Genomic DNA, 139,672 nt, shown 5'->3' with positions numbered 1-139,672 from the left:
AAAGTATCTAAAAGTGCTGGCTTTTCTATACTTGTTTCCTGAAGAATTAAACAGACTTGCTCATGTGCCTATGCCTCATGTATAGTAACAGTTGCATGACAGCTACATGACATATAATCAAGAAGACTGTTGCATGGTTTATGTCAGGCTGCATACAGTATTTATGAAATACAATTTTGTTTTCAAAAAGCAGCAGCTTCAATTTATAAAGTAAATATTACTGAGCCAAGTGAAGTGGAACCATGTTAGAATTGTTTTTCTGCTTGTATTTGCATGTGTTGAGAAAAAAAGATGCAGTTGATGATGAGGCATACTGACCATCCTCACAAAAAAGCACACATGAACACATGTACACACATATACATACAGAAGGTCCAATATGAGAGGGAAAAGTTGATGTTGATAACTTGCATAATGAGTACTTCAATATCAAAAGGTTAATGCCATATTCCTATGTGACATTTTGCTTGCTAAATATTCACCATCCTGGATTTGGAGAGCTTAACCTTCCATATGAGTACGAGGTTATTGAAAAATACATCCCAGCTCCCAGTCATGACTGATATCACAGAGAATACAGATATTAGCTAATAAAAAATAAAACTCAAAACAGAAACTTTGGTCTTAATCAAAAAATCCTTCGTTACTTATTCTGCTCCACGGCTGATAGTGACGTTTCCCTGAATGTAATTAAGCTTGAGCCTGTAAGGATAAAAAGTAAGCTTGTTAATACGTTCTGGGAGTAATGAAAAAAATAAAGACAGAGAATAAAATACACACAAGTATTGTCTCCCATTTATTGCTTCGGAAATGATATTGGATCTAATAACCCAGAGCTGTGAGACCACATAGCAGGCTATCATTACGACAGAAAACACCTGGCACCTGAAGGATAGAGGAAGAGAGGAGATAGAGGTGGTAGGAGGAATAGAAAAGGATTAAGAGGTGGAGGGGAAGGAGGTTAGCAGGTGTAGGGTGGAGAAGAGTCTGTACATGAAGGGGAGGCAAAAATGCAAGATCAGTAGAGACAAGAGGAAGAACAGATGAGAAAATGGAATCAATAATCCACAAGAAAATATCTGTCTTCTTTTCAACTGAGAAGACTCAATCAAACCAACATGAGAAAACTGCACCAAACAAAGACTGAGAATGATTAATGAGCTTTAACAAACCACCATGTGTTTATTAACCTGGAATCAATTGTTTATTTCAAATGTATTGTCTTTTGAAAGTTAAGTAGTGTTTGAGAGACGTAGAAGCTCAGTAGCATTACTGTACTGTACACACAGGGTTGTGGGGATGTGTTAATGTCAGTGACTGTATGCACAGAATGCATTGGGAGAAGCAACGAGTGATTCAGTTATAACATTTACACTGCACTTTGTCAAATTGATAGTAATAATAGCAATGCTCAGTAATGTACTCCATGGTGATATGACCTGTTTCCCATTAAAGTATTTGCTTTCCCCTACTTGTTGGAATAACCTTTTTTCCTCAGCATTATAACATTTCATTACAACTAATTTCACAGCAATATGTTAATGGGAAAATCATAGGCTTCTTTATGGATATTTCATCTCCATTTGTATGGATTTAGACCACCCACTTGATGTTTTATTTAGCATGGAGCACAGAAAAACCAATACAGTTATTCAATCCCATAGTTCATGACCTCTGTTTCTACAACTGCCTCGCTTTAACTCAGGGTTCATGCAGTTCATTCAAATGATAATCCTCACTTCAAACAAACATGCTATGGCTTCCTGTAGACAGCACTTGAAAACATTCTGTCACCTCCACTCTCATAACTATAGTGTAGATATTGCATGCGTTCAGACATGCACACACACAATATCCCTGCCGCATGGACACGTAAATTAATACACACAGATGCAAATGCAAAGCTCCACATGAGTACTGCACAATAGCAGATCTCAGCATGCATGCAGACACACACACACATTTGGGCATTTTAATATAAACAGCCACTGTGGCAAATGAGCACACACTCTGACACATATGCACAGACGCTGGCGCTCCTCTTTTGGAACTACATACATTTCTTTGGAACAAGAAAAGGGAAAAGGCAAAAGGGGGTAGGGGGGTGGGGAGGCTGGGGTGCAATCTCTTCAGCAGCCCAGAGTCTTTACAGTGAGTCACGGTGAAGTCGGCTGGAGGGAGATGGAATATCCTACTGAGCATGGATCGTGGTAATTGCCTCTGTGTCTGTGTATGGGATAGAAAGAGGGAAAAAAGAAAAATTATGTGTGTGTGTGTGTGTGTGTTTACCAGGTATTCCTCATGTTGTGGGGACGTAAATCTGTTTACACAGTCATGTTGTGGGGATTCGCCTCCCTTAAGGGGACAAAAAGCAAGTTCCTTTAACATAAATCATTCATTTTAGGGCGAAAACTTGGTTTAAAGTTGAGTGAGGTAAGTTTAGGTTTATGTTAAGGGTTAGGTTTAGGCAAGTAGAGATTGTGGTTGAGGTTAGGATAAGTCTCCAGGAAATGAATGTAAGTCAATGTATGTCCTCTGAAGTGATGGAAACATGACTGTGTGTGTGTGTGTGTGTGTGTGTGTGTGTGTGTGTGTGTGTGTGTGTGTGTGTGTGTGTTCCCAACACCACCTCCAGGCTGAACTGATGAGCTCATTATTTTTGCTCCCAGAACCCCCTCCAGTCTCTGGAAACAGCAGCACACAGTGGAGCTCCCCATGTCTGTGTGTGTGTGTGTGTGTGTGTGTGTGTGTGTGTGTGTGTGTGTGTGTGTGTGTGTGTGTGCGGGCACAGGACTCTGGTCTTTCCCTCGGAGTTCTGCCTCTGAACTATTTATTGTAAAAGCGATAGAGATAAAGAGAGGTGGGAGATGCGAGAGAAAGGAGATAGAGAGAGAGAGAGTGAGTGAGAGCTTCGATCGAGGCATCACATCAAAGAAAAAAAAAATCTTCCAGCTAAGGATTATAATTTCTGTTCAATTAATATGATCTGTTTTGTGTTGTTATTGCAAATATGTTTGGTCTCGGTCAACACATCACATTGTAAGACACCAGTGCACTGAACTTGCATCTACAGTAGGGAAAATGCAACTTATCAGTGGAAACAGAAAAAGGGAACAATGCTTTTTCACTATTTTTCACCTTTTTTATGTACCATTTCCATGATTATAGGAGATCACAATAGTCCCTCATTGCTGTGGAAACCCAAAACCTAGACAAGTATGTGAGAAATGCAAAACAACAATATACAAAATGTAGCAATTAGGTAAAATTCAGTGGTTGGTTAATGTGGAGATCCTCAAGTTCTGACAGCTAGAAGAGCCCTCTCACGCAATAAACAGCCTGATATATGAAGTTAATCCCCAAATGACTACACAGTCACTTTATAATTAGCATTTCAACCTTCTTACTAAGCAAGATTAGGGAGGTGCACACACACACGCACACACCCACACACATACACACACACACACACACACTTATACGTCCGCATTCACACACAAACAAACACAAGGGATCAGATCCCTATCATTTTGATAATTAATGCCAATATAATAAAAGGCAGGACATCTAAATTTAAGACTTGGGGCAAGACAGACATCATATGGCAAAATTAAACTGCATGATACAAAACAGACACACACACATCCAGCTGTGCTTTCATGTGGCTAGAGTTTGGAAAGGCAATGTGTGTGTGTTTGTATGTGTGTGTGTGTGTGTGTGTGTGTGTGTGTGTGTGTGTGTGTGTGTGTGTATGTGTGTGTGTGTGTATGTGTGTCTATGTTCAGTTACTTCAGTCTAGCAGAAGTGAAGTGTACAATTTTTGACTTCTGATTCCATCTCTACTTGTGCATGGTGGTTTCTTTACCCTAACAAGCTCAGGTCAGCTGAGTCGTTTTTTACATCATCTTTTTCAGTTGTCATTGTGTTCTAAAGTACCCAAGACAGCATCTATATGATTAATAGCATGATAAACCCCACTGTGTTAAAATGCAATTAACACCACCAGTCATCTCTCGTATCAGAAAATCACACAGAGGCGTGAGCAAGGTGGACATGTGCTTCATCATATAAACTGAATATTCTCTGTAATCATATTTGGGCAGAACCTATTGCATCTGAGCATCTGTCTCACATTCAGAACACTATCTATCAATCTCCATTACTCTGTTTTTGTTTATTCCCTCTTCTTTGCCATCCTCTGCATCTCTCTTTCTTTGTCTTAATGTAAAAAATAAGTCTGTTCCTTAGCCACCATCCACAGAGGTGGAGGTCAGAAAGGTAGAGGTAGAGGTCAGAAATCAACTAGAGAACAGAGCCTCTGGTGCTTGCAATCTCCCAAATCAGTATGATGTATGCATAAACATAAATATACAATGTATACATATATGTTAACAATAGCTATCTAATTCTTGGAAATAATCATCAAATCATCTTGTCAGGCAATTACTTGTAGTCAGTGATGTTGCCCATCTTTTGTGTTGCAGTCTACACTAGGTATAGCACAAACATTTCACCACCTGTTTCAAACAACTTATATCAGTGAAATCAAGATACTGCATGACTAAACATTTCTGATCCATGCCCTGCTTTCAGGTACATTTTTAGTATGTTGAGGTGTTCTATTACAGAGCTTGTTTATTATAGAGGGGAAAGTGCTAACGTCAGATGTTCAGTTTATGAATGTTATCATTCATCGTCTAGAGTCTAGTTCTCATAGTCCTTCTGTGGGCCTCGTGATTACATCAAACTAAAGAAGCAGGGTGGGAGGAGACAGTGGTTGTAGAGGGCATACATGATTAGAATGGATAGAGATTCCTGTTGAAATACGTGAACATTCATTTGGCTGTTGTGCTCATGACATCTAAGAGTTTGATAATGTTGTCAGAGATCTGAGTTGTGTAATAAATGACAGTTTGATATTCCATCATTAAACATATGCAACAGAGTTTATGTCCAAGTAAAGGAAATCAACATTGCACAGTAGCTGCAAGAGATTACCATGGAACATTAGGAAAACCTTATCTCCCCATATAATTCTTTTGTCTTGTGCAAGCAACAAGGAAAAAGTAGTAACCCTGACACAGTGCACATTCACTTTATGTTTTTCCACGGCTTTACCTGCTAAACCTTTTCTAGTGGAAAAACTAAGTGCGTACAGCATCACAAATAGCCAGCCCTGTGTACTATATAATGTACAGCAATCTGGTGTAATAATATTATTTCAGTTTGGGTAAGGCATGTCACAGTGAGACTGTCCTCCCAAGGAAAACAACAAAATCAGATAACGACATATGTTTACGTTCATGTGACAAAGCCCTCTAGCCGCCATAGTAATTAAAACATCAGACTTTTACACGGGTGATTTCTGTTAGTTTCCCGTTTCCAACCATGAGTCAACTGTTTTAGGCGGATCATGATCATCCCCTAACTTTAAACACATGTTTGTTATTGTAATCATGAGACCGAAGGCAGTGCTGTATCCAGGACATTTTGACTGGAGTGGCCAAGATGGGACACAGAGCTAGTGTGGGGTGGCCGCAGCATAGCGAACCTTAATGAATGCCAGGTGATCAAAATGTGTAAATACGGATGTTCAATGCATCACATCCCTTCAGCCTATGCACAGATAAACTTGTGTTATCATCCATTTTAATGTTTGCACTCAAGGTCAGGTTGTTGTTTTTACATTTTATAATACAGTGTTAAACTAAAGGTGCCATGCTGACCACCCACAACAAATACATTTAATATTACAACCTAGAGCAGCACTAACATGAAGTTACCATTCTATTCAGTTTTCTATTCTATGTACATTACATTTTCCATTTCCACCTATCACAGTCTCTAAGCAGTGGTAATTTAAACATGTCTATTTTCAATCAGTAATTCTGTTCAGCACAGGCTACACATTTTCTAAGAGCCATTTTCCTGTAGTGGAGTAAATATGTTATTTTCCTGTAGTGGAGTAAATATGTTATTTTCCTGTAGTGGAGTAAATATCTTATATGTTACAGGTTCAGAATGAAGCTCTGGTCCAAACTGGCGCAACACATTTATACACAGGGGTTGCCGGTGCAAAACACATTTAAAACATTTGTTAGCAATGTTATTCATGTCATTGTGGTGTTAACTCAGCTTGCATCAGCTCTACTATCTCTGAACTGTGAACCTCAGCTTACATCCTGCTTTAAAGTCCTCAATGGATTTCACTTACTTTAAACATCCTGTACACAATGCTACAAATACCTACATGTGTAAACTGCACATTTTCTACACATTACAGAAACAACATGGAGCATACACAATCATAAACATATTTTCTCATCTGCATGGGTTAAACTCTCTTATGTTCCATAGATGTCTCTTATTCAGTTTAACTGATTGAAAGCGTCACATTACACCTTGAACTGTGTTTACTGAATGACCATGACAGTCTAACAATGGCTGGGAAATACAATAGGCTACACCTCACTTTCCAATCTACATCTCTACAGGCCCATCGGTTTAATTTGGCTGGTTAACTGCCTGTATTCTAACAATATCCTTGCTCTTACACACCCTGAGTACAAATAACATTATCTACGTGACATAGTAAAATGTTATTAAACAAAACTGAGCAAACTACTGTGGTGAGTGTGAACAAACTAAACATTTTGCGGGCTTTCTTGTATCAAAATTGCCATTAATGCTATCTATTAACACACGTTAGACTATGCTAATCGCTAATGCTAATTGCTAGTGCGAAACACTAATGCCTTTTGCACATATACACATCCCAGCCCCGCTTGTATATTCAAATTCAGATTGTATATGACCCCAAACCAATGTCCACAACAGTCACAGGAGTTTACTATATTTTGTCACCTTAATAGCCCCATTTTAATCTTCTTACCTGATGTCCAGCACATACTTTCAATTTCGAAACCTGCTTTTTTCTGACTCAAAAGTACACTGACTAGACATCAGCTCTCACAGCCTCAGTCATACCATTACTGTAGTAGAAGGAAATGGCAAACTGGCCCTATGTCGGCTGATCAGGTGTCATCATTGATTGACCAGTGTTTGTCCTGCCTTATTGTGTAAATAAACTTGGCCAACAACCTATCACATCTAGGGTGGACACAGGGGCGGCCAGTGAGATTTAAGGGGTGGCTATGGTCACCCCAGGACACCCCCTAAAATCACCATTGAACAAAGGTCCCTTTACTTGCAGGAAGTAATAATTTCAACCCAAACTACAATGTTTCCCTAACCTTATAGTTACTACAAGGAACTTTCATTGTATGTTGATTTTGGTGGCCCCTGTGGACAAAACTGGTAGTGTTTCCCGGAATAAAGCATTTCCCATGAGCACCACTGCCTTGTGTCATAAAGATCTGGCTAGCATGTGCATTTGTTTACGTACCTATTTGTGGCTATGTAAGATTAATAACTGTAATATGACAATGGTGAGGCAAAGTAATTTTTGTTTTAGTACCGTTCATAAACCTAGGTTACATGTAAGGCTGCATTCACACCATATCCGGCAATGGAGCACCTTCCCACAGGGTTTTGTTTAGGTTTGGGGGTGTTTATTTGTGCTTTAGAACGTAACTGCTGTGCAACAATCAGAAAATAATGGTTTATTTCTCAGATTTACTCCTTTGTTCTTGTTACACTGCCCCCTCCTCTCTTCATTCACTCTCTAACTTGCTCAACCACCACTGCTCTCTCTCTCATGCTCTCAGCTCACTCACGTTCTCTCTCTCTTTTTCTCTCTTCTTTTTTAAAATGAGTTAGGAGGCCAGCAACAAGTCTAACTTTACTTTTAACAATATCAAACACAGAGAAATGTCTTCTCCTTATCCCAGTAATGTCTTTGTACGCTCTCATGCTACAATACTACATGTAATGTAAACATAGGCTCTTCTGGTCTGCGTGCCATAAATCATTTCATCTGATTTCGTGGGGAATTCAACCCGGTGGCAGGCATTTAGAATAACTGTGACTGATGGTCTTGTTTGCTTATGTAGGTCATATGGAGGCATCAGTATTAAATTGGGACTGTTTCATAACCAGTTAACAGTTCCATTTAGTAACCTTAACAAAGTACTTGTTTTAAGCCAAACAATGATCTTTCCCTCAACAAATTGTTTTTGTGCCTAAATCTAAACCTTAACCATATCATTGTCACATCAGAAGGCAAAGTCGTCCTGCCAATAACTGCCGATAGGGGCGCCAGATCAGAAAACCAGCGACATATTTTGTTGTTTAATTTGGAGGACTTGCTGGCCACAGTGCATGTATCATAGTCCTAGATCAGCACTTTAATGATGATGGCGACAATGTCCAGTCCTTGATTTCCTGGGGCTCCAACACCAGACCTCTCTGTGCGTGTCTGGCCTCGTCAGCAGCTGGAGCTGCAAGCCTCATTTACCAGATTCAGATCAGTTATGTTGTGCCACAGTTTAACTGCTGAAAAGTACAGGAAAATAAAGAAAGATAGCATCTGAACTTAAAACAAACCCATAGAAATGTCCCCTAGTCATGGCTATTACTGTGTTGTATAAGGATTTGAAACAAAGCCAACAGTATTAAGAATTAAGTATTATTGCTGGGTCAAAAGTTGCTTGCAAAGCAGTTTTTGCTGGGATAAGAGCTACCTTCTCATTTAGGCTTTCTGTAAAGAATAGATAACAAGAAGGTGATGTACAGTATGTACAGAGAGAGGAGAGGCTGCCACATGAGCAACATTTGCAGAGATCCAGATGGATGATATTATCTTTACCTGGAATGGATAAGTGGAAACTGGACAAAAATAAAAAAGGATTAAACAAATCATTATGAATGGGAATTGGTTGCATGTACTATAGTCACATATGTATTACAGTACAGCGTTACCATATTACAGAACAGAAATTCAACCAATGCCCTCCCACTGCAGGCCAGGGCAGAGAGAGGACAGGAGAGAGGATTGCTATGGTCTGCTGCAGCTGTGGACATGACAACATGGGAAAACAGTAGGAGGATGAGATGGAGGAGGAGAGAGTAAAGTGATGCAGGATTAATGCAAGAAAGAAAGAAAAATGTATATGAAGAGGGAGATGTAGAGACAGAAATCAACTGCATTGTGGGAAAATGGAGTTGAGCTGGTTGTGTGTTCAGCCGTTACTAAACTGACATGCACACAGAATGCTGATTTCGTGGTATATCATTTACATAAAATATTCTTCATAGTTTTTATATAACCACTTCCACAAGAAACAAGTGAATATATGAATGAATAAATTATATATAGTACAGAAAAACCTAAAAACAAAATACAAGCATTTAAACATTCTTCCAATTGATTTATTCTTTATTCTTGAGTTCTTTAACAAAAAGCTAATTGCGTTCGATGGCAGATTGAAAGGGATGTAAAGGGAACAAAAGGAGTTTCACTCTCCAATAGCTCAGTTCTTTTTGATTAAGTCTTAAATTGGTACAATATCAGACCTATATAGTAATATGTATATATAGATATTTAAACATCTATCTCATTTTGTAGCACAGAATTATGACATAAAATATTATAACATAGAAGCTCATCAACTTGAGCTAGTTTATAAGTGATTAAAATCCTTTCCTTGATGTATTCTTTTCAGAGTTAGTTCAGCTTTTTTTGTGAACACTTGATCATACTGAACTGAAAAAGGGTGAAAAAAAGAGAGAGTGTGAGAGGAGGCAAAAGAGGGAGACAGTGAGCCAGCTTCAACCAGTGGCTGCACCAGTCACATTTTTATTTGTTAATAACTGAACCTGAGCCTCTTTCCTTAAGTGTCATACTCCTGTTTTCATATTCCAGCACATCATTTAGTGGTTTGAATTATGATATCCCCCTTCACACCTCATCAGTGGGTTGACCAGCTAAGAAATAGTGAGGCAGATTTTTTTGGGTAAGGAGGGAGTATACTGAGAGAGGAGGATCACAGGACACGAGGGAAAGGCACAGCGCTCACATCATGGAGAGCAAAATCCCTGCAAATTTTCACAGAAAACTGCATCTTCAGCTTAAAAGGCGGGGCTGCAAGAGAGGGGGTGTGTGTGGTCACATGACTGACTGGCACATGGGCAGCAAATCAGAAACAGTGATTTAGGTTCACTGGTGAGTTTACTGGGTCAAAACAGATGTGAGAAGGAGGGAGCACATTAGATAGAGGAAGGCAGGAAAAAAGGGAGTATACATCGGGTTCAGTTAGGAGTATCTGCAAGTATCAGTCACAAATTCTCACCCTCCTCTGCTTTGTTGCAAGCATATTGCTCTTTTTACTTGATGTTTCTGTCGATCTCAGTCGGTTTTCTCTCTCTCTCTCTCTTCGTCGTTACTTTTCGTTGTAGCTCTATGTTTTTACATTTTGTCCTTTTTTTACAACAGATCTTTTATTGAATTGCAATGTATTTCCTCTTACTAAATCCTGTAAATATATTTGCTTTCCCTCAGGTTCTTTTGAGTAGTTAGTTCCTAAAAAAGGTAAAAAAAAAAAAAACAAAAAAAAAAAAACAAAAGAACACATAATATTTGTGAGAATAATTATCCCAGCTCAAAAACAGTTTCTATTGTGTGTAAGTTTACATTACAAATATAGAAATAAAACACCTGGAATATCTGGCAGTATGACAGTGTGGATTTGGACTTTCTTAAAAACCTAAATACAGTATTTATTGACAGGGTTTTATGATACCCGGGTAGTGATCATTTTTCCACCAATTTACCTATTTCCTTCAGTTTTTTATTTATTTTTCCTTGAGTTATTTTCTTTATTCTGTTGCCTCATTCTAATTCAGTCAATTTCTCTTTCCTCTCAATTTGCCTCTTTAAATTCATTCCTGTCATCTCTGTTTTCTTCCAACTCTCCCTCTTCTTGCTTCCACTGTTCTATGTTTGCTGTTATTTTAGCCGGCCAGCATATACACCTGTCATCCGACTGTCTGGATTGGAGATGTCAGGGAGGAGCAAAGAAAGTTCCCAGGTACAGGTGGCGGGCAAGTAATTTTGTTGCATTTGGAAAAATAAATGTGGGGAGGAGTAATTTGAGTTCATATTATGTGTCAATTAAGGTGCATTAGCTGAGATCCTGATATTTCTAACATGCCTTGTGCAAAATGGAATCAAAATATACCATATAGGGAGAAAAAAAAATGCAAGAGGAGAAGGGAGAACAACACTAGATGAAACAGAAAGATGCTGTGAAGAAAATAAATCAGAGAGAGAGAGAGATCAAGAGTAAAATATAAAGGGAGTAGGAGACACTGAGAAACACAAACAGGGGAAATAATGATAGGCTGAGGCAGCGGAGAGATAAGAATGAAATGTGAAATGGAGGCTTGATTGGGATGAAAATGAAATGACACAAATGAGACAGAGAGGAAGAGAATTGATATGCTGTTCACTGACAATTCAAAGGATGCCACACGCATTCCTTCATAAACAATTTAACCATATTTCATATATAACACACTCTTAACTTATTCCACATCATATGCTTGTCCCATTTACTTATGATTTCACATGCAAGCAGTGTTGTGGCTATAATTCAGGGATAATTTGTTCCTGCTGTTTCATATGCCTGTATCTTATTGCTACCCATATGGCCAAGCAGCATGGCATTCAGTTTACATACAGTATGCCTTTATTTCCAACATCTCCATCAGATAACATTCAGCACAATCACACTGGATATTGGACTGGCTATTCTTTCCCTCATAGCACAATGTTTTTCTGATTGCCATCAGAGGCAATATGGGGCACCGCAATTCACTTGCAAATGCTGCATGTATAAGACTGCATTATGCTTTTATTGGCAACTGAAAACATTTCTAATATAAGGACAGACACAGGGGGAGGAATAAGAAGGCACTGTGGTGGGTGCAGCCTTCAATAATACAATTTTGTGTTCAGCAGCAACTGAAGACTCCCCCCTGTGCCACACATATACTGCACTGGCCTGTCAAACAGGCTTTTATTGTAAGAGACAGAGAGGGAGAGAGCATCTGAGAAACCAGGAACAATTACAGTATTATTTGGGGTTTGGTTATTTCCTGGCACCCTGTGTGTGTTTATGAGGACATGCAAGCAAGTGTGTTTGGTGGAGTTGGTGGATAGTTAGTCGATAACAAACAGGAGACGTGTGTTTCCTAAGGCCATGATACACAGGCGACATCTGGAATATTAGATGGATAACAGTGTTAGTATTTTTCCATAATGTTTTGTTTTTTTTCTCCATTGGACATTTGCATTTTACCTAATGGTATCCACACTCACTCTGGTTCTATTTATACCATCTACTCTCTCTTGAAGTCAATACATAATACATCAGACACTCCTTTGCTAAATGTGTTGCCTTTATCATAACAATGTAGGTCTTGGTTTTAAAATGAGTCACAGGTTTACTTCTACTTATTCTACCACAAAACCAAAAAAAAAAATCTATTTTAGAATCTAATATAGTATAATTTCTAGATTATAATCTGATACTGCAGGTGATAATGTGACATGAACATGGCACATTTCAGTGAACACAGTTCATTAGGTTTGTTTGTTTTTTGGTAAACCAAAACTATTTGTGTGAAATCACCTATTGTTTGGCAGACCTGCCATACCTGGTAAGATAATGTTATTCTGTGAATAGAAAAAATGCCTCAAGACTAAACATTATGCTGCAAATCTTCTTTTTTTGTGCTTGATTTCAGCTAATGGAATATAATGATTCAACACTGACCTGGGGCTCAGAAATTTTATAACAACAGCAGCTGTAGTCAAGTGTATTTTGAACTCCAAATTGGCCCTTAACCTAAATTAAGTAGGACATTCCAGAGTCCCTGTTGGCTATGAATCAACCACGTCCTGTCACGTCAGGCTAGTCTGGTCAGTGGATAATTTTTATTGGCTGGCATCAGGGACCTGTTCCAAGAAGCAGGTTTTTATGAGTTGTTCTTTGTTGAGTAAATTCAGGAAGAGGGTTTACATTTGTTAATGTTCCAGAGTCCCTGGTTTTACTCATAAAAAGGTATCCAGATACTTCAGTAAATCTGTTTCTTGGAACTGGTCATGAATGTTAGAACAAATGTCACATCCAGTGTCTGGTGCTGGCATCAACACCTCTTTGTTTAGGCAGGAGAGTCCACCACTTGCAAAATGAAGGTAGACATCTATGATGAGATATTATTAATAACGACTACAATGGCCTCAACATAGAGGTCATAGTGTTGGAAGAATTTAGTATGTGACCAAACCATAAAACCACCAAAATTCCACTGTGCTCTGCAACCGTAAAAAAGATGTGTTTATAGCTACAAATGCCATGCAGTTGCAAACAAAATTAGCTTCCCTAATTTGGAAACTCTTTCAATATATCACTATGTTGACACTGTATTAACAGGATAGCCTCTGCTTTGACAGTAGTGGTGTTAAATGTTATCGGCAGTACAGCTGTTGACACAGAGCAGTGATATTGGCAAAAACCATGAGCAAGTGACTGAAAAGGTTGAGCTAATAAAAATAATGGACTGTCTGAGTTCCTTGCTTACCAGCCACAAGCTACTGGTACAATACTTTTTTTTCCAGAGCTTAACATGATAGTTCTTCAGATCAGTGAAGTTAAGTGAAATAAGCCTCTAAACAAAACAAATCACATTTACTTTACCTTATAGCTGCTGGACAATAATACGCCAGACACAAATAACACTTGTGAAATTATGCTTTGAATACAGTATCCATTTTTTGAAACTGTATCTCAGAATTTTATTGGTATGTGTAGGTTAAATTCCAGTGGCATACTGTACTTGGCAAAAGTGCCAAGTTATACACTCTAGGATGTACCATAATCAGTGGGATACAAAATTTTAACAAAGTTTTAATATTATAGATTTTGTTTGCTTTACTACAAATAGTGGACAATTATTTATGTGGGAGAAGGTGACAAGAGAGCATTCATGGTCTTACTTCTGGTTCATCGTTCTCAGCTAGATGCCATATTCTGCAAATGCCTCTTTTTAATTATGTATAAATGCTTCCTTATATACACTGAAGTAAAAGATGTAGAAAAATGACATGGATCTCTTCTTCTAATTTCCTAAAAACCCGAGCTCTCTAACATCTCTTAAAACTATCCAATGATCATCCAGGGTGAAATCACTGTCAAGCACATTAATGACACCAAAGAGTTCATTGCTACAGATGTAAGTCGATGGAGAGTAATTTGCTGAGCTCCATACGGATTTAGGCTGTGACACATTGTTTGATGTTTTGGCTCCCTGCTGTTATTACTTTACTGAATATGAAATGACATAGTAATTATGAGGTAAAAGACTGGCAGCTTTAATTAAAGGTTATATTCAGCCATATGGAGTGAACAATTAAATAACTACTGTCATTTCACATCCAAAGTTATTAAAACATCAAACAATGTGTCACTGTCTAAATACTTAGAGACTCACAGAGAATACACCAAAGAATGAGCTCTAACACCAAATGACTATTTCCCCTGTGAAATTCAGACTGCCATTGATAGTCTGAGCATCAGTGCTTGCTGAATGTTGACTATTGCTGTGATGCATCATGGCACAAAGTGTATACCTATACTTCATTATTACCCCAGTTCAACACACTTCAAGAAAAGACACCTGACTCACAACGCCATACATTACAAGTCCCATCACATCAAATCTAATGTGTGATGTGGAGAAAGCGGATAGTGGGGCCACTTATCTTGACAAGAGTTAGATAAAGTTTGATAAAGTTAATGGTATATTAATGAATATTGATTAAATGCAATATATATGAATTAAATACTTTAATGAAAAAGCATAGAGACAGAAGATAAAACATCAATTTTATCACTTATCATCAATCATTAAAAGATAAAAAGAGCCTAAATGAACATCGTCTCACCTCTTGCATTTGCAAAACTATACATCAAAGAGGACATATCATGCTTTATGTGATTTTCTGTTATTTTTATACTGTTACGATGTTGAATGTCTATGTTAAACATGATCAAACTTTCAAAACTTGAGGTGAAGATATGTAAAAATTCTGTCCTGCAAGTCAAAGCCAGGGCTTCAGCCTGCTCTGGATGCTTCATTTGCAAAGGGTAAATGCTAGGTTTGATCAGCTGGAGGGACAAACTCTTGCAAGGTTAGGGTTAATATTAGGGCTGGGTTAGGTTAAGGTTAAGGTTAGGGTTAAAATCTTGTAAGAGTTTCACAAATTGTCCTTCCGGCTGCACCAATCTAGCACCAACCTTTGCAAAGTTACCTCCTCCTCATGATGACATCAGATTGTTTGTGCATGCCCACAAATGATCAACCATTTCACAGCCTTTGTTGCTAAAGCTATTCCATGGGATGATCTCAATGTCCAGTCGCATAATCCGGATCAGATTCAGCCTTGAACATGTAAGGATGTATTTGAGAAGTTTCCATTTCAAGTAAAGGACAAAAAGTAGTCAAATCCTACTAGTACCTTTGTTAGACCAAGGCTGAACTGAGGGGCTGCATAAAGGACCAGTATAAGATAAATAAGGAGTTTTTTTAAATGTAAATAATGCAAGGATAGTCCATTAGGGCACCAGAATATACATACAGACTTGAAAATACATAATGCATATAAAAACTTTTGAAGATTTGAACATGATACAATATCTTTGATGAAAGGTAACAGAAATATTATTAGCAATCTAAATTACAATCTATAGATACCTTATTTAATACCAAATGGTGGATGGTTGCTCAGTAGGCAAATACTTACACTGTACTTACAGTATTGCGGGCTCCAGTCTAGGCTTCCAACTCCGTCCCCTTTCTTTCCAAGAGCTTTCCTGTCATTACTCACTTTTCTCTGATATATTTATAACATTACATTCTAGCAGATTGGAAACACACGTATGACAAGGGCCAAGCAGAGCTGGAGGCAGCCCAGAAGGAGGCCAGATCTGTGAGTACTGTGCTCTGTAAAATGAAGAACTCCTATTAGGAGGCTGTAGGTCAATTAGAGACCTTGAGAAGGGAGAACAAGAACCTACAGCATCAAGCATGTGGTTGGCACATAACTGTCTGTTCAAGTTCAACACAGGAATCTAGTGGTTGAGCAAATACAACACAATTGTATTTAATTTGTGACCTCCTAAGTTAACTAATTCAAGAATCACATTTTCACACTGGTTTGTATATTAAGTATACCCCTACAAGCTTTACTTTAAAGTGCAATGCCACCAATGTCCACTAGATACTGGCTCAAAAAAATCCCTGGCTCCAGTAGCCAGTTGACTCCCATTCAATGCATCAAGAAGTCAGTAATTTTTTTTTTCAACGATTCATTATGGTCTCAACTGCTAAATTTGGGCCCTCTAGTATGTATGCTGGTTTTCATTTTGGAAATTCTTGCTTTGTTAGTAAGATTTGAAGTATAGTAGTCATTGATGTCTGCCATGTGGGCATTGATTAACAGCTGTGATTGACAGTCCGCCTGCTGCTATCCCCACTTCCGGGCCTCGCAGTGAGTCGCAATTTAGCTAAACTAGTTAACATTATTCCAAGTGTGCAATAGTCATGTTTCCAGCAAGCTAGAGTTCACTTTGGTCCAAGGTAGCAGGGCATGTTTCCAAAGCATGAAAGGCAACACTGTACTCCTTATGTGGAAGGTCTTGGCTCCAAACGGAAAACCTCAACTTCAGACCAGCTCCAATGCAAATCAGTTACACCTTTATATTTCCATTTTTATATACATTTTTATATGTATATTTATAATTATTTGAGCATTCAGCTCGTAAACAGTGAATCCAGAGGGAGTCCACTCATTATATTATATTGTCCCAAACTATAGGTTATGTTCTTTGTGTTTTCTTCTGAAGAGAAAATCTCTGAATTGATAAAACAGATGGTGAAAATGGAATGACCATCAATGAGCTCAAGTGGGCTAAAAATGCTTTAGACTGAGATCCAGGAGGACAAATATGACACCTTGGAAGTTGCACTACAAACCAATCTGAAAATAACATTCAAGAATTATCTTTATTGAGAAAATGTAATAAAATGCTGTAAATCATAACAATTGGACCCTGTGTATGGTATTGTCCCCCTAATGCATCAGATTGAATTATTGAATCAGTCCACAATATTTAAAGTTTCTTGATAGGATACCCGCGAGCATGAGGAGTCCAAGATTCTAGATGTTTCTGCTTTAGCTGACCATGAAGGTCAGGAGTAAGGCTGACAGAAAGTTGGCAGAGCAGGATAAGGAGATGGAACAAATCAAGAGGAATAGCTAAAGGGTGATCGACTTCATGCAGAGCACCCTGAACTCTGCAGTGAGGAGCAGCAATGAGATGCTGTAAGGATCAAGAAGATGAGAGAAAGAGACATGAATGAGATGAACATTCCATTGAGCCAAGCCAATCGCCAGGCTGTTGAGGCCCAGAAACAGCTCAGGAACAACTCAAAGTAAGTTACAGACCATTGATTTAGTCCATCTTTAGCCAAAAGGCTGCAACCAAGACTCAAGTTATAATGCATATTAATGACCCATCCACTGCAGATAAAAAAAAACTGTGTTGATTTTATTCTTTTTTTTAATTAATTTCTGGGATTTTGAAGAATTGCTGCATTTCTAGACAAACTACTACATGTAAGTGAACAATTATGTGTCATGAGCAAAATGAATGCAATGAAGCATATGTCAGCTAAGGCAATTTGACTTGTTATGATCAGGTGCCAAATAATATTAAGTTACACTACAAGGGATTGTGATAACTTTCAGTACTCAAACAGTGACCTTTTATTCTTACAGGAGGAGTGTCAGGCAAACACCTATGTGTGCTGGCTCAGGAAAGTACATCCTAAACTCTGCAGACAGCAGACATCACAGAGGACCTGTTTGCTAGACAATCATACCTTTCACATGTGTTTTTATAATTATATTTATAATATATTTTGTCTAATTTTCCAAGTGATTTCAGACTATACCAGACTCTATGTCATTATTGGTGTCATAATAAAATTTACATTGTATTACATTCATTTGGTAGATGCTTTTGTCCAAAGCAACATACACTAAGTGCATTCAAAGACATGATTCCAAAATAATATTAAACATAAGATGTTTCTGCAGTATTGATTAGGTGTAAATAATATTTAACCTTTTGCCTGCCACCATCAGATTCTTATTTTTACAATACTGAGGAAACACACAGATGGGGCATTTCAACAGTGCTGATAAAATTGCCATTTTATTCACTATTCTGGTTAGTGTGCACAATGGACAAAGCAATCCCCTGAAAACAGAGAGGTGATTTTGGTGCCAGTCTTCTTGTCACACACTGGGTGACCGATGGGCCAAAATACCCAAAAAGCAGTGCAATCATCTAATAGCAATGGAGTTTTTCACTTAGAAATAGTAAAAACTGAGCAACAGCAGTTGTGCTAAACTGCACAGGCTGATTATGGGCTTCACTTTGAATTACATGATTTCAGTTAAGTGGAGTGATTTACAGGATTTTAACTCACAGAACCAAAATTTCAGCATCATGGCAGGAATGGGCCACAATAGATACCTGCAACAACACAGAGGTAGTGATGAAAATTGCCTTCAGGCTGCGCTGTAGGAGTGAACAACAGAGGAAGCTTCTATTTCTTATGTATCAGTAGCAGGTACACACACAGACACCCACAAGTGTACAGTACACAAAAATACTGACATTGATTTGTACACATGCGCACACACTCAGGCACATACACACAGCTCCATAGGTGGTCTGACAGAAGTGGTTTATTGTGCATGAATGCTCCTCAAATTTCACTGTGTTGCATCAGCCAGCCAACTGTGTTTTTGCTAAATTAGTTTGCCCTTGTTTCCTAGAACAAATGAAACGGCAGAGTATGCAGCGTAAGTGACACTTGGACCTTGCATTTAAAGTGAAAAATAGGCATGCAAATTGTATGTATATTGTATATGTGTTTTAGATCATTCTCATGATTTCCCACTCACTGTTTTCTGTCTTGATAATTCCTAAATAACATCAAAGCATAAGATATTTATATATAAACAAACATGGACTAAATTGATGAACATTTGAACATGGGTTGCTCATGTAAAATAATGCCCTTTAGCCATTTAAGACTTTACTGGATAAGCTGTTTACCAAATGCTGTCAGTTTACTGCAATTAAATCAAACTGCTGGTTTGAAACCAAGGGTCACGTTTTGCATTGATCATTTTGTGCAACTGAGATGAAATGAATGAAATTTATATGAATGTGTATCCATTCATTTTATGGTTCTTTTTTTTTAAATTTATGTAAGTTCTTTTGGTTTACAGTAGCTCTGTTGACTTTTTTGATGCAATATTAACCAAAATGTTAAAAATATTAAATATTCTAATTCAGTCAGTATTGTTCAGTAAGTTTTTTTAAATCTGCAGGTTCACAAAGTATACAAAATGTAATTTAGATGTGCACAATAAATGTGCATAGCTATGTATAAAACATGGTTACATTTGTCAGAAAACACTTTCTGCACAAGTCTGATTATGCAAATCTGGCGATGAGGCTTTCGAACATTCAGTCTCTGACACTGGCTTGGTTTGTTTTAACTAATTAAATGATTAATCAATTCATTACTTATTCATCTATTTGTTCATATATTTACCCATTTCATCAGTCATTCATTGATTCACATAATATGAGACAAGGAAATTAACACCATCATACATAAATTATATTTTTGGGGCATGATAAGTCAACAGTCACAGTCATTTTTTTTATCCTTCATATTTTGCCATTTGTCAGTTTTTTGCCCGTTATTCAGGCAATATTGTCCATCTCCCCTTTTTCTGTTGACAAATGGTCAGATCTGCAGACAGAGAAACATTTATACATCTCATTCAGTGTTTTAATGCTGCTGAAGCATTAAAAGCCTAAGTGACTGCACACCTGCCACCACAGATCTACTATTCGGATGAGTAGAAGTCAGCTTCCAGGAAAACATCCAATGGTAAAAGAAATAAATATTGTGGCAAATGTATGTTCTTGTGCCACTAACATGTCAAGATCATGAGTGAGCAGTTCAAGGCACCAAACATCAGAGCCAGGACAGAAGAATAAATGAAAATGTGATTGACACCTGGAATATTCATGATATATTTACTTTGTGGAGCAGTGTCAGTGTGTTCATCAAGCTCATCTATATTCTGTTCTGAGGTCTTAAAAAAATCAACCAAAATTTTATACCAGGGTTTAACAATGTAGTCACATCAAATACAACATAAACCCAATGTAGCAAGCACGTATTTGGCCTACTCGTGTATTGTGCCTAAAAAACAAGTGTTGTGTTTGTATTATATCAAAAAGTTCTTGTTCTTGGGTGTAGGTGATAGCTGGCACTGTAAATGTTTCATCATTCTTCCTGTGTGCTGTCCTAAAATATAAAAAAATAAAAAAAACACTTTTTTTCAATCTTACAGAAGGCGAAAATTCAGCTGCTTGTGCACACACTGAGATACATGTATACATGCACGACAGATGTACACACACACACACACACACACACACACACACACACACACGTGCACACACTGCTGTCAGGCCTGGTTTCTTCAGTGAAGTTACCGACTGCGTCTTTCATCATGGTAAAGAGAATGTGTTCAGGGCATGGTGACAGTTTCACATACACAGCCACTGAATTGGGCTCAACCCTTCTGGTATTTTTAGCTATTGAACAATCTTTTTCAAACAGAATTTGTCTGATATTTAGTTTGGGTGGTGCTTTTCTTATATTGTCTTTAATCTCTTGTATGCTGTACTGAACACACTTTCTTCTGCACAGTGCTGGGCTGTTTTGTTCTAGTCTGGTCTTGTCTGCAATGCTTGGTCTAGATTGTTTGTTTCTATTCTATTCTATTCTATTCTTGTGTACTGTAGCAGCACAAAGAAACGTGGGTACCTCATACTGTTACAGTTACACATACAGTGCAAGAATTCAACCTCCACCCTTCAAAGATATTTTTAACTCTTTGACAGTTTTTCGAACAGAAACTGTCTTTCCGACAGAGTGATCATAAGAGCTGTGCTTTTTTTGCCACCATTACTCGCACTATTGTACTTGGTTATTTCTGCATTGTCTGTTCTGTTTTCTGTTGTTTCACTCTTATTCCATATTCATTATTATTCTAGTATCCCATCCTGCTTTTACAATTACATGCTCTTCTCTTTTGTGCTCCCGCTGTACCATATTTGTCTATTCTATTCTAGTCTATTCTATTCAATTCTATTCTATTCTATACTATTCTACTCTGACCTTCCTGTTATTTGCTGCATTTTTAGTATCTCAGTATCAGGTGCAGTGAGTGACAGTTATTGGTCTGGTGTCAGTGGCTCAGGCGCAGGCGTTACCTCTCTTTAAGGCTGATCTCATTTCCTGCACACTTCCTCTGTGGGGTTAACGGCTGGCAGGCTCATACACATCCTGGCTGAGGTACATAGGAGGGAAAACACAATAGGAGCTGCTGTTGCTGCTGTCATAGCAGTTAAAAAGTGGAGGATAACACATGTATGGTGGCATTTTACAGCGTAATTGTTTCAAAAGTCCTATTAATTAATGAGGTGTCAAACTGTACACCATTAACGTGTAGCCATGAAAATAATAATTCTTCTTTAACGTCCCTTAAACTCTGCTCATCCTTGCATCCTCCTCTTTCTCCCTGGTTAAAGGTGCAATATACGACATTCACCAGCACCAGCATCTCAGACCAAAACTCGATAAAGTTAGTCAAAAAAGTGGCCCCTGAACCAACAGCTTACGAAACTCAGATCAAACTGTCAAACTAGGCAGTGCTGATCGAATATGGATCAAGACTCTGTTATTGCATTGCCTATTTCTCATCTTAATCGAGCGTACTGTTTAGCTGTAATATGAGAAACTTTGTGACACAGCTGCCATGTTGAAAATGGACGCAAGAGAACACATAGCGACTCACAGGCACTAACATGCATGGGCGGCCAGACTGGCTAGAACAGAGAGGCTCAGATTACAACACACACAGAGGGAGTGTGACTTCATCTTCTGCCCAGGATGCCATTATTTCACTATATCTTTACATAGCAAATTGTTGTTTGCTGATATCTAGTGGGGCTGAATATTGCACCTTTAAGCTGTACGGATAACATCATTTTTGCCTGTCCAGATGTGAGATTTTCTCCTGGCAAACAAGCATTTGCACATCTCATGAGGAGAACCTGTGGTGCAGACCCTTTGAAAAAAAGTGTATTTTGAGGTAAGTTATTTGTAGAGTGCTAAAATTGATGTAATTAATCAAATTACTTCCTCCAGAAAGTTGGAAAAATAGGAACCAGAAAGTCTTATTTTTCTTGTGCTGTGTAATGGCTTGAGAGGCCCTTTTCTAACTTTTCAGCCTGTGTCAAATAAGTCTTTTGTTGTATGTTGTCTTGCACAGCATAGAGCCTGCAGCTAAAGTGAATAAGCAGGGGGGGAAATGGACGCTGAAGAGCAGAAGGATGATGTAAAATGGAAGTTACACAGTGGTAGACGTGATGTTTTTTATAACCAATTTTGAAAAATAATATTCACTTTTAAAAAAGTAGAATAGGGTTTTAAAGGAAAACTTCAGTATTTTTCAACCTGGATCCTATTTTCCCATCTTTTTGTGTCTAAGTGACTATTGGGGACAACAATTTTTGAAATTGGTCCAGTACTGAATGAGAGCACTGCAGCCGCCAGCCGTGAAACAGACTGCAATATAATCCTTTGGGGCAATAGCACCCCATCAATGTACATCCACTAAAAGTACTTGTTTTTGCCACTGACAGGCTGAGATTGTTATTATAAGTGTCTGAAAAAGACCACCAAGAGAAATAAAATGTTTTTGGGGGGTTTTTTTTACCTTTCGCTTGATCCGGTCTGTTTGTTGTCGTGTCTCACCAAGTCTCACTCAAGGAGAAGTCTTGTTTTGAAATCTGGCGAGAGGTGAGTTGTTGTCGAAATCAGCTGAATATTCATCCATGACAGAGTTGGAGAGAGGAGTACCAGGAGGAGTTTGTTGTGTTGGAGTACAGAATTTTTGGCTGATTTCAACAACAACTCACCTCTCGCCAGATTTCAAAACGAGACTTCTCCTTTAGCGAGACTTGGTGAGACACGATAACAAACAGACCACATGCTGTTTTATGCTTTGCTCTCACTTAGTAAACCTGTTTCTCAATGTCAGACAGAACAGCTCCAAAGCCAGTCCAGACTGACAGAAGGTATGACAAACTGCCCAAGGAAATAATGAAATCACTTTACCTGACATTTAGATCCATGCAATGCCAGTGTAATCTACTGAATCACAAATGATTTATTAAATACTTTATTTTTATATAAAATTCAATTCCATTCAGTTCCAACAAAATAGCATTCACAGACATCAAATTGCCAATCAATTCCATACCATTCAATATGTATAGCATCATTTTGACTAACCCTCAGTCAATGCAATGAGTAATTCAAACAGTCTATGTCCACTTGTGAAGGCTGTTAAAGAAAACCGGCTCAGATCCACTTCCTGTTTTTTATTTACTTGTGAGACTTTTAGGTTATTTATCATCAGCATGTGCTGTACAGTGCAATATACCATTTGCACTGTAATGGTATGTCCCAAAGTCTTTGATTTTCCTGTCTGACAGACTGACTGGGGGCCCAGGGCAGAGGGAAAGGAAGTGTGATAAACTGTTCATGTAAGACATAGGGAGGCCCTGTCTAACCACTGTAACTGGGGTTAGTAACCACAGACAAAGATGGAAGCAGGCAGATAGGGGGGCCTAAAAACTGATCCCTGCAGGAGTTTTTTAGGGCTATCCCGGCTCTAATATTTGGTACTTCGCACTGGTATTTTGTTGAAAAACCATTTTCTTACTGTATATGACAAATATCATATGGCTGGTTTGAAAGTTTAAAGGTCTGAAGGTTCAATTATGTCAGGTCATCTCACATTATCTGGGCTATTCCAATATATTCAAAAGAGGTAACCAAATACAGTAACCAAATACAGTATGTAAATCTGCCAACAGTATTTTCAGACAAGGATGTCAAAATTGGACAATTCTGAAAAACCCTGGGTTACCTTCAATGCCAACATAATTTTATATTCAGTACCAAGGTTTTAAAAATCCTCGTTTTCTATAATATCTGCAAATGGCATCCACAATATGCTTAAAGTGAGGGAAATACTGTGGCTATGGCAATTGTATTTTGGTATAGTTAACATTAGATAACTTAATGTTTGGTTAAGATCAGGGAAAGGTCATGAACAAATGTACAGAAAAAAAATCTTTAAAAATAGAACCTCCCCCAGGTGTGTTTTGGCCAACCTAATCACTCTCCAATCACAATGCTTTCTGTATGTGTTTTAACCTGATAGATTATCCAGATAGAGGTGGGACAAAGTCGTTGTTTTGCCAGTCACAAGTAAGTCTCAAATCTTAGCTAAGAAGTTCCTAATCAAATGTTTCCAACAAGTGTCAAGTCATGTTCAAGTCCTAGAACTTGTAGTTTGAGTCCTAAACAATTATTTCATTATGCGACCATCATCAAATTGAATGCCATTTAGAATTTTTAACTTAACAGTTACAGGTTTATAGTAAATTTACTGAAATAATAAATGCTTTTCGAAAGTGTATTTATAACTTTAAAGACATTTTAAAACATTTAAAAGCAACATTTTCTGGTGTGCCTTGATATCACTCCAGAGACTAGGGTTTGATATTGTTTAATCATCTAGTTTTTAATCTCTTATTGAATCTATTTGTCTTCATATTTGAACATTTTTAACAAAAGTTAAAAATAACTCAAATAACTGAGATCTTGGCAGAGAGTGTAGAAGCACTTCATTTTTGAGTGGCAGCGTACTTAATGATCAAAACTCATATAAAACCTGATGAAGAGATGAGTAACAGATGAAATGATGATGGGCAACGATGGCTTGCTCTAAATACTGGAGGCTCTGATTCAAAATTATTCAGCTGTTCAATAAATGAAGTTTTAACTGAGAGATTCAACAAGTGAAATTGATGTGAAGCAACTAGAACTTTTTTCAATAGAGTTAGTCTATGCTCTCTTGGTCTTATTAAACTACAAAAACATACCATAAAAAGCTAATGTCCAAGTCAAGAGTCACTGGTTTTTAAATCAAAGTCTAGTTGCAGTCTTCTGATTCTGTCAAGTCAAGTCTGAAGTCACCAGATTCATGACTCGAGTCCACACACATCTGCCAAATACAGATACTTTAATGCCAGGTGTAAATTGGGTCATTAAACCACCATTCTATCGATAATACGGTGCTTTTTCAAGAGCCAAAGTCAGACTGTCTGGGTAGAAGAAAGACAGTATACATCTGCAGCCATCATTACTCCAGCACCATGCAGCCAGCCACTCATCTCTAAGCTACTTAGAAGGCTTTAAAGCACACATGTGGAAGAGAAAGACATTTTCTTCTTCTCTTGATGTTGAAGAGAAAGAGATACTCTGTACACTGCACCTTTCCTACACTGCTGGTAGATTCTCATATGACAAGTGTAATCCCACATTTCCATGAGTCTGTTGAGTAACCATTAAATTTTTTTATACAAGATTATATTACCTAGATTTTTCACAGAACAATACAATATTCATTAATAATCTATGCTGCGATGATAAAAATGAATCGTTGTACATATATTGTCACATGAGAGCCCTACAGTCTGGACATATTTCTCCACAGAGCTTTACATATTGTATGAGTACATGTCCTTTATGCTGTCTTTCTTCCCCTGCGACCAAATTGTGATCGTTACTTCTTAACAGATACCGTGCACATACAGTACAGTACATGAATATGTTATTGTACCAGACACTAGGGTTATCAAAGCTGTGTCACAATGTGAATCCTTAGATGTGAAACATTGTTCTGACCGCATTTTTCAAATCTACATACATGAAAAGCATTAGCAAAAATCAAGATCCCTTGAAGAAAAGCATGTACAGCAGTCTGGAACAAAATGTAGACTGCAAAGAGCAACATCTTCTCATGTAACAGTGAACATGAACAAAAAAGGCTTTTTTCTACCATACAGACACATAGTAAAACACATGGTGGTGTTCTTGTATCATGCAAATACCATTGCCATTATAGAGCTATACATACAAACTCATATTTTTGATAATATATTTACAAAATTTCCAACAAGAGTTATCATGATTTGCACACACAAAGCAGCATTTTCAAACTTCTTCACAGTCCGTATTTTTGCACTTCAAGTCTGTTCTCTTCCATTTTACACAAGTAACTACTGTATAGTGGTTGTGTGTTGGGGTCTGATTGCTACCAAAACGTGGGTGATGTGGGAGCTGCAGCTGCTGCTCCGCTATCGTGCTGCTTTCACTACACAGCCTGTGTAGACACTGTGTTGGGCTCCAGATCCACCAGATGTTGTTAATATATTGAAAGTTAAATATTTCAGTTTCAACTGAGGAAGTTATATGACAATGGAGATGACAAACAATAAGATGTTACCTTACATGTCACAAATATACATGCATCAAGCATGTTCTTCTCTTCATCTTGATCTTTCTACTCCATCCTCCGCATGTTTGATCTGCATTATACACACACAGAGAGAAAAATATATCTTTGAATGCAAGTAAATATAAACACAATCAACAAATCAGAAAAAAAGGTCATTATAGACAGAAAAGGGATTGCTAAAATGGTTGTGAATTCTAATAAGAACTATTGTTCATCAAAGCTTTATTTATTATTCTTCCATATGTTTTTCAATTGCGAACCACTTTCAGCTACAGAAACCATTCAAATATTAAATTTTCAGTTCTTTAAGGACATTTCTGCTATGACTTTTCTCCTTCCTAGCGTATTCCAGTGATTTTATATAATTTTTAAAATATTAAAACAGTGCCACCACATTGTCAGTTATTACATGTATTACTTTTTGGCTAATAACTCATGAACTGTGAGATGTATCGAAACAATATTTGCACAGTGTTGTCCTTAGATTATGCTGATTCAATTGATATAGGCCACACCCATTTGCACCTGGAAAAATTTTCCGCCTTTTTGGATTTCTTGCTAAATGCATTATTTTGGTTCTGTTGGCACATAATTCATCTAATCTTCATCAGACTTTGTACATACCATATTTAGATGACCCAAAATGAAACATATGAGTTTGTCTTTGGGTATCACTTATCATTTGTCTGTAATTGGTTACCAAAATTTTGAAGGCGTGGCCTGATACACTTAATGGGATATAACTCTTCACTGCTAAGTTGGATTGCAACCAAATTTGGAAATGTTGAACATACATCCACACTGTACAAGGGTGTAACATTTGATGCAATTATACCCACAGGGGGCGCTACTGTAAAATTACAACATGATATTTCTACACTGGTACACAAATTATCCATGAGAATGTGCCTGACATATTGAAGAATGACACCAATAGTCCCACCTTGTGGCCATTAGTTGAACACCACCATATTACCTATTAACTGCCGCATTTCTTAATATTCATGGTAACCAAATTCAGCAAAGTTGTACAGATGGGGATGTTCAACTAGTCTGTAGCATTTGATACAAATTCACCTGTAGGTGGCGCTACAAGATTTTAGAAAATTGCTGCAGATTTCTGTATTTTCAGCAATGTTTTGCGTTTTATCTCAGCTATCATCATTCACATGCATTTTCCACAGGAAATGCATTTTCTTGTTGAAATATTGTTAAAATTACCACAAATGTATTTATATATTCACTGTATATTTGCTCTTGCTCATCAAGCACCCAGCTGAGTCAAACAGATTTCAGTGTGTCGGCACACTCAGATGTGTTCTGGTAACAGAAGGAACAAATATAAGCCACCTATGGCTCATGATGCCCTTATATGGCCGCAATATTTGTCTAGGTTTTGGGAGTACAGACTTGGGCCAATTAGAGCTGAGGATCATCTTGAGTTAACCAGACTGGGGCTACCTTTGGGCCAGTGTTCAGGATGAGTCTGACATAAGTCTGGTCACCAGGTGTACCAGATTTAGACTGCTTTTGGGCAAAACCATATGTGGCTAACTGAGCCTGTGCCACTGAAGTGGCATTTAACCGATAATCATTTAAAATCTCTTGCACACTTATCAGACTATAGGCAGAGGGGATGTACACAGTGGTTGACACAGGAAGGGGTACTTGCACAAGAAAAGTTTATTGCTGAATTTTATTGCAAAATGACTCACTGACATGCACTTATCTTTAACTTGCAGCCAGCATGAAAATGTGTTGAAACGACTAATCATTTACGGTAACTTTTGCTCCAAGCGCTAATATAATGTAACTCAAGACTCTGCACGCCTCTAGAGGTTTTGCTGCACTTTTCACCCTACGTGACCTAAGTGGTGTGAACTGACCAAACAATCAAACCTTAACTGTCAAACTGCCACCCATAGCCCCCTGCACTGCTGCTAGTGGGACTGAAAGCCTTGAAATTTACCTTATGTTGCCTTCACTATACAAATAAAGATTGCTGCAACTTTACTTGTGCCACTTTGCATTACACTGAAACTCAACATGGGATCTTTACTCAGGGTGTTGGAGAGTGTAGCTGTATCCTGAAACAAGTCTGAGTGTCTATGTGAAATGAAAAAGCCTTCATAAATCACTACTCTTTAATACTATATCATTAAACAGAAACTGACATGTAAATCACTAGTAGTCTATATTATCCCCAGCGGGTATATGTGTCTTGCCCTGTCAGGCTGTCTGTCTCCCAACATGTCAGACTTCACATCTGGATCACTGTTATTATGACAATCATAACATTTAACAAGACATGGTATTTTAGGCACTAATATGCAATATCCGAAATGGAAAGTCAGTGTCTTGTCAGAGAAGCTTACTGTCTAGATGCGCAATATGCCTTTAGATGTGAAAATATACTGTATAAGTAACATTTGACAACAGTGGGTTACACATTTGTGTCCCAATTACAAATTCCAAGTTGCATCTTTAACACATCTATTTCTTAATGTCAGTGTAAGCAAAGTGGTTCTATATCAAGAATTTAATTTATAATGATCTGCAAACTCTATTAAGTGTGTTGAGGAAAATAAAGCTACAATATATAACAACTATACATCTGCAGCCTCATATGAATAGGACCCATGCTGGGCTTGTAAAACAGGATATAAAGTAGAAGTCACCAAACTTAAATAGAGACAGATATTATGGATTATGCTTAGAACAGCAATTAGACAAAATTACCCACCAGACTGTTTCTCTCATATGTCAGACAGTCAGACAGGCCAACTATATCAGCGTGTGTCATCTAACAGTGAACATTCCAGTCGTGACTCACCATGACAAATCTGAACACACACACACACACACACACACACACACACACACACACACACACAGAAAGAACAATTGCCTAATGTGCTAAAATGTATAATAGTTCATTGTTCACAGTTAATTATAATAGCCCTATCTAATCAAATCATCTTAAACATACAATCTGAGACTTGAGAAATTATAATGTGACACAACAATACAGTGGAGGAAACTTTATTGTCCACTATATGCGTGCATGGTCATCTTACAACAGTCCTTGTCATCATTTCTACGGTCACGCAAGACCAGTAATAGCGTTTGGTTTATATTAAAAACACATTGAACACATGATTTCCCACTCAGGAGACTAAAGAAACAAAAATAAAGGCAGTCACCCAATAAGCTCATATAATGATGATATTGAAGGAGGAGAGGAGAGGAGGGGAGAGGAGAGGAGAGGAGAGGAGAGGAGAGGAGAGGAGAGGAGAGGAGAGGAGAGGAGAGGAGAGGAAAGGAGAGGAAAGGAGAGGATAGGAGAGGAGAGGAGAGGAGGTGGGAAGACAAAGAGCAAGCCATTGTGACAGGAGAGATTAGAGAAAACCCTAAAGACTTGAATTACATCCCCATCCTGCCTCTTTCCCTGCACTGTCTTCCTATACCTTCTGCTCTTTCTTTTTTAACTTATTTTGTTGCCTCTCTCTCTCTCTCTCTCTCTCTCTCTCTCTCTCTCTCTCTCTCTCTCTCTCTCTCTCTCTCTATACCCCCTCCCACCCTTTCCATTCTTTCTGTCAGTCTCTGTCTCTCTCTCTATGAGCAGACAGGCACAGACAGGGAGACTGTTGTTGTGCTTGCAGTCTGACACTATCAGCTCATAAATCCCTGTCAACAGCTTGTATGTCTCCTCTCCTTTCCTCCCTCTCTCCCTCCCTCCCTCCACTGGTGAAGGAGTGGAGGAACCCAATGACCTGCCAGTGAGGGTTTGACTGGCACAACCACATTGACACACATACACACACATGCACTGTACATGCACTGTACATAGACACAGATAGTAGATAGATAGATAGATAGATAGATAGATAGATAGATAGATAGATAGATAGATAGATAGATAGATAGATAGATAAGCTGTGTCTCTATGACTCCCCCTCCCTCTGTCTCCCTTCCTCTCTCCCTCTCACTTTTCCTCCCTCCCTGTCTTTCTTTCCCTCAGGCAATGTTTGCCAGCAGACAGTCGTCACTGACAAGCGCTTCCTGTGGTTGGGGGTAAACACCTGGGTAATGAGGCCACACTACACAACAACCAAAAAAACACCCCAGCAAGGTTCACAGCCCTCACTCACTACTCACTATGTGCCAGGATATATACTGTAGACACACAATCAGGTCATGCAGGCATATAGGGGCACACACACAGTCATGCACTGACACACATGCACACAAATCCTGCAGAAACACAAGCACAGACACGTATGCACATAAACACACACAGCCGTACGTGCATATGCTTGGCTCAGACTGCTAAACAAGCAGTGAGCCAGCCCAGCCATGTCAGCCAAAACTCAATATCCAGACTGACTGCAGTGTTAAAGGCACGCTGTAGTGAGTTGAGGTGAGGGGGAACGAACCGAAGTCAAGCTTCTTCTGTTCCCTCACCGTCACTAATAGTTCATCCTCCAAACTTAGAAACAAATCCCACTCCAAGTGTTGTCAGTGAGAAACTCAGTTTGAACAATTTTGCTGACTGACTGCAGTGCAAAGTTGTGCTGTGGTGAAGTGTGAGAGCTACTGCAACTGAAGCCTAGAGCTGTCAGTCTGACTGCAGTGTTACTAACACTGTTTGTCACCAGAGGAGTTTTCTTCTGTTGAATTGAGGGGCCATCCAATGACCAACCTCTTAGCCTTGAGCACATGTCTGCTATGACATGATAATTAATGTATGGGTGGCAACAAACTGTAAGAGACCTAATCTTAGGTAAAACTGTGGTTTTAATCGCCTTGTCAAACATGGCTTTCATATCATAACTGACTGTGGTAAGAAGATAAGTTGATAAGAGAAGTTGCACTATATGCACATAGGTAATTGCTCAGAGCTGCTTGCTTCTGTTTGCATTGCCAGTGTCAGTTAATTCTTCAGACTTAGGTTTTAACTCTAAACTCAGTGTCACCTGAATTTTGTAATGTGATGGAAGAGATATGCTTCTATTTTAATCAATACAGCTGTCTAACACAGGCAAGTTCATTTTCTTCCGTTTTAGGCACGTAACAACAGTGATTGCATGTTGGGCTCCGAGCACTGCCAATACGCACGTGACCTACACAGTAGTACTGTAACTGAATGCATCATATGAATGAAGCTGCTGCTGCTGCTCTGCTAACATGCTGCTTTCGCTACGAATCCTATGGTGACATTGTGTTAGTCTAGGCCTTTGACAACTTAAGAGAATTATTTCTCAGCAAAAAAGATGGGCAATTTACCCAACAACTGCAACAAACAATACATTTTCATGCCACTCTTATTCTTTGAAATTTACTGTTATCTAAATAAATTTTGTCACAACAGTATTACATCTTTCTGCTTCACTGCTTCAACACATTGAGTACATATCAAAGCCTCAAGAGTGTTTCATGTCAAAAGCACTAGGGTGCCAGTGATTCACTCAAGAATCATCTTATTGTGTTATCTCTGGACAATACAAGCCTCCATCTCATGTGTCATAGGAACAACAGGGAAGCCTGTGGTGAATCATCAGCCCTATCAGACTAGCAAAGCCTTTTAGTTTTGCAGAGGTTTAAATGTCCAAAGGACATCATGCAAAGGCTGTTGTGTTAACTGTTATTAACTTTGGCATATATTCTTGGTATACTGTAGGTGCTTCTGCATACACACATATGGTAGTGTGTGCATGGAGTGTGGTCCTGTGTGTGTCTGCATGTGTGTATGTCTGCGTGTGTGTGGCCCACACATGTCTTTGTGTGCAAAGGAAATGGCTGACAGTGAAAAATGTGACCAATTCTAATTTTAATTGCCAATGAAAAAAAGGCCTCAATATTTATGGGTTCTGTCCAGACGAACAGGGGGAGAAGGGTTTAAGCATGAAAGCATATTCCTTATCACAATTAAAAAGTGCTTTAACATGACTGCAACCCTTTGAAGTTAGATTAGCAATAATATTGGAGAGATTGGCCCTGACTTCGAACAATTGAAACTGAATGGAGAAAAAGAAATTATTTAACAGAGCCAAAGGTAATGCTTCCCTTTCGTTGTCTCTCTTTTTTTTTCCTTGAATAAGCCTCATGTTATTTTTTGATAGATTTCCTTGTGTGGAACCACTAATTTTTTTCTTTCTTTTCAACACGAAATTACTTTTACGTGACCATGAAAAAATATGCTTAGAGTCCAACCTAGGGACTTGATTGAAAGGACCAAAAAAGAAAGGAAAAAAACTAATTTGACAGCACAGTCTGAGATCCACTCCAGCATTTGAGAGCTGGAGTGACAGAGAGAAAATCTTCCCAGTTGTGCATAAGGCACAGCTGTTGAAGAACTGTAATCACAATGTGCTTTGAGTCAACATAAGTATCTTGATAGTGAGGATCTGGAGCCATATAGGATCTGTGTGTACCAGTGATCTAACAACAAATAACTGTGGACTTAAAATACCTATGATTATAAGAAAAAAAATGCCATTCAGCCAGTCCTTACATAAGGATATACAAACCCATGGGAAGACTCACGGCTAGAACTAAGAGCTGTGTAATTAGAGAGAAAGAGAGGAGACAGAGAGAGAGAGAGAGCTTAACCCCGGGCACAGAAACAAGAAGACAGAGAGGGAGGGAGAGGTGACAAGGTTAAGAAAAATCCTCCCATGTTAACCTGAAAGAGAAGAGAGAGACGAACGAAGGAGGGCAAAACAGCAAACTCTGAGCAGCTGCTGAGGATTTACATGCTGTAAATTATTCATGTAATCAGCTGTAAGCGCACAGAGACAGAGAGAGATGGAGACACAGACAATAAGAGGAAAAAAAAAATCGGAGTTGCAGAAAGAAAGAATGATAGGTGGAAACTGGGAGAAGACAGACAGGTATTGTATACACTAATAGACAACAAAGAGAGAATGTAACACTTACCCTGGCGGTCCTGTCTAGACTGTCTGTCTAGGTGATCTTTCTGACTCTCACTTTGCCACACCTGAAAGAAACAGTGACTGTGTTTACATGCGTGTGTTAGTCTCTGGTTACATGAAGAGCTTCTGATTTCTGCTTCCAAGTTATGATTGATGACTAAACATGAAACACAGGGTGATGAGTAGATTGATTTTTTTTTTATCTTCTCTGAACTGTTTGTCTGGTATAGCTTAAGACATGATGCCAAGGTTGTGTTTGTCTTATTAAGGGTTTGTCTACATGTCTACTTGAAAAGCCCACCACTATAATCTAAGTGTACTTAGCCTCTTTAAAGTCTACGATAAAAATAAAGGTCACTGTGCATTTACAACATTTTATATCTTTATTTACTTATTTAATATCCCAGGCACCAATAATGTTCCATTTCAGGTCACATATTGCATGTGTTTCCTACTGTAGGTGCTTATGCACATGTGTATGAGCAGAGAGAGTGAAACAACATTGACCTTAAAAACTGAACTCCACCTGTTCTCGCTTAAATGCTGTGGTGTCACAATGTTGCTAAATTCTGACCGAAATGTTCCACACGTTGACCACGCCACGGTAAGAATATGAGAGAGCTACTTCCTGGTATGTGGGTAACCAGGCAGCAGCTTCCAGTTTTGACTTCTACCATATTGCATAGGACATTGCTCATTGCAAAAACTAAAAAAAAACGTGAGAGCAATGGAATGCAGTGTTTGACTGCTCTAATTATGTATATACTGTAGCTTTATTTGCTGGTTGCAAATATCCCTGCAGGCAATATTCAAAATATTATCATGGGAGCTGAACTGATGCAGACTGCAAAACTTACATACAGTATTTAACAGCAATTACATTTAACTACAGCTCACCCCGTGAGTTTTTTTTTTTTTTTTTTAGTATTAAGGTTGATAAAATACATAGCAAGAAAATGCAAAGCCTTAATTACATTATTCTATAAAACTGTCTGCAGCATTAATCTTACTGTACTTTTATGATTGACTTGATATTGGAAAAAATTAAAGCAAACATCAAATATGCATGAATCTATAATCAGAAAAAGATTTAAAAAATGCCATTCCACAGAGCAAATCATAACACATCCAGAAATGCATTAATTTCCATTATGATCTGGTTATTTAGTGTCAGACTGTCTCTTAAATTATGTCACCACGTCTTGTCTTGCTCTCATTTTTTCATCCACTATAAACTATGGTATACAGAATTCATCAGAAATACCACATAAAAACAACAAACTCATTGCACTCTTTCTGAGCTCAGTTATACACTTTGACGCCCAGGAGCTTTTTGAGAAGATGCTGATCCACAAATTCCCATGGGTTTGGTGGAGTGGACTGGAGCCAGTGGAAATTGCAAACAAACACTGGAGCTGCTGTGTCTGAGGCGGGCCCAAACAACCTCAAAGCCCTCATTCTCACACATCACATCTGTGTGTGCGATTGTGCGTGTGTTTCGGTATACGTGAAGGAAAGTGGGAGAAAGTGAGACAGAGAGTGTGTGTGTGTGTGTGAGTGTGTCTTTATGTGCGTGTCTTTGTGTTTGATTGCAAGGCCTAGAAGGCATTTCAAAGGCATTACAGCATTAGATTTATGAGGGCATTCACAGTAACATTGGCAATAAAACAAAGATCGCAGCTCCTGTCAAAAGTTCATATTAGGTCTGTTGTGGCCAGAGAGTGAGGGAGAGAGTGAGAGAGGATGGAGGGTAAAGAAGAAGGTGAAACTGGGATAGACAAGGGGGGTGAGAGAAAAACTGAGAGACACTGAGAAAAAGAGCTGGAGAGCAGAAGAAACAAACAGAAAACAATTTCAAGATGGGGAGAAAAAGACCTCTCATGACAGGCCAAAGGCGAGAAAGGGCACAGCCAACAATTCAAAGAGCAACTGAGAGAAACAGTCTCCAATTCTCCCCTCCCCTCCCATCTCTCCACCCCATGGTTGTAGTGGCCAAGCCCATACCACATTATGGGTCCCTGGGTTTTTGTAATGGCTGGGTGTGTTCTGATCCCGCACTAAAGTCATTGGCAAGTTAAATCCCATTCATAATTAGTGGTGGGAACCAGAATGAGAAAAGAGAACAAGCAGATCAGTTGAGGAACAATTAAGCATCACTGAAGGAAAACAATATTTTCAAACAATATTTCACATCATGGGTTGGGATGGTGCCACAGAGGGCACTTGTACTCTTGACGTTGTGGATTTCAAATAATGACTGAGAATATGTGTTATACTGCATAACTTGCAACACTCTCCTCTTCTTCTCATCTTGTCACATCATTTATTTCTTGCTAAAACGTTATATCTATCGCAGTAAATGCTATTATCAAACTAAAATTAATAAAGGTCTTTCATTGTTGACATCTTGAATTAACTGTTAGGGTTAGTAATGCAAGACACCAGTTGAATCTTAGCTTTGAATCTGCGATCAAATGTGTCTGAGAAAAAAGTCAAAGTTTGTTAACTGTAAAGTGTGTACAGAAATTTCTGAATTCTATTTCATTGCCTTCTCACAGAACAAAAAGATGCTGCGGTGTGTGTTAGACCACTTCAAACAGACTGTCCCATTCAAAACACATTGTTTAATGACTAAAAGATCTTCATCTGAATTACTGTAACAAAGGGAGATTGAGAGTCTTCAGCTAACAGATGTATGTGGTGAGCAATTCTTTGAAGGCATCAGTCTTGAAATAAAATGTGTTGGAAACATGATATATCATAGAATAATTATACGGTAGGATATGGTGCATGATGTCAAATGGCATTCCTGTTCCTAAAGTAAATCACGTGTTCTTACAGTCATAACACGCAGAGTCAGAACCATTTATAAATTCAACTGTACAAGTGGCTGATGTTAAGAATCTAATGTAAAGGTGTCAGTGTTAATATATACATAATTTTCAGTTGTATGGATACAATCTGGCATGTCTATGACCGAGACAATGCTTGTCAGTGTCAATGCCTGAATTTGACAGAAAATAACTCAGGAGGATTAAATGTGAAGCTTCATTATTCTTCATATGTGATCTATAATGGTATTGCCAAAGAAGTTATTTTTGTCATTAAATACACTGGTATGAATAAGATAAAAACAGGAACACATTCACACACAGGTATTGTTTTAAATGTCTTCCATGAAAAGTCAGATGAGATAGATAATATAGATTTTACAATATCTTTACAATTTGGCCTCCTAGACCTCGTAGCAGGTGACTTTTTGTTGACTAAACTTTAGTTGCAGGGAAAAATGTTTCATCCCTGTATCAGTGTTGTATCTGTAGTTTTTCACTTTCTCTGAGTGCTGAGAAACTTTTCATACTTCAAGAAACAAACCAGACTCACATACCTATTTGCCAATTAGTTGTTCCTGAGGCCTTTAGCAGCCACTCACTGAAAATCCTCTTCATAACTTGGATTTTTAAACATTGTGGACAACATGAACTATAACAAAAGAAGTTTCAAAGCTTCTTCACGCACACTCTGCTGCATACAATATGTAATCTATGGAAAATATTGGATTTTAAAGTAATGAAAATGAATCACAGATCTCATGACTTCTTCTGCAAATGTAATGTTTTTGTTAAATAGCACTGGATGGATTTTTTGTAACAAAATGCTAAAATACTGTCAGACTATACAGCTCTGCTTTACACACTCTATAGCATGTGTTTCTCAGAACACATGTCTAAGGGTTAGTTGTTAAGAACAGGAAGGGCATACTGTAAATCTCACATGACATACATAATAACAGTTGAGTATGTGGAACTATTAGTTCAAAGACAGGCTCTAAGATGTGCTGATCCAGCAATCTATCAACAGTCTCCAGTATACAAACTGTAACAGTGATCTTTTTTGTGTTAATTGACATAAGCTGCAAGCATGCACTTAGGTTTTAAATAAATCAGTTTTTGATTATGGTTTGCTGTTGTTCTTAAAGTGAGATTCTTGAAAGATTTCGGTAGAGCTCATGTTCTGTTCTCAGTCTAATCCTTTCTTCTCCAATAGTGATTTTTTTTTAGTCAACAACAAAGTTCTTCTCAGTGGTATGTTAGAAGTCAAATGTGCTGACTCGCAGCATGGCCATGATGTCAACATACTGGAATGCACCTCTGTCTCTGGAGGGGTGGAAAGGCGAGTTTATATTTGACTGACAGGTGGTGAGTCAAGCCACTGAGTGTGGAATGTGTGCTGAAAGCAAGAAAGAAAGCAGAGGGAGAGAGGGACGTTATAACTGATTGACTGTACCTACTGAGCAATTAGAGTGAATTAATTGGGTGGTTGTCACTTCATTGGACTGTTATTACTCAGGAAAGCATTTAAATGTGAGCTAATTGACGTAATTGTTCTGAAGATGACAGAACTCCTGTGGTATTACAGAACACACTGCGCTTTTCCTCTGTGGGTTAACAATGAACTAAATAGTAATTGACAAAATGCTGCAATTCAGAGAGGGGAGGCAGCAGCGTGAGAAAGAGAAGAAAGACAGCAGGAAGGGGAAAAGGCAGAAAGAAGAGAGAATTAAAGAAAGAAAATGAAACAATATTGTGTGTGTGTGTTGGTGTGTGCGTGTTTGTGTGTGTGTATGGTCCAGGTATTCCTCATGTTGTGGGGAATGTTAGGGTGAAGACTTGGTTTAAAGTTATGGAAAGTTTAGGGTTATGTTAAGCTTAAGGTTAAGGTTAAGGTTAAGGATAGGGTTAAGGTTAGGGTTAGGGTTAGAGTTAGGGTTAGGGTTAGGGGTTAGGGGTTAGGGGTTAGAGTTAGGGTTAAGGTTAAGGCTAGAGTTAAGGTTAAGGCTAGAGTTAAGGTTAAGGTTAAGGATAGGGTTAAGGTTAGGGTAAGGTTAGGGTTAGGGTTAGGGTTAGGGTTAGAGTTAAGGTTAAGGTTAAGGTTAAGGTTAAAGTTAAGGTTAGGGTTAGGTATGCTGTGGTTATGGTTAAGGTCAGGATAAGTCTCCAGAAAATGAATGTAAGTCAATGTAATGTCCTCTGAAGTGACGGAAACACAAGTAGAGGAAGACAGTGAGTAAGGGAAAGAGGCAAGATGGTTATGTAATTTAAATCTTTAGGGTCTTCTCTAATTTCTCCTGCCACAATGATTTATTTTTTGTCTTCCCACCTCCTCTCCTCCCCTACTCCAACATCATTATTGTATGAGCTGATGCTTTTTGTTCGGTGACTGCCTTGATTTTTGTTTGTTTAGACTCATGAGTGAGAAACCATGTGTTCAATGTGTTTTCAATATAAACCCAAGGGTATTATTGGTCTTGCGTGACTGTAGCAATGGTGACAAGAACTGTAGTGAGATGACCATGCACGCATATAGTGGACAATAAAAATTTCCGCCATTTTATTGTTTGGTCACATTATAATTTCTCAAGTCTTAGATTGTATGTTTAAGATGATTTAATCAGATAGGACTATTACCATTAACATTTTAGCATCCCATATGAGGACAAAAAGCAAGTCCCCTTGATGTAAATCATTAATTTTAGGGTGAAGACTTGGTTTAAAGTTAAAGTAAGTTTAACCCTAAACTTACATTAAGGTTAAGGTAAGTCTCCAGAAAATGAATGTAAGTCAATGTAACGTCCCCCGAAGTGATGGAAATATGATGTGTGTGTGTATGTATGTCTGTGTGTGTGCGCGCGTGTCTCTGTGTGTGTGTGTGTGCGTGTCTGTGTGTGTGTGTGTGTGTGTGTGTGTGCATGTTTAAACAGCATGGAGTTGAGGTCATGGAAACTTAACAGCCTGTGTGTTTTGGCCTGTGGATTAGCCAGGACATGCCTCCACTCTGGCTGGAATGCTTCTTTATCTCACACCACACACACACACACACACACATGCACAAGGTCAAGCTTAGAAATTAGAGCAATGTTTGAGATGACCTTGTCAGGCTACTTCTATAAACCAGTTAAAAACTTCATAGGATTTATAAATGACCCATCCAAAGCACTAACACATATCGCATCATATATTCTTGTAGCTCAAGCTCATTGTGTATTTATGATCTTACTAACTCATACACTTTAAATGTTGATACTGCTTTTAATATTTAAATGTGTGGTGAATATTTGATTATTTGTGTATAATTAATGCAACACTTACTGCGTTATTCTTAGAAAAAAAAAAAAACTTGAGCATATATTTTTAAACCTCCCTATCTGTATATTTTTTACTTGCCTGATAGAACATTAACGCTGTGCAACATGCATATCACGTTAGGATATCAGGAGGAGTCAGCCTCCAAAATAAGCTGTCAAAGAGTCTAGATGCCATCAGCAACATTCAAGATTTAGCCTGACTTTGCAATACTATTCATTAAAAAGACATCAAATTATGTGATAAAAGTGATAGCAAACTATTTGTTTTCCAGAGATATGATGTAAACCAATTAAGGATACTGTCTTTTCTCACAAACTCTCAAAGATGATCAGTCTGATAAACAAGCAGAAGAGCAACAGAGCAACATCCACTGCTGAAATAAAATCTATAGAAACTTCAAGTGAAGTGTCTTCTGTACTGTGTTTACAACCAAAATCAGACTGAAATGTTTCCTCCCTTCCAAATCCTGATGGTTGAAGAAGAAGTTATTTTTAAATATCTTATCTGAAATATGCAACAAATATGCTCAAATCAATATGTGCAGAGGTTTTTTTTCAGTCTTCAACAATTCTGAATTCTACCAAAAGATCCCCTTTATATACAGTATATAATACTTGAAGATTAGCACTCTTTTGTTTCTGTATTTGTCTTTGTGTCTGTCTTTGTATTCATGGTATCCTTTAGCTGTAGGTATGCACATTCAGTAATAGGGAACTTGCATATTTGCAAGACATGGAGTTGAGAATAGGTATATGCACAAAGGAAATAAAAATTCTTGAGCCAAGATGAAAATGACTTTAAAATGAGTGTGACGTGTCTATAATTACAATATTTTAAAGGTCTCATGTTAATACAGGATTACCAAATTAAATTACGTGCATAAATGTCCCTATATCATGTTTTATCTTCCCCATCTGAAAGTAATTGGTATTAATGTAGGTAGTAGAAGTAGCATAATTACTTGTTTTGATATGTTTCTTTTATGAAAAACTATACAGCTTGCATGTTTTAAAGGTATTGAAACAGTGAAAAGGTGTTCAAGGGACCGTAAATTACTGAACATGTCCCCTGTTGAGTACTGTAAATTCTCCCAAAAGATAAAATCCATCCACCACCTGGAAAGTATTAAACTATCTTACAGTTGGGTATATCGTTCCCTCGGTGTACAGGAAATGCCTTATTTCTCCTGAGCGGAGCCTGCCTTGACCAAGGAAGTGGCTAACCACATGAAGCTAGTGTGATCCAGTCTGTTTACACACAGTAATTTGCACAGGTGAGAGAGGATGGGCTGCTGGGATGAATACAGCACAGCCTTGTTTAGTCCCCACCACTAGGGAGAGGAAGTCGTTTGGAAAAGTTGTGAATTGATTTCATTCATGAATTCCAGACTAAGATTTGTTCAGGTTTTAAGTTCTCTCAAGATGGGAGCATTACTGTATAACATCAGCAAAAGAGTGAAGTATGCATTCAATTTAATCTAACTGATCTTGAGCTATTCATTATAACCACATGATAGTACGCACACACAGCATATAACATGCTCTTGGAACCTAAGTAGCTAAAAGTAACTATTTAATAACAAAATTGCCTCATGCAAGAATTATGAATAACAGGTAAATGCCATCACTGCATTTTTTTTCAGTGAGTGAAATGCTAGAGGTTAGGGTGGCTCAGTGGAAACCACTGTCCCTTCAAAGAAACACGTTGTGGCTTTGATCCTGACCAGGGCTGACATGCAGCTTTTTTGTGGACTTTGCATTTACCATATGTTTGTGTAGCTTTTAACCAGGTGTTCCCAGGTTCCTCCAGTTCAAAGACATATCAGGTGAATTGGACTGGAAATAAACATTCCCATAACATGCAATAGTCATATTTTAGTGGAAATCTGTCCTTGAAAAGATTATTTTTCTGTTGGGTAATGGTTCTAAATTAAGCTATTTTAATCTTACATTTGCTGTGGTCTGGCATGTTTTTTTCTTTTCTTTTCTCTCTTTTTTAAAAGTTTCGGTCTGACCCCGTCACATGGGCCTTGCAGCGGCACAAAAAGACAGGCAGACAAATACAAGCACACACAGACACAAACACACATGCCTGTAAACACTGACATCCCTCCTGCTGCTCCAAATCACTCCCACATTTATTTAAAAGGAGCAAGACTTGACAAAAAGTTTACAAAGAACTCCGTAGTGAAGCTGGTTTATATACATTAATCTAACCAGAAAGATCGTATCACATGTATCACTGCATCTCAAAGGAGACTTTTTCAGGTATTGAGACAAATGATGTTCATACTGAGGGTTTAAAATTGTTGGTGAAGGGGTTTCGAATTTAGATTCAAAGGTGTTTGTAAGCTTCCTGCAAAATTTTCCACTCATTATAGCTCAGTTGATTGGTGAAAATGTACCTTTAATGTTTGTGCATCAGTTTGGCATACCTATTTGGCAAAGTGACTGATTGTGCTAAAGTATCGAGTAACATGTACCAATCCCAGATGAATCTGCAGCCCTGTATTAGCCACTATATGTGCAAAATGTGTTGGTGTGAAGATCAGCAAAAGTTAAGGATTGACCTTGAGTCTTTGTTTTCACAATCTTTATTCCTCTGTTTGCATTTTTGAAAAACTTGAAGGTCTTTTTCCTTGTATCTTTTTGGTTTACTGCCCTTATAATTTATTGCATGTCCTTTCCATTGCTTCATTATGTGTTCTTTATCCTGCCTCTGTGGCCTCCATCCTTTCATTCACTCTCTTGAACTCCTCTACCACAGTTTGCTGAGGATGTTACTTTTTTCTCTTTTTCTCCACCTTTCTATCCTTCTTCAAGGTTACTGAAGAAGGTTACTTACTCTGACTTTCTTTCATCTTTTGCATAACTACTTACCATCCATCCTTCCTCTTGTGGTTTTGCCTCTCTTATGAGGTTATTCAGACTTGTTTACAACCTCTCCCTCCCTCTCTTCTCCTCCAATCATTCATTCATCTGTCATCGCCGCTGATCATCCATCACTGATGCAGCTATTTCTCCATCTTTATCATTCATCTTTAGTAAAGGTCATTTATGTCTGCTTGATTCTCTGCCATGCTGTTTACTGACCGTCCTTGTGTTTTTGGACCACTCTCCTTCAACTCTTTAGCCCGTTGTATTTATTATAACTTCTTCCATCCTTTTCCATCCATACATCTTTCACTTCAGAGCAGGGTTTTTGAAGTTTTGCTATCTACAAAAATCATCACTTTCTCCTTCTTTCCATCCCTCCATCAAGCTCCCCACCTTTGCTGAAAGTTAGGTCCTATTTGCTGTTCCCTCATTCATCATCCCTTTCTTCCTCTCCATCTCTCTAACTCTCTCTCTGTCTCTCTCTCTCTCTCTCACTGGCGAAGTTATTTGAAGTTATTTGGGTTTGTTTATCATATTTTTCTTATCCTCCCTCATTCCCTGCCAGTCCACTTCTCTGTCTATTCCCTCCCTCTCTACCCATATCTCTACCCTATGGTACAAAAGTTGCTTTATTTACAGAGCATATGCAGCTCCCTCTTTCTCAGATCACATACGGACAAATGCTTATTTCTCTTCTCAGATGAAAGGCAGCACAGATATCACAAATATCTGACCACAACAAACCAGGCCAGAAAGGCAACACCAACCAACATGATAGGACCGTTAGTGTGTACGTGTGTGTGTGTGTGTGTGTGTGTGTGTGTGTGTGTGTGTGTGTGCAAGTTTGAAGGGAGACTGAGAGTCAAGTATATGCACAGAAAACACACACACACACATTCACCTGTCAGACATCCATCTCACACTTTTATTTATTTTTCCTGCTTTATTTATGCAATCCCCTTTCAAATCCAACTCACACCCATTCTCCTAACTGACCGGCTGCCCTCTGTTTCTTTTCAAAGTGTATAATTTCATAGACCTTGAGCAAAAATGGAAGAATGGGCAATAGAGAGAGAAAAAAAACACAGCTAAGGTAATAACCTGATTTTGCCTCAGTTGGTTTTGATTTAAGAAAGGAAGAGTGTGTCAGAAAAGCAGCAGGCTCTCTCCTGTCTCGATTCCATGCCAGATTTTTGAAGAGAGAGGCGAGAGAGAGAGATGGAGCCACAGAATGAAAGCAGAGGAAAACCGAACACAGACAGATTGAGACAGTGAATCATACCCCATGCCAATAAAATGAAGTGATATGACAAAGGTTATTACAGTTAACTAAAACTAAACTAAAAACTAAAACTAGGTGTGAAAAAACATTTTTCTTTACTGAAATAAAATTAAAAACTAGCAAAAAAAATGAAAACTAACTGAAATGATATTGTGTACTTACAAAAGTAACTAAAATAAAATGAAAATATAAAGAAAGGTATTGATGCATATGTTTATTGAGACTGGGATGTTTACATGACTGTGAGTCAATTGCCTTTACAGTGTTGTGTTTGTATTGTAATACCTATTCTGAACTTTTTAAATCTTGCCCCTGACAAATACCCCCATATTATAGTAAAAAGAAAAAGAAAAAGAAAAACTAAAACTAATACTGACAAAAACTAAACATTTTTTAAACAATAAAAACTGAATTGAAATGAGCAAACCCACTCTGGTAACTAAATGAAACTAAACTGAAATGAAAACAAAAATTAAAAATGAAATAAAAATAAAAACTAATGAAAAAATACAAAACTATAATTAAAGCTGCAAGCAGCGTTGAACAGGCCTTCGCGCCTCTGCGCACGTCGGACCACGGTGCAGTCGAAGGGCTTCTGTCACGGGCATGTAGATGTCTTCAGACCCAGGCTGTTTTCAGACAGTGCAAGAAGTAGATAAACATCACTTCCTTTGTCCACTATTTTGTCCGCTGTTGGGGCTGCTTTGCTGCAATTTCGTGGGGGGCGCAGACCTAAATCAGCCAGTTTGCATCACTCATGGAATATTGTCATGTGGACGTGTTCAGGCCGGGACTCTTATCAAACATGCAAAGTTTGGAGCAGACTGGAGCATTTGCACTAAAGTTATAGCAATTTCCTCTGTCATGGTGAAACATCAAAACTCAACGCCACGCCATGGCCACACGCTTCAACGATAGCTAAATTAAAGCATATTAGGCACATTACCGCCACCCTCCGCTCCGGACCCAAATAACTGCTACTCCACCCACTTGGCAGGTTCATTAAAGTTTTAACGCTGAGCTCCGGAACTCTAGTCTTCCTGAGTTCTTCCATCATATATTGTCTTTTTTTATCATACTTAGTACAATCTATGCTTGCATGTGTAATAGTTTCCTCAGCCAAGTGGGAAAAAATATGTGCATATATCGGCAATCGCCAAAAATGATAGTCAAAAAGTAATCATGTTAAATAACTGTGATGTTAATATTGAGCAAAAATAATTGTGATTATTGTGTCTTTAATAAACAGTTACTTGAACATTTTCAGTGTGCTCCTAAATTTCTATGTGTGCTCCTAATTTTTTACATTTAGGAACACATGTACTCCTCGACAAAAAAGTAAGCATTGAACACTGCTGTCAGATGTGTAGAGACAATAAGTAACTGCAGCTGGACACAGAAAAATACTCATATATTTGAATGGAGAGTGTGAGCGAACTGCAAGGTGCTTGGGCCCTAATAAAGGAAAAAATGCAGTACAGAGCTACAATTTTTAGTTTCAATTTTATTTTTCTGCAGCACTTTATCACTAAACTGTCACTCTCACTCCATTTTTTCCCTTCCCCTCATAGGTCATCCCCACTACTGAAATATACATATAAGACTCATAATTATTGTAAAATAAATGATAATAACACCAAACTTCATACAAAGTTTGTATATAATGTACTGTATGTATATAGACCTTTCTGCTGTACCCCTCAAAAATGAGCTCCATTTAACCGTGACACCCATCCCTCCACTTTCTTCCTTCCTTCTCCCTCTCAGCTGGAGAGCAGGATTTCATAGCAGTCTTCTAGTGGAAATATCTTCATAAATCCCATGGCTATGGCCAAATCTTACATTAAAAATCATATTTTAGTAAGAATTTTCATTGCGAATCCATTAATACAGGTTTGAAAGTGGTCAGACTTATAGTTTAGACGTCAGACGCCCCAGTTTGGCACAAAGTCCATGCCCAGAGATTGCCTCCCCATTGGTTTACATTGTAAGGTGCGATGTGGTACTCCACATTGTGGGGCTTACAAAATCTAAACCGTTCAAGTTATTACAAAGTTTTTAATAACTTTTGTTCAGCACAGTGTGATAAGTCGTGTATTAAAGTTTGAAGCCAATACCATTAACGCCCTAGGAGGAGATAGCGTTTATTCAAGGTCCAAAATTGGCACAAAGTCATACTTTCATGGGTGAATTGTGGACTTCCTGTTGGATTTAGTTCAGGGGTGTCAGTGTATGATTTGTAGGTCTTGATGAGACGAATAATTGAGTTTTGGTTCGATCTCTCTACGACATTCCTACGGGCCGTGGCGGCCATTTTAGTGACATAGGTGGCGCTATAGAGCACATTTTGGCACTTTGGGGATAATTTTTACATTTTATCAAATTTTTCACCAGACCTGATGTGCTTGCCAAATTTGGTGAGTTTTTAAAGCATGTTTAGGGGGTCAAATTTAGGGTTGCAGTGGCGGATTAATAAAGAAAGAAAAAAGAAAGAAAGAAAGAAACAGAACAGATACAAGAGGGTCTTCGCCCCTTTGGGGCTCAGGCCCTAATAACTCTGGAACTGACACAAAGAGACAGATATACCACTGAGTAAATGGGGCCGCTACAGAGGCAGGAAGGGAGAGATGGAGAAGGACGAGTGGGAGGGTATTACCAATGAATGAATTTTTAATAGCATTGAGATCAGCCGTACCAGGAGCTCAAACAGAAATAAATTGCCTCCATAATTTAAACCTCTCTTTTTATAAAAATGTAGCAACAGTACTTTAGTTTTTTTCTCTACCAAGCTGATTCTTAATCAGTCAGCAAACATGACATTTCTGACACCAGAAAGCAAGGGAGAGACCCTGACAACAAGACAGACAGGGACAGAGAGGCTTATGGGTAAATACAGCACTGCACGCCACTCACACCACATACACACAGCCAGTTGATTACCCCAGGTGTCTGTATTCACACATGAGGAGTGTTTGAATTTTAAACTCCCCCCCCAAAACATGTGTCAGCCCTAGCCCATCTGTCTGTCACCCTGCTACGCCCTGACAATACCACGAGCACAATTAATGTAAAGCTGTGAGGATGTGCCAATTTACCCCCAATTTCCTGCTTACAACATCAGACTTTCCTTTCAAATGTGTATTTTTTTAGCATAATATATGAGGCGTGCCATTTTCTTTGCCAAAAGCATCTCCATATCAACAAGGATGTCCCAATTTGCCGATTTTGAAGCACGTCCCAATTTGGTGCTTAAAACATTACAATTTTAGCAGCAATATTCAAATGCACATGGGCTATTTGAGTCCAAAAGGATGTTCCATTATGCTGCTCACATTAGATTTTCTTGCAAATTCTGTTTTGCTTAAACATGTAGATTTAGAAAAAAAATCTAGAGAAAAAGACTGATTTAATAATTTTAGACAGTTTTAGATAGATAAACTTTGATTTTGATGTATTACAATACCCAACCTCATCCCTCTCATTCCAGGGCTTCTGATACCGATGCACAAGGCACCCTTTGGCGTCTGTCTGAGACACACCGGACTTTCAATTAAATCCAATGTAGACCCATCCTTGTCATTATTAGATGCTCAGAGCAGCTAGGCACAAAACACTTGGTTAGGTTTAGGGAAAGATCATGGTGTGGGTTAAAATGATTACTTGAAACGTCATCATGGCAACAGTAAACATCATGACAAAACACTGTACAGAGTCACGGTTGGGAAAATGAAACTCGCAGTCTGTAGCAGGAGGAGAACAGTGGTCTCCTGCAGCAAAGTCCATTTTTTGCCACCTAACTATCTAGCCATTAACTCAACCCACCTACTCCAAACAAGGAAATGTTACTTTATATAGATGTCATCAGTCTAATGGCGTCTAATAATGACACAGATGGGTTTACATTGGAGTTAGTTGAAAGCATTAGTTGAAAGTATTATTCACAAGTGTACCTTAGGAAGTGGTAACTCAGCATTTTCCTTGTTTCCAATCAAACTCCCCTGGAAAGTAAATTCTCATGGAGGTGAAGCACATTTGTATGAAAAATGTGATACAAATGAACAGTTATTTTCTATGCAAACTTACAACTAAAGCAAATAAACAAGCCCAAACAACAGTCCCAAAGCATGCCTGTGCAAGTTTTTCTTAGAATCCAGCAAATTGATGTAAGCATGCATGTTGAATTCAGCAGTGAGCCTCCATTTAAACCAAATGAGGTTGGAACAGAGCCAAAAGCAGAATGATACAGGTGTTGTCATTGATGTCAGTGATGGAATTCAAATCATTCCCCAACCTTTGCATAAGATACAGATGAGTAAAGTGATCAATAGTTAGATTATTTCTTGTTGTTTGAAACATCTGTTGAGGTTTTTTTCCTTTTTTTTTCTTTTTTTTTTTTTTGAATTCAAGGTAAGGGATTCATTAAAATTCCAGCCAGCAGTCCCAAAAAGTTATTCCAGTTTTGAAGGGAGAGTTGACCAGTATGGTTTTAATAACTACAATGGCTCAACAATTACCAAGATGTTCGAGTTTGATGGCTGTATCCTCTTTCCCAGGGAGAGGAAATCATACTGCACCACTCTGACCTTGTGCAAAGTTATTGCAAGTTATTCCAACTTGATGTAATTCATGTACAATTTGTTTTTTTCTAAACTCTGTCTTTATACAGCTACACCTACACTTTCTTACATATAGAAGCAGATAGCAGCTTTTAAGTGGGATGGAGAAAGAAAACAAAGGGAAAACATAAAGAGAACAACTGAAAGAAAAATATGATGTTATTTGTGAGCCTTCCTTTCTGTATCCCTGTTTATGCTTAAATCCATCGTTTTACTGTCACCTTTATGAATGGGCTTCTTCTGCTTGACCTCTACTCTTTCTTTCTCTCTTACTCTGTCTATCCTGGCCAGGTTTAGGTAGCAGACATCAAACTATGTAGGAATTATGTCACTTTGTGTGTCTATGTATACATGTAGTGTATGCGTTTAGATTTTAGTCTTCATTTGATGATTTTTTTTATTTGCTAGGCAAATAAAAACATGATTATTCATGTAGGAGGTGTTATTGTCTAAAATAGTAAAGTAACAAAGCATAGCAGTAGTGGTAGTAACAACCTGTAGTAGTAATAGTATTGGGTCCTGGGAATCAACATGCCATGTAGAATACTGGGTATTTGAGGGGCTGGTTTGCCATACTTGTTTGCTGCTGCTGACTGTTTACATAATGCAGAGGATAGAGGCACTATTTATACTTTTGGGTACACTAGACTACAGATTTTTGACTCATAATATACAGAGAATGATCAAAAGAGCAGGTAATATGATGCAACAAACTGGTGACACTGAAGAAGAGCAATGTTTACGTGAATTAGGAATTTTCATTAGTTGTAATGTCTATAACATTTTCTAGCTGATGCCCTTTGCCTTCTTTCATCAATTTAGTTTACATCAATCAGTTAAAGCTAATAACAGTGACCACAGGCACGGTCTAGTACAATTATCTAGCTGCCAACAAGTATCACTGTGATGTTACTTTATATGACAACACTTTCTCAAGCCCATTATGGTAGCAATTGTAATAAAAGTAATAACTGTAGTGGTAGAGGATAATTTCACAGTTTTACAAGGCTTCCATACTGTTCTGTTCAACTTCATTCAGACAAATCCAGGACTGACTCACAGTGTGAGTGTGCAATTACAGTAAATACAGTGGATAAAATGTACAGTTGTAACACATTTAACACTATCGTATAGAGGCAGCGGTATTCCTTCCTGCACCTATTCTTATTAACAAGGGCACTTACAATGACTCAAATTAAAACTCCCATTAATCCGTCAGTGTAATCCTTCCATTGCATGGAGCGGTCTATTCAGCCTGAGTGTGGATTAGAGAACACTGAGACCCTGTGTTGGTGGTCACTGGTGTATAACACCTCATAAAGATAATATGCTATGTGTGTGTGTGAGCGTGTGTGTTTCCTGCTGTGCTGGTGGTCAGCATTGTATAGCACAGAAAGCATGTGTGTGTGTTGGGGGGTATGTTGTACATGTGGATAATGTGCTTCTTTTCTCCCTTTGTGGTTACCTGGTGAAGGGGAAAATCCCTGTGAGGTGGTCTTCTTGCAATGTGGACTACAGAGAAGGGGGCCTGTAACAGAGGAAACAGTGAATTAATAAAATAAGCCCCCAGAGTCGAACACTATTTCTAGTCAGAGGGCTCATAAATGGATGGAGGGGAGAGTCTGGCTGCATAAAGCCAAAGTGGGGGCCACAGATAAAATGTCACCATTTTCAGGTGGCTGTCCAGAGGTTTAAACTGGCGCTCTTCATTTAGTAAAACTGATGCATGCTGACAATACTTCATGTTATCCCTCAGTGAATCGGGTGGTCTCATTGAGATCTGGATCTCATTTTCAAAAAATAAAACAACATTGAAATATACATTCAACAACACACTTAAGCCATTAGTAATCAAAGTCTAAGACTGTAAAAAGGAATTACAAATGTTGAATATGAGATTTCAACACGTTATTGAGAAGGAGAAGTGAAAATAGATAGCCTATTTCGACAGGCAAAAATGTGACAGGAGAGCTTCAGCAGGAGGATAGCAGCGGTTTCTTTACATGTGGCAGCAGGATTAGATGAGTGACCATTATACCCCCTTTTCCGCCAAATTTATTCTCTTGGTGTTCCCTGAAGTGACTGGCACATTGTCAACGTTCACTCCGAGTGCTTATTTTGAGTCCCAAATACCCCAAATGAGCTGCCTCTTTGTGTCTGCATTCTCGCAACTCTGACTCCAAGTCAGCCTTTTTTCTGTCAAAGGAATTTAGTTTACAGGATACCTTTTGTCAATCACCCTCTCCCCAACTACTCATCACGTTGCTCACGTTGCGTCCTTTATTTGTATGTACAGTCTCTCTAAGTATCTATAAAATCCTAATTTCCAACCCCCACAGTGAAAGAGAGAATAAGTGCACCTCTTGACCCCACCGCATCTCATTCCCTGAGATCATTTGTTAAACGCAAATTGGAATTGGTGGGCAAAAACGCTGATGGCGAATGGGAAACTGAAACAGTAATAATAATAAACATTTATATCCCTCTGCTGCAGTATGAGAAAATCTATACTGTACAGCCTTCATACAATCATGAAAAGATATCGGTCAGAGATGCACGGCTGCACAGCTCTCACTGGAGCCTGGAATGAATGTATTCATCATGCACTGTTGTTGCATCCCAAATGGCGACAATCTTAAAAGGTGGTCCTAAACATAAAAACAGTTTATATTCATTTGAAGCGATGATGCATAGTGGTTTGTAGGTGTGCATCTACAAAGAGATGTACAGCATGTATATATTCATGGTTGACTTTTATAGCCATGAGAACGAGGCCCACTAGTCCACAGCAGCAAACAAGCAGATATAATTCTGTTTCAGCACCACCATGGGCTTATAGAACAGGAAAGCTGGAAGTTGATTGTTCACTCTAAACCATCCATCAAGTCAAGTATGCTCAGAACTTAACACTATGTATACTCATGATTTAGTCTGTAGTGGTCTAGTGATGAAATGCTCTTAGTCAGCAGATAATAACAAGGACAAAAATCTTGTTATTCAACCCTGTTTAAAAAAAAGTGAATTCTCACAAGTACACTTTCTTCTTCATGCTGTTTTCAAGCACATTTTATTGGACTATCATCATTTTATTAGACTAACATCTGTTTCCAACCTGACTTTTATGTCAGTATTACTAACCTCTTTATGATTAGGAAACGCAACGTTTTGCTGTTACTAAACTCCCACTTGCTTCCTAAACTGTTGTTGCATTCCTGAGATGTATTGCTTGTGGAGTGGGACCAACATCTTCCGATTAGATCAGCACTACTTGTGAGTCTTGTGTCATTTTCTCTGCTGCAGCCATTTATCCATTTTTGCAAGCCTACTGGAATGTTTTCCCAGCACACCAAACCAAATCATTTCCAGCAAATCTTGCTGTATTAATGCAGGATAGATGTACCATGGTCATGCTGTAAAAAACATGGGTGGCACGCACAAAGTGTCAGGTACAGTGCAGAACAAAAATCTCCTAATCCCCTAACTCTTTGCTATTCATTATTATTGGGCAGCCGTCCCAAATACATAAGGCCCCTACCCTGCTCAACCCAGTCTGCCAAGCTCCAACTCTGGGTTTGATGTTCCTCCAACATCCAACAGGCTATGATTATTTCATTCCTTTTTTAACATAACACATAAATTATTCAACCTTTGCTAGACCAGATTTGATTTTTTTGATTTAACAAAAATGACTGTGTGTGTGTATGCGTATGCGTCCACGCATCTAAGGGGAGACTGAATATAAAATCATCTGCAAAGATAATACCTCATGCCTTAGATGACTGATGGATGGTGAAGGGGTGGAGTAGAAGAAGAGAAAAAAATGCAAGTACTCTGGAATAAATGATGACTGCATTAGCATAGGATGGCAAATGCTCCTTTCACTCTGCAATAAATTGCCTCCCATCCTCAAGACAAACTGTCCACACAACAAGTGTACAACTGTGACAGTGGATAGTGTGTATATGTGTGTCTGTATGTGTGCTTGTGACTTTTCTTGCACAAATTCTGCTGGATTTCTAGCCAATTACACTTTAGAGTGCAGCAATGCAGTAGCAGCACTGCAAAAAGCATTTAAAAAAGATTATTATACATTGACATAAATCCATTACCTCCAGGTTTTGCAACACAGCTAAGTGTTTTCAAATACCCATTGGGTAGCAATACTAAACTTTTACTGTATCAATGTGATGAAGTCCTAAAAGTTATAACTTAGTCCCTAAAGCATTTAATTGTTACATTAATTAGCTTGCGATGCACAAGCCTCTCATTAATTCATACCTTTACAAAAATGATTCCTTTATCCTTTGGCCTCATTTTCTCTCTCGTTACCCCTTTCTTTCTCTATGTCTCTCTCTCTCTCTCTCCCCTGCCATTTCTCTCCTCTCCTTACATCCTCATCTCTGCTAATGAGCCCACTTAAATCTATGCCAAAACACAAACAGCAAGAGGAGAAGAAATAGGTACAGTGCTTACTGGAAGCCCTGTTTGTTAAAGGATTCATCATGTGAGCTGTTTTCAATAAATAATAAATGCAAACGCTGACTTTTGTCTGCAGACGAGACTTCGGGACATGAATTATGTATTATTATTCCTGGATAGGGCAATACAGGGACAGCGTGGTAGTGTGTGTTGTGTGTTTGTGTGTATGTGTTGTAGATCCCTGGTACACACTGTGACTGCAGTTTCTGAGGCTTACAATCAAGGCACTTATGTGGACTCAACTCACTGTGATTACAAGTCTTAAGACATTGTTTTGTGTGCAAATACAACCAACGGTCCAAACTTTAAGCTCCTGGAAGCTCATTTTGACTCTGTATTCAAACTTAACTCAAAATGATGACAAGCTGCACTGTTAAAGTAATATTATCAGTTTATCTTATTCTAATCGAATCTCCATGATTGGTTGGATGATGGAGAGCAGGATATCCGTGTGTGTTTTCATGTACACTCACTTGTCCTGTGTGTGTGGGAGGTGTGTGAGGTGGCTCCACCAGCACATTTGTGTTTACAGTATTTTTCCATTTGATCTCTACTCTCTCCCTTCTCTCCTCTTTTCCCCTGCTTTTTCCTACTCTGCAATCATGACAACAACAAAGAAAGCTGCGTTCCCACTAACAGTGAAAAGGTTCCACTTGCAATGCTAAAATGTACGTGTTTTGTTTTTTTTTTCTCTCTGCTTCTTGTCTGTTGTCACCAGGGAACATGAGTGAAAAACTTGATTGAAAATCAGGAAAAAAGGGAATAATTACAAAGAGGAGAAAAGGCACCCATCCACCCGCGACAGCAATCATCAGTGATCTCTGCTGTCATTTCACTCCACACTAAATAATTCATCAAAAGAAACAAAGGGGAAACAAATATGCAAATAAACCCCGAAAAGGCCAGTAACATCGGCCTACCGCCACATGGGAAGAATAGTAGTGGATTATTATCATGGCAGGTTATGACTGTGATGAATCTGAATTCCTCTTGTTTCATCTACCTTGACAGTACTGAAGTCACACATACACGCTGAAAAAAAAAATCTGGAGGGATTTGAGGGTTTGATTGAGGAGGAAAGGGAGGGTGGGAGGGATGGTGGGATTAAGGACAAGCGAATGGAAGGATTGAGGGAGGGGGAAGGAGAGGCAGGGAAGAGGGGTAGTCGACATTGGAGGGAAGAAGAAAGAGATTTGGTTGGGGAAGGGAGGAAAGGAGGGAGGGAAGCTTTTGAGGGTGTATTCGACAGTACTGTGAAAGGTAGCCATCAAGGGCTTTGATGAAAAGTGCAGGCCTTCTAAAGCTTAGGAGTGACAGCATATGATTTGGTCAAAGCATGACGCTTTTCAAAGGTAGACATTCTCACTCCCATTCATCTCTCTCGGGTTGAATATAACTTTTGGGCTGAGCTCTGGCAAAATTCCGAATTGGTTTGACAGATTGACTGCATGTGGTATTGTCCCTGTGACTTACAGACAGTAGGCTGACTGGAAATATAGACATCCTGAAATGAAGGGGATTACATGTAATGTTTCAACAAACTGCCCTAGATCAGCAGCTATGCAGAAAGACATATTTTTATTAAGAAAATGACATAAGATGTATAATTCTGTATGCCTAAAAGAAACCTCATTATATTTGCCCTTGATTCCTTTATTCATACAAAAATGCTTAATAAAAGTATAACAGCTATGCATGGAATAATTTTTGAAGAAGCCCAAAAACCTATATGTTAAAACATGCAGTGACTATGACTTCTTCCAAAACCCATCTTAATTACATTTGTAGCAAGGAAAACACTGGTGTTTTAAACATTTTACACACTGTGGGAGTCAGCTTTTTCATCCTTCATTATACACATAATTTATAGATGAAATATGTGTTTTTCTTTCATTAGGCAATACCTTAACATATGACCACTGCTGAGCCAATGGCCACATAGTCTTCTTGGAGTGATGCTTGAGGCTTATTAACAGTTTGGCTTGGTAACAGAAATATGGACAGGCTCTCTGAGCCAACAGTCGTTAAAATTAAGGGGTTTACAGTCCCAAGTCAGTGGTAACAGGTAACTGGCCTGTCAGATGATACTGGTGTGTCATTTACACACACACACACACACACACACACACACACACACACACACACAAATACATTATGTTGGAAATAGCGTGCAATTTAACACCTACGCAAACAGGCTCATGATACTGCTCTTTACATGTAAAAGCATGCATGCGCACAAAATTGAACATGCATGCCTCTGAGGCTCTTGTCTGATAATGGTGTCTAGTTTTATCTCTCACATAGTTACACACACACGCGCACACACACACACACACACACACACACACACACACACACACACACACACACAGATAATAGTGTCTAATTTAGGTCCTCATATCTGCAGAGTTCTCCAGAGGACTAGACCTCATCAGGAATATATTGGTGACCTACATACTAGGAACACACAGACAGAGACACACACCAGTATAACTGCACATGCTTCTACACTGCAAGGCATCTGCAGTACATGTCTGCATGCAGACACAGGCACAGAAACATGCATGTACACCCTGAGTATAACTATGCAACTACACAATCAGATAGACATAGAAACACAGACATGTGGGAGTGTAAACATGTCTATATGCTGTATATATGTCTGTGTCCACCTACTCAAAAACAAACAAACAAAAAAAAACATATGCAGATATGCAGAAACAGATGCACTCCCACATCTACTTTGATTCTGAAAAACGAACTGAAAGGAAAAACATATTCATAATTCATATTGAAAGTCATGAAATGACTGACAGAAACGTTGTAGATCTAATATTCAGCTGGTGAAATAGAGGTCAGAAGCATATTAAAGCTTGGTGCTTTATTTATAGTACTGGTTTGGAAGGTTAAGTGCATAATTTATCATTGAAAGTTGAACCACTCTTTAACAACATGATGCTTTTGAAATGCTATATGAACAGACGCAGTGGCAGCCAAACAACAGCATTACTTTCAGGTAAGTGGTGTGGCAGCAGAGACTCATTTTGGCTGCTTGAACTGGCTCACAGACTTCACTTCATTTCTTTGATGGCCAGCATCAGTACATGATTATACTTACATTATCCAGAGTTCATCTGCCTTTATTTTACAGTGTGTTGCAAGACTTACTCCTTTTAAAGCTTCACTGAAGGTAAGTAAAGACTGACTTGATACATGCTGCGATACCTAGAGTCACATGTTTTAGGATTCCCCAAGGAGCACCTTACCTGAATACTGTTTTGGGGTGGATTTCCACTTTAAGTGGTTGTGCTTTTCTGTGGAGAGTAGATCTGCCAATGATATGATACAGTAACTGCACCATGTTTCTGGTGGGGAGGACTGGAATCACTGTATCTATGCTGTATTATGCATTCTGTTGGCACTAGACAGACCTCCAGTCATCATTCATCATTCATGGGCATCGTCTGTCAGCTTTACAGTCTGCTAAATGGCTGGATGGACCTGACAGAGAGTGAGAGAGAGAAACAGAGAAAAACTAAACTAAACATATCAGACAGCCTGACTCATAGAGTTATCACCATTGCAAACACCTAGTCAGAGACACTGACCCAAGTGAAAGATAAAGACAGTGAGACAGAGAGAGTGAGGTGTGAGATGACATTAAAATGAGAGGACATAAAGGAAATTATTTTTTCTATATGGGTACTACTATTTTTTAATGACCCTGTGATATGAAGACTCAAACCATATTCAGTCTCAGGTTAAAGACAGGTTTAGAGTGCCTGCTGTAAGATATCTGCCAACGGATGGAGACATACTCAGACATTTATGGGTGAATGTCTGCTCAGCACCATGGTTATAAATGGCTAAAATAACCTGACTCATACACAGTAGTGGTGGCTACATTTGAAGGAGAAGGAATTGAGGTTGGACCACAACTGATGCAGAAATAGGCATTTGAACCAGCATGGAAACACATTAACTATTTTCACATTTATGGGTGGTGAGAGGGACTCAGCTCAATGCCAAAGAGGACCTGACTCATGCATAGTAGTGTCTTTACTTAGCACCGCAGCTAAAATGTAATGGCGGCTCTTGGAGCTGGTGTTGGACCACAACTGATGGAGTACATCTATAGTGTCTTAACAATAAGTGACAGTAGATTGTGTTTTGATTTATATCTGCCAATAAAGACCAGCTAAGTGTAAATTGGGTATTGCATGACTAAGACAACGAAATATGATGGTTATGGAAAGATAATAATTCCTTTATCTGATGTTAGACCATATCGCACACGCAGCCTCCTCCGGAAAATTTTCACAAAACTAGTCTTTCATCTATGTCAACTGGTGCTGGGCCCATCTTATCTGGGGCCCACTTTGGCCAACTAAGTAGGTCCCATTTGGGTGAACCCAGGCTCTCTATGTGGGTCCTAGTTGGGTCACTAATGGGAAATCAGTGCATGGGCTCAGAATGGACAACACAAACAGGATCCATTTGGGTTTAACAAATGGGTTAGACATATGCAAATACAATCAATCCCACACAGGCTAATTACATGAGTCTGAGGTAGTACACAAATAGGTAATTTGTATATGGATTCAGAATGGGGAAATACATATGGGGCCAAACAATATGGGTAAGGCATGGGCAAACACAGGCCGAACATAGGTGTCTGTCTGTATGGGTCCAAGGCTGGTCAGTAATGGGTAAGAGGATAAGAGGGATCAGGATGGGCAGTGGGTTGGGACCCCTATGGGCCAACTGTATTGGTGACATATGGGCAAACACAGGTCGAACCCGGCTATAGCTTTTGTGTGGATCCGGGCAGGCGGTTTCAGAATGGTAAAAGCATATGGGGCCTATCATGGCAAACCATGTGGGTAAGACATGGGCAAACACATACAAAACATAGGTGGTCTCCTATATATGGGGGCAGGTGGGCTGTCTATATGGGTCCAAGATTGGTCACTAATGGGTAAGAGGATTATGGGGGCTCAGAGTGGGCAGTGGGTCTGGGATGCATGTAGGTCAACTGTATGGGTTACACTATAAGCAAACACAGGTCAAACAGAGGTGTAGTCGGCAAATGACCTGCATAGCACAGATGTCTTTTGGAGTCTGAAATTGGGCAAGAGACTGTTGCACAGTCATTGCTTAAATATCCCAAATGAGTTATGGTATTACCTTCATCATGTTCCTGCTCAATATTAATATGGTCAACAACAGATTATGGTATACAGTGGAACTTGCAAAACAACATTAGAGAAAATAAACAGAATTCAATATAGAACAATTACATTAACTACAGGAGCTATGAAGACCCACATGTGCATCACTAATGGAAATAGAGGAAGTCCTGCTCAGTTTAAGGTATATCAAGTTGTCAGCTCATTAGGTCAGACTACAAGGGAGTGTGGATAGCCATCTAACAAAATCAGTTACATAAGTGTTGGGACTACTCCATGAATTCAAAAGAGTGTGGGTGGAACATGGACAGATCAGCAGATCAGTTCAGACTTAAAGAGTTGGAGTATAGTCCTGTAATAGCTACGAGCAATATCCTCCCCTGGATACTTCCAGTCCCCAAGTAAACATAGTGATACTGGAGAAAAAGAAAGAGTTCAATGATCAATAAAGTTTTGTGTGTTACAGCAAAATGTTTATCAGCTCCATATAGTTATATCAAAATGTATACAAATGGTTAAAAATATCCAGAAAATGGTCACTGTGGAACAGGAAGAACGGGCTAACTATCTATCAAGTAGAGATGACTGAGATTGTAAAGGCTTTAAGATGGGTGGAAGAAATCAGACCCAAATAGCAACAGTCATATGCACCGATTCCATGGCAGAACTCCAGAGTTTTATATATGGTCAGTCAGTTAGGGAGGTTAGGCATTTCATTTCGGATGATGAAATAGCCAAAGTGTCGATGAAGAAAGGAATGTAAATTAGTATTTCTGTCGGGAAAATCCAAAATAAAGTCAGAACAGTTGAACAGGTGTCAAAAATGGGAGACAGAAGGGAAAGCAAAACACTATCATGGGATACAGAAAAGGATATCAAATCATTGCTTTATTATCAAGCCCTTGACAAGACTCCCTACCACTGTGTTAGGTTATTGCAGGCTATGGATACTGTGCAACATATTTTTATATTAATAATAAAAAACAGGAAGACAGAATAATAAAGTGCAACTTCATTCATTTAGCGTATTGTGTTTTATGTTCGGTTTTATTTTTACAGTAGACTTTTCTTTTCAGTGGCATATTGGACAGGGATGGAGTGCAGCCTACTGAAATTCCACCCAGTGGCCACTTTATTAGGAACAGTTGTGCATCTGAACACTAATGCAAATGTCTCATCAATCATGTGGCAGCAAGTCAATATGCAGGCACCGGTCTAGAGCCTCAGTTAATGTTCAGATCAAACATCAGAATTGGGAAGAAATATGATCTACTGTGGACTGGGTGCTGGTGTCAGAGGGGATGGTTTGAGTATTTTGGAAATGGTTGCTCTCGTGGCATTTTCACACTTAACAGCTTTTAGAGTACACAGAGAATATTGCAAAAAACATAAACAAACAAAAAAAAAAGTAAGCAGCAATTCAGTGAGGCAGAAGCACAAGCGATAAGAGCAGATCGGCCAGGCTGGTTCAAGCTGACAGGAAGGTGACAGCAACTAAAATAGCCATACAGTGGTGTGCACAAAAGCATCTCAGAACACAAAATGCATCAAATGGTGAGGATGATCGACTGCAACAACAGAATGTCTTTATACCACTGGAATAATTATAGACTTTTTAAATTATAGACTTTTACAGTTATAACTGTATTTCCTTACTCCTTAAAAGATTTAACATAGATGAATTAATATAAATTAATTAATATAATAAAAATGTTAATATTTTTCAAGACATAAAATGGAAACAGATTTTTACTTTAAATTTAATGATCTTTTTTTAAAACATACTTTGAGAGGATTGAATTTTAAAACTTTTTCCCTGTCAATTTTCTGTTCATCATTATTATTATTATTGTTATTATTATTTTTTATTTATTTTAGTTAGGATTTCCCCCCTCACCTATAACTGAGTGATTTCATAATGTCTGTATTTATCTGTAGAGACTCTGCCCTCTGCCTGTATTTTTATTTTGCTGTGTTTGGGATGCTTCTGGGTGTCAACCTTTGGGCAGTGGATGTGGAGCCCCCAGCCAATAGCAGTGCACAGGGTGTGAGTTCAAGACTTTTAGCATAGTGACCAGGTTAAACCACTGTCTCCCTCTCTCTCCTCTGCTCCACTCTGCTCTCTGTCTCTGTGTCATGAATGTATAAAGAGCTGCAGGTCTGTGTACCTGTTTGACCAAAGGCAGGGCTGAGATACACACACAGAGCAGACAGGCTACAGTGGTCAGGATGAAGTTCTGCATTCACACACAATCTAGCAATGCGGCACCTTCTTGCAGGGTTGTGCTGAGGTGTGGGCATGTTTATTTGTGCTTAAGAACGTAACTGCTGTGAAACAATCTGAAAATAACATTTTATTTCTCTGATTCACGGCTTTGTTCTCACCAGCACCCCACACTCTCTTCATTCACTCTCTAGCTCACTCGACCACAACTGCTCTCTCTCTCTCATAGGGTGACCAGATGAGAATGGATGAAATTCGGGACAGGGGAGTTGGGGGTGGGTGTAGTCATGTAGCCACAGTGGGCATGGCCTCCAGTACATAACATTAAGGGGCGACACTTCAATTCATGAAATACCCACAAAGGGTGAATGCACCCCAAACTGTGCTACCAAGCAAATAGTATCTCAGCACTCCTTCACTATTTACACGTATGTAAACTACATAATATCCATACATTTGGTGCAAACTTGGCTCCTTCCTATGCAAATGAGCCTCATTGCAAAAACAGCGAATTTTATTAATGCAATGCGACATTAACACACACACACACACACACACACATACACACACACACACACACACACACACACACACACACACACACACACACACACACACATATTTCTATGTAAGCAGACAGCTACTTCTCAGTAGATCAGAAGAAGCTGTCAGCTGTTGACTTGCAGCTATCATCCTAGTCTATCTTGAGAAGTTTCTCATCAGTGTGTTTAATGTTAAATGTGTAAAAAAGTGTTTTAAGTCATTTTTGTGACTTCTCCAATGATCTCAAATGCTAATACTTGTATGGGTGTTGAAACTTGTTCAGATTAATTTTGATCACCCTTATCCCATTTATAGACTTTATTTTATCATTAAAATATAACAATAACAATTAATATAATGAATGGTCACATTAAAAAAAAAAAAAAAATCAGACAGCATTTTGTGGAAGAGTCAAACGTTCAGTGTACAGTTTTAATAAACTCGGTACTGTTTTTCAATACACTCACTCTTAATTGTTGATTGTATACTGTTTTGTCTTCATAAAATGTAATTATCACTTATCTTTATTGCACCATTGGTTTTGGCCTTGGTGCCCTACATTTTGGCTGTGATGCCCCATTGAATTTGTATTTATCAAAGTCCAAAGTGGCCTTACCCTAAAAATGACTTAATTCCAGGCCTGTGATATGTCATATTTCTTAAAGAGAGTTTGCCATAATATTTTCCCCAGAGGGCGCAGGACGTTTCAGTTTAATTCAAACTGCTAATATGTATATTTGTTAACGTTTTGTCACCATTACAGAAACACTAGGTAAGTGAAGTACGATAAGCTTTTCTGACACTGACTGCTGTTAGTTATTGGTTTGATTAATGGTTTACAGTCTAATAATGTGTGTTTGTATTGATTACTGATGGTGCCTGATCAGGCAAATTATCTGCTAATTGTACTCAGTTTCTAACAGCAGTATGGAGTAAATGGTTGCCCTTTGTTTTTAAACTACTTTCCTAATTAAACATGATGTTCTTGATGGTGTTATTAATGACTCCTGATGAAACTTGAAAGCTCAGCATTCTTGTTGTTATTTAGCTTCCCTTTTTATAAGTCACATTAACATTTATTCACCCAGAAACATCTAATATTTTTCTGTATAATATGACCCTCTCTTTCTGTCACCTGTATCTGCAGTGTATTTACTGGTTTTTCACACATGATTTCAGGCCAATTGGAGGAGTTAAACCTGTGACTTTCTGCCTTTGTATAATTATCCAGGCTGCTGCTGTTTCTACTGTATTTCATGCAGCTTGCAGGGTTTTCAAACAGAAATACTCCAACATCCAGCAGCTGAAAGTGATGTGACTCGACAGTGGTTGAAGGTGGTTTCTGTGGGCAGCTGTATAAACTGTGTAGCTGTTTTAAAGTTTTAAAGTTGTAAAAATACCTTGTTTTCCCACGCATTCATCCTGGAAAACTTGGAAATTTAAGGCTGTTTTCAAGTACAGGATGATCAAAAACATCAAAAAAAGAATATCCCTTATGGACAGTTTCAAAGAGTCAGGTGGATTTGTGACTCTGACTCTGACTTTGAGAAGCAGGCAAAAAGCCTATCAAAGCGACTCAAGGAAAAGTCTTACAAGCCACATATTATATCCACTGCTTTAGAAAAAGTCCAACATGTAAACCACAGCAATCTATTGCGCAAGTCCTACAAACAAGAGGGGAACTCCTCCAACTCATGTTTTGCCACTTGTTATAGCACTAAATCTCAGAAAATCGCACATATCATTCATTCCAATTGGGCTATCTTAAAAAGTGACCCTAATTTGAGATCAATTTTCCCTTAACCACCAGTTATAACCTACAAACGAGCTCCTAATATAAAAGAAAAAAAGAGTACGTAAAGAGGACATGTGGCTAAAGAAACCCTCGGGTACTTTCAAAAGTTTTATTAAAACATGCAAGCACTGTTCAAATGTGATTCAAACAAAGACATTTACTGATTTGAAAACAGGAAGAAAGTACAATCAGAGAGACTTTGTTAACTGTAACACTACTTTTGTTGTATATCTTCTCACTTGCCCATGTAACTGTTTTTTATGGCACACACCAAAAGACACCTTAAGGACAGACTCTCAGAACACAAACACGCAATCAGAACGCAGAATGTGGACTACCCCATGGCCAAACACTTCAAAGAGGTACATAATAGTAATCATTCCTTGTTGAAGATAAGAGGGTTTAGAATTAGTTAAGTCGTCCATCAGAGGTGGCGATCATTTACGTAGACTTCTCCAAAGGGAAAGTTTTTGGATTTTTAAACTTGATGCAATGGTATATCCTGGTTTAAATGAGGAGATTGATTACACACCTTTTCTATAAATGTAGAAGATTATTACAGCCAAAGACGACTGATCTTTCATTTCTTAGGCATTAAAATCTCTAGATCTTAAAAACATTAGTAATTCCCAAATATTACAAGATAGAGAAGGTCAAACTACAGGCCTTATTTTCATACAGATGCATTTGAATTCATGTCTATGGTCAAATAATTTAAGTAATTGATTATTTTTGGAAACGGATTGATTTGATTTATGTAATCTTAATGTTGGTTTGGTCATTTATTACTCATTTTTGTGCAGGATGCTTTTTGAGTACTTGAAGAGGCGTGCCATCTTATGGCTTCTCATTGTGATCCAATTGCTGTCGCCCACCTGCATTCACTCATTAATCAGGATTGGGTGACTCCCCCTGTCAAGTTTATAAAATGTCTGATTGTTGTTTGTTCACCTTTGTCCCCTGACGAAGACTTTTATGGTCAAAACTGGTCAGTTTTTATTGTAAGTAGCCATGTTGAATAAAGGCTTTTTAACTTAATTCTAGAGTTTATTATTCCTGCTCCACGCATGAATGCCTGAAGTTTGTTGAACCTTGAAGTTTGTTTTTCCTTCTACAGGATGATACCTTTTGGAATGTGATTGTCTTCACCGATATAATCTAAGAAACCTTAACCCAAAATATTTTCTATTTGTAAAAAAAGAAAAAAGAAAAAAAAGTTGTTAAATGAAAATTTGTTAATAACAGGAACAGTCAGTGTGTAGTGTCTGTTCTTTCACTTCACTGCTACATTGTTCAACAGTTTTTCTTGTAGATTTTCACCAGGAGCAGGATGGGAAATAATCTCAAAAGGAATCTAGTTGTAGTCTTACAAATAGTGACCCTGCAAGATCCCCGGTCTTTGCAAAATTTTATAGTCTGTGACTAAAATCTCAGTGACTTATGACACATTGTCTTTAGATGTTCGAGGGTGCAGGGGAGGAGCAGTGATTTTAAAAGTGTGGGGGTTTTAGGGGTGGGACATGTGTACTGCAACCCCCCACTTTCAGCCCCCATTCCATTCTCCACGACATGCCAAATCAAAATTAATGCCATGCATTTCTACATTCATACAATTTTTTCTACTACTATAGTTGTAACCATTGCTTCAGCTTACTATAAAATAATTACTGAGACTATATAACTGTGACAACTCAGACAAATTTATTTAGGGTTTAGTTTACTACCTATATTCAATTATTTGTATGAATTGCTGTACTGGAGCAAAGCTATCCATATCAAACTTCAGATAATCACAGATTATCCTTATCCTACTTCCTTACATACCTTATAGACAAACGTACACTTCCATTAAGATGAAATGGATAGGCATAGAAAACAAATTAAACCCTGGTTTGGCATCTTCAAATAATTGATTTAATAACATTAATAATTACAGGTTCAAACTGGAAATGTATTAGCACAGCCGCCTGTGTGTCATGTTAACATAGTGGTATGTCTGAGAGTGACAGAAGCATTTATCATCTTATTTGAAAATTGTTCAGATCCTTTTATTCTGGTCAATGGGGTGTGTAGCATAGACCAGGGGTGCGTAATATGGCCCACAAAGGGCCAGTGTGTATAATAAATTCACAAGAAAAAAATTTTGTCTGTCCCGGGGGGTAGACACAAACATTCTTTTCCTGTGAATTTATTTTTGACCTATTGTGCCATAGTGGCATTAGTATTTACAATACTAGATGTAGCAGAAGGGTTTTAATTATACCCATCACTGTGAATATGTACATCTAGGTCCAGTGTAAAACCCATGTGTGTGCAATCTGCATGGGGCAAACATGGAACCAATGGGGCTCAGACAGGTCTTATGCATATTGCCTTGCCCTAACATCCAATGTAATTCTGCTTGAAATCCATGTGGGTAATTGACATGGCCCCATTATGGAACCCGTGGACAAACCCACTTGCAACCCAGATTTCAGCCCATGTAGTTCCCATTCAGCATCCACATAAAGTTTGAAGTTGGGACCCTGATAGGTCTTGCATATGTTGTCTAATTGGGCCCCACCTTGCACTCAGTGCAATCCTGCATGAAACCCATGTGGGCAATTGGCATGGGGCTGACATGGAACCCTTGGATAAACCCACCTACAACCCATATTCTAGCCCATGTAGTCCCAATGTAGTACTCACACAGAGCTTAAGTCTTGCGTATGTTGCCCAGTTGGGCCCCACTTAATACCCAGTATAATCCTGCATGAAACCCACATGAGCAATTGGCATGGGGCCAACATGGAACCTGTGGACAAACCCACTTGCAACTCATATTTCAGCCCATGTAGTCCCCATGTAGTATCCACACAGAACTTAAATCTGGGACCGAGATGAGTTTTGCATATGTTGTCCTGTTGGGGCCCACCTAACACCGAATGTAATCCTGCATGAAATCCATGTGGGAAATTAACACGGGACCGTTATGGAACCTGTGGACAAGCCCATATAAGGCCCATTTTTCGGCCCATATATTACCCACATGGCCCCACATACAAATGTTGGCTTACTATGATCACAAAGTTTTGAAAAGTTACTCCAGGCTTCACCACCTTGCCAGAAAATGACAAGCTTCCTTTCTTGTTGGGGTAACAAAGAAGTATTACAGGGCAGAGACTCATATACCCCTTCAGGGTGAATTGTAATAACTTTGGTAATCCCCTAATTTTTCATGTAGCCACATTACCAGGCAAAATTTTAATTTGTCCTATAGTTATAACCAAATACTTGAAAAATGAATGATTTTCCATAACAACCCGCTTTGCTTTGTGTTTATTTACCAGTTAGGAAGTTTTAGCATGCTAACAACCTAAATTAAGATGGTAAACACAGTAAACATTATATCTGCTAAATACTAGCATGATAGCGTTGTTATTGCATGCATATCAGGCATATTAGGTGGTGCTTTGAGCTAAATAGCATAGCTTTAACTGAGCACCTTGCAGAGCAGCTAATGTAGCTATAGACTCTTAATGTTGTTTCCATTTCCATGTCTATTTCAAGGCAATCAATTTCTAACAGTTTGAAATTTGGCTGTTAACTGTCAGATCAAAATTTCATCCAGTTTTTAACCAATTAGGTCCACGTGTAAACTTATCTGGATACACTCGAATAAACATTCATTTATTTTTTGAGGATTCAGGTATTCTTCAAAAATCATGGCTACTAAAAGCCAGTCAACATGAGTATATCACTGTTTAATTTGATACAGATTCATAACTCTTAAAAAAATAAATTAAAAAAATGTGCAGCCTTGACAGAGCTATGCATTCTGGTTTCTTTCTAGTTACTGTATGTTTTGTTTTACTGTATGTATCCAGTTAATTAATATCTTACATTATCATATCATGTTACAACTGATGTCTTTCTTTCCCTTTATCTTTTATTTCCTTCTCTGAATGCTTTGGCAACACAAATGTAACATGTCATGCCAATACAAGTTGAAACTGAAAAAAAATGAGAGTGGGGGTTGTAGTGTGATGGCGATGTCTCAATTGCATGATGTTATTTTCATGAAATGAGACAGAAAGTAAAGGAGAGGAAATTTAAAGGGACAAACGGTGTAAGAAAGACTGACAGACAAACATAAAATAAGAAGAGGGTGAGCATAACTGACAGCGTTTTGTAATCATACATTCAATGTGTGCTACCAAAGAGCTGAGCCACTCTTATGTAAACCAGAATGAAACATTCATGAGCGAACCATCGTCTCACATTGATTGGGATAGTGCATGAATGACACATATGGCAGGTTGGCTATCTGAAACTCATCTATAGCAAATGGGAACACTTTGAAAGGTGCAATGCTCTAGTCAGATATAAAACCCTGAGAGACAGACAGAGGCAGGAAAAGGGACAACCTTTATTGGCATGAATAGAAAGGACCTCATATTGCCAGAGCAACTGAGGTTATATTCAAACCTTAAGGAGAAAGATAAAGTGTATGCCAAGGGAGAAGATGAAGAACAGAAAGAGGGGGTACATAAGTAGGAAGGGAGGGATGAGAAGAGAGACAAGGATTAGGCAATAAAAAGACAGATGAGATCAAGAGACAGCTCTGACACGCTCAGGCAGCACATGCTTTTTGTGAGCCTGGGAGCAGCTGAGCTAACCACACACATACACATACACACACATATGCACAAAGACTCTGATGTGGTTATCTGTGACTTTGTCTCTGACTGGGTGTATATATGAGATGTTTGGAAAGGGGCTGTACTGTAGGAAGTTGTGCCAGATCCCCAACACCACACCCCACCATCATAAGGAGAAGGAGACTTAGTGGGCTTTGGGCTTCTGTTGTGGTTTCTTTAATTCTCTCCATCTCTTTTTTCTCTCTGGCTCTCACTCTATCTCTGTCCTCCCTCTCCGTCTTGTTTCTCGGTCCAACGCACTGTTTCCCTTCGGCTGTTTCTCTGCATTTTCTTCACTCTATATCCATCAATCTTTCGCTCATCCTTAACCCATCCATCTCTCACTTTCTCAGAGGCAATACATACCAATGAATAACATTTGTGGGGATCTAATGGCATGATATCTACATGTAACAATTCAAATAGGCTCTGCAAATGTCTGCAGCTCAACTATCTAAACTCAGACAGAATATGCCAGGAGCTTTGAAAGTCTTGTTGTGTCTACACACATGTTTTAAAAGCATTTGTTATAGCACATCTGCATGACAACTAAGAACTGACAGGGAAGTTGAGGTATGGAAGGCAGAAAAGCGGATAGAAAAGTTTATTTAATTTGGGTGACAGCATTTAGACTGAGCATCTCAGACACTAAAGGAAGCACAAGTTTTAGGACAAAGTCAGATCTGTGCCACAAATGGTTAAAATACTTGATCTTTTTGGCATGTGTAGGTCTAAGTGCTGCAACATGAACACAGGAGGAGTTTAGATTATGACTGTAATAAGTATAGGAGCCTCCTGCCAGATAAACCGCACCGCTCTGTGATCATAAGGTGGTGGGCTCCGTTGAGGTTTAGGGCTTCTGTTGTGGTTGCTTTGTAGTTCGGAGCAATTCTTTTTTTTTTTTTCCAGGACTATCAGGACATTCACTCAGCATTTCTCCGTCACTCAACTTATGTCTCTCTCTCCCTCCAATCCTTTTTTCCCCCTGTTCTGCTACAGTATGTTTCCTTTAATGGCTTGAATGATATAAAGAATAACCAGCACTACATTTTATCCTTTGATTTTCTCTGACTTATAACTGCTCTTACAGTTTCTTTCCTCCTCCCTCCTCTTTCTCTTTATTCTTATATAAACCTTACCTTGTCTGTGAGGGAGAAAAAAGATTATGCCTCATTCTAACTTAAAAGAAGTTTTAACCTGCCTTCTGTGCCACATGTCATGCAAGCTGGATCAAGACTCTTGAGGTTTGAGTAATCCCCTACTCACGTATATACTCATGTATATACACCCACACATTCTACACAGACACTGACGTGCACCCCAGCACACACACAAATACAGACAGAGATCTGGGTGCACTTATACACACTTAGAACCTGACAATCAGATTTTCTGTCTTTATGAACACTTTTCTACAATCCACCCCCACACCTCCTCTTCCCCTTTTTACAAAACCTCAAACGCCCACACACTGCCTCTTGATTCAATTAAACCACAGTCAAGTCAGGACTGTGACATATACCCCCATTGAGGGAAGTGGGAGATGTGTGTGTGTGTCTGTTTTCTGTGTGAATCAGAAAACTTCAAGACCTCCCTTGCCATGGCCCTTCCTGCTCATTGTGGTAATGGATGAGTGACCTTTGACCCCCTAACACATTCTATGCCTGCCTTCCTCTGGGCTCTCTGTCTTTCTTTTTCCCCCACCTTATTTTTTTTTGTTTTGTTTTTGCTCTTTCTGTCCCTTCCTGTCTGTCTGTCTCTGTCTCACTCTCAATATCTCTTCCCTAATGAGACAGGGACTGTCCTCCCTGTGGGGAAAGAGGTCAGTGCCCCTGACACAGACGCACACACACACGCACAGATAAACATACAGGCATAGACTGCACACATGCATACACACGCAGATAGCACACATGCAGACATGCACACATCCATGCAGATAAAAGGACAAACCCCCACCGCCCACAACCACTGCCACATACACATTCACAGTCACACAGAAGCACACACACACTGACCCAGAAATCCCATCTCTGTTATGCAGAACATCAGTTAGCTGATGGTGGAGCTGATTATGCAGCTACCCTCCGCTAGCCCACAACTCCCTGGTGGATATCTGCCTTTAAAACCCCAATCCCAAATGTCTTTTTAGCATATCAATAGAGAATTATATATTCCTAAACAGTAGGTCTTGCATACATACAGCTTTTCACAGCTATCTCATCTCATCATGTCACAATATGAGCCTGTTTCAAAAAAGACAAATTTAGGCAAATATTTCACACAGAAAACTTCCAAAAGTAACATTTAGCTGTCACACTGATGTAAAGATTACAGATGTTCTCCGTCATGATTTGTTTCTCTATCTATCAGCATATATTCTATGCATATTGTATATTGTATAAGCAAGTGCAGATATGTTATTTTCAAAATGATAATGAGTAAGAAAAATGGAGGGTGTTGTCATAAGTTTGGCAAAGTCTTGAGTATAAAACTTTTACTTCCCTAGGCTGTGTAACTTTTTGTTTGTGTTTTACTACATTCTGGGGCATTTGGCTGTTGATCAGCTCAACCAATAAACTGAGGAAACAGAGGCACTTTAATCAGTAGTATCATGTATTATGTTCCTTATTAGAGTTACATAGCATCAGATTGCAGTCTGATTTTGTGCCTCTGACTGGCATCTTCACCATAGCCAAAGAGGCTCATGTGTAATGTAATATGTAGTGTCACTAAACATACAAAACTTAATGTAAAACATTTATGCTCAATAATTAAAACACACCCCTATAGAATTATTTTCAGAAGACTCCTGTGTGTGTGTTTCAGTAATATAGTTACCAAGTTAATTTTCAAAAGTGAATTTATAGTAACAAAAGAATGTTTCTAGTCCTTCACCTACTCTCACTCTCCACTGGCAAACAAAAAGGTCAGTTTTAGTTTGGATATTGCCAGTGGCCTTCCATTACTTAACATTGTACTTGCAGGAGAGTCATCCCAGCAGATTCCTGGGTTGATAGCTCCAGCATGAAAAGCTGACAGTCAGTCTTCTTTGGCTGCATTTTGCATTTATCTTACAGTGAGTGTGAAACCTCCTGCACAATGTGAACGAGTCAGCAGCAGCCCAGACACTAACTTCTGATCACTCTACAAATACCTTGGCTTCACTTGGGCCCAGGGGGCTGGCTTTATAGATTGGTGCAGTGCAGGGGTGAGGACTGGTGACCCCAACAAAGATTGCTTGCTAAGCAAATAAGCAAAGTAATCTGGTTGTGTGTGTGTGCATGTGTGTCCAGACATACATGCAAGTGTGTGTATATACGCCATATGTTTGTGTATTTGTCTGCAAATGTGCCTGAGCATGTCTGCAAATATGTGCATGTGTGTGTGTGTGTCTGTATGTGTCTATGTGTGTGTGTGCTTGTCTGCCTGCTCATGAGGAGCTGAGAATGCTCTTGCATGTTCATTGATAATGTCATGCATTGCCATTCTGCATGTTTTAGCTTGGTAATTGAAAGGCCATCTGTGATCTACTGGGGAGGTTTAGTAAAGGGTAAACTACAAGGCTCATTATTTTAGGCGTGGGAAGCCCTTGGAGGCCAAAACAAATTAGTTTGTGTCCACTTTAACCTTCTGAAAACTCAATTACTGTAGGTAAGGTGTGTACGTGTGCAGTATCCATGCATGTTCTTTAGGAGTTGGTGCAAACTTACATACATGTTCTCAAACAGCAGTAATAAAACAAAGTCAAGTTGACCTGTAGTTCTGTGTAGACAAAACCAGCTACTACTTTGTCAAACAGACAATGCTGCCTTGGCCAAAACTTTGTCGAACAGCACATGAAACAAATGAAATTGATTACACATAGTAGGTATGTGTGTGTGTGTGCCTGCCTTTGTATGTCTGCTGGGTCCATAAACATGGAAACAGACATGACCTGCATGTCTCAGCAGTTTCCTGTGTAAGCTGAGCTCTGCACATGTGTGTGTGTGTATGTCCCCATGGTTCTCGCATCACTCCTCAGGCCTGCAGAGCAACACTTTCCACTCTATTAGTGTGTCTCAGTGTCTGTGCACCAGCACATGTGTGTCTGCCTTTACATGTATGTGTGTTTCCATCTGTCTCCTGTCACCAGCAGTCCTCTCTGCACCATTAGGACCTGTTAAGATCAAGGGTCATTTCTCTAAAGGTCAAAGTTCATCCATCTAAAGGTGAAAAGTCACTAGGGTTAGGTCTGCTGTAAGGTGACATTGGACAATCACACAGCTGCAGCCTTGACAACTAACACCTTTGGGAATTTGCAGAACATCCCATGTGGGCAGCATACAGTATATTCAATATAAAGACATTTCACAGTTCTTTTATAAGTGAAGTGACATGGGAGCCTGTCCTGAAGGAAAAGTGGTTACTTTAGTATTCTAAAAGTAATGAATGAATTACTTGCTAAAATGAGATTAAAGCCCTATAGGATGTGAACACTTCTGACTTTGATAACTTCTATTGGTAGCATCAAAAAAGCTATTGGGAGACAGCAGTACATGCTGCAACCCCCTCTGGCCAAAAATCAAACCCGGGGATGTTGAGATGAAAGGGTTGAAACAAACACATAGACAACACCAATTTTACAAACCAATATGCCATAATCATTTTTAGATGTTATCACATAATAATTCACATAGGGGCTTTAATTATTTGCCAAATAATATTTAAGATATATTATGCTGTGGTTGTATTCAGTAGAGAAGTGTAAGTACAATAAACATCTAAGTAAGAAAGAATGAGATCTGCCTGAGAGATGACTCATTTGAAAATATCTTGTGTCAGTCTGTGTTGAAAAGAAGACTTGAAAGGGGAGGAAGTCCAAGTTCACCCTTGAATTAAGCATAGGGGCTGTTTGGCTTACACACACAGACATCCGTTAACATCCACACACAAACACACCCTTACTCTCACACTAACACACAAAAACTAACGCACACAATGCCCAAACAAATATCTCACCAAGGCACAGAGTCAACCCATTCACCCAGCCCCAGCAGTTAAAAACAAAGTTTCCCCCTCCAGCTAAACTCAGGCCTGACCATAATTAAGTCTGCTCTTTCAAGTGATTTTATTGAATTCCACTTCACTGCTGTATTTTTTTATTGTTTTTATTTCGTTTTTTTTTGTTTTGTTTTGTTTTTTTTGATACTGCTGTATTCTGTTTCATTGTGTGTCTTTTAATGCTAGATAACTTGAGACTGGTGAAATCAATGCCATTATGCGCCGGTATATTTCTTTTTTTTTGTTTTATTTTGAAGCATCTCATGATTGTATTTACAGACATCATTGCTGGGATATTTTCAATTATACAATATGGTTATAGAAACGCAATCACAAGGTTTTGAAGTAGTGGAATTATTACATTCAAATCCAATCCAGGCAAAAACATAATGTTAACCAGGTTAACCATTTTTAACTATCCATCCATAACCATAAAGATGCAAAGGCACCACATGGTCTGTACCGCAGTTAAATTTCTGGCAACATTGTTGCTTCATCTGCATCAGCTAAAGCTGCATAGCCAGAGGTCATGAGGTTTGTCATTACAGTGGAAAGAATGTAATTAAAAGATGAGATAAGAGGTGATTGACAGTCATTAATGTGCTATATAAAAGATACTGACAAGTCTCCTTCTCTTACACATAAACATATTGCATACCACTAATGGACACACACTATATGGACATTCAACATGAGAAATTGTACATATGCACCATATATGAACACTACTGCCCAATACATATAAACATACACACAAATACACAAAGCCTAGACAGGTATAATGAGGGCTAATATGAGTCTCTGAGTAGATGTTATCAGAAGAGAACAAATGTTATCCTGCAGGGAAAGAGCCTATACTCATGCTGCTTTTCTTCTCCATTATTGTATTGGCAGGAAAGGAACCTTGGTTGCCAAGGTGATACTTTATATCATTTGGGGTCCTTTTATCGAATGAACAAAAGCCTGGTGCATGCAGTAATCAATAAATAGTAATGTTATTGGCAGTAATAGTCAAAAACCTTTCAATAACAGTTTGGTTTCCCACATTGTCAGGGGCTTATCTCCTACCTTCTGTCTGTCTCACTCCTTGGACTAAATCTTCTAATGTAAAATAGACACAGTCAGGTATACAGGGGATAACTTGAGAAATATGGGCCATAATAAAGTAGAATATCAGCCATATCTAAAAACAGTATCTCTGAGGCATGTTTGATCAATTTCACCCACATTCCTTGAAACTCTAGCCATTTTTTTCTACCTTGAACTACTCACGTTAGCAAAAAATTGCTAAACCTCTGAATTCACTCCCAGCCCACACAAACACTAATCCCCTAAACCCCAGAGTGTGTGTGTGTGTGTGTGTGTGTGTGTGTGTGTGTGTATGTAGGTGTGCATATGTATGAATGTGTCCATCTTCTCCCCAGTTGAACAGGATGTTGGAGGTCAAAGAACGGGGTCAAAGGTCAAAGCCTGACTAAATAATTACCAGATACTCTTTCCAACGACACAAACACAAAGCTCTGCGACTATATGGGTTGTTATTTTTGAGATGTCTGGACAGCGTCTTCCTCTGTGACCCCCTTAGCTTGTGCACACACCTTCACCTATACACAAACACACTTGAACATGCTCTCTTTCCATTGCTGCCTTAGTGGCACTCACACACCTGCCCAACCCCCACACACACAAAGTGTCCAGCTTGAGAACTTGTCCCACTGACAGGCTATCAGTCAGGAAACAGGGGGGAGAAAAGGAGACCAAGAAAGAGAGGCAGGGTGGCTAGATTTAGCCTGTCAGTCACAAAAGGTCAAGGGTCACCCTGAAAGCCTACTGACATGTATGCACACACACACGCATGTGTGCACTGGCACACACATACAATGGTGTTCATCAAAACAAGGTCAAAAGTGGAGGGCAGACAGCTGGTTGGGTTTACACACAGAAAGAGAGAGAAGACAGCTGGGTAGTTTTACTAGCGTCTGCCCTTTAAATTGAGACTGGAAGAAAGTTTAAAGAGGGCACAAGTGAATGTTTACAGCAGGGCAAAGAGGTGCAAACACTTATTTCAATTGTTCTGAATGAATTTAATATCAGTAACATGCCTTCAAGAATTTGTTGTGGACTATAAGGGAATTATTTGATTAGGAAACAAAACCCTGTTAATTATGTAAATGGTTCACATTAAATAATAACTTTTTCTCTTTAATTTTTGCTACAGGCTTTGCATACCATAGCTCTCTTTTTCTGGCATCCTTTGTAAACTGATAAAACAGAAGAAGAAAGATTCAAGAACTTTACTGTCATTATGCAAAGACAATAAAATTGCAATCACATCGACCTCACATGCTGTATTTGTATTTAAGACTTCACACATATTTACAAAAAATAAATAAGACAGGAATGAGATAAGAAATATAAAATATCAGTGATAAAAAGTACAAAATCTATGCAATACAATTACAAAATATAAGCAATATTAAGTATAAACACAATTAATAATAAAATACAACAAGATACAACTAATAAGGGTGCAAAAGCATCAGCAGCAAAAGTACAGTAAAGGTGTGGCAGACAGATGTGGAGTGATGGTGTATTGGGGTGCTGAATGACATTTGTGGTTGGTGTAGAAATACTGCACATAATTAGTGGCTTGAAGTGGCATTTAAGTAAATATTGCATGTGCTCTAATGATGGCAGCATATCAGTCTTGTCAGACTGAGGAGATGTCTGAATTCAATAGCACCACAGCTTTTGGGAAGAAGCTGTTTTTCAGTCTATTAGTGCACGTGTGGACTGATCTGTAGCGCCTGCCTGATGGGAGGAGCTTAAACAGATGGTGCCCAGGGTGTGTAATGTCTTTTATGATGTTCATAGCCCCCCTCACACAGCAAGTGCTGTGAAGATGTTCTAGTGATGGCAGCTCAATGCCAACAATGTCCTGTGCTGTTTTCACAACACGCTGGAGGGCTTTTATGTCAGCTTTGGTGCAGCTGCTGTACCAGGCTGTCATGCAGTTTGTTGGGATGCTCTCTGAGGTGCATCTATAAAAGTTGACAAGCAGCTTTTGGGGGAGGTTGGCTCTCCTTAGCCTCCTCAGAAAATAAAGGCGTTGTTGTGCCTTACCCACCACTGCTGAGGTGTTATCAGCCCAGGAGAGGTCCTCTGTGATGGTGATTCCTACGAACCTGAAGCTGGGGTCTCTCTCCACAGCCTCCGGAAGGAAGCAGGAAGCAGGTAAAACAAAAACAATCCCTGTGCCAATTCTTCTGTTTTTCATTCTATGTCACTGCTACACACCTTCTAATCATCCAGATAAGTCTAGACCGGGACACACCAATTCACCTCCTGTCTCTGGACTAAAAAGCTCCTTTCCTTTTAAGTCCACACCCAGGTAAATAGTGCTATAATAAGAAGACATGGGAAGGCATACACACAAAGTCTAATGGGTACATCTTTACATGTTCACAAACACAAACAATGTCATGCACCCGGACAGGTAAGGTGATACACACAGACTCTCACTGACCATATAGCCTACTGGTCAGGTGTATGCACTCACAAGCTCTGGCAAAGACAGATTACACCTTTATTGTCTCTGACCACTGAAGATTGTATGATGGGAGATGAGATCAGGTGGAGAGAGAAGAGGAACTATTTTGTTGTAGTTTCTGATGTATGAAAAGCTTCTGATATTATCATCATCAAAATATCACATCCCTTTAGATTCCCCAACAATCCATTTAAGGATATTAGTTTGAGGTTTCTTCGAGCTGGTTTTGAACTGCTCTTTGTCAGTGGCTGTGGAGCACAATTAGATTGTTTCCTTTGATATTCTGTTAGTATCATTTCAGTTTCTGTCACTGCATTATCTGTTCAATGAGGGCACCGAGATCTTTATCTGCTGACAGAAATGCAACAAAACACCTACCTTACAATTGTTTACAAAGTGAGTACTGGTTGAATCACTGCTACTGGTTGAATCACTGCTACTGCTTTCCACTAGAGAGTTGCGAAATGTATTAGTATAAAAATGTCCTGTAAGCCTTTTTGCATTTGTTTTGTTGTCCCAGTAGGATTTCATTTCATGGAGTACCACTTTCAACTGCAGGGACCCCACATGGGGCCCCATGCCCCAAGGATGGAAAAGCCCGAATAATGTGACCATTCAGTGCAAAACAAGGAGCCAGGCCAGACAGAACAACATGGGTGGTCAAGGTAGAGCAGTCAGGTGGGGTAAAAAGGAGGACTGGAGGAAAGGAGAATGGAGTGGAGCATGTGGTCAACACAGCAGGAAACCCAGTGGTCATTTCACCCATGGACACACACATACACACACCAATTGATAGACTTACTGATAAAATGAAAGCTGCATGGTTAGTCATACATGGAGACAAACAGTGAGACAGGCCAGAAGCCGGATGAACAAATAGGGATGCATGCAAGGCTACATTCACACACATACAAGCAGATACACACACCACACACACAGACAAACAGGTCAACCTGGCCAGACAGGCTGAGTTTGCTTTGCTTATACCTGCAGGGATGATCAAGGATACACAGTGATTTGTCTCATTAATGTTGTGCTGTACGGGTCATAAAATCTACCCTCTTTTTTCTTCTCACAACTCAAGTAAGAGTAATGCTTTCCTTGTGATTTTTATTATCATCCCCCAACCCACAATTGATCATTTGTGTGTCCAGCAAAGGTGAATAATAAGTGAAGGTTTGTATGTTTAAAAATTCAACAAAACATATGTTGTATAAGGGTTCACATCTTGTATGAAGTGGATGTGGATACAACACTGGGTTAATATTTCATTTGCAAGATCATTTGTATTTTTTATAAGGCTGTGTCAGGTACACTACAAAAACCATCCATCTTAACAAGTAATTTCATCTCACATTCGGCCTTCAAGTCTGTGTGGGATTGTTTTCAATGCCGCACCTGCCCTCGACACAGTTTCTAATAAAACTCGGCCCCAACCCACAGGACAAATAAGGACCTTATGGATGTTTTTAATCTAAAGAAATGTAAATACAATTACTCAGCTGCTTACTAAACCACCTTTAGAGGACTTATTAAAAATAAAAAAATAAAAAAAAATACCTTGCACCAGCTTGAGGCATTTGGAGCTAAAAGTTGATAAAATCACTGTTAAGTCCCTGTTTCTCTGATAGTTCATGTTGTTTGCAACAGACAGAGACACAAAGCAGGTTTTAGAATATCAGATTTCAGGGCAGTTCCAGGAACTTTAATTGATATGTGAATAAAAAGTAAAAAGAAATGTATCTTAAAAATTCTTGAGACAAGCTGTGTTATATTGGAAACAGGTGAAATAATCAAATCCTTGTTTGCTGTTACAAGCTAAAAAATAAGTCTTAGAATCCTTTAACTCAATTATCCTACGCTAATATTTAATCTGTATTTACTGTATGTGCATTTTGTAAAGTGAATTAGTCGTGACTGTGTGTTTGAGTGTATTCATCCACTGTGGCTCCATGGCTCCATGTCCAAGTCTTTCTTATGCAGCATGTGTGCTTCATTGTAATTCCACCCACATTCCAGTTAGGAGATATTTCCCACATTTTACATGCTGTACTAGATGCACAGCTGCTTCACCACAAAAGAAATTATTTTAAAAGAAACTACAGTACCAGTAAAAGATAGACCCCAGGAATGGAGATCTCTGCAGTAGCTACTAGAGCACTGTTATCTGAGTATTCATGTTCATCTGAGCCAGACTATAATAGTGCATTATTACGATGTGGTGTGACAATCCAATCTGATGGCAAGTAAAAACTCCACCCAACCACACTGGGAGTGGAAAGATTGCATGCAAACGCCTTCTCTCTTGCTAAATCGGGCGAAGGGAAACAACGCATTGCACAATGGCTCTGTTGTATTATTAGCCCCCTCAGAGGAAGCTACAATTGTCGGATCAGACTCCAAAAAAAAAAAAAGAGTAAGTCAAGTAAGTCTGGGAAAATATCAGCTTCCTGTCCATGGCTTCGGGGTCTAGCCTGACTAAGTGTTTGCCTCTGCCTTTCTTACTGCTGCACTCACTTTCTGACCCTGTTTCTCTCTCTCTCTCTCTCTCTCTGTCTCTCTCTCTCTCTCTCTCTCTCTCTGTCTCTCTGTCTCTCTCTCTCTCTCTCTCTCTCTCTCTCTCTCTCTCTCTCTCTCTCTCTCTCTCTCTCTTCTCTCTCTCTCCAGTTATTTGGCTGCCTCCTTGTTTACTCAGATCAAACTTGTCAGGGAAAGCCAAGTGGGTTTAAACAAACACATGCGCACACACACACATACACACACCCTGATCAAACTTAGCCGGCATCGAGGCACCACTAAACATCACTGCTAAAATATCAACTGCACCAGTATCTGATTCTCATACAGTACACTAGAGATCAGTGTAATTTATGCTGACATAAATAAATCATTCAAATCTGTGTGTGTGTGTTCACAGGAGATGAGGAAGGGAGGAAGAAGGAATGGTCGTGATTCGAGAGGCAGACAGTATTTCATTTACTATTATAATTATTATTATAATTATAATAATAATAATCATTATTATTTGTTGCAATGGTTAGGTTTGGCTTCCCAAGAGCTTTGTTCGACCTCTAATGCTCAACAGCAGCAATCAAGCTCTCAGAAATGAGAGAGAGAGAGCACCAGGACATCTCTTTCTAACTTCTCTGGTTGGTAGCCAGTTTGTATCTCCCCAAGGCAGCACACACTGTCTGTCTGACCTCAACTGAACTCAACTCAACTGCTTACCATCAGCAGGGGTGCCTTAACATTACTTTAAGCCCTGGGGCTACGGATGTTTTGGAGACACCCCACCCAACCCGGGTCATAAAAATAAAAAATACAGACTTGGACTGGATAATTAACAAGATGCATGACAGATCAGATTAAAAAACCTCAAATCAAATCACTCTATATAACCGCAAAAGAATGTCATTCCACTTTCACATTTGACCCAGGTCATTACTGTAGGGGTCTGACATGTCTTCTAACAGCTCTTCTCCTCTGGCTGTAAGCACTCCTCCTTCTCTTCCCTCTACCTCAGAACACAATATTCCATCCTCCACAGCAGCAGACGTAGTAGCCCTATTTTCATCACTAGACGACACAGAGACTTGGTTGTCTGCTTGCAGCTGCTGATGAACACTGCTGCTTGTAGGCTTACTGGTAAAAAAAAAAAAGTCAGTGACCTTCGGCAAAGTTTCACTATACACTTTATTCTGTTTTTTGTTTTTTTTTCTGAGCACTGCTGAGATATGAGAACTTCATCTTTTGCACTGAAAACTCAGCTACAGCTAAACTGAAAGTAGACGAGCCAACATTCATGAAAGCTGGTTCACAGTGCTACGGCTACCCGATTGGTGATTTGATGAATTACAAAATGCAGATATATTTGTTCTACACAACAGTGCACTGATCATATCTATGCACAGGAAACCTCTGTGACTTCCATGGCCCAATATTGTTCATGGCAGTGGTGCAAATATATAATATTATAATTTATAATATATACTCTATATTTAAACTTTTTTGTAAACCTATGTCTTGTGAGGCCCCTAGTCCTCAGTAAGAGGCCCGGGTTTAAGCCCCGGTAAGCCTGTGCATTAAGGCGCAATTGGCCATCTCTAATCTCGCTGTTGATGATGTGGAGCTGAAAGAGATGAGAGTATGAAGCTAAAACTAAAAAGAGTTACTAAAAAGAGAGAGAGAGATAAACTCCCTTTACATATCCAGACTAAGAGGCAAAAACCAAAGTCATCTCCTCCATTTAAATTGCTGTAAAGAAATGTAGTAAAAATTGATATAACTCAAAGGGATAAATTGAGTCAGTATTCCAAAATCAATAAAACAAGACATAATTCATTTGCTGGAATGCTGCAATTACTCACCACATAAAAGAATATTCAGTGAAATCCTTGACTGAGAATACATTTAGGCAGAATGTGTCATTAAAACTATGGGTGAAACTGAGTCCATAGTCAGTGATAACCTACTTATTGAAACATGATGACATGAGAAACTGAACAGAATTCAAATCCCTTTTTGTATATTTATGATTTCCTATGCTATATTATAATGGATGGTGTTCCATTATTTCCTCATTTCTTAGGAAAATAACATTTAATTTCTTTAAGTCACTGTTTTGTTCTCACTACGCTCGACCACCGCAGTCTCTTTTTCTCTAGTCTTTTTTAAAACGAGTCAGGAAGCCGACAGCAAAACCTAACTATTCTTTACTACGTTATCAAACAAAGAGAAATGTCCTCCGCTCGTTCTAGTAACATCTCTGTACTCCCTCATGGCAGGGTTGTACAGCTCTGCTATACGGTAAACAAGGTTCTTCTTCCAGTGGGCATCTTTGGTCTGATAGCCAGCTTACGTGATCAGCTGCCACAGCATTACGCCGGGTTGCGTTTCAGCAAAAGTTCAGGTTCAACTTCTTCCCACACGGCCGCTGTGGGGTTTTTTTTGCTGCACCCCATGTGTTCCCCACTCCCACAGCCTAAACGTACTACCCCCATTCAAATGAATGGGAGGACTGGAATTTTTCCCGCATTGCCGGATATGGTGTGAATGCAGCCTTACTGTAATTTTATCATATTTTCATAAGTGATAATTACAAGACACAGACTGATTAATTTAATGATTTACTTCCAATGAAAGTCTTCTTTTTGTTCCCTTATTTAACTTATCTGTGAATAAGCATCTTCCAACCACAACAACTTGTCAACACAGATTTTTCCTTGCATGCCAATAAGGCATATTTACAGTTTAAACAGCATGAATTTGAAACTGAATTGAGACTAAAAGAATGAGGGGGTGGAAAAGCAATGAGTGACAAATGCATGCTAGAAACAAAAATATGGAGGGGAGCAGAAAGAGTTGAGATTCTCAACTACTGATAGAGGTTGGGAGTAAGGAATGAAAAAGGAGGACAGAGTGATAGAAGGGCAAGGAGAAAGGAAGGAGACATGAAAGGGAGAGAGAAAGATAGGGAAGGAAAAGGAGAGTGGGTGTTTATAAGCCAAAGACATAGTGAGGGAAATGATGGAGTTGGCACCAGGGAGCAAAGGTAGAGAAGGGGAGTGATGAGTTTGGAGGAAGAGTTCAGCGAAGGCCTTGGATCCAATCAAAAGACTGTTTTTGATTCTGTTTTTCATTTCACCTAAAATAATGTTTCAATAGTCACTTGCTCATAGCTAAGCACCAACCTTGGTCTTTGAATGGGTACTCGTTTTGAGCAAAACACTTCTCTGTGGCCCCAGATGAACTGCAGCTGTAGCTTGGGGAACCAAGCATTGTGGGATTAGCTAACCTTGTTTCACTCTAGGAACCTGTGAAGAATTATTCAGACTCTTTGTAGATGCGGTTTAGAACTAGGCACCTGATTGTTTAAAATTGCTTGAGATATTTGATCCCAAAGGTGACTGTAGCAGAAGCAGTTTTGGGTGCATGAATGGGATCATTTATTAAGGGAACCCTGCAGCAGTGAGTCACAGAATTCATTAATTGAGTGATACATTGGGAGTTTAATGATGAATATTTGTTGTTAGAATGAAGTTGGAAAAGATTTACAGATGCCATGACAAAGAGTAATTTATTTAAGTACAGTATGTTGTTTTGTTTGCCCCACTTAAAAAATAAAAAAATCAGTATGACTTTGACAGGCAGCACATTGCTGATTTGGGGGTAGACTTCTCCTTCACAGTGTTAAAATAATGCTGTGGGGCACTGATGGAAAAGTATTGGCGGTAATCATAAATATATGATACATCACTACTGCAGATTACGACTGAAATTTCTGCTCAGTACCCACTAATTCTCATAAGACATAAAATATTGATTAGGATCAATATACAGAGTTTGAGTAGTAAAAAAGAAAGAGAAACTGTGAGTTTCACAAACTGTGTGAGGTCTCAGTGCAGCGGTAGACGTGTTTACAAGAACTAAGCAAGAAGCACATACAAAAACAATCTCACTTCACGCACATACATACTATATGGTCATGCTTTATAGCAAGCACATACTGAAGTGTTTCGCAAGCACACACGGTCACATCAAATGCACACAGAGAAACAAGTACATGTGTAAAATTCCTCAGAGATAAACTTATTTTTCATACATTTTTCAATTCTCAACAGTAGCTAGATGTGCACACTTCCTGTGAACACATAAATATACGCATAACTTTCTGTCACCGAAACAAACAAATGCACGTGAAGTTTCTCAAAAACGCAAACTTGTAAATACACATAGTCTCTAACAAATGCATAAGAAAATGTGTGTGTCAAGCTCTTCACAAACTCATGCATATATGCATAAAGGTTCTCACATGAACACACGTGCAGTGCGGCTGTCTGCCTCCCACATGCAGTGTTTGTGACGCATAGGAAAAGTCATTAGACCCGCACTTCCTCTTCGAACAGAAGAGAAAGAAGAAAAGACTGTCTTGCATGAAACACACAGGAAATGTGTGGGTGACTGCTTGTACGTGTATCTCAGTTTGTGTATTTGTAAGTGCACATGCACGCGCATGTTTCCCAGTCTGAAGTTCTGTCCCTATGGCTGGTGACCAATGTCTTGTAATTGCTTGCCTTTGATTGCTTTCATTGAGTAGAGTACAGCTACAATTACAGTCAATTAAAAACACACAGCTAAGGGTTGGCTTGCTCAGCAGACAAAGTTGCACACTATGATCTTGTGGATTCAGCATTTGTCCAAAGCAATTCTTCAGATTTATACTTGACTGAATTATATTAAACTGGAAAGTTCCCACTATAATTATATATAATGACACATCACATAAAATGTGCAGCAAAGGTGAACAGACATTGTAACATTATTTCAGCATCTTACAAAACTGGCTGAACAGGTACAACCTTAAATAACAGCAGATTGCAGCTATGTACAAACACAAAACACAGTATGGTAGGTAGCTCTGATCATGTGCTTGTCAAACGGGGCAACAAAATGCAAAACATCTTCACTCATACATGGCTTCAACTGTAGATTTTTGAGTTTCACAAGTTTCATTTCTCTTTACACAAAAGTACAAACAGTTTGAACTTCTGCTTTTTAATGGACAATGCCCCTAATTGTGTAACTAATCACTTGACATATTAGTGTGTGTGTGTGTGTGTGTGTGTGTGTGTGTGTGTGTGTGTGTGTGTGTGTGTGTGTGTGTGTGTGTGTGTGTGTGTGTGTGCTTCTCATGTGTCTGCCAATACAGACTAATTTCACATAATTTTTCACATAATTTCCAAAGCAGTGTTGTGTTTCTTACTGTGCGTGGGTGCGGGTTTATCTGCATCCTGAGTCAACATCAACAGTCTGTGGTGTGTGTGTGTGTGTGTGTTTATGCGCCTGCGTGTGTGTATGTTGTCTGTGTGACTGTGTGTAGGTGTCCTTATATACGTGTGTGTGCTCGTCTCTAATTTGGCCCAAAGTCAACTGAGGGAAATGATTGACTGCGGCAATCTGTGAGAAAATGAGTGAGACAAGGAGGACAGAAAGAATAAAACAGGGAAGTAGGGCCTCGTAGAAATCCAAAACAACAAAGTCAGGAAGAGAGCCAAAAATAGAAAGAGGCAGAGGGTGAATCCTGGGGTTTGGACATCTGCTGAAGCTTCAGGAAACTCAATCACTTCATGCCTGAAGGTGGAAGTCTTACCTGTCTGCACTAAATCATGTCAACACACACACACATACGCAAACACACTCACAATGCCATGAAGACAGGTGAAGGACAGCTTTTCTCTCTTTCAGGGGTAAGTGTATCCCCCCCCCACACACACACACACATGTGCGCACACACACCACAACACACACCAGTGGATTAATTTGGACACTGCATCTCATCTCTGCCTTCTTCTGTCATGAACATCTGTCACCTCAGCAGGAGCCAAACTGCTAATAAACATGCAAACGCATGCTCATGTGCATAAACACACTCATTATCTCTATTTCTTTCTTGTTCTCTTACAAAAACACACACATACACACAACTCCTTCAGTCAAAATAGATGACTAAATTTGGCCCCGTCTCCATGTGTTACTGGTTCACAGTATTTCATCACTGTCTGTCTCCATATACACCTGCACCCACAGCCACCCAGCATAGCTCAGACATTTTTATCTCTGGTTTGTTTATTTACTTGTTGCTGTTTTTTCACCACCTTCAGGACACAAAACTATCAATGTTCATACAGTAATTTTTTATTCATACTGATCCTTATGCAATAATAAACTGCATTATGTTGTAAGAACTAAGACACCTGTTTCCTCTCAGATTCCTTGGGATATCACTTTCTTCACTGCTAACGGCAAACACTCTCTCAGGTGCTGTTTATTGGCACGTGAAAGGGGAGCACAGTCTATGCATGCAAGGTTCATCTCTGAATATTCCACACAGAAGTGGAAATCCCCTTATGCAACAGGCACAACATGCAGGTGTTACTAACTGTAATCTTTAGCTTCTTTGCTTTAGGGAGTACTTTTGATATTGCATTGTTCAAAGGGAAGGTTCTTGTGTTTCTAAATTATAATTTTTGAGATTGGTTTGAAAAAAAAATACATCTCTTTTGCAATGTGTGCATATCTCTTTAATTCTTGTTTCTCTCTACTGGCCTCTGTTGTTCTTTTTATTCACCTACAATGAATCCAATATACAGGGAGAATTTGTTGAAATATTCATGACAACAATGTGTTCCCATGAAATGCTGTTTTAAACCATGTTACATGCTGAAACTTATGTGATTTCACTGTCTGACCAAGGTCAGGTGTAAAACAGTATCAAACTTAAATCTTTGAAATGTCTTTTTAACACTGACTTAACTTTGTATGTGAAAACAAAAAAATCAATAAGGCTGTGGAGGATTATTTGTTGAACTTTTAGGAAGTTTAGAAGGGTTCCTCTCAAACTGCAGTAAATGTTCCATCCTCTGCACTTTCACAGTTTGTGGGTTTCTGAAATTAATTCTATACATCAACATTTCCTGTTTCTAACTGTAAACAACCTGCATTGAAGCGATTTGCTGGTAACCTTTTGAACTTTTTTGAACTGTTGCAGCTGAAATGTCAGCATTGACTATGTAATTTTTGTAGTGTGATGTAGTCAGTCACTGTGGATAGCTCTGTCTCTTTCAGACCAGTACCAGTAAATAGCTCTCCACCTTGCAATGTAAATATACATTTACTTTACTCCTTATTCCTTATGTTCGGGTCTGGTGAAAAAAAAGAAAAATATGTCCTCACATTTTATTTAACAGTGTTGATCATTAGCAGGCACTTATCTAAAACACTGCACAATTACGTGTATCCATAATTTCTGTATGTTTTTTCTGTATTTCATATTACTATCTAATTACATCATAAATACAGGAAACGCAGTAGCTGTAATTTTAAAGGTTATTAGTGTATATTGCCAGTAAAAAACACATTAGCTTAGTACCTTACCTTAGCTATCCAATTCCCCTGCACATTCCCATTGTGGAGTCAGTGAGGATTCCTCCAGTGTTAATTAAACCATCTGTCTTGGAGAGAATTAAGGTCGTGATCTCCCAGACCTCTCCACTCACGCACTCCCTGAGAAGAAAAGAGAGAAGAAAAGAGACTTAATGAAGGAATAAAAGGATGAAATGACTTAATGAACCGCCTAACGAGGCCTGCGGCCATTTAATAAGGGCTTATTAAAGCTTAATTAGAGCAATAATCCAGCTTGTTTGGAGTCATTCAGTGTTGACTTGTGGCTGATTGTGTTTTTATGGCAACTGGATAAACAAGGAAGCATTGTCATTTCGCAGGAAGGAAGATAATTTGGACTGTGCGTGTGTGTGCGTGCGTGTGTTTGTGTGTGTGTGCATGTGGTGCAACAAACAGGGATACCCAAAATGATTAGGTGATCCTCCAATCACATTGAGGCCCTGCAGTCTTCATCTGGTCACATGTTCAAGTTTGATTTACACTCTCACACCTCCACCTGAAATCAAAACAGCTAAACCCAAGTAGACCTCAAACAAAATATATGACCAATATTTTGGTCATATATCATGTTACTCTAAGGATATCAAGGTCGTCCCTTTTGTCAACACTTGATGGTCAAATGTTCAGTTGCTCAAAAGTATTCAGCAGAAGTCTTGTCATATATTGTATGATACCTTCTGAAGGCACCCAACATGCTACTTATAGAAACATATGCTGCCTACTTATTATACTGGGACTCAACTTGCTGACTAATTAAATAACTGTATGACTATAAGTCCTGACTGTGAGAATTTCATACAGAGGTTGTTTTATTTGGATCTTGGTTAATGAGTCATGTGGTTTGTATCACTAATGATTCAGCTGGCCGACTCCTTTCCTCATTGATTCAAACACAGTACACAATGTTTCTGCTATACACAACAGCATGACTCATGTGAGTCAGATACCAAGCTGCATTGTGCCTAAGGACACATCTAAAGAGAGTGTAAGGTATACAGGACACTTGAGGATTCTAACTTTTATTATTCAGCCATTACCGCTTAGAGGACTGAGTCAAGCTCACAGCATGTAGTATTCCACTGGTACGTGGATTCCCTTCATTACTATGGCTCTCTGCCCTGTCTCTGAATGATTCATTTTATATCAGTGATTCAGATTGTTAATACCCACAGGCCCTTATATGGGGTTAGTAATATCCAGTGGTTGCAACAATAAAATGAGTTACTCTTCCTGATCACATGAGAACCCCAAATGACCCAGACAAACAACACTGCTTCCTGAGCCATAGAGTTTGTTTAAGAAATGTTGATTTCAAGGCACTGAAATGAAATTCTTCATCAGACAGAGAGGCAGTACATATACTGCTTGAGGATCTATGCAGAATATTGTCTTGATTTGTCTGTTCACAACGGTCTTAATTTTAATAACACTGATGGTATGCTGCAGGATGGTGAACGGTCTTGGTGTATCACCAAGACAAGTGTTAAAAGAGGTCAAATTGTGAGGTCAAATGTGTAAAAACTTGACTTGAGTTTTGTAGTTTAAAGGTAGAGTCAGTCATTCTGGAGAAAGATTGTTGATATTTGAACAAAACACCCAAACAAATACACCTCTCCCTTCGTGCTCCTTCAGGAGCTCCCCCCCCCCAAACGTGCATTGCCATGGCAACAACCAAAAGAGATATATGGCAGAATCCAGAGCAGTGTGTCTGCTTCTGTTCCTCTCACACTTTATCATGAGCGGAAAAAAAAAATCGTCTCATGTGAGCACAACAGTCCATCCACACCCTCCGCCACTCTGCGGCCTCCGCATTTCTCACTCGACCTGTGTTCAGTTTCTCTTTCCACAGAAGCAGCCGTCTGTTAGCTGCAGCTCCTAGAGAGCTGAGAGGACAGCAGCCAGACAAACTGCTTTCACCAGGCTGACTGACAGCAGGAATTTACTGAACCAAAATAGTTTGCATGTCGACTCCACAGGAAGAAATCAACAGTGTTTGTATTTATCGATTCATTGATACAGATAATACGTTCAAAACATATATACAATGGGATATTTGTGTGATTTAAACAGCTGCTTGATCAGATTACATTTCACTAAACATGATAGAAACAGACTCGGAGCGTAAAAAAACATGAGACTGTCTCGGATTCAGTGTGGATTGATACATTTAATAAAATGAAAGCATATCTGTTCCATGAGAAAACACTTTCTATGTGAATTGGCTACAGCCTCTCTCTCCCACCATTCAGCGGGTGCTAGAGATGGGAGACTGTCATGTCCTCACACAGACAGCTGCTCTGATGACTTCCCCCCTGTCTTGTGCATGAGTACGAACGCCCCTTATTGCTGACTGGCTGGTATAGTGTTGTGTGGCTCGCTTGGAGCCAGTGTCAGTGCTGTGTATGGACAGTGGATTTTTTTTCAGTGCACACACAGAGGAGACAGCTAGCGGACCGTGAGGACATATTCACTAAATTTGGCTAAAAATGTATTGGATTAGAAATCGCTGACTCTACCTTTAAGACAGAAGTGGATCTGCCTTCTTAGCCACTTCAATACAGTAAACACTCAGTGGCCATTAAAGGAACAGTATTTAGGGAAAGAGCAAAAAATGCTTGCAAATGTGAAATTAGAGTGATACTGTGTGGGTTTGTGGGTAGGTAAAAATAACTCAAATACCTAAACATGTGCACACAAATTCATACACTAATATGGACATGAACAATATTCTGATTGCTTTATTTATGGCGCAGGTGGCAGGCACATTGTCACTGTGATAGCAATATATATACATACTCCTCACACACCCCACATAGACGTATTAACCAATGCTAGAGCTAGATTTTAACAAGATGACATCACCCAACTGTCAGCTCTCCGTGAAAACACACCACTCTGTTATGGCTGTGTATGCATGTGCACGCATGAGTGTGTCTCTAGCATTTTGGGCATTTGGCATTTTTTCAGTGGCACATCATCTACCATGAATAAACACATGCACGCACACACACAAGCTCTCTCCTCTCTCTCCTTAGGAAACTGCTGACAGCTAACAAACACATACCTTTCTAGCACCATGGTCATCATTTCCCACCATGCTGTCACTTTTAGGGCCCTAATCCACCCGTGGATTTTGACACACAACTATGTAAGTCAGTTAGCAATCACCCAAGCCAGAAGGATTTAATTCATTTTGCCTGTAGCTCTTTTGGTTTTAGTTCAACACAGTTAAGTGATTCCCTCGAGTATGCACGGTAGATGAACCCCTGCTCCCAAGTTTCACTAATTTACTTCCTTTAATTAAAACCATTTGCAGGGTGGATGAGGCTTAGTACTCTGTGTTTAAATCAAAACATGATGGGATTTAGGTTTTTAATCTTGAGTGCTCCAATGTGGTTATGATTTTTTCAAATGCTTTCGATCAGTTTCAACTTTTACACCGCTTTCAACGTCTGGGAATTATGTCAGTTACCCTGAGGGCAGTCTGAAGTCACACACCAGAGGGTCATTAACTGACTTTAGACATTACAGTGTAGATTCACATGGAACATTGCATAGAAATGTGTGACAGCATTTCATGAGGAAGGATTGAACCCTTACAGTCACAGTTCATGGACCGTGTCTCTGGCAAGTCTGCTGCTCTGCTAAAACACTTCAATCCCCTCCATTTATTTCTAGAACGCCAAACAGCTGACTATTCCTGCAGAAGGGCCAACGATTTCCATTGTTGTCATATATTTCTCCTCTTCCAGACATATGTCAATTTTATGTCAAAGGATTAGGGATGCCAGTTATTGTTCTACAGCATGAGAATGATGTCAGCTTTCCTACAGGACCTTCTCTGTGAGATGTAGACAGCAAAGCAGCTGACAATCCCTGCAAAGATGCCAACACATCACATCATTTACAAAAGTATGTCCTTGCTCTTCAGATCTGTCAGCTGTACACTAGAGAGTTATAAGGGAGGAAAATGAATGATGTCATCTTTCCAACAGGGCTTTAAATCTCACTGTTATTATGCTAAAGCACTGAGCTCTGGGAGGTGATGATGATGATGGTGGCGGTGGTGAGAGTGGTGGTGATGATGAAGATGATGGCTGGTGCAGTGGTCATGGTGGTGATGACAATGATGATGTAATCATCCCTCAAGCATTTTCCCTTTTAGTTTTACATCATGAGCTACTTCTCTTTTGGTAATGCTATAGAGGAAGAACTAGTTCTCTTGCAAGCTCAGCTGATCTTCCAAACAAAATCACTTGACGAGCATAGGCAGCAGACTACACTTATGTCCACATCAGTGCATTATTAGTATCATTCATGTAACATACTGTAAATTGGAGTTTACTTTGAATTGAAACGTGATGTCTTACAATGTTTATTATTGTCATCTGAATGGGTAAAAAATGTATTATGTTTATCGTGTACTTGGGTCCCACATGATCTACTTACATATTATTATGATAACAAGATTTTTTTTTCATATTTTCAGGTTTCATGTTCCTTCTAAAATCTGAGCAAGGACATACAGTACCAGCTCCCCCACTCTCGACTGAAAGTTGATTGGGAAATCATTAGCCTGATCTAGGGGCATTGCTGGTGTTTTGTTAAATAAAGCCCACATGTCCTGGACAAGTCTAAACATAGGCTCCAGTACTAAAGAGGCAGTCCATCCTCTATTGCCGTACTCAGCACTGATGAGACACTAAGCTTAGTGTTTGTACCTTGATAAAAAACAATTACTTAAACATGCTCAAGTTTCTAATGTGAGTGAATGAGCCCCTCCTGTAGCCATCATTGTTTCCATTGTTTTCAATTTTTTTTAACTCTAAAGATTCCCTGCTATTATCCAGTTAAACCCCTGTGTCTTAGCTCCTAAACTATAAACTATGTCACTCTGCCACTGGGCTTCTTGCTCATTATGGTTAAACCAATAATACATGCAGAGGAACTTTAACTGTTAAAACGTTTCAACACTAAACAGCTGACTATGCCAGAGCTCTTAAAAGGGTAGCATACACAAAAATCAATTTGACGCTTGAAATCAATATCTTTAGCCACATCATAGTGAAACACATCAATACCAGCCAGAGTGTCAACATTACTGTGATACTGTAAAGGATGCATCTGTTGCAACACTGAGAGATTAAAACCTTGATATTTAATACAGAGTCTGATACAGAAATTGGAGATGTCATCCCTGCTTTGGTCCCTCCTAACATATCTCACACCATCTTTTGTTATGCATGAACTGTCGAAACTAGTGCACTTTTGCATCTTTACAAATGGTGCATAGAAAAAATAAAACTGAGACTCACGCTTTAATAGTTAATGGGCATCTTTATTTTTGTTTGTTTCCATTGGTTTCTGTTGTTTTCAACAATTTCTCATTTCCTACATTTTCCCAGCTACACCCTTGTGTGTTAAACTATATCTAGTTTTACACAGGGCATGATGTCATTCTGCCTGCGGGGCTTTCCCACATTCATGGCTCAGCTGATAACACATGTGGTGGAGAACTGTGAAAACACATGGGTGTGTAGCAGTTTTAAACTCCTAACCCATATCAACCTACCCCGAGAACCAGAGAGGGAAGGGGATTTGGCAGGAAAAACAGGGACCTTTTTTCCCCCAACAGCAACCAGCAGCTTTAAAGCTCATCTAAATTGTGATTACCTTGGCTGAATACAACAACCCAGCCCATGTTGATGCAGGCAGGCTACAGCTGTGTCTCACTCCATAAAAAAACTCCAAAACGTATTTCATAGTCATTCCCTTCACTTTGCTGACTTAAAGAACTACAAGCTCCTTTTGAATAAATCCACAGGACAGGGTGCAGGGCGTTTTAAATGGTCAAACACAGTGAAGCTGTTGAATTCGACATACTGCATTGCCTGAGACTTGTTTGACATCAGTGTAGGTTGTGGTTAAACACTTGATCCACACTGCTACACAAACCAAACACTACTCCACCAACAAGCCAGTGAAATGTCAGCTGTTTTCACTCAGTTTAACTGTGTAGGGAGTCAGGGTAAGTAAAGTAGCGTCTGCTTATATACAGGGATGGTTTTAGGATAACATCAGTCTGGTCTTTTGTGGGTCTGCAGTATACCAGCAGCCTATTCTTTGTCAAACCCTGTAGAACTGAATGAAATGTCTGGTGCTGAAATATAACAGTTTCATGCATGCAGCTGTGCAAAATGAGTAAAAAGTAATACTGAGTTTAGCTGTACCCTCCCCCATGTACAGCGTTCATTTCAGTTTCCTGGGGAGGACACTGAAATGAACTCAACTCCCACTGGGGCACTCACAGGATAAGCTCAGCTGATATGGACCATCGAGAGGAAGCCGGACTTGTTTATGAAGGAAATGACATCATTAGGCTTCAATCTGTCAATGGCCTCATGCTGACAAGATAATGATGTTTGAGAGAGAGAGAGAGAGAGAGAGAGAGAGAGAGAGAGAGAGAGAGAGACAGAGAGAGAGAGAAAGAGAGAGAGAGAAAGAGAGAGAGAGAGTGAGAGACAGAGAGAGAGAGAAAGAGAGAGAGAGAGAGAGAGAGAGAGAGTGAGTAGGCGGGCAGTGTTTAGTTTGGTTGTATGAGTCACATGAAAGGTGAACGGGTGCACCATGGTTATTTTAAACCTCATAGTCGAGTGCTTAATAGATCCGGTAATTGGCTGCTAAGCAACATTTTAATTTTATAATGTTAGATTAATGGTCTGTTTCTTCATTTTCTGGTCTTAAACAAATATTCAGTATTGAAATGTGGGTCAGATTTTCTCACACGGGAAGAATGTGAGGAATTTGCTGTACAAGTTGCCTGTTGCAATATCTTCAGTGCAGTACATACTGTGTTGTTCTATATCTACATAGTGTTGGAAGATGGATTATGACACAAGGACAGAAAATGAACTGTTTTCTCAACAAACATACCATATTGAAAGCATAAAAGCAACAGGTGGTAAAGATTTACTAACACTTTTGGATATTGTACAATCTGCATATATCAAAGCCTCAGAGGTCTGATGTCACTTGTGGACTGGATGGAGATGAGCACAAGCAATAGGAAGATTAAAATAAATTCTATTCATATTTCAGAATTTGATAGGATCCAGTGAGGAATTTCAATGAATGTCTATGCAGAACATTTAATTTTCTTGGACAACCTCGACTCCTGAGGGATTTGGATAAACAAGATTTTCCGGTAAGTAAAAATTATTAAAAGATAAGCAACCTATTTCTGTTTCTGTATTGTAAAAGTCCTTTTTTTCTTTCAATGTTGCTGTTCCAAGTCTATTCACTCACACAAGGGACCATTACAACTTTCCAAAACAACATTCTGTTGCTCTGCACTTTCTATAAACTGCTCTGTGATGACCTCTAATTGTCCTGGGGATTGGGACAGCGTGATTGAAAATAAAAATCCTTCACGCCAAAAAAATGACTGGAGGGGGTTTGGAGGAGCTGTTGGACCTCCCAAGAGCAGAGCTGGACTAAAGCCCAAAAACAAAGCTTGCTGCTGGGTTAAGGATCTTAGAATATGCCCTGGATTATGGAGCCAGAGAGCCAGAACATGCCCGGGGACAGTGGTGGAAAACTAATACTGATTTTGGCTAAGGAGGGATACTGAGTTGTGTGAGAGACAGTTTGTTCAGTGTTGTTAGGATAATGACAGTATTCAGGGGATAAAAATAATGGATTTTAGCGGGGGGGGGGGGGGGGGGGGCGGAGTTTGCTGTTAGCCAACAGTTAGTTTATAGTGCAGACAGCTGTTTTCCCTCCATTTATCCATGAGTGGTGGCCTAACATAATTAGAAATGATCACTCCTGCTAAAAGGAAAAAAAAGTGCAATATAGTCCATTTTCTGCATGTAAATCAAATATTGAAATGTGTGGCAGAGTAACTGGCATAGACACAAAAACTTAAAATAAAGCATGGACTTTGTGGAGAAAGACATGATTTGAGGAAGACTTAGAGGGGATAAATGAAGTGAGGGAATAAGTCTAGTTCAGTACAATGGTACAAATAAATGAAACATGAGGAAATAAATTCAAATAATCACCCCAAATGAAATGTGAATTCTCATCAAAAGGGACCCAGAACTAATCATAATTACATTATATGGTCACTACCGCTGAGCAGATTGCCCAGAATTCCACAATTTCTAGAAATTCATGGTTTGCCAAGCTCAATAATGGTACAGGTTGTTATGTGCAAATCCACTGATAGAATGCTAGGCAAATAACAAGGGTATTAGGGTTATAAGATTTCATTATAGTAATGGCCACTATGGGTCCCAGCAGTAAACATTAAGTTCTTATGACTATTCACAAGCAAAGACCAGTAATGTTGAGGCAGGTTCAGGGAAGTGTATTAACCAAAATAGTAAATTACAGCACTTTATTATATAATAATGCCTTGAAACCACTGAACATCACAGACTGACATTCACAATGTGAGGGTATCTAAGTGCATTTCTTCATTAAGTTCCATACATCAGTATAAGTGTTTCAGCCAATATATTTGACACACGTACAGTGTATTTTTAATGAAAACATTTTCAAAGGTCTGTCAAAGATTATCTTTCCAGGTCTAGTGACAAAGAAGTAGAAGGTGTTAATTTACACAAACAGAATGGTCCCATCTGGCCTGATTAACATACTACATTGCTAATGCTAACTTTTAATGGTGTGATCATCTCACACGCTCATTTTCACTGAATTCTTAATGCAAAATTAGCATATTAGAACAACATATTGTGTCTCACTAGCTCAGGGGCCTGATGCAAGGTGGTGCCATTTTTGTCTTAAGCTGCAGTTTGAACATTGAACAGTATTGGTGTTCATTTAGACACATAGGAAAAAAGATAATTTACAAACACGTGGACTTGGACAAGAATGTAATTTGATTTATTGCATGTTTTTACAATAAGTCTAACAGAAATGTCAAAGTTAATCAAACCAGTGATGCATCGCAGAGACGTTATTTTTTTTCCTCAGAATGCATTAAGAATAAAAACAATTCTGTCATTAATGCGCATCTGTATGAATTAATTTCATTGTGTATTCTGTTCAATATGTCCAGCTGTATCAAAATAAATTTTGAGTGAAATTAACTTATTATTTTTTTAATCATGAATTAATTTTGCTCTCCCAAGAATTTTTTCAAAATCAGCACAACCATTTCAATTTTTCTTTCTCAAAAGCAGAGAACTTTGTTGGAAGAGTATGATGTGAGATTTGAACTCCAATCACTGAAATGCATGCAGCACAGACTGCAGTCTCACTGATCCGCCCCCTACACACCCACCCGCCCTTCTCCACACACACACAACAAAACACTGTCCTCTGCAGAATCTGTCGCACTAATAAGTCACAGGATCTCTTCATGCAAGGAAGAGGAAACATAAAATAAAAATGCAAACGCCGGCAACAGCCCTTTAATGTTGCTATAAATCAAATAGGACCATCAAAGGTATAGCGGGTTGCTGTAGTGGAATAACACCCTCCGTTAGCACAGACACACATTCATGCACACAGATAGACAGATAGATAGATAGATAGATAGATAGATAGATAGATAGATAGATAGATAGATAGATAGATAGATAGATAGATAGATGTTTTACATACATTATACCTCACCTCAGCTATTACTACTTACCACTTCCTTGAACAGTGACATTCAGTCCTTACTATAGATAAAAAGATTTTGATGAGAGTGTTTTTGATGAGTATTTGTGGCCCTTAGTCACACATGCACACAAGCTTCAGACCACCACTGGAGCCGATAATAACTCTGGCTATCAAAGCAAAAACTGGCTTTCTCTTTAGCCTAGAGAAAGAAGTATCAAGAGAGAGGGAGAAAGAGATCGGAGAGCAGAAGACAGGTGGGAGAGAGAGAGAGGAGGAGGGAGGGAGCCTACATATTTCACCTCCATTCACCTGCTGACATGGCCTCTCAAAGAAACCTTTCATTAGACCTTCAGAACAGCCAGCTTAGTGTGTCCAATGCCGTCAATTTAGCTGTCATATTACACTAGCTCACTTTCTGCTCTTTCATCTAAGGGATTTTTCATCTCATGATTTTCATACGGGGGATTGGCAAAAGAGGTGCATGTGCAGAAAGCCTCAGAAGTCAAACCATCTAATACATCAGTTAAGTGATTTAAGGTTCGCATGGTTAACCTGCACACACCTGAATCCACCCTTGCAGAAAAAGTGCTTAAGGAAGTAACACCTTGAAAGAGTCTTTCAGCAATTCATCACTTAGAAAAAGGTGTATTTGCATTACTTTAGCTTTTATCATTCAGGCATATTTGATCTAATATAATCTATTACTCTTGGCAAAACAGCTGAAACCACCCTTATATGCAGCGTTTCTGTGTTCCATGACTTAAAATAGGCCATGACCCATATTTTATTCAAATATTCTTAGCACTTTTGGGGTTTTTTCAGGTGTGGGTTGACAACGAGCTATACACCTCAGGTTCATTACAGTTTTTACACTGACTTTTTTTGGATTTGGGTGGGGTTGGGCTCAATCTTTCTTGGCTGACTTGAGCTTTGCTGCAGATATGTGTGGTTCGCATATGGGATCTCAATGGGTCCTTTCAGAAGGTGATAATTTAGTCTGCCAACACCTCTTCTAAATCATTAACTTTAGGGAAAGATGGCCAAGCCAGCTTATTTTTTCACATAGCTGTGCGGTGAGAGGAATGCTCAAAGCATACAGAGAAAGCAAGAGTAAGAGAGAGATAGACTCTCAAAGCTCTCACCTTAAAATAGAGCACATTAATAACATTCTGATGTTGATGTAAGACTTGAGAGGATTGGATGGTTTCACTTTCCACAGAACGAGCTCAAACTACCCTCCCGTCTCTCGCAAAGTGTTTTAGGCCACCCACATATCATATAGAGACTCTCTATACACTATACAGCTAAAGACTGGTGTCAGCAACTTCTCATACCATCCTACTGCCTCTCTTTTTCTCTCTCTTCCTCCCTCCTTCATCCTGTCTGCTTAGACTGACCTTCAGAAATTTTACAACTTTAATTCATGTTCACATTATATAGTCAATAATAAAAGCACACAGCAAAGCCGCCAATGCACAAACTAACTTCAGGGTCTGGAAATACAGCTATTAAAAATAATCTAACATTTAAGCTCCCTTTTCCTCTTCTTTTTCTGAACCTTTTATAGGCAGACTGCAGTTTCCTAAGAGCTGCCCACCTGTGACCAATTTCAACAAGAATTCCTGAAGAAAATAAGGGAAAGTAGTTAGGGGACACAATACAAACATCATTTGCATACATGCAACCACACACACAATGCTGTTTTTATTCAAACTGAGCAGAACTGACAATACAGACACGCCATAACATTTTGCAGCCTCACTGTTTAACTTAGCTCTGGTTTACACAAATATCAAAGCTTCTTACTCCAGCGATTCAACAACTTTGTGTACAGTAGCTCAGCTGAAACTGGGAGGCACAGTAACTAATCCATTGTCACTCCAACAGACAAAAGTGTACTAAAAACTGCTAGCAAAGACTATTACTATTCACAAAGCACCTTAGAGGTCTAAAATGTTGGGTAAAAGACACCAAAACCAACATTTAGAGAAGTCTAACATGTTCCTGAAAACTGCACAGCGTAGTTTAGTGTGTTGGTAGTCATATGTGGCAGCAAAAAGTAACTAAGACAAAGAAATAATGAATTATACAAGTGCATTTCAGCCAAGTGCACACTAAACATCTTCTTTGTTGCTGGTTGGGAACAACATTCATGTGAGTTTCAACTCAGCACTTTTGCCAGAGTCCTTTACTGTTGCATTATTATTATCATTACAATTAGAGCAAAGTTACCTAATCTCAGTTAGGGCTGGTGTATTTTATCATAGGCTTGTATAAATAGTAACATACATGCAGTCACAGCACAAGAGCAGTCAACACTAAATCCCATTTTTTCATTAGCCATGATGAGATAATGAGAACAACAAAAGGCAGTGAAGGGTATTGTTGTGCCACCCTCTGCCTCTCCCAACTGTAGTGATGTTGTTCTGTAGCTAAGCTTGACCTCTGGCCTCCCTGTTTGGGAATCAATAAAATCAGAATATGTCTATGGGGGATCAATAAAACATCATATCATAACTGTTACTACACATGAGCTACAGATCTACATGAGGCTTCTTTGAAAGCTTTATAAACTTATGATCTTCACATGATAATGTCAATGCAAGCCTGTGGATCCTTCAATAGTCTTTGTTTATTTTTAAAGGCTTTCATACAGGTGTGAAAACAGTGATAATATAAGAGAAATAACAGAAATACATCACTCACTAATGTGTTTTCCTTTGCATCCTATCCCTCTATACGATTCAGTTACTTTGATAAGTGTTATTCTCATTGCATTCTCCAGTGACATGATTATTTTCTGTCAAGGTTGTTGCACTGCACATGCTGTTTCAGCAGTGTATTTATCTGCCAAAGACACCTCAACTACTTGGCACTGTGGAAGCTAAGAACAGTCTCCAAGCAAGCCTGACAGACATGATCAAATCAAAGTCCTATAAAGAGAAATAAACACAATCTGGGTCATGAAAGGTCACAAGTTAGTCACAAAACTACACACACTTCAGACATATGTCCACAGAGACACAAACAGACAAACAAAAACCAGAATACAGGCAAACACACATGCAGACAGACACGCACAAACACACACACTTTGGCCACCCAGGATGAGAGAGAGAGATAGAAAGAGAGAGAGAGAAAGAGAGCGAGAGAGAGAGAGAGAGAGAGAGAGAGAGAGAGAGAGAGAGAGAGAGAGAGAGCGATGGAAACTTTAACTGTGTTTATAACCCAACTCTGGATTATAGGGTAGACTGAAAAAAGAGAAATAGAGAGAGAGGAGTTTCGGTTGCACAGCTGTAAATAATTAAAATGCAGCCCTCCCCTACTCTGTCTCTCTCCCTCTCTCTGACTCTCACATACACACACGGATGCACTCACACATACACAGAGTAACCTCTATTATCTTTATTATAAATTCCCTTCCTGATATATATTAGTTGTTGATTTTACAGAGAAGTTTTTAAGAACAAGCACAGCAGGCACATCTTGTTAAAATGCAAGGTGTGTGTGTTTCTATGTGGTTACTATGCAACAAGTACTCCAAATTAAATGACAAAATATGTTGTTGGTCGGTGCACTCCAGAATGTCTCATAGAAGCATTTTCTGGTCTGATGCCCCTATCGGCAGGGCGACATGATTTGTCTGTGAAACCAGCACAAATCACTGTTAAGAAGATATATGTTGACAACACTAGGGTTGAGTATTGGTTTGGTTTAGGGAAAGATCATGGTTTGGGTTAAAATAAGTACTTTGTTAAGGTTAGGGACAATCGTGTTGACTCACAGTTGAGAACACGAAAGGAATGGCGATCTCCTGTACTAAAGTCTTATGTTTTGTTGACCCACCCATCCACCGCAACATTCTCCTTTCGCAGACTTCGCTCTATAATAACGTCACCTAAATTCCTCCTTTATGACTGCCATAATTACTATGGCCACTAGAGAGCTTTGACACTTGAACGTAAATGTTCTTCTGGGCCACTTGCTGAAATGACTGACTGTTTTTCTGTTTTTCTTGGGAGGACAGTTTCTTAGTAAGGTAACTCAGGTAGAAAGGAATGTCTTCCAGGGCAGGTTATACCAATGTTGACAAGAATACACACACACACACACACACACACATCTTTCTAACCAATGTCTTACTGTCTGCAAATACTTTGATTTTACTGTCAACTCACAATACTTAACTAATGACAGTCTTGACATGTACTAATTTACAGCTCAGTTTTTTAACGTATAGGAAATCTAAAGACCATTTTATTGTTTGATTCACTTTTTGATATCTGAATTAAATTAAATTATCTTGCTCTTGCCTTTAACAAGTGTCTGTCTACTCCTGGTCCAAGTCTCTTGCACTAAGGTTTAAAGGTTGGCTGAGGGGCTAAATATGGATACATTAATTACTTTGGAGAAATTTCCATCCAAAGTTACGTGCAGTGTAAGTTGCTTGCCCTCACTCTAAAGTCGTAGACATGGGACAGGGTCACTGACACACTGCCGGATTAGAAGTCAATAATCTTACCCCACAAAATCCACACAAAGTTTTGGCTGCAACAAAAATCATTTTGAAAAGTTTGATAGCCACTGTGTGTAAAAGTCAGCTGCAAACCATTTACTGTGGAGGCTGCAGACTAGCTGCCAAGTCTTAAACAGCATGTCTTATTGGCAAAGCTAACACAGCTGAAAGCCTTATAGATGAAAGACACATACTGTACAAGGCCTGAGGCTCATAAAAGCATTTATAGTGTTAACAAGGCTGGGAAGATTACTTTCAGAATGTAATCCACTACAGATAAGTGATTACCTGCTTAAAACTCTAATCAGTGAGACATTTCTTTGGAACCACTTAAGTCTTTGAAAATAAACAGAGACTGGTTTTCCTAGTTATGGCAAAATGAACCCACTCATAGACTTAAATGATTCTCCACATGACAAATGCTGACATGTTTTAATGAGCATGAGGGCCAGGACAGGGGGAACAGAAGTGATGCAGATGGAGTGCAGTGATTACACTTAAAAGAAACAGTACAAATCTTGCAGAGCAGCATTTATCAGATATTTTATGATAGCTTTGAATGGCACACACATTAAATGCTCAAAAGGCAAGAATAGAATTCCCTCCTTGCAGTGCTCTTTTTCCTTCAACTAAAACATACAAACTAAGAACAAAGTTACAGAATAGTTCAAATGTTGATGCATCTTTTAAAGTTGCAATACATGACATTCAGCCACTAGATGTCGCACTATGGCACCAGCATCTCAGACCAAAACAAATATGCGCAACATTTACACAATAAAGTTGGGGGGGGGGAGAAAGCAGTCCCTGAAAGGACAGCTCACGAAACTCAGATCAAACTGTCAAACTAGGCCGTGCTGATCAAATATTGATCAAGATTCTGTTACTGCTTTGCCTATTTCTCAAATGTTTTCAGAAACAGACAGTGTACTGTTTAGCTTTATTTGAGAAAGTTTGTGACACAGCCGCCATCTTGGAAACGGACACGGAGGACACAGAGGGACTCACATGCACTAACATGCACACACAGCCAGACCAGCTACCAAAACAAAGAACAGAGAAGCTCAGATAACAACACACAGAGGGAGTGTGACTTAATTCTCTGCTCAGGTTGCCATTACGTCATTGTATCTTTACATAGCAAATAGTTGTTTGCTGACATCTAGTGAGGCTGAATGTCATTTATTGCAACTTTAATATTTTGATTGTGGCCTTGCCTGGTGTGTTTTGGAAGATTTTTTAAGGCAAAAACCCATCTAAAAACCAAACCAACATGAACTACACACACCTCTACACACCTCACGATGGATGGTTTCTCCTTGTGTGTATGTATTAGTGTCACTAAGTAGTGTGGTGACCCTGGCAAAGTAGTGTGATGTGTTTAGGACCACCGTCCTTTATCAGCTGGTAGGATGGTGATGTTGCTCAGTGACGTCACAGCCTCCCTTTCCTGGATGATGAGGTTGGAAGGCAGTGCCTTTGCATTGGAAAGGCCTGCCGATATCTTCAACCTGAGCTGTTCTGCCTCATTTACGTTAAGTTGTTTTTCCTTATGGCTGATTCTTTTGCTGTGATGCGGTCAACTATTGGTAAATGCTGTGGTGTGATGGCAAAGTAATATGCCAACATTGGCACCGCTAGGGGTTGAGGGTTCAGTGCATGTCAGATGTGCTGTTCACTAGGAACATTGAAATACCCACACGCTAACACTCACACACACAAAACACTCCCAATCCCACAGTGCATGTCCTTTTGACCTAAAAAAGGCCATAGCGTCATGAACTCTCAAAACTTTAAAGACTTGAGCATTGTGTACTCTGACATAGGAAACAAGTATCATTTATATCCATTTCACCTGATACAACAGCTACTGTAACTTTCTGTCTGCTGTTTTTATGATCTTCTTCTTGTCATCTAGGAACATACTCTTATGACTATCAAGGCATTCTTGTAGTCCTTCTATTATCTTATATGTTCCAGTCACCACTAGTTTGATGGTGTTTGGCACATATAGATTGAACAAACTTGATTTCACCATTCTCTTCTCCTTCCTTTATTTTCTTTGTTGTTCACATGTCCCCTGTATCTTTATTATCCTCTTTTACCTCCTGTTCTATGTCCACTGTCCCTTCTTTCCTCATTCTACCCTTCTTGTTTTGGCTTTTATATCAGCTTCAATATCGTCCTTTTCACCCAATTTCCTCCTATTTTCTTTTCCTTTCCTCTCCTTTCTCCCATCTTGACTTCTATTGAAATTCTGTATATTGGTGCATTGATTCCATGTAGCCTCTTGCCCCTAGGTGGGGACATAGTGATAGCAGAGATAAAGAGAGTGACAGAAATTGTGTTGTGAGCCACATTTTTTAGAAGCCATGACTCTTAAATATAATATGCAAAACCAAAGGAAGCCCGACTCTGCATCTTGTCAACTGCAGGAAGACACAAATACTGCTCACCCCGTGGCAGCATCACATGGATGCTGTCTCTTTTAGTGCTTTCACAGTCAGACCCCTGCCCTGCCCATATGACCAAGGCCAAATTACTTTATTTGCCAAAAGGACAAATGTTCATGGCAGCTCTGCCATTTATATAATTTAAAGAGGACATATCATGCACATTTCCAGGTCTATATTTTTAATGGGTCTCTGCTGGAATATCTTTGCATGATTTACAGCTCAAAAAACCCCTTATTTATTTTATACTGGCTCTTTATGCAGCTTCTCAGTTCAGCCTCTGTCTGACACCATTTTAGCTGTGTCTCTTCAAGGCTCCCCTCCTGAGGAGCCCACTCTGTTTTGTTTGGCCAGCTCTCAGAAGCTGCCCCTCAGCAGACATCCACTGGCTCCGGAGGCTTCGTCAACAAACCATGAAACAAACTATAGTAGTAGGATTTCACTACTTTTTCTCGTTCTTCACATCTGTACATGTTCGAGCTGAAATCCGATACGAAATATGCGAGTGGACAACACAAACAACACATGTAAAAACTTTAGCAACAACCTTAGCAACAAAGGCTATGGAAAGGACAGCCATTTATGGGCATGCACAACAGGCTGACATCAGCTCCTTGGCAAGGAAGAAAAAAACATTGCAAATGAAGTGTTTAGAGCAGGTAGAAGTCCTGGTTTTTGACTTGCAGGGAGCATTTCTACATATCTTAACCTCAAGTTTTGAGACTCTGACCATGTTTAACATACATATCTGACATCACAATAGTATATAAATAAGAGAAAATCACATAAAGCATAATATGCCCCCTTTAACAAGTTATTTCAAAAAGGCTGACAGCAGTATAGCAAGTCCAGAGGTCCAAAATGTTACATATACTCACTCTCCAAAAATATCCTGAACACACACAAACCATGAACATTGCAGGAAAAGCACGGGTGTAACTAATAACATCAATAATGAGTCTGTTCCATTTAGGTGTGCCAGAGCACAATGAGGGCCCTGAAAGCAACACACCTAAATTTACTGCAGCAATTATTAATGCTATTGGGTACCAGTGTTTGGCAAGTTAAAATGTCTGGTGTGAGAAACGACTACTGAGAAAACATTCAAATAAAAAAATCCCACAGATAAATTATTACACCTCTGATACTGTAAGACACCCAAATGCTACAAGTGTAGCATCAGACAAAAAAAAGAAACAACTCAATATCCGTAAACAGCTGAGTTTGACTGAAGAGTCCGTACACTCCAACTCCTTCTGGGATCACTGGAACTCCCTCTGCCCAATGTCTTCAGAGCAGCTAATGAATCAAGATGTAAATATATGGATTAATCACTTCAAAGCGCTATTTGAACCACCTGTAAACAACGACAGTGAGACCAGAGAAAACCAGCATCGACTAAAGGAGCTTCAAAACATAGATAAACATCAGCAGAACCCTAAAGATTTCCACATCACACAACTGGGGCTGAAAGCTAAACTTAAGACTCTAAAAGATTAAAAGGCTTGCAGACCTAATGCCGTTTTCAGTGAAGTTTTCAATGAAATGTCAGACATTATAAAACACTTCTTGGAAGAAATGTCTCAAACATAACATGCAGAACAGAGTTGTGCCAATCTAAACTGATTTACAACATTGATTAAAGATTATTTAATTTCTACTACCACCTAAAATCAGTAACCCACATCCTACTATTACAAGGCTCATCAATCCCAGGAGAGGAGCAGTGAGAAGGGTCAGCCAGTTCCCTCAAGGGCTCACTCTAATGAAATTCAACTAACAGAAAGAAGAAACTTTTCTGGAATCGAGTGATAAAATCTCAAAATAAACAACATATTACGGTTATAACAGTTATATTATTAAATAACCAGAGAGTACATGATGGGAGATTACCTTAAGACTGATCCTAAACTGATAAAAACTTGATACAGACTTTCAGTGGAAATGGGTTGACAGAGCGAGAGACCTCTTCCCCATTCCTAAATCATTTCCCAGTCATTCACTAACTTACTTGTTCTGCCAAATCATTTGCTTCCGTTAATATTTTTGCTAAGGTTGTTTTCTTTGCAAACAAATGCTTTCTATAACACGCGTTTAAACTGAAATTGACAGAGAGAAAGAGACAGAGAGGGGAAGGAGAGATGCTCTAAGAGGAGAAATTGGGATGGCGAAAGGATGACAGGAGAAAGACAGGAAGGACACAGTGGGAAGAGAGTGGTAGAGGGAGAGAGAGAGAGAGAGAGAGAGCATGAACCAGTAGTCAGGGTTGGCACAGAGCAGCCAACCGTGTCAAATGAATGACCTTCCTGAGACCTCTCAAATCAAATCAACCCGGCCAGGTCTTTCTTGCTGCCAACCAGCTCGCTATCTCTCTGCTGCTCCAGGTCTCTCTTATTCTGCCCTCTAACCCCCCCAAACCCCCCAACCCCCCTTTTTCTGTTCCATCTCTCCATCATATCCTCCCCCTCCTTATTCATTCATCCCATCCATCTATTCCCATCCACACCCCCTTTCCTTTCATTCTCTCACTCCTGCCATAAGTCTAACCTTTGCAATGTCAAGTCCTTACTTTTTCATTTAGGTTACACAATAGACCCTGTGCCCATTTTGCTCTTTGTCAGCCACAACAGTAATGATTACAATCTCAATCTTCTAAATGTCCTCGTGCAGGAAATACTCAATTTCATTTATAACCTTTAATTTCGCTCTCAATCGCCATAACCTTTCATTTTGTTCACAACAAAAGGACTGTTATGTTCATGGCCTGACAAGGATTTATAATGGCCCTTATCATCACAAATAATGAGAATGCTTCATTCTGCCCTTTTACTGCATTTCATACCAAGTGATAATAATTATGATTAAAAAAACATTTTCGATAGCCAGGTAATTCCAAGCAATGTTAAAAGAAAATGCTTGAGGTAGACTGGTAGATTAAAGTTTGGTTCTAGGCCACTTTAGGGTCTGTTCATTTTAACTTCACTCAGTTCACCCTGAAACAACGATTTAAATATTATTCACAGCTGCTGTATTATGAATGTATTTGTATAGAAAGTATTGATAATTTTTTTTAAAAATCATTTATTCAGAGTAAACTGAATCCAACTTTATTTCCTTGAGCTGAGATGCCTTCTGTTTCTTCACTGAGATAATACAGAAATCCACACTAAAACTGTATTTGCATGTCATGATGCTGAACTGTTTTGTATTAGCCGGAAAGCCATGACCAATGTGAACTTGCCCTATAACCAAAAGTTCAAGGCTTCAGTCCCCATATGAATGTCATTACACAAGATATTCAACCTTGGAGTGTCAACTAAATAACCACACTGTGTCTATAACTTGATGACATCAAATCCAAAAAATCAAACTATACGCAGGTGATGCCAACAGTTCAGTGAAAATGGAATAACTTGAGTTATCTTCTTTATGTAATCAAATTAGACTCTAGGTTCTCCTTTTTTGTATTTGGATTGTTCTTGGTCACTGACTCTAATACATAAGCTCATAGGAACAGTATGGGAAGTGTGTTACAGGATGTACTTTCACAGTAAGAGGTGTTTAATGTGTGACCAAACGAATCACTATAACTGTCTGCGACATCTCTCACCACGTCTGGCCAAAACAAAGCCTCTTTCTACACGCCCCCTTATCTCCACTATAGCTACCCTTATCTCACAAATGGGCCCCATACAGACACACAATCATCATATACATCAATGGCACCAAGGTGGACAAACACACACATTGCACACATATCACACACATTAATGGCACTGGACTTGATCTTTTTACTGCCATCCATTTGAAGTGAAAGACACAACACATTAAATAGGGGGAGAGAGACCCTTTTTCGCCAATGAAATGAAAGGCTTGTGTTGCAGCGATCTGTCAAAGCAGGCAAAGGTTCAACGGTGGGTCAGACTACTGGGGGATTTTTTTCACTGTGTTCCCTCTAAAATTACATGGTAGAAAAGAGGAATATAAGGTGCAAGCAGGTGATACTAGACAGCTGAGACATAGAGAGGAAGATTGATATATACAGAGAGAGAGACAGGAGGACAGACAAGAAGTTATGTTTTTGTTGCTGCAAAATGGAGATTAGCACTGTAAGATACTAATTGGTTGTGGTCATTCTAATATAGAATTCTCATGGAGTGAGAGGTTCAGTGAGATGAAGAGGCAGAAAAGAGGCAGACAGGAAGAAAGGGATACCAGGTGAATGGAGGGTCATTAGGGCAGAATCGACATCAAGGCAATACCTAGCTGTACAATTCTCCCTCTCTTTCTCCAGCGCATCTTTCTCACTCTCCATGGCTCTCTCATTCCCCCTCTCTCATCCTGTTACTCTCTATTGCCTTGTCCTCTCCACTGGATCTTGCTTTCTTTCCCACTCCTCCTGTTTCAAGCACACACACAAACTACAGAGTCAGTTCAATCACCAAGTGAAAATGACTGCAGGCACTGAGAAAGAAGAGAAAGGCATTGTGCGAGTATGTGGGGGGGGGGGGGGGGGTAGAGAGAGGTAATGAGACAGAGAAAGAGAGATGGGGGGGAGGGGGGTGCGCCGGCATATGTGACAGACAGAACGGAGAGCGAATGAGAGAAGGAAACAGACAGAGAAGGGGACTCCGTCCAATGAAAGTTGGGGTTAAAAAGTCGAAGGCATCATAAGCGTCAAAGGCAGACTACAGAGGCCATTCTTTCAGCTGTCTATTCTGTCTTCTCTTTTCAAATACAAGGCTATAGTGTTAGACTGAAATATGGTCCATTCCTATACAGAAAATATGTTTCCCTTATATGCATTAAGCAACGGAGGACTGCTGCAGAGCAAGAACATTTCTAATACTTCTAAAGGAAATGAGAATTTGAAAAATCCTTTTAATATTCATTCATGCAATTCTGGAGTTTCAAATGGATTGTTCTTATGTACTCTAATGCTTGCCCTTTATTCATTTCAGCAAGACTGGTACACACCACTATGGAAATACACACTGCTATTGAAGCTTGCTGTATGCATTTCTGACTGACTGATACAGGTTTAAAAATGTACAAACACACACACACACAGATATAACCATATTAGCCATGATTTTAAAATGAATGTGCCAACTCAAAAGTTACCCCTTCCATGTTGCTTAGCAACCACCACTTGTTTAGCTACTGTTCAAGGTCTTCGCTGAGAGGAAAAATAGCATTTAAATCTTATTCATTAAAAGGAATATGTCTTGTACAGTTTTGCCCTTTGCTATTGCACCAATGTATATTACCAGAGTTTTATCTGAGCAATGAGCCATACAAGGCTGTGCTTTATATTTTTTAGTGCACCTAGGAGCAATTGTTATGACACAAAGAGCTTACTTAGGTCCAACAACCTTTAAAATACTTATAATTCAATTTACTACACAGAAAAGAAGTGATTGCTTTTGTTCAGATATGAAATCTGAGAACGGTGTGAGCATGGTAGTACAACTCAAAGTATGAGAAGAGTGGAAGATGTAACCACAGCTTTAAAACATTACCACAGGGAAAATACAGATGGAACCGTTTCCCATTTCACCTATCACATCTCACCATATAACATCTGACAAAGCTGAACTGCCATAAAAAACAGAGGGAAATAAAAGATAAGTGTGGCGGAGCGGCATGAAAATGAATACATTTCTCTCTGCACTGTAGTCAGGGCAAGGAAGTGGCACATTTAGGAGTTATAAACAACTCACATGGAGATCATAGAGATTACACAGACAAAACCAGAAGAGCAGAGAACTAGATATCACAGAGCAAAACTAGGAAAAAGAGAAGGAGAGAAAAACAAAGTGAGGAAAAACAACAAGATCAATAAGTGGACAGAAGGAGACGAACAAAATGAGCCAGTAGAGGAGGATAACTGACACTGAGAGAAGAAAGGAGAGCTGCAAAGGACATTTGGAGAGAAGAGAACCAAAGCGAATGAGAGAAAAAATAAGGAGAAGGAGAAAGGAGAGAGAGGACACAGAAAGGAATTGTGACAAACTGTTTGTTTGACTGCTTGTAGGGGTAAATGTTTCCTAACTGCAGTGACAGTAGACCTTTGTAAAATTTGCCAACAGTCTTTTCAACATAAAAGAAACAGATTCCATGAAAATGTGGAGGTCTACTATAGGGTATTAACCAGTTTAATCCTCACTTTTTCAGTCAGACTTTATGATTGCACATAAAAGTGTTGAGGCAGTGTGTTGCAAAAAAATTCCTATTTTGAAATAAGCAAAAACACATCATTGGTTATTCAGGTGCGCTTGGCTGTGACTGCTACAGACCTGTGTTATTCTTCCCTGTTATTGCCAGATCATCATCTGACTCAGGGTCTAGTGTTATCACAAGTTCAGAACACATAGGTGGAGGCACAGTGCACCTAACATCAGTAGAGATTTACCTTAAATAAAGGCCCTACTTCCCTTCATTTTATGCAGATTTAGCTTCAGGCTGCGTATGTGCTGTTATGATTAGTGTGCAGCGTGCTCCGTCTACTCCAAATTCTGCTTGGAGAATGCTTGACTATGTGACACTTCAAAGGCATTATGAGGTGGAGCACAGAATCGCTTGTGCAGCAGAGACAAAATCAAATATCAGCTACATTCACGGATGCAACCAATGAAATTGTTGGTGGCATTGAGCAGATTTTGACTTGCATGTTTAAGTAGAGTGGTCACACCCTAGAGCCCTGTAAGAAAGATTAAAGGGCTATGAGAGGTGTTGAGTGGGTAGGAAGTGGGTGATGGGAAAGGGCGCATGATTGGAGAGATGTAGAGGATCCGTCTATGAGGAGGTCTTGTGGGGAGTGACTGTGCTGTTTTGAGAGAGAACGTTAATCTTTTGGAGAGAAAACAGAAACATTTTGACCCAAAAATACAGATCACTGCCCTTATGAGTTACTCTGTTTATGTTTGCCTATATATAGTATGTGTTAATTAAAAAGCCACCAGCCATTAATTATTTCTCAGTGCCACTTGAAATCATTAAAATACAGTGTTTATTTCTACTCCATACGTAATAATACCTGTTTGCTTTTTGCACTGCACTTCCCAGATATCCCTTTTCAGTCAAAATTTGTGATGTTTTATATGTTGATAAAGATTGGCTTCCTTCGGGTTACACTCATGTGGACTATCACTGCTCATGCTGACTGTCCGATCTTTTAAATATTATTGCAGTAAAATATATTATTTCTTCCTGTACACAAGATGATTTTTGTATTGTCTGGGATAGACCTATACTTAGTAAGTATTGTAAAAGATGCAAAAATGTAAACCTAAAACCTAATTCTAATTTTAACACATCTTTCTGTACACTCACACTGTATTTTGTTAATTAGAAAAATACCAACACAACACACACTTCCCTCAGAAAAAAAACTAAACAAAAAAGACTAAAATCAGAAATGAGAGGTGAGAGAGAATCTCCCTTGTGAGATTTGTAGACTGTTATTTTCACTGAGATTTGTTCTCTTGTGTTTCTCCAATAGGCTGTTGAGTGCTGTAGCAGGGGGATAGTCACGCTAGAGCTGCTTTGTATGAATAACATTTCATGTGCAATAATCTGTGGCTTTCTTGTCACAAAATAACACACACACACACACACACACACACACACACACACACACACACACACACACACACATACATACACACATACACATAGATGAGAAATGGCTTCAACCATGGCCACAATCACACATTCTGTCTCTGTGTACATCTCTTCACACGCACACACATACATACACATCTCTGAAGTTGGGTATAGACGATCAAGAGGAACAGAATGAGAAGCAGACAGACGGGCAAAGAGAGACAGACGCAAATTACAGAACATGTGGGCTCAGCATAGGAACTGGTTGACCAAACCAAAACACATGCTTAAAGTAATAATCTGTGGCAATTCCTATAAATACATTTCTGTTTTGCTACTCTGTCTTTGCATGTCTTGCTTTCTTTTTCTCCTTCATACACATGAGAGTTGTGTTCTGTCAGGAATTATATTAAAGTGACATTCTCTGACACTCTAATTGAAATAAATGTGAGTTTTGTAACTTATGTCAGTTGATGTTCCTCTTTCTGTCTACCTACACTCTTCTGTCCCTCTCTTTCTGTCACTCTGGCTGCATTGTTTAGTAAGTGGCTAAACACATATCCTTTATTTCTGTCAAGATCTACATTAAAGTAAGAACTTGTGACATTTTGATATAAATAAATCTCGGTTTAGAAACTCTGTATTGCTGGTAGATTACAGGTGATAATGACTTCAGCTGTACTTTGATGTTTTAAACTGAGACAGACGTGTGACGAGAGAACACAACAGTCACAAGGGGAGCGAGAGATGGAAGTGAACTAAAACGGAGAGAAGAAGACAGACGGAAACAGAATGAAACTCGACAGACAGAGAGAAGAGAAAGATTCCCAGTGATTTGTGAGATGGCACTGACTTAAGGCAGGCACAGTGGATGTGTTGGCAGCATTACAAAAAGAAATCCACTTGTATTCAACTCACTTTTAATTGCCTACCTGGCTGCTTCTCCTGTTTCATTGACAAGATAGCATATGCTAACCTGTGAAGCAAACTCCAGGCTATTATTGTTAGCTCTTTCTTTCTCTGTGTGTCTGTGTATCTTTAACAGTTTTCCTGGTTTACTCACTAATCTGAAATAAGGCACATAATACTTCATATTTTCTAACATTGATTCAGCTCAGCAGTCTTCCTGAATTACAGTACTTTACCAACTGAAGGATCCCACTGCAATGCTCATGCTCCAGTGTGACTGACATGAAATATGTCAAGTCCTTAATTATACTTTTTTAATCAGTCCCTTTTTCAACGTATTAAAGTTATCGTGTTATACTGTATCAAATGTTAGTCTCCTTGGCCCAGTGACAAATGTTGACAAGCTACTTGTCACTTACTAAGTGATAAAAAAGATGCAAAAGTGAAAATGTACCATTTCCTTTATTCAATTAAAGACTTCCTCACACTCATTTAATGTTACCTCCTGTGCATCTGCACTAACAATGAGATTTCTCACTTGCTCTTTAATGTTTTCGCACATTTCGTCAATGACAGAACAAACAGGCTGTCAAAGCGTCACTTCACGTTCTCAGGGACTGACAATATGCGTGATCCATTTCAGCTAATAATAAAAGAAAAATAATAACAGATAAACACAAATAAATGTCACTGTAAAGCTTTGACTCAATTAAGAACACTTAAGAGTCCCAATCTCTCCTCTGTGAGACAGCTCAACTGCGTGTGCATGCGTGTGTACAGCAGTGATTTTCCAGTACTCAAATTAACAGTCATAGCTGGAAAAAGGTAATTACAAAGCTAGGTGGGAGACTTGGAAGTCATGCTGAGACTTATAATGTAGACACATACATTTGTGCAAATAAATATGCACACAGCCACTAACTCAAAATGATAGATGAAGAGCTTGTCATACCACATGATGAATCAAAATATAGACACTGTGACAATGAAATGTCATTTAAGCTTTATGCAAAGGAGTTCTATATGAACAAGTATTGTAGTCACTTAATGGAGTGATAACAGAAGCATCATGGTTGGCATGATTGATGATTAATGAAAAGAGAACAGAGAATGTCATTTGATTCTTAAATGTTCCACTGACATAAAACAGAGGTGGGAATTCACTATAATTGATTTAAGGGTAAAAGAAAGGAAAGAGACACTGCAAGAAAAAAGCTGAGAGACGGATATTGAAAGATGCAGCTTGCACAAGGGACTAAAATAAGTGATAAAAAGAGGCAGAGAGAGAGAGTGTGTGGAGGAATTCACTATATGGCAGTAAAAGACTGCTTAGACACATGCTAATCCATATAATCTGTACAGGTATTATGTTACCATGGGTTGTGAAACACAGTCAAGTGATTTTTACTTTCTAAACAGGAGTAGACACGCACATCCTGTTGGTTTGTCATCATACATCACAACAACATCAGCTGAGACATGACTAGACCACACACAACAGACACACACACACACATATAATGATACTATCACCTCTTTGAAAGTGCTTCACACCTTGTCAGAATCGACCTGATTAGCAGGTTGTTCAGCCTCACAGTCGTGTCAGGTCATCCAGATGTGCTGCGATATACTTGTAACACCAGTTGTTGTTGTTTTGTTTTTTTTTAATTGTTAATGAAGACACAAAATCCTGGTCAACTGGTGCCACATGTGTGTGTTTATGCGTGCGTCTGTGGGCGTTCACAGAATCCAGAAACAAGATCAAGTGATAACAAGACAAACTGCATAACCTTAGAGCGTTTATACAAGTCCAGACTTGCCTGGAATGATGCAGAAATGTCGTGGGGTTGATCCGTAATACCAGATCAACACGTTTCAGGAAATATTAAAAAACAGAATTACAGGATGAGACGAGTGAAAATATTCACACTCTTCTTCACGATGACCTTCTTTTAGTGTAAAATTTTTATGCCCTGTAAAATCCTTCCTTCCTTCCTTCCTCGTGTTAGAAGTGATGTCAGTATTTGTAACTGGGGTACTGATGACCGATGTGGTGATAAGGGTGTCCAGAATGTTTCCCATGAGCCACATAAAGTCTTTCATCCACACATATGGAGCTATTTACATGGAACAGGTGGTGGGGCAATGAAGACTGAAGAGTCTGACACACACACACACAGACAGACACACACACACATACACACTGTCTCGTTATCTCTGCTCTGAGTTAATTTATGGTCTTAGATCAAACATTAGAAAATGATACACCTGACACTCAACCACATATCATAGAATGAAAGGACAAAATGGAGGAAGACTGAGTAACAGCTGTCTTGTAATTTACAGTTCTGTCATCACTGCAGATTATACAAAACAATAAGGTGCAAGGACCTGACGACCATACCGCATGATGTTACCACACGGTGCAGGTGCAGTCATGAAAAAAGACGAGAAGACCGAGTTTCTCACAGCTGTTGTTTTATGACTTATAATTATTGTCATAACCATAACTGTCATTCAACTCCACATAGACTCATTGATGTGCATGTGCTCACCACACTGTCAGAGAGCTTTTCTGTTTTGTATTTTGTTTTGCTGAGTTCATTTGTTCATTTACTGGCTCTCATTTGGTGAGTCATGATCCTTCTTTGTCCTGTCACTCCTGAAAGGAAATGAGCAGGCAAGAAGGGATAAATGGTCTATGGATGGATGCATGTATGGGTATATGAATGCATGAATGGACATCTTTGTCAGTTTAAAGCACACATATTCAAGTTCTGACTTTCTTCCCCTTTTTCTTTCCATCTTTCTGACTTTCTGCCTCGCTGTCTCCTTTTCATTTTAACACCTTTAAAATCAATACAAATCTAACCAAATGTAAAAACAACCACGCCATGAATACATATTTCAACAATGTCATTTCCCTCTTATTTACGCCACTCTGAAGCTGCTGCCGCCACAGGAATGACAACCCTTGTTGGGATTCTGTCGCATCAAGCCAGCAGATTTGAATGCTAAACCCATTAGCCAAGCATCACTCACAGTCAGAGCTGGCGATGATAAATAACCCAACCAGAGAAATCTGATTAGGAGAGATGGAGTCAGGGGATCTGAGGGAATGAGTAACAGCAATGTCGCCGTTATCGGGCCACAGTCAGATTGGAAATCACATACCGAGAAAACATGAAATGTTCATCTGGATGGATTGTGTCTGCTGTTTTCCTAAAACATGACTTGGGACACAAAATTGGGTCTGAGGCTTGTCTTTGGTGAGTTGCAATTAAATGAAAGCTGAACTTTGCGTGCATGTTGCTAAGCTCTGACACGCAAAAGTCACTGATCTGCACAACAAACAGGCTGATTAATAGGTATATTGTAATTGCATGAAACTGGGAGTTTTTGGGTGGTACTGTTGCCTGGAGGGTGAAGCTGTGGTTCAGTGAATCATTCACTTTCACCTGGCAGTCAGCCATGTACAGGTTGAAATCAAATACACTGCGCATGCTGTGTACTGTCTTTTACTCTAACTTTGTTTTCTACTTCCACTTGTTCTGGAGAGAGCAAAACTTAAGGGTAATGGTTGATTATTCATGATGATAATACAGATTTCGATGATATTATGTCAAAAAGGTGGCCGGCCAAGTTTTTGCAACAGATTTCATAAGCCAATCTGTCATAAACCATACTCAACATGTAAAGACAAGATTGCATGAACACAGAGATCCTTCATCTTTTTTTTCCACCTTAGAGACCAAATTTACTTTAAAAACAGTGATTTCCTCAACCTTTGAATTATTTATTAATTTTGGTGCAACTGGGCAAAGTGGAAAAATTTGAAACTGCAAACTGCAGGAGGGACGTTTACTATACATGGAGCTATTTGTTAGCATGTAACTAACTGTGCTCTTTGCTTTATATTCTCTGTTTTTTATAACAGACAGTCATGCTTCACTGAGTTTAACAAGGACTGGCATCAGGTGTGTTTTGACTCTCCACACTGCCAGAGTCTCACCAGGGAGAACAGGTTACCAAAAACAAGCTACTTGTGAGATTATGTGATGTTTTTAAGAACAGATTCTCTTAGGCAGTGTGCACCTAAACAAATTACTGTAAATACACAAAGGTAACAAAGTATACTTTTCACTCCAGCTCAGACCAAAGAATATACACTCTAGAAGCTAATGTTACACTTTCTAAGTGTTATTGTTAATATCTTAGGCATATTATAAGGAACAATGACACACCTGGGACAAAATGTGAAAAAAATTAATATAACTAAAGAAAAGAGGCTGCACTCTTGAAAAAAAAACTATATATGTCTTATTAGGGTGCATTCAATTTAATTTCCTTTTTTCCCCTCATCTCTCTGCTGTACTATAAAGCAACAATGGCTTAATCATGAAAAAGGTGCTATTAGTTTGTCTTTAGCCAGTTTCTAGAGCCACATTTCCAAGCACTGTCACACTAAAAAGGTCAGACTGGACTCAGCATGCAACACTTCAATGAGACAATCGATTCAAACCCCTGGTCACTCAGGTCAGATATATACATTTGCATTTGTTATCATAGCCCTTAAGGTCAAACTGAATTCAATAGATAGATAGATAGATAGATACATAGATAGATAGATACATAGATACATAGATAGATAGGCAGGTAAGTAGGTAGATAGATAGATAGATAGATAGATAGATAGATAGATAGATAGATAGATAGATAGATAGATAGATAGATAGATACACACAGGAATAAAATAATAAAAACAAAGCAGCGAAATGATAATCTAGCTACCAGAGTATGTGCAAAGTGATTAACAGCGTAAGAATAATAATTACTAATTACTGTAAATAATATAAAATACAAATTGGAGATAAATATATAAATAAATACAAATACAAATTGTGCGTAAGGCTAACATACCTAATAACTGACAGTAAAACAGCTTAATGACAGAATGCAGGTGAGCATGGGTAGCAACAGAGACAGCAGCATCACGCCTAATAGTCAATTTCACCCCACCATCACTGGGAGTAGTTGAATAGCCGCATGGCCTGGGGGACAAAAGACTTCGTCAGTCTGTCTGTTGAGCCGGACTGAGACAGCAGTCTGCCACTGAACATACTCCTCTGCCTAGTGAATGTGCTGTGCAGAGGGTGGCAGGCATTGTCCATGATGAACAACAGTTTATTTAGGGTTCTTCTCTCTGCCACTGACATAAGGGAATCCAGCTCCATGCCAACCACAGAGCTAGCTCTCCTCACCAGCCTGTCCAGCCACATAGCGTTCCTCTTCTTAGTGCTGCCTCCCCAGCACACCACAGCATAGAAGAGAACACTGGTGACAACCGACTGGTAAAACATCAGCAGGAGTTTCCTACAGATGTTGAAGGACCCCAGCCTCCTCAGGAAATAGAGCCGGCTCTGCCCTTTCCTGTAAAGAATGTCCAGCTGCTGCCCCAGGTACGTGTAGGTCCTGACCAACTCCACAATGACAACCTCGATGGAGACCGGTTGCAGATGGTGCCTGGTCCTCCGGAAGTCCACCACCATCTCTTTGGTCTTAGAGGTATTCAGCTGCAGATGGTTCGACCAGCATCATGTCACAAAGTCCTCCACCAGGCAGTGACACAGTGTCATCTAAGAATTTCTGCATGTGGCAAGACTCAGCGTTGTACTTGAAGTCAGAAGTGTAAAGGGTGAACAAGACAAGGGAAAGCACAGTCCCCTGTGGTGCGCCAGTGCTACTGACCGTAGTCTCAGAGGAGCTGTCCCTCAGCCTGACATACTGTGGTCTCCCTGAGGTAGGCCGTGATCCAGGTCGCCAGGTGTGAGTCCACCCTCATCTCTGTCAGCTTGTCTCTCAGTAGGAGGGGCTAGATAGTGTTGAAGGCTTTGGAAAAATCAAAGAATGTGATCCTCACAGCACTGCTCCCCTTGTCTGTGAAGATCACATTCTTAGATTTTTCCAGCACCTTCAATTACAATTATATAATTTATCACTATATGGAGATTAAATCCATGGCTAAGGTCATTTTGCGCAAATGAAGGTGTAATCTTTAAAGTATCATAATTGAATTTCAGGTAGAAAAAAAACAATTTAATGAGGGGTCACTGGCTGAAAATGTAAATTCTCTGCCGCTCTGCCAAAGAGTGCACACATCAAACACTATTTTGTTTATTTTACAAAAAATCTCATCTCAAATAGTAGAACAAGGGTATTTTAATCTGGAAGTGATGGTACAGAACATAGAAAGAACACACATCATGATACACAATAGATTTGATTACATGTCATCATTAGCTAGATTTTCCCCCTGAAGCACAACACAACATTAAACCATCAGTCCTGGTTAATTATTAAAAGCAAATCCAATTTACCCTCACCAGTTCACTGACAAGCCCATATACCTCCTATACCAAGCCACTTATAGTCTGCATAAGCATTCCCAGTGAAAAAAACACACACACACATGCACGCATCCATCGATTGACCTTTCCCGCCGAGTGTTATTAATACATGCAGGTCGTATTAGGAAAGGTTAACGAGCAGTAAGGCCACCAACGCTCACATGGAATACAAACAAGAACAGTAGAAGCCTAACCCTACACAGGTGAATGAGTGGGTCACGTGACTTTTAGTACGTTTGAAAGATATTTTTATTCATGTAATTACAATCACTACACAGTACACACAGTGAGAAGAATGACTATGATGGCATTAATAAGTCACAGCAGAAGCAGGATGGTTTTAAGAAGACCTCACCAAAAACAATTGCATGTATAGTTTGTTCAAACACCTAAAACAACCTTTTTTTACATCTAAAAAAATAATCTAAGCTCAGAGGTCCACATCCTGGCTTTCAGAGTTGTCAACCACATGTCATGGTCTTCATTAAGCAAATAGAGCTGGCTCAGGTGTTAACAAGTGACCCAAGAGTAAAATCTTGTCCAAGTAATAACAAGTGGTTGTATATGGGTAGGAGATCATAAACCCTGTCTCTGCTGGTCTTTGGCTTAGGACTGTCCTCTCTCAGAAGCAAAGGCAGAAGTAGTGTGCCTTTATTGACTGGGGTAGATGACTTGGCAAGTCTGACTGTGGCTCATATTCTCTTCCTACCACCAGTCAACTTTGTTTCTTAACTGTTAAAGAAAGACATTTAAGTTTCCAATATAATATCAGAAAACACTCATATGAATTGTTCTGTAACAGTCATATGGTTTGTTTTGGAAGGAAATGACAGTGTAGTCCTGCCAATAAGAGCACTACATCAAAAAAAGGCAAATTACCTATATCGTCATTTAGGTATGAAGACTTGTTGGTTTAGAGAAGGAGCAGTCACCTAGAGTATATGCACTTATACAGAAAAGCCCAGCATTTGCTCAATATTTACTTTTTGGACCTAAGAATGATAAAAATCAAAATAATTGCATGAAAAAAACAATTACCTTCATCTCAAAAAAATGACTGGGTCAGAGGTTGCATGCATAGATAACAGCGACAGTATGGTATGTGTCATCTAGGAAAGTACAGCACAGAGGAAAACCATGTTTAGTTGCACAGAAAACATATAATATAAAACACAAATGGTCTAAAGCTGCTCTCTTTCTTTGTAGCATGTCCAGAAAAAATGTCCAGTCATTCAGTGCATGCATCCCAGATGACCTGAAATACATGTCTTAATCCTTCTTCCCACATCAATGAACTACCACACATGGCTCAAAGCTCTTAAAGTCTTGGAAACTACTTAAAAACGTGTGGAGTCACAAGAATAAATGCGTGTCACAAATGACTTGGAACCTCTCTCTCTCTTTCTCTCTCTCTCTCTCTCTCCGTCTCGCTCTCTCTCTCCCTCTCTCTCTCCTTCTCTCTCTAACTGGGTCAGTGTGATGATGGTGTCAGTGTCTGGACTCAGCAGCAGCATATTTACATCAGTCATCCCAACTAGACCGTGAAGAGAAGGATTTCCCTGCTCAGCTGTGCCAGTGAGTCAGTGAAATATACCCTCATAAAACCCTGCTGGATGGAAAAGAGGCCTGAGGATAACTTAGATTCAAGTAATGGGCTGAACTTCAGGCTCTTTGCTTTTGGCAATGCAGATATATTGTAAGTGGAAAGTAACATCCTGTCACATAATGAAGCATAATGAAGGCATACAAACATTATTCTTACTGTATGTTATTTTATGGATGTCCTTTTTGAAGCACATACTGCACACATCAAAAAAACTCTAAATACTATCAGCCTCATGTAATTAACAGTGATATATATATGATAACAGAAAAGAAAAAAATGTTGAACAGAAGCTCTTCCTGAAAATGGAGATTGTTTCTCTGTCACTTCTGTTTTCATTTTATTTTCGTATCAAAATCGTTGGAGGAAGGTTGCTTTCCTCAGATGGATTATCAAATTCTAACAGCATGAAATGAAGAGTGACAGGAAAAAAACATTCTGGGCTGTGAGCGACATCAACACTTGTGATGGTATGCACTTAATTCTGCTGAGACACCAAAACAGCCCTCTGGTGTGCTTTAAGGTTGGATAAAAACTCAGCAGTGCAGCCAAAGCCATGCAACCAAAATCAACCTCTAATTAGGCCTGCTCATCCCAAATTTAGAAGGCTGTGGTGAAAAAATTTCCATGATATAAGCAGCCTTGGGACATCCCCAATCTTGAAAATTTGGCTGCGATGGCAACTTTGGGGCTTAATTAATTGAACAGTCAGGCATGTCGGGTCATATCAAAATAGCTTGGGATACTATTACAAAATTGTGATGAGACTGAAAGGTGGTTAATTAAAGTCACAGTGAGAACTGAACATAACTCACTGCATATTCTGTTAAAGGCAGCCATCTTGGTACCTGACAGTGACAAAACATAGTGTAATTACTGAAAGATTTTTGCACGAACAGCAACAAACATGTTTCATTTGTGGCTATCATTTTGTCATTTCTGACTGTCATTTCTCTGGAAAGTTTACGGTATGACAAAGAGTGACAGGAAAGAAACACAAGACAAGGGATGGATGCACACAAGTCACTATGACTCATCACCTCACTGACTCTCCTTTCCAACCCCCTTCTTTTTCACTCAATCCTCCCACTCGCTTTCTCTGAAGTCTCTGATTATAACTCCCCCAAGTTTGAAATTGATGTGTTTTCTATCTTTTTTTTCCCTTGACTTGGGTCAGCTGAGAGTCAGCCGGCTGGGCCTTGATCCTAAGCTCACACTCCGGTAAACTTTCAACTAGAAAAGACCCCTATTGCTACTTTCAACTCTTCATCTCCCTGCTCTCCTCCATCTCCTCCTCCTCCTCACTGCTGCAAGGCGCTTTGTTGATAAACACACTTTAGAGTTCACCGGTCTGTCAGAAGATAGTGCTCACCTCCTCGCGCTGTTTGAATAATGGGGCTAAGTGTTATGCTGTGTATGAATTTGTGTGCGTCTGCATACATCTGTACCTGACAGATGAGTTAAAATGGCACACTGATATCAAATCTCAATAAAAAACTCTCTCTAGAACCTTTCTAGTGTGGACACGCAACACACTCATGCTAAGATGAATGACACACACAGATACAGTGGTGATGACAGCACACGAGAATACAACGCTTACTCTGTCATTATCAGAGCAGGCAGCCACTCGCATCCTCAGACTCAACTTGATGTTCAGAACAAACCGAGAAATACACAGTAGGAGTTGCAGTGGTCTCACTCGCTCACACGCACATACACACGCAGGCAGATACATGAACACATTTGATCAGTGGTACCACTAGCTGTGCAAAAAGGACAGTTCTTTTGCCAAGGCAACATGCTGCTGGCAAAAGCTGTGAGAGGCTGTTGTAGAGTCTTCTGCTCACTTAGCACTTCACACACAGTCTGTCATACTCTGTGTTACTCACTCAGCAAAAGCATGAAGAGTGTGCGAGCATTTCGTGTGGATAACCTGGATGCAAAGTAAAAGTTTTAAGGGTTAGTTGGTTAAAGCCCAGAGTTTTGAATGAACTCAATTCGGAGCCAGCAGGATAGAGATTCAGCTCAAGAGGATGCTTGATAACTAATGAATGACCCCCGCAGGTAACACAACATTTCCACTGCATATATTTTAGTCCCGCTTGCCAAGGGAATGAAATGTTGTATACTGTTAACCACAAGGGGGCCACTAATACAGTGTGGATGCATTTTTATACCCTTAACTTCTTTATAGCATACAGTATGTAGTGCTTACACAGTTTAGTTTAGATTATAAAAACACCATGGAGAAGACACACACACACACACAGAAAACACACAGGCATACTCACATATGCTCAGACATCCTTCACTTCCTTTCTACCCTGCTTCCATGTTTATTGTGCTGACACAAATACACCCCTCACCCACTGTCATCCTCACATATGCACACGCACACATCAAACATCACTTCTCCTGGCATGCACACAATGAGACACAAATCCTCTCTCTCTCTTTAAATAATAATGAAATCTGTTTTATTGATAAAATAGCACAGCAATGTTTTTGCACTGATTGAATAAACCTTTAGCAAATGTACTGTAATTAAATATATATAAGGTGTTTTTTAAAAACTCAAAACTCTCGATTTTGCTCTGTGGGGCAAAACACACACACACAAACGCACACAACTACACACGCATACATCAACAGCCACCTTCCATATGAGAGAAACACCTGGTGTTGGCCAACTAGAGCCGACTACTGAGAGGTGTTAGTTAGATGCCTGCAGTACAACTGACATCATACATCAGTCAGAGAATGTGAGAGAAACTCACTAAAGCTAATCTTTAACTTTAGCCCAGTTATACAGCATCACCCTCACTTTCAGACATACACACACTATCAAAGCCCCTACCCATTTCAAGCATGTAGGAGTGCCAACAGTCAAGGGCAAAACACACACATACACACACATACACACACACAAACACACAAAACACACAGTGTGACATCAGTTTCACTCCAGGCACTGTGATAGCACCTCACACTGCTCAGCACTGCTCTGCCAAAACCTCTTGCAGGTATCTCTTCCAGGCTTAAGGTGGGTGATGACAGTGTGTGTTTGGAAGTGCAGTCACTATTAACATGGTGTTAAAGCTTTTACACCATTCATATCTTTACTCAGATCATGCATAACCAGGGTCCTGCCTATGAATTAACACAGTATGCTCTGACCAATTTAGGGACAGTGTGATGAAGGTAAGGAACTACTGTGTTACATCAATAGTTGTGAAGCCTAGATAAGCATTGCCAAACTGTGTTTTCGTTATCTATTTAATTTACAATGCAATTAAACAAATACTGAAGTAATTTTAAAGATGATGATCAGAACCCTGATAAAAGAGTAAAGGAGTGTGATGTGTCATAAATTGTGAAAATGAAAATAATCAAAGCTCCCAGTTGTTGTTGTTTGTATATGTTACACATTTAAAATAATTTTCAACAAATACAATGTAAAGTGACAGAGAACACATATCCCCCGGAGGGCAGCTTAGACTGGAGATTAGGTGCTTATGAGCTTTCATGGAAATTTGCATACTGAAAAGTCAAAATATTTCACCAAAATAAATAACTGTTCTCAGTACCAGGCATCAATCTAGCTGATGTCCTGTTTTTCTCTGAAAGGCCAATGAGCTTGTTGCCACAGATCAGTGAGTAACATACACAGACACACATATAAACTGACTTGAAATAATTAAAACTGGCTCTTTCCGCCCCCAACACAGTGTCAGCCAGGTTTACACAGCCCTCAGATACACACACACATACAGTATAGTGTACTGTGACAAGAAGAAGCTATGATCTTCATTATGATTATCACATCAACAACCTACTTCAACGCTCGAAATCTATCACTTTTAATTACTCTGGTGGTGTCAGCTATTGCCATTCCACATGCAACACGAATTTATATTTTGGTGTGTATACCTGTGTGTGTGTTTGTGTGTGTGCTTCAACTTTTAACTCATGCTTGTCTTAATGCTCCTGCATGTCATTACATATCATTACTCTCAGTAATGTCCATATTGATACTGAGGGGTCTTTTCTGGGGACACAAACTGCTCTGTTTCAGTGGCGCTGCTACCTTGAAAATAAAGAGACTGAAGAAGAACAATGAAAAAGAAAGAAAGATGGGAGGAAGGAAATTGTTCAGCTATAACTCAACAAAACTACTAATCATTCTATACAAAACCCTGATTTATTCTGAGTAAAAATCTAAATGTTTAATGTACTGAATCTCACTGAACACAGTCATATATTAGGTAACAAACTACTGTACTATTTTCTCAATTACATAAGATCCCATATTAAATCACTGAAAGACAGCTTTAGGTCCATACGTTACCCTCAAGTCAAAGTTGATTAAAGGGAAAATACATATGGAAACATATACATAAAAATCTGCTAGCTTCCCAGATGTGATTAATGAAGTGAGAGTCTCAGTCGACCCCTCTGACCTGCACCAAGGCCGAGTAGGACTAGAGCTATAGAGCCCTGAGGCAGTGTGCATGTTTGTGTGTGTTAATGGGCACATGAGAGAAAGAGGGGTGTGTGCATGTGTGTTTATGCATATGCATACTTTCATACTTGTGCCCATGTGTGTGTGTATCTGAAAGTGTATCTGTGTGTGCACTCCACTCGAAGCAACATACCCTGAGGCTGTGACAGACGGACTCTAAACCACGTTACCCACACACCCCACTGCCTCGCTTAATAGTGCATGAGATAAGAACATTTGGACTTCAAAATGCCCCCCTCCCTCCCTCCATGGGAAATTGAGTTTTATGGCTCCCCAGTTTGAGACAATGGCTCCAATGGTTTGGATTGTTGAGAGGAAATTCCATACCAACGATTGGAGATGTCCTGGATGGGTCGACTAGAAAGCCTTATGTAAACACCGACACATACCAAACAGTACAGTATATGTCAAACTTTTCACATATACACACAGTGGCAAACACATAATGTATGTGTACACACATGCAACAAGCACAGAATAACACAGACATGTAAATAAACAGACACACTGGCACAGATGCACAGGCTGATACATATATGCACACATGGACATGAACACATGGACACCAAGGGACACAAACAAGCTCGCACAGACATACAAAGCAAACACAAACATCACTGTTCATCCATTGAGACTTACTGTGTACAAAATGTTAAGTATACCTGCTTTTTCCATAACATCAACTGCCCGGGTGCAGTTATAGGCTGTGAGACTGGTTAAAGGCTGGTTAAAATGATTTTTTTAAGCACTGAGTGAAAGATTGTGGAAAGGGGGTTGAGTCAACACTTGAAACAGTCTATATACTAAACAGTAAGTATGTTTTACTGCCAATGGTGTTCATACAACGGCAGGACAATTTCTTGTGTACAAAGCCAGGTTAAAGTCAGAGAGCTGCGTGTCTGCAAATGATCTGTTTGAAATTACAATCTGCAATAGCCTACATAACAATTAAAATACCCTTCCCAACTCTGGAATCCTGATTTATGTAAACTCCCTTCGGTATTAGTGGTGCAATTTAACAAGTGTGGTAACCCAATGAATGAGCACAGTAATCCAAAACACACTCAAAAAGTAATAAATCATCATCTTCCCAATACTAGTTAGAGGTAATCTGAGGACTGGAAACTTCTGAAGGAGCAAACTCTCACAAAGATCAGATGAAACCATGTGACTCTGCAAAGAATGAGAGATGGAAGCAATGCATACCTGCAAAAAACAAGGGCGGATTATTGCCATTACAAAGACAACTGTGGTTGTTATAGTATACAGAGAGAGAGAGAAGAGAAATCCATCACTGGTAAGAAGATACATTACTGCATTTGAGCATAAATGCAGTAATGCAGACAGAGACATGTAGAGAGTGGGAGGAAGAGACAGACAGAGAGATCCAGCCAGGAACGTACAGAGAGGGAAATAGAAACAGACAGGCAAGCAGCCAGAGAGGCAGCCAGAGATCAAGAGAAATAGTGAGGAAGAGAGAAAAAGATAGACAGGCATCCCAACTGTGACAGGCAGGCAGCACTGGCGCAAGAAATACTGGAAGACAGCAATGCATACCAGCATGAAACAGAGAGAAAAACAGAGAGAGGCAGGAGAGAAGAAAGTCAAAGTATAACCAGAGGGGAGAGAAAAAGAGATGAAGTGACAGAGTAGGTAGCGCAAGCAGAGGAGAGTGATTCTCCTACATGTATGAGTGAGAGTTCGAGATGGAGAGAGATATACACACACAGAGAGAGAGCAAAACTCAGCGGGGATCTTACATGCTTGTCTAAGGGCACAGTCCAACAGGAAAAATACTCCACATGACAAGGACTTGTCTTTCCTTTACACTCTCTTTAGCTTGAGCCTTGAGACTGTGAAACAGGCTGTAAGCCAGCTTGTCAGCCAGCAAGATTACCAGCCATCCACACTGTAAAAGATGACCGCAGCACACCATCAACCTTGTTGGATTAAAAGAGTTTTTTACAAGGACATTACAAGAGGACTTCTCTAACTATTGCTGAAACTGTTTGTCCTAGAATGCACTTTGAAGCACAAAGGAATGACTTGTTTTTTTTTTAAAAAATAATGATTCCACTTGGTGTGGTATTTTCATCAAATTAGATGTTTTTTTTTCCTTTTACAAGGTCTGACAAAATATTTTTAGATCCTTTGGAAGCTCCTAGGACTGATGAATCAGCACAAAGTGACAGCATATTATCAGTGTAACAGACTAAGATACTGAGTTTCTCTGAGACAAGAATAATACAGACCCTTGTCAAAAAAAGTCTGGAGTTGCCCTTTCAAGTGAATGCAAATTAGTACCTGAAGTTTTGAGGAGTAATGGTACCCTTTGCTGTCATTGTCAAATTTGCATTTCTGTCTCGCATCATTTCTGTCAGTGTGGAGCCGAGTGAACTGGCGGTGAACTGAAGAGGAGGCTGGCTCAGTGATCTCACTGTCTATTGTGGCACAGCGGCATCTCACTCTGTGTGTGATAGAAAAAATCAGACAGAAAAATTAAGTCAGAGGAAGAGATAAAGAGGCAGAGAGGAGGGTAAGGCAAGGGGGAACAAAAGAGGGAAGAAATTAGATGGGGTAACAAACAGATAGCGAGAAAGAGAGAAAAAATGGGAAGCGAGCATGTTGGAGAGAAGAGTAAACACCTATTTGCGAGCGCCCTTGTGTCTGCGTGCTTTCATACTGAATATCTGGTTGTCTGAGTGGCCGCAGTTCAGTGTGTCAGCAGCTCCCATTACCACACACAGATAAGGACATCAGAGAGCTCACTAAGTAGCTCGTAAAGCAGCCACTGTCTATCTGCATACAAACAGCAGCAGCGCAGAGACCGACACACACAACAAACACAAACAACAGCAAAAAGAGACAACTGAACACAGAATCACATGTGCACATTAAATCTTGCACACTCACACATGTGCATACTGGTGAGGCTGGAAGTGGATTATCTACCCAACCCAACTGAAAAGAAGTGTGTCTAGTGCACAGGGATTAACTTTGCATGTGCAAGAATATTCAAATGAACCTAAATTTAATTTTAGTAAGAATGAGGCCAGTCAGGTTCCTCTAGGCTGTCTGGGGTTGTGATATGAAGGCAGGTAATTTAGAATAAAAGTATATGAGTCATATTAATGGACAATTAAGTTGCATGTGAACATTCTTAATTCCCTCTAGGCCAATTAAAGTGTTTACATGGGGCCACATTAATTTGGAAAGAGAGCAAATTAGTCCTGTTAACAAGTTGTTAGGCTGAGTTGTGAACGTAGTTCACCGGTCACAACAGTCTGTTGGAGATGGTTACATGCTGATGGTAGATTCATTTTGATTAGTTATATTTAAGCCTACAGTACTTGTTTATATAATAGAGCCTGTTCAATTTTTGGATGGTTAACTCACCATTTTCTGGTTTCAATGATAGCATGCCAAAGGATCACAGGGTCACTTGTAAATCTAGCCTCTGACAGCTATCTGAAAGCTAACACTGCTTGTCTGTCAGAGTGCGCAGGCTAGCAGGCTAATGCATAATTGAAAGCATGACTCATGCTTACTCAGCTCATTTCTCGCAAGGACATTTACAAGTACCATGAATTTGACCTTGTGAACTGGTGCTGGCAATACCGCATAGTACAGAATAGCTAATGGCTGATGCATAGTAATTAAATGCATAATAATAAGAGCAGGGCATGACTTGGCCTTATTCAGCCACATTCCCACCAGAGACTATGCACTGACCTCATATGAAAAGACCTGAAAAGAAATGTGTCAGTCTGTATTCTCTACTGGATCTCTTATTGTCTATGAATGCCTTCGCTTAATCTGGATCTTTTTTTTTTAATTTACACAAATGGGAAAAACTCACATTAGCTGAATTGCAGGAGGAAATAATGTTTTGGTTAGCTGGCAGCATTGCTAAGAATACACATTTATTCAGATATAAATTAATTTAACATGCTTTAGAATTAAATGCAAACTCCTACTTAAACATTGTGTGCTGTGTATTTTTCATTTTTTTAAGAGCCATGTTTTACATAAAATGGGGCCTGTATCCAGCTGTATCATACCAGCATGGTACTGCTACATTATTGAGAGTGGGGCATTTACTTGGGTTTATTCAGCCTATTTCCAGGCACTCAGATTATGCCTTGCACTAGACTGTAAAATCGTGTCAATGCAGATTCTCTTATGGGAAGGCTTTCATAGTATGAGGCATAATCTGCCTTAGGAAAACACAACTTTTTATATTAACACGCACATGGCTATATATGGCATACTCAAAGATTCCCGGACATGATTGATCACTGATGCAAACTATTTTTAAAAAATCACTTTTATATTGTGAGTTATAGAGCATTATAATTAACATGACATCAGCAAAATGTGTATTGGAACATGCGATTTACATGAATGGATAGATAAATAGGAATAGATATACATACATGTGCATGTTTATGGGCATATGCATACATAAACAGACTGATTTTCTCATATTTAATTAGACTCCTCAAGAGTTTGTTTTGAAGCTGAGATGTTTAATTTTCATAACTAATCATAACAAAAATACAGGTCCATTGTATATACCAGAGTAGATATATAAATCCACATCAAGCATGAAACTAAATATGATGGTGTCAGTTTCCATATCAATGGTTTAGAAAATGAATTTGATAGAGAAGTCTAAACTACAAAAGTACAATGGTGGTGTTTCACTTGCACATATGAATAAATCCAAACACATCCTGTTCCAATAGATTCTAGTCTGTTCAGTAGCTGCATACATGTGATCTGTTATCTCCCTTAGGGAAATACAGATTCAGAAATAAGCCAGAGGAAGCAGAGATCCTCATTCCATTCTGCAATCTTGGTATAAGAAAATCTCATACTCCTCAATGCAGAGTTGTATGCTTATACAAAGGAAGAAAGAGGTGTGTTATACCCACAAAGGCAGAGACTGGGGCAGTTTAAAGTCTGATATCTCAGGCTAGTGTTGCAGGACATAATCGGAACTTATCACACCATATCCAGCTAAGCTCAAAGATATCTCCATCAAAACAGATCTGATTCAGCACTAGTCAACCATAGTGCACAGTTCTGACAAGGTGTTACGCAGCAAAGAAAAGATATGACACAAGATAATATTCTGGATCAGCCCGCTGGACTATCACTGCCCCGACCGTGGCAAGCATATAGCACACAGCATCACATTAGCACACACACACAGATATTAGTTCAGGTATTTCAAGTCAAAATGCTTCCTGTTAAACACCTAACTATAATCTGACAGCTACATCTGAACAAGATTACAACTCATCACAATGCCGCAGTGAAAATAGCTCTAAGCTTTCAAATAGACACATTACTGTGGATTAGCATCATATTAGAAGGACAGTACCATATCAAATTTAAACACCTGTATTATATCTGATGTTCCAAAGTAGAGCACAAGCTGTTAGCGGGGAAAATATAATTCACTGAGCTTGATATCATTAAATAAGTAAAGCAGAAAAAATATGGAATTGTATCATCTAAAAACGGGGGAGGAGGCAGAAGAATCCTAAAGTGACACTTTCAGGACATAAGGATTGTGCTCATTTTTTGCATTCCCTTATGGTTGTACATCACTGTAGCTCATTATCTGGTGCTTTTATCACTTTATGAAATATTTGCTATTTTTTTCTGTGATCTTTGTCTTTCACAAAGTAAACATTTTAAAATAAACACGTTCTCGAGAAATCAGAAAGATGCCAAACAGAGCTGCAGGCTTTAATTTTCCTGTCAGTTTACAGACTATAGTTAGCAGAAGCTTCAGTTTGTACTTAACTAGGTAGTGCCTGATAGTTAAGGCAGGTTAATATGCACGTAGAGAAACATGACTTTGTGGACAAATGACAAAATTACTTTAGATTGGTTTACAAGTAGAAAGAGGAGGTAGGCAGCCCCCTCCTCACTAAACTCATTTCAGTTCTAGCTTTCCCAAAAGCATACATAACCTAGATAAATAAGTGGTACTATACTTGACTTAGAATGAGACATGAGACAAGTATAAAAGTCTAAGAGTCTGGTTCCAGCAGTAAGCTTTAGCTCCTGCCCAGTGACCTGAATGTCAAGGACAGTTTATAATATGAAACTGCTATACCACTTCCCAAATTTGTAGCTAAGCAGATGTAACATCCATATCGGTATCAGTCATAGTGTGATGGAAGCAGCCTCCACTAGCTGTACCTGTCTGAGAGACAAGTCACAACTATTGGCGACAGCACAGGCCACAATAGTCACCACAGCACAGAATTCAGCCAAACACATCCCTTACTTGATACTGAGTCAGGGTGCTAACACCAGCTACTCCCACTCACCTGAGAAGAAAGGAGTGGAGTCACTGGCCAGTTGGTATAGTAATCTGTCTGTGACCTTTTTGTTCTTGGTACAACAGGGTCAGCGAGATGGCTGTGTATGGAGAAGAGCAGTAACATACCCAGGTCATGAACTCTGACCTAAGACTAAGTATCCAGTACAGAGGACAGTCCAACCATTCACTAACGGTAGGCCTTACTCTCTTCCAGCTCAGTCTAGATTCAAAATCTGCTCACTAGCGTGCTAAGGCACAAGTCAGATCTCCATCATTGACAGCTTTGCTCTCTATAACCTAATGCTGAAGTCTAGCCTGGCAAAGACATCCCACAATTTCTTCTCCCCTCATGGTCGCTGGTCTGGCAGCGCTAAGACTCAATTAGCTAATAGACAGATATCATCTAAGTTAGTCTGTACAATACAGTACATGACAGAGAGTTCTCTCCTTCACTCAGACACAACATGAACCCTTTCTACATCTAACTGGATCAATGCAGCACTCACTGGGTTATTGCTCCTTGCTTCTGATTTACAAACTGGTACACATGGCAGATTTCAGAAAAACGATTGCTCCAAAATGATCCAAGAAAGAATAAATAAATAGAAATAGGCCCTTCAGTGGCAATGTTTGGTGACTGTAAATATTTGAACAGGCTCAATTGATTCTCAAACTTTTAGACCTATGGTAAATCTCATGAAAACTGAGCTTGTGATATGTTGTCTCACTCTGCAAGGTCAGCAAAAGACTGCTTGGGGATGCATGGGCACGGATATGTTCTAAGTTGAGGTTATGGAATGTTTGCCACGCAGTTTTTGGCAAAAGCATTTATGGAAATCTGTGACTGAGCAGATGGGTGTGGCACAAAATCTTTTGCATGGCATAAAATGCAGCAGGAGCGGTTAGGTGCAATATTTTAAAAAGCTGTCTGCTTACATCTCAGTTAAGAGTGAGGACTTTGCAAAATAGATAGCTGGGTTGAGCAGTGATAGCCATGAACAACTAAAGAGGAGTGTGATGCAAAAACACGACAGAAATAAGTACCTATTAACTGTCACCCAAATGATTTACTGAGTCACTGTCATAGTATTAAACCACAGTCGGTCACAGTATTAAAGCTCACCAGTACTGATAACACCTTAACTGCTCTGTGCCTTTGGTATGCAAGCCAGTATTCATCCTCTAATGACACATGGGTGTGTGTGTCTATAAAATCACCGCTTCATAATCTCCTAACTACCAGACAACAACAGATTTGTCTGTGATAAAATCCTAGTCTTTATGTGTGTCTGTCTACCAGGCAAGTCTATCTTCATATGTATGTCTGAGTGACTGTGTGTGCTCCCATGTGGGTATTCCTGATGCATGCCTGTCCTTGTATGTGTATGTGTGTGTATTTGTGTGAGCAGCAGATTTAGCTTTGATAAAATCCCAGTCTTTAGAGGGATTATCAGTCCATCCCCAGACGGCAACATGCTGTGCATTTATGGAGGTAATAAGTTGACCTGTAATAGACAGGCAGACAACTGGCTAAAGCTGTTATTGGAAATTGTGCCCCTATATCTATACCTGGGCTAGGACGAAGGAGGAGTAGAAAGAGATATCTTCAGGGGCAGTTAGACCTGCTGTGCAACACACCATGTGAGCTCTCATCCAGTGAATTTTGATTTGGCACTTACCTTTATGTGCTTTTCTTACTGATTTGTCATGCTATTGTGTGCAGTTCACTTTTGACTTTACTAATATCCCAGAGGCCAAATGTGCAGCAGCCGGAAAAGTATAGCACAAAACAAGATATTAACATTTGAACCCAAACATAAAATAACTAAATAGCACTCCACATCACGAAGCCTGTTCTCATTTTCCTTCAGAAACTATTTGAAATAATTCCTCTGTATCATTGTTTTTTCAAAGTCAAACCAATACCAGTTTTACTTATATCCCAGCCATTGCATCATAATTTAACATTATTCACCAGCTATTTCTTATTGCATGATTCGAATATTTCAAACCTTCGAAAGGTCATATGATTGTGGATGTAGCCTAACCAGTTTTCATGTCAAAGCAGTAAAATAAATCTGTACAGTTATTAATTGCCAAAGAAAACCTGTGTTTTTCCTGAGCCCATACCTACAAATGTTGCTACTTTGGGAATAACCTTTCAGTTATCACTCTTACTGCCTTGAAAAATAAGGAAGCTCTGGAGGACTATGTTTTCCGAGAGACAGATATAAAAAGCACTATAAAGCTTTCAATCTTTTTCTTGTCTTTTTCATCTCTCTTTCTAGCTCCTTTTTTCCCCTTCCTCTCAGTCTGACTCACTACTTCTCCTGCCCTGCTTTCTCTCTCCTCCCTCCCGCCCCCCCACCTTCAAATGCTCTGCCTTGTGCGCAGTCATAAAGAAATAATTTATTCCTGTCCCCCATTGCGGGTATGTATTAGCATGCCAGTAGACCACGTTAACTTATCTCGCGGCTACAGGCACTGAGTGGTAAAACTAAGCTCTGATAGTTTGCAACAGGATGACCACAGAACGCCTGTAGCTTTGAGAATTAGAACTGTCGTCACGATTAGTAATGGTGGGCCCAATGTTTTACTGCACAATTTACAGTACTGTACCCACAGTGTAGTGTCCTGTATGACTCAGTGATATGCACAAAGGGAACATCGACGGAAATTCAGCTTGTAGGGAAATTAAACAACATTATTATTGCAGCAGTTTTTGACAACTTGCTCATCTTTTCCAATTTAGTCTCTTTTTTTGCCAAGGCACATAGAAAATCTGTTTGAGCGGCTGTTCCACTTTGAAGATCCGGCCTGAAATGTATTTGTCCATCTGTCAGTGCTTGTATTAGAGCATCAAATATTATATTTCAAAGCGCAAAAATAGTGTGAATTAAACAAAGCGCTGTGTAAACACACACAGTAGTGGGTCAACGGTGTTTTGAGTGTCCGTTACTGCAAAAATAGATTGGACCTTGACTTGCATTTGTCGTAATTTTGTTGTTTGATGAACCAGAAAAGATCACAAGTGTATGTATACACATAAATTATCATGATTTCTATGAGGGACTAGAAACTTCAATGCCCACAAGCCACATACAATGAGTGGTAAAACTAAACCTGATAGTTTTCCTAAGGCTGACCACAGGATGTCTGAGAGAATTAGGCTTATGGTAGTGATTAGTTATTCTAGGCCTAATGTTGTATTCTAGTCTAATGTACTTTGCATAACATCAGACCAGCTCACGGACATGCCGTGCATTACAGAAATGTAGCTGGATAAGAATAATGCAGATTAATTTTTTATATGTCTATAGGATTGGTGTCATTGAACCTAAGGTATACTATGCTCCAACACAGTAATATGTTTTGTTGTTTCCATCAGACTTCAGCAGACACAGAAAGAAGTCCTTTAGTGTAGCAAAATATAGCAAATGCAGATGGATGAGAGATTATGGTGACAGATTTAGTCGCGCATATGCTGCAGAGAAAGAGATGGTGTGAAACCATTGCCCATTTTAATGAGCATTCCAGCTTAAACGGATATTGAGACTTCAGAGCTGGAAGATACCACAGATTGCTGTGCTAATGTTGTCCCGTGTAACTCAGTGGATTAGGTTTAGAAGCCCAACTCCCACTGGGACAACATGGAAAAAAATGTATGCTCTCATAAAGCGTCCACCAAACGCCAAATGTTATGAAAACTTCACTGTACTTGATAATAGCATTACAGATAAGCAATGTAATTAAGCTACACACACTGGAGCATACTGTATTGTAGTGGAAACCATGCCCCTGTGATGCCTATTAAGAGCTCAGTGCTGGGCCTGTCGCAATGATTAGTTACGCTAAATTTGATGTTTCTGTTTTATTCACAAGTTCATTAACTGGACTGCACTGGATTGAATCTGCACAGCTTGAAATTTACAATATCAGGTAAATAGTAGGACAGGATAGGCAAAGCTCTCCAAATATTGGGGAGAAAGGAGAGGTAGAGCTATAATTACAGCTGTTAATAAGCAGGACTTAATCGGCGGAACATCAGATTTATTTTTACATTACTTGTAAATGACAGATCCATGGTTACAGATAGAAGTTATTGTTATACAAAGCTACCACACAGGTCATTAAAATCGGAAATGTACATATCTAAAAGTTTCTGCAGACCCCATCAAAGATCTGCAGTGTCATTAAATTGTAAACAGTTTACAACTATGAAGCAATAAAGGGGAAATTCAATTAAGTTAAGGATCAGCACATGTCTGCTGGATGGTCAAGATGAGATGTGCTGCATGCGCACTGTTTCAACAACTGCATTTTTCTCTCTCACACATGTCATCTGTCCCTACTTACTGTGGATGCATGACTCATCAGTACCCATACTCTACCACTGACCTATATCTGTCCCACCTGTGTGTCACCCACCCAGTCTCACATCAAAATGTATAATAGCTACGTTGGTCCAAAGCACAAAATGTATTAGTTTCACAAAAACAGCTCTAGAATTGTGAGATGCCTACATTTTTTTTGTACCTATTCTTTTCTATTGGCCTGCGTCTGTGTCACATGACTGTCAAGTTTATGTTTGTGAAAACAAAAACAAAAAAATGGCTGACATCCCTTTTATTCTGAGTGGATAATGCAATATCTTAAAATAGTTTGGCCATTAAAATGTGTTTTGATAAATGTGCATTTTATTTTCATAATCTTTGTTCAGTGAATGTTTATGATGTTTAGTTTGTCAGTTATTACGAAGATTTTTTTCAGGCTTTCTATCGTTGCTATGGTGGTTGCTATGGACACTGCTATTGCTGAATCCATGTAGTTGCATGTTGTTTGAATCCTTGTCTTTGTCTAAAACTGATGGCCTTAACATTAACCTATCATATTGTTGAGTTATCACAGACATATTCGTGTTTTTGTGTTGATATTATTAAGGGAAAATCTTAACACAGTGACAGTGAGGAAAATACTTCCAGGCAGGGCTTCAGCCAATCGCAAAGCTTCAAATTCTGGATTTCAAATTCAATTCATCCCTGGTGTGCTTTAAAATCTACGTTTTTTATTGAAAGAACCTCATCAAACATATAACAGCTTAGATAAGTACACAACGCAAAGACAATGAGCAATAGCAGCATCCATAGCAATGACAGAAAGCCTGAAAAAATCTTTATAATAACTGACTAACTGAACATCATATACATTCACTGAACAAAGATTATGCAAATAAAATGGACATTTCTCACTAGAAATCTTATCAAAACACATTTTAATGCCAAAACTATCTTAAAATATTGCATTTTCCACTGGGAATCAAAGGAATGTCAAACTTTTTTTTTTTTTTTTGCTGACAGAAACTTGACAGTCATGTGACGTGGATACAGGCCAATAGAAAAGAATAGGCCAAAAAACGTAGGCTTCTCACAGTTTTAGAGACATATTGTGAAATTAAGACCAAAGTAGCGGACCAAAGTAGCTATTATACATTCTGATGCGAGACTGAGTTGTTGTCACCGTGTTGACTGACCCACATTCCCACTGATCCAGTCATTTCCAGGTTGAGACCTGAGCCAGTTCCACAAGAGCAGCAGGAGATGGATAAATGCTGTTTTCCCCAAGCCTCAAGTATTAACAAAGGCTGGTAAATTATTGTTAAGCTACACAGGAACATCGATATCGTAGCCTACCCTTTATATTTGATGTTTTGAGTTGAATTAAAGTAATCATCAAGGTAATTGCTTCTAGGGCTGCTGTATTCCTGGTTAATAATTAATGTAAACAAAAGAAATGCCATCTCTCCTCACTCCAAACAAGCTATTTCTGAACCCATGGTGCATTAACGTCAGAGCACACAGCCAAGAGCAACCTCTCTGTATCTCTGCCTCTCTCTGCAGCAGAGTAACGCATGGTGAAAATGTGATGCTGCAGGACCATGTGGGCTGCCATGCACAAAAAGGCTGGAGGTGGGGCTTGGATGCTGACAAGTACCACCGCATGCTCTCATTGGCTCTCAATGACATCACTGATAAAGGGCTGCAAAGACAGTGAAAGGAGTGTAAGTCTGGCACTCTCTCTCCTTCACACCCACATGCTATAAGCACAAGTTAAGAATGCTCCTGACCTTTTCCCAAGATTTAACTTGCTTGGTTAAATTAACTTCTGCAATACGAAAGCAACTTCTTCATTTTGAGACTCCCTCTCTCCTCTCTTGTCCAGGTTTGAGGGCACATTTCTCTGCCTGCAGCCCACAGAAGAAGTAGCAACTACACTACAGATCAGATGGCAATTCACACAACAGTTCTACAGTTGTAAATCAAACAATGACATCCCAGAGCATCTCAAAGCAAATGTAACATAGAACTGATTGTGGTCAAATGGAATTGGACTCAACAGCCTTTTTCACGCTGGCACTGGATAACCAAAGTCAAGTCTGCTGCATACAGACATTAACCTTGCATATGACACAATGAGGTTGCAGATCCCCAACTATGTGGTCAGTCAAGAAAATCCATGTGATCTAGTCATAAATTAAAAGATAAAAGTGTTTGAGCTTATAACTGATATATACTGATATAGCTGTTAATGATCTATCCTTAATCATTAATAACATTATTAGATAAGCTAGTGGTTATGTGGGAGCCACAACTTTTAAAAATTTCCCATGTTCATGAGACACTTTAGGTATTTTGTTTTGTTTCCAAACATGTATCCAAGTGCGAGGCAACTGTGAAAAGGCATCCTTGCAAGTTGTTGACAAAGTTTCTGTATCACTTAAAACATTCCTAATTATTGTCCAAATCGCTTATTATTGACTTAATTTCTGGGACGTAAAGTCTAATGACTGACATGATACGATAAAATACACGTTTTTAGATGCTGGTCTCCAAACTACCAAAGTCGGAGACAAACTTTTTTTGAGCGTACAAATGATTTTTTTATAAAGATGTGGCACAACATAAACTTTTATCAAATTTATCTTGATTTTTCCTTGTATGACAATTATTCTACATAGAGCCATTCTCAAATGTTCCAATGTAGGAGAAACACAACCACTGCCAAAATTCAACTGAACTGGGGTGATTATGGTGGTCTGTGTGTGTGTGTGTGTGAGAGAGAGAGAGAGAGAGAGAGAGAGAGAGAGAGAGAGAGAATGCTGGTGGTTGGGGGACCCTACTGGTCCCTGTGATTCCAACTGAGTAAATCAGCTCTCTGAAAAAGTGCTTGAACAAGTGTCACAATCCCAGTAAGTTATATCACCTACCCATGAGGAGGGCCGTGGAGGATCAAAAATGCAATATCCTGCTATCCCAGTGACTTTGGGCTGAGAAACGTCTTGTGGAGAGACATACTGCACATTTTTATAATCCCCAAAGTGTCTCCATGAGTTTTAGATTTCCAAGTGTGCCTAAAACGCATCCCTCCTGGCACTGCTGCTGCTGAAGTTTAAATCCTTACGAGATGAGTCTTCACCTTCTCCAAAAGAAAAGTGCACTGTCTGTTAATCCTAAAAGCCTCTTGATAGGTGACTCTGTACATCTTCCATGTGTTTTCCACATATTTTCATTTCCTTAACCTCCCGCAAGAGAACACGCTTTGGTGGTTAATCTGGTGTTAAAATCCCACCTAAAAACAGATCCCAGAGAAATTGAGAAAAAAAGATTGTAGTCAACTTCATGTCATTGTTACAGATTGATTATTGATTTTAACAGTTGAAATAAAAAAAAGGAAAATTAAAAAATACAAACATAAAATGCTTCATAAATATATTAATATAGAAAAATAGTTCCTCATACTATCTAATTAACTAATAAACTCTTTGGGTTTGATTTTCTTTGGATGTCTAAAAGTTGGTACGAACTGTAAGAGTTTGAAATGTCTTGAAAAAGTTTAAAACTAAACATATTCAGAACCAAATATTTTACAGAAAGCATAATTTATTTCGTTTCAGGCACTAAAAATATATCCCGTTGGTACATTTTGTCTTAGATGTTGCCTAATGAAAAGTTTAAGGGTAGGGCCACTGTACAATGGAATGCAGCAAATTCAAACAAGTTATTTGGCCACACCTTTACATGATAAAGAAAGTTTTTTAAAGATTATGTAAATGTTTAAATATTTTATGTTAGTCACACAAGAAAAATCTAATTGAAACTCTGTAGTAAACCTCAAGTGACTAAATATTTATCTTGGGATGCTCCCGCGGTTTTATATATTTAAAAGAAAAAAAAGGCAAATAAAAGCTAACTTAACACTTTGGATATAAAAAAAACTAAGTTCAAAATAATTTTCATCCCGTGAAAATCATTACAGGCGTTCAAAAAAGTTGTTTCCTTTTGGATTTGCGCTCCTTTTTGCTGGTTTTCTTTGTATGGACAGAGAACAAAGGAGCCTTTACTGTAACAAAGAAGCTGCAGCGACTTATACCTGTTGCTCTGTTTCCAATAAACTATAACAAGTTTCCTGGTGATTTTCGAGATGAACTCATTTTCTTTTCATAACATAACATCTTTTTGCCTCCAAAGATTATTCCTTATTCGTGCAACAAGTTTAATTTTGAGGCACTGTTTTGTTTCTTAGAGACTTTACACCTGATTACATTGTTCTGAATTCCCACAGTGCATTGGCAACTTCGCAAGACCACGAATACCACTGTTATAAAACTACTGCACGAGGACAAGACTATTTACAAACTATTTATGAACTACTTGTCACTTTGTCTTTTTTCCAGCGTGCGTAAAAGGTCCTTCTCTCTGCAAACTTCTGACAGGCAGCTGCTTTGTCTTGTGCGTCGCAACATCCCCAAGAGACAAAGATACGGCAACAGTACAAACGCCATCTCACCTCAATTAAAGCTCACTGCCAATTAATTCTATTTATCATATGTTGAGTATTATTGAGCGTTGTGAAGATGCATGCCTGAGCATCCCCTCAAGTTCTCTCCTCAAAGCGCCCCGCATCAGACAAAGGAAAAGGGGACCGCTCCTCTCGCTCTCTCTCTCTCTCCTCGCTACCTCTGTCTCTCTATGTCTCTCTCCCTCTCTCCCCTGCTTTGTGCTCAAGTTTGAGCGCTGACGCACCAACTACAGTAGCAACTTTTAACTGGAAATAAAATCGAAAATCGCTCCAGGGGTGCAAGCAAGGACAGTATCCCGCTCGGAGACAACTCACCTGGGGGTGCCTTGCGCTGTGCGTGTCGCCGTGCGTCGTGGAAAAAGTTTGAGAGGGCACGTCTAGCTTTGTGTTGTGGAGTCCCCCTTTGTCTACACGTGTGATAGATGGATGGGGCTCCTTTTGGCCGCGCCTAGTTCATTTCGCTCTCCAAAGAGTCCCGCCCTCTCAAAGTCAAACAACTATGCACACAACAATATAGTCGGGCCGAGGATATGCCTCATTACTAACATGGAGCATGGAGGTTATTGTTTGGTGTAGGATTTATATTTAAACTCACCAACTTAATCACTTTATTCAGTTCTACTAATTGACCTATCTATCTATCTATCTATCTATCTATCTATCTATCTATCTATCTATCTATCTATCTATCATGGAATGTTTATTTTTTAATTTAATTTAATTTAATTTAATTTAATTTAATTTAATTTATTCTACCATTTATTCATTTGATGTTTTTTTTAATTCATCTGGCTAATGTGTTTATTCACTGCTACTTGCATCTTGCATCTTGCAGGTTTTTCTCCTATGAGAACTCTTTTATTGCTCTTTTATGCTCTTTCTTATTCTAATGGTTACTAGAAGTAACACTTAGAACTGTCACAATAAACACTC

At 39.1% G+C, this 139,672-nt stretch overlaps 3 long non-coding RNA genes across 5 annotated transcripts; 1 reads left to right on the top strand and 2 right to left on the bottom strand.

Annotated features, from left to right (window-relative positions):
• The first annotated feature begins 17,228 nt into the window (after positions 1-17,228).
• Positions 17,229-17,881, top strand: LOC121904990. The gene is made up of 3 exons (XR_006098333.1): positions 17,229-17,457; positions 17,611-17,641; positions 17,804-17,881. It is a non-coding gene; the product is annotated as an uncharacterized LOC121904990 (long non-coding RNA).
• A 5,520-nt stretch (positions 17,882-23,401) lies between these two features.
• Positions 23,402-139,176, bottom strand: LOC121906357. Of its 3 annotated transcripts, none has more exons than XR_006098607.1 (7): positions 139,055-139,176; positions 137,148-137,509; positions 125,845-126,007; positions 85,857-85,985; positions 49,887-49,949; positions 33,506-33,566; positions 23,402-26,636 (listed from the first exon to the last, which is right to left on the bottom strand). It is a non-coding gene; the product is annotated as an uncharacterized LOC121906357 (long non-coding RNA). The 3 variants fall into 3 exon arrangements; XR_006098606.1 differs by lacking the exon at positions 125,845-126,007 and adding an exon at positions 56,167-56,401; XR_006098605.1 differs by lacking the exon at positions 125,845-126,007.
• On the bottom strand, positions 117,207-121,061 carry LOC121906358. Its single transcript, XR_006098608.1, has 2 exons — positions 118,451-121,061; positions 117,207-118,144 (listed from the first exon to the last, which is right to left on the bottom strand). It is a non-coding gene; the product is annotated as an uncharacterized LOC121906358 (long non-coding RNA).
• Positions 139,177-139,672: the final 496 nt, after the last annotated feature.

The sequence above is a fragment of the Thunnus maccoyii genome, chromosome 10, assembly GCF_910596095.1.
Source record: "Thunnus maccoyii chromosome 10, fThuMac1.1, whole genome shotgun sequence".
In the NCBI taxonomy this organism is placed as follows: Eukaryota; Metazoa; Chordata; class Actinopteri; order Scombriformes; family Scombridae; genus Thunnus; species Thunnus maccoyii.
Note: the sequence above shows the minus strand (reverse complement) of the source record. Positions and strands in the feature narration are given on the sequence as shown.